Source organism: Bos indicus, chromosome 11, assembly GCF_029378745.1.
Source record: "Bos indicus isolate NIAB-ARS_2022 breed Sahiwal x Tharparkar chromosome 11, NIAB-ARS_B.indTharparkar_mat_pri_1.0, whole genome shotgun sequence".
In the NCBI taxonomy this organism is placed as follows: Eukaryota; Metazoa; Chordata; class Mammalia; order Artiodactyla; family Bovidae; genus Bos; species Bos indicus.
The window spans coordinates 3,595,119-3,715,310 of NC_091770.1; the positions used below are offsets into that span (position 1 = coordinate 3,595,119).

At 52.4% G+C, this 120,192-nt stretch overlaps 1 protein-coding gene and 1 long non-coding RNA gene across 22 annotated transcripts; one reads left to right on the plus strand and one right to left on the minus strand.

Annotated features, from left to right (window-relative positions):
* The first annotated feature begins 772 nt into the window (after positions 1 to 772).
* Positions 773 to 119,825, plus strand: INPP4A (inositol polyphosphate-4-phosphatase type I A). Of its 21 annotated transcripts, none has more exons than XM_070798258.1 (26): positions 773 to 1,014; positions 65,946 to 66,016; positions 67,136 to 67,342; positions 67,894 to 67,938; positions 75,553 to 75,671; positions 77,765 to 77,881; positions 78,170 to 78,249; positions 79,820 to 79,931; positions 80,679 to 80,769; positions 81,226 to 81,373; positions 82,939 to 83,069; positions 85,290 to 85,394; positions 85,870 to 85,978; positions 87,911 to 87,928; positions 90,443 to 90,626; positions 91,003 to 91,221; positions 91,870 to 92,119; positions 95,537 to 95,569; positions 99,558 to 99,730; positions 100,593 to 100,716; positions 101,926 to 102,052; positions 102,307 to 102,447; positions 104,283 to 104,380; positions 104,473 to 104,585; positions 108,661 to 108,815; positions 112,475 to 117,019. In XM_070798258.1, the coding sequence occupies exons 3-26, from the start codon at positions 67,237 to 67,239 to the stop codon at positions 112,653 to 112,655; spliced, it is 2,979 nt and encodes a 992-aa protein (XP_070654359.1). In that variant the 5' UTR covers positions 773 to 1,014; positions 65,946 to 66,016; positions 67,136 to 67,236; the 3' UTR covers positions 112,656 to 117,019. The 21 variants fall into 21 exon arrangements, with proteins under 21 accessions (XP_070654359.1, XP_070654361.1, XP_070654369.1 ...); XM_070798260.1 differs by having other exon boundaries at positions 87,914 to 87,928; XM_070798268.1 differs by having other exon boundaries at positions 87,914 to 87,928; positions 91,870 to 92,008.
* LOC139185711 (uncharacterized) lies at positions 14,801 to 16,962 on the minus strand. The gene is made up of 2 exons (XR_011569193.1): positions 16,707 to 16,962; positions 14,801 to 15,078 (listed from the first exon to the last, which is right to left on the minus strand). It is a non-coding gene; the product is annotated as an uncharacterized lncRNA (long non-coding RNA).
* Positions 119,826 to 120,192: the final 367 nt, after the last annotated feature.

Genomic DNA, 120,192 nt, shown 5'->3' on the forward strand with positions numbered 1-120,192 from the left:
TTTCTAACAGGTTAACATCTGCTCTTTTTAAAGTAAATTGTACATTGTTGCTTTTATACATGAGAGATGTGAGCTCCGACTAAGTGTTCTGGTTTATTGAATTAGTTTTCATTAAAGAATTTTTTTTCTGATAAAGACGAAGATAAATGTTCATATTCAGTCCATTGTTTCTCTTCCTCAAGAGAAATATTGTCTTAAAGTCCTATTAAAGAGAAGTTTTTCTTCTAAAACTTCAGACTCTTTTGTATTTCCCTTCTACGGAAAAATAGAACTTTGGGAGAGAGGTGTAAGGAGCTGATATTTCGTGAGTCTATAAATGTATATTTAAACAATACGCCAGGACAGTCTGGAAGAGTGTTAGCAGCTCCTGTCTTCTTTTTGCTTATCTGTATCATCAAAGTATGATTTTAATTTTTGCTTATTTCTAGGTTGAATGTTGTTTCCTAGACGTGGCCGAAGGACCCCGGGAAGCGCTCTCCCCAAAGGGCCAGCGCGGCTCCCGGGGTCGCGGCTCTCTCCGGGGCCTTCTTCCTCGGGAATGCGTCAGGACCTCCAATCCTCAGTATACTTGAGGGCGAAAACGCCATCGTCCAATTAAAGGGCAGAAGTTCAAGAACTCCTTGCAGGCGATTTCGTCATAGCGGACAGCGAGTTTTGAAGGAACCTACACGAAACGCCGCGGAGGAGGACCCGCCGGGTGAGGGCGGGCCTGCCGGGAGCTGGGGAAGCGCGCATGCGTGGCGAGGGGGCGGGGCCGGCGTGGCCTCCGGAGCAGAGGCGGCGGCAGCGGCAGCGGCGGCGGCGGCGGGCTAGGAGCTGCAGCGCGGGTTGCGGGTTCGCGGCTGGGGTGGGCGCCGCGGGCCGGGACAGAGGGACCGATACCTGGAGCCAGACCGCAGCCCAGGACTTCGTGACCCAGAGGCGGCGCTGCTGCTGCGGGTCGGGCGCGCGCCCCGGCTGCACCGAGGACGGCCGGGAGGCAGGGCGCGGGCGCCGCGGGCCCGGACGCGCCAGGTAGGTGGCCGGGCCGGGAGTATCGCGGCGGCTGCGAGCCGCCGGAGACCGGGATGCTCCCCGGGCGGAGTTGGGGCGCGGCGCACACCTCGACGCCGGGCGCGCCGGACGCGTACGGCGCCCGCGGTTGTCATGGAAATAGTACAGCCTAGCGGTTCCCGGGCGGTGGCGTCTTTGGAGAACAATCCGACCCCAGCGACCCCCAGCCGTACGACACCTCGGGCCGCCAGGGGTTGAGGGGAGCCGGGATGCGGGGACGCGGCGCCCCCGAGGCCAGGCAGGTCGCGGCGCCTGCTTGGTGCATCTCCAGGACTGAATCTTAGTGACTCCAGACGCCGAGGCCTCGCGGTGTTTCGGGTGTAAACAGAACCGGCTTAAAATAAACATGCCTCTCGATGTAGGAAATCTGGTCCCATCCTTCCAAACTCTGACCTTTTCTGCCGGTCCACAGCCCCCAACAACATTTCTGACATCTTTGCTTTTGATATTTTCTTTCTTTATGGCTTTGCTAGTCAATGAATTGAGGCCCGAAAGACCTGCAGGGTTTCTGTGACCGGCTCTTGAAAAGCCAGTCCTGAATGTGTAGGCCATAGGAGATTGAAACACTCAAAACGTCAACGGTAATTTACTCCTTTGTGGGCTAAGGGAGCTGTGATGGGGTCTGATGGGCTCCGCTCTCTCTCCCCTTGTCGCCTGCCCTCTGACATTACATAATCATGTATTCCTCCTGCCCCGAGTTCATCCATAATGACAGGTCATGAAAATAATCCTCTGGGTAAGAAAAAAGTGTAGGCAGTAGTAAAGTCCATCTTGTCTTCTTGCTTTGCCACTGAATAGGTTTTGTGTTGGGAGACTGCTTAAGAGTGGAATTTGGTTCGCCACCTGCCCATTTGGGCATCTAAACCGAGGGAGCAGGGGGTGGGGTGGCAGTTTGAATGTTGCAGTGAGATTCTGCCTGATTCATCTCTGTGCACGGTGGATGGTATGGATTGTGGGCAGTAGGGCTGGCGATGGAACGAGCTGTCTTGTATGCCAGTCCTGCATCTGCCAGTTGCTACCTCTGTTTTCCAATTTTCTCATCTCTGGAAGGTGAGAACAAAACCTACTGTGCTGAGTTTGTTTTGGAATCTAGATGCTGTTGGCATTGGTAAGTGCACATAGGCTAGCTATAGGTTGTCCTAGAACGAAGCCTAATTTTTCTTTGAAGACAGACTTTCTTTATCAGGAATTTTTGCCTTTGGATTTAGGCTAGGACCTTTGTTTGGGAGGGTTCTTTGTGGAAATGCTTATTTCTGGAAGAGTCGATTCACTGGTTTCTTGGAATAAAGTTGAAATGATGGTGCCCGTGTGGGAAGGTCAGTGTAGCTGTGCAGAGGTTTGGTGTCAGGAGGCCGAGGTGCTGCCCCAGGGGTCATCGCATGTGACTGGAGTCCACGAGGCCTTGTTCTCTGTGGTGTCTCATAAACAAGCCAAAGTTACAGTTTTAGGGAGAGTTTGCCCTGAAGACAGGGCTTAAAGAAATAAATGCTGGAAAAATTCATAGAAAGGAAGGCTGTATTTCCACTGAGCTCAGTGGTAGAATCATTTGTATTTATTCTGTTAGCTACTTTATTTAGCTTTTTCATTAGGCTTAGGCCATCTCAGAGTGTTAGTTTGCTCCGGTGCAAGTACTGCCTCCTGTCTAGACTCAAGAGTAGACATTATATCCTATCGTTTTTGGAAACTGGATATTTTGTTGTATTGCTGTTAGACTTTAAGCCATTAGTAATTAAAAAAAAATCAATTTAGGGAAAGGATGAAATCAAATAATGTCCATGAGAGGTGGTTGTACGCTGTAAAGCACTCGACAGACCGGTTGTATCTGATAGAACCACTGACCCTTCAGATCCCTTTAGGCAGTTGCCTGCCTGGGAGCATTCTCCTCAGCCAGCAAATCTACAAACGCACCCGAGGAATGGAACTAAAAAGCCCGTGGGACAGACTGACCCTCCCACCCCCAACCCATGGCGTAACATGTCAAGAATTCAGTGAAAGCAGAGGCGGAGACAAGGGACCAAGACTATTTTATCCTGGTTTCTGATGGAAAACTCCTTTAGAGATTATGCATTCCAGGAAGGGCCCTGTGGCATCATCAGCTGCTCACAGCATCAGGAGCCTTTGGCTTTCACCAGGGAAAAGCAGCACGCGTTTGCAGAGAAGAAGGCTTGATTACGTCTTTGCTACTTCTGTGGAACTTGGTTAAGGAGCTAGTCCTAGTCTTGAGAGATCCTTCAACACAGCTTTTTCCAGTGTCCTGGAGCAGAAGGTTTGTGAGGAGAGCCTTTTCTGGGGAGACCAGTACTAAGACTGGGGCAGGCTGGCTTCATTTTGTCTCTCTGTACTTTTAAGAAAAATACCATCGTGAACTTAATCCCCAGGAATTTACCTGTGTTTCTGTGCATATGCACACGTTGGTCTCTTAAAATCTTTTAATGTATTACTTCAGATTCGCTGAAAACTTGTAAGAATAATCCAGAGTTCCCAAATACCCTTTACCCAGATTCTCCAAATGTTGACATTTGCTTTATCCTCTCTCATGTTTGTGTGGGATCACTCCTCTCTCAGGACTTCCCAGGTGGCGCTAGTGGTAAAGAATCTGTCTGTAATGCAGGAGACAGGGGTTCAATCCCTGGGTCAGGAAGATCCCCTGAAGGAGGGCATGGAAACCCACTCCAGTATTCTTGCCTGGAGAATCCCATGGACAATGGAGCTTGGTTGGCTATAGTCCATGGGGTCACAAAAAGCTGGACACTACTGAAGTGACTTAGCACGATGCACACCCTCTTTTCTGAAACGTTTAATGTTAAGTTGTAGACTTGATACGCTTTTATTTATTGTGTGTTTTATAATAGTAAGGACATTTTCTTACAGAACAACAGTATGAAGATTAAAAATCAGGAAATTAAATGTCGACGCAGCACTAATCATCTACAGATCTTTTTCAAGATCTTGCCAGTAGCCACTTTAGCGCAAAAGGAAATGCAAGATTATGTGTTGTGTTAAACTGTACTGCCTTTTTAGTCTCCTTTAATCCAGAGCAGTTCCTGAGTCTTTCTTTGAATTTCCTGACTTTGACAGTTTTGGAGACAGTTACCTGTGTTTTGGATAATGTCCCTCAGTTTGGGTTTGCATGCGGTTTCCTCCTGCTTAGATTCACTTTATGCACTTTTGGCTGATGCGGCACAGGGGTGATATTGTAGGCATCTTAGCTGGTGGGAGGCAGACGCTCTAAGAGTCCCATTCTCTAGTCCTAACTTTCATCACCTGATTAAGAGGGTGTCTGCCTGTTTTCCTCACTGAAAGTTACCATTTTCCCTTTGTTGTTAACATGTATATCATAGTAAGATCGCTTGCGACTATGTAAATGTGCTGCTTTAGAATCCATTGATGAGTCTTACCAGATCAGTTTTGATAGTTGACAGATGGTGACTTTCTAATTCATTGTTTCTTTCCATGCTTATTAGTGGGAGTTGTACTAAAAGGAAGATCTTTACTTTCTCCCTCATTTACTCTAATTTACGTCTCTGCACTCACAAATACCTGCTTTATGCAACATAGTTACTCTCATTATTCATTTTTTAAAAAATTCTGGCTGTGCTGGCTCTTCCTGGCAGCTGCTGGGCGTTTTCTGGCTGCCTCATGCACAGGTGCTCCTCTGGTTGTGGTGTGTGGGCTCAGTAGTTGTGGCATGCAGGCTTAGATGCCCCCCGGCACGTGGGGTCTCAATTCCCTGACCGGGGATTGAACCTGTGTCCCCTGCATTGGGAGGCTTATTCTTAACCACTGGACCACCCAACAAGTCCCCTGTTTATTTTTCTGCTTAAATTGTCCCAGACTTGGCCTGCAGGAGCCCCTTCCAGCTGGCTCCTAGGTCCTTTTGACATGTCCTCCTCGTTCTTTGGGAACTTTTTTACTTTCTGGCCCCAAACTGCCTTGTACTTTCTAGTCCTGAATTCAGCCATTTCCCCTAAGAGTTCAAGTTCCTTTTCGTGGAGAATGGAATTGAAAACCCAGATCTGGGTGCCAGGTGTGCTCCTTGCTGCTTCTAGGCCTCCTCAGTGGACGGGTGTTCTCACTGGAAATATAAATGGAGACCCATTATACAAAATTGTCTCTGATTTGCTTTAATGCGGTGTCCTGGAGACCTGTATGTACTGACATGAAAAGTTTGGTCTGTATTCCAGAGTGTGAGTGTACCGTAATTTATCTATCTTTTTTGATCTACATTTAGGTTGTTTCCATTTTTCTGCTCTAAAAATAGTGTGGAATCTGTGAACCACATCGTTGTCAACACAGATGTTTCAGTCTTCTAGATTTCCAGAAGTAGATTTTCTGGGTTCAGTTCAGTCACTCAGTTGTGTCCAACTCTCTGTGACCCCATGGACTGCAGCACGCCAGGCTTCCCTGTCCATCACCAACTCTCAGAGCTCGCTCAAATTCATGTCCATTGAGTTGGTGATGCCATCCAACCATCTCATCCTCTGTTGTCCCCTTCTCCTCCTGCCTTCAATCTTTTCTAGCATCAGGGTCTTTTCTAAGAAGTCCGTTTTCCCCATCAGGTGGCCAGAGTATTGGAGCTTCAGCATCAGTCCTTCCAATGAATATTCAGGACTGATCTCCTTTAGGATGGACTGGTTGGATCTCCTTGCAGTCCAAGGAACTCTCAGGAGTCTTGTCCAACACTACAGTTCAAAAGCACCAGTTCTTCAACGGTCAACTTTCTTTATGGTTCAGCTCTCACATGCATACGTGACTATTGGAAAAACCATGACTCTGACTATATGGATATTTGTTGGTAATGTCTCTGCTTTTTAATATGCAGTCTAGGTTGGTCATAACTTTTCTTCCAAGGAGCAGGAGTCTTTTAGTTTCATGGCTGCAGTCACCATCTGCAGTGATTTTGGAGTCCAAGAAAACAGTCTGTCACTGTTTCCATTGTTTCTCCATCTACTTGTCAAGAAGTGATGGGATTGGATGCCATGATTGTTGTTTTTTGAGTGTTGGGTTTTAAGCCACCTTTTTCACTCTCTTTCACCTTCATCAAGAGGCTCTTTAGTGCCTGTTTGCTTTCTGCCATTAGAGTGGTATCATCTGCGTATCTGAGGTTATTGATATTTCTCCCTGCAGTCTTGATTTCAGCTTGTGCTTCATCCAGCCTGGCATTTTGCATGATTTACTCTGTAGGTAAGTTAAATAAGCAGGGTGGCAATATACAGTCTTGTTGTACTCTTTTCCCAACTTGGAACCAGTCTGTTGTTCCATGTCCGGTTTAACCTGTTGCTTCTTGACCTGCATACAGGTTTTTCAGGAGGCAGGTAAGGTGGTCTGGTATTCCCATCTCTTTAATAATTTTCCACAATTTGTTGTGACCCACACAGTCAAAGGCTTTGGCATAGTCAATAAAGCAGGAGATGTTTTTCTGGAATTCTCTCGCTTGGAGAATTTTGAGCATTACTTTGCTAGCATGTGAGATGAGTGCAATTGTGTGGTAGTTTGAACATTCTATGACATTGCCTTTCTTTGGGATTGGAATGAAAACTGACCTTTTACAGTCCTGTGACCACTGCTGAGTTTTCCAAATTTGCTGACATATTGAGTGCAGCACTTTCACAGCATCATCTTCTAGTATTTGAAATAGTTCAGCTGGAATTCCATCACCTCCACTAGCTTTGTTTGTAGTGGTGGTTCCTAAGGCTCACTTGACTTCACGTTCCAGGATGTCTGGGTCTGGGTAAGTGATAACACCATTGTGGTTACCCAGGTCATTAAGATCTTTTTGTTTCTGGGTTAATGCATAATATTAAATACATAACTTTGCCAAATTGCCGTCCTCGCCCCATCCCATTTCCAAGGGGCTTTATCTCTCTTTTCATCAGAGCACAGATAATGTGTGAAATTGCCTTTTCCCCTTTAATTCAGCCAGCACTGAACTGAAGAGTACTAATATTGTTAATTTTTGCCAAACTAGTGGATTAAGAATGTTACTTTTTAAATTACATTTCCCAAATTACCAAAAGTATTGAAAACCTTTTCTTTCTAGTTTTTATTTTAGCTGTGAGTTACCTGGTCATATCCTTTGTGGGCTTCCCTGGTGGCTCAGACAGTAAAGTATCTGCCTGCAATGCTGGAGACCTGGGTTCGATTGCTGGGTTGGGAAGATCCCCTGAAGAAGGGAATGGCAATCCACTCCAGTATTCTTGCCTGGAGAATTCCATGGACAGAGGGGCCTGGTGGGCTACAGTCCATGGGGTTACAAAGAGTCAGACACGACTGAGCGACTTTTTTTTCCCATCCTTTGTGGATTTACCTGTTCATATCTTTTGTGGATTGCCTGTTCACATCCTTTGCCCATTTTTCCTTATTAGGTTGTTTATCGTACTGTACTGTGGAACGTACTAAAGTTTGGACCCTCCAGTTGGCTGTGTGACTTTGGGGAAGGAGCATCATCTTTCTGTGCCTGGTTTTCTCATCTGTAAAACTGAAGGCAGTGGCAACCCTAGAGGCTTGTCGCGGGGGTGAACGAGTTGGGACCCGTCGGGTGTGTGGAGCGGCGCCTGACGCCGGCAGAGCTCCCAGGGACTGAAGCTTAGGACAGGGTTATATGGTGAGCATGTGCTGGAGCCCACGTGGAACTGGAAATCAGAGCAGCCTCTTCTCGTTGGGCTTAATCTCTTACCCGTCCCTTTTGACATAACCCAGGTGGGAAATAAGAGCCCAGGGCTCCTGGGTGCTCGTCTCCTCTCTTTCGACCTTGCCTGTGCCCTGTCGCATGCCCGCCAGCCAGCCCAGCTGGGCCCTCGTGTCTGCCCGCTGTCCGTCACCTGGGGCAGCTGAGACACCGCGGGCCCTTCCATGTGGAGTCTGCTCGGTTGGGGTCACCTGGTGAAGGTGTCAGAAGCAGGCAGTATCTGGCATGGGCAGGCATGCTATGGGGATAAAGATGAGGTGTCCATTTTCTGGAATGGGGTCAGGAAAACAGATGGGTGTCCTCTGGCCCCCAGGAGGAAGGGAGGGGACTGCTGGAGGCGCCAAGAGATCAGCTCCCCCCAGCTCCCTTCCTGAAACCTCTCAGAGCCTTTCCCTCAGACACCTGGTCATTGTCCAGACCCTGAGACCCTGCATGGCCCGACCTGTCCCACTTGCAGGCAGGATGCTGGGGTCTCCCGAAAGCCTCTCTCTGCCCTGTCCGCTGCTCTGCGCCTCACCAGTGCCCTTGAGTGGCTGTTACAGCAGCCTCTGGTAAAGCTCCCTCACTCTCAAATGTGGGCCTCCTTTCCTTCCCTGTCCTGGGTTGCTTGCATTTCAGCGGTGCATTCTCTAGCCCATTAATTAGAGCTTTCAAGAAGGATGACCTTGGTGTGCAGATCCTGGGAATGTGAAGGAAATGCATGTGGACGGGCCAGTGTTTCTGGAGAGCGGGCCCTCCTGGGAGATGCGGACGCCCAGTTCAGGAGTCTCCCTGGGGTTGTGGATTATGGGCTGTGTTGGTTGGGGTGCTGTCGGCTGCCAGGTAAACAGTAAGGACATTGAGTGTCTCAACCGGAGCCCTCTCTAGCAGCAGTTTCATCGAGGACCTAGATTCCACATCCCAGGGTCAGTCTCCCAGTGGTTGGGATGATCCTTAGGGCCAGCGGGACTGTGTGAAGGAGGCATGCCAGCCAGTCCCCAGCCCTGCTCTGGCCAGTGGGAGTGGTGAGGATCACACGGCCATCCCAGACCCAGAACACGAGGCTGCGGGCTGACTGATCTAGCCGTGCTTCTCTGAGCCTGGTCTCCAGACCAGCAGCCTCAACATCACCCGAGACTTGTCTGACATAGTCTCACGCCCCAACCAGCCAACCAAATCAGAAACTCTGGGAGGGCCCTGCGGTCTGTTTTTAAACTAGCCCACTAGGTGATTCTCCTTCAAGAAAAGGATGAGAATTGCTCTCTTAGATTAATCAAGGCCACCTCCCACTCAACTGGAAATGGGGCTGCTGTTTCCGGAATCCAGAGAGGAAAGTTCCCAAAAAAGGCGGGCAGCAGAGAAAAGTTGGGAGATCAGCTCGTGGTGTCAGCCGAGGGGCGTGCGAAGTGTCTAAGGAGCCTTGCCTGCCTTGGCCCCCTGCCCCAGTGTATGGACCTGGCTGAGTGCCCAGCTCCTTCCCGCAGCCTCTCCAACCTCTCTGAGCGAGACCCCGACCTTCCTCCAGGACGGTGTTGCTAACACCAGCCCCCGAGGGCGTGGGGACCGGCCCTGCTGACTCACTTCCCCAAGCAGGTCCTGGAGTGTGTTCAGGTGTGTGGGGTGTGCACTCTCTGCTACTTCTCACTCAATTAGGGAGAAACGGACCCCTGCCATTAGTAGGGGCTTGGGGAATGTTGGAGGAACTGGCCTGCAGGAACAGGCCCTCTGAATGGCAGCAGGTCCTTTCCCTGGCACCCCGCATGTGATCAGCATTGTCATCCCCTTGGGCAGGCACAGCCCCGCTGCACGTTTGGGTGAGTAGAACAGCCACCTTCCCCATGGGATTCCAGGTTTCTCCTGGAGCTCAAGAGCTGAGGTACTTCTGGATTTTCTTGACTTTGCAGGGCTTTCAGGGTCCATCCTAATATGTAAACATGATGTATGGGAGCTGTCTCAGATTAAGTGCCACAGCTTTGGTGCTAATGGCTGAGGAAGGAAGAGCGGCCGAGGGGCAGAAGGGCTGGGAGGGCTAAAACATGTTTGCAGACGGCAGTTGTTGGTGAAGTCAGCCTGAGGTTGTGACCAGGTAAACGTTTTTTAAAATAGAATACAGAATATCCAAATAGATTTCCTACAGGGAGGGGAAGCATTTTTTTTTTTTTTTAAATAAAATACCTAGTTATTTGCATATGATGTGTGAGTGGGTATCATGATTGTTTTTTCCTGTGGTTTCTTGTTTGTTTTTAAATAAATCCAAGTGTCAAGCACAGAAAGGAGAGGGCTCCTCTGGATGTGTACAAACATGGGGTCTTTTCCTGGGGAGGGTGCCTCGGGGGTCCATGGCTCACAATGGCTGGAAAGCCACCAATCTGAACTGAGAGGGGCCTTCCCGTGGTGTGGGCTGGGGTCGTGGAGCTGGCCGCCCAAGGACAGCAGGGCAAGGGCCTAAGCTTCCTGGTCTTACTCTGGTTAATTTTTTGTGGTGTTTGACCCTCCTAACGATGCTGGGGATCATCAGCAGGGCCACGCGGAGGCCAGAGTGGGGTGGGGTGTGCGGAGGCAGTGGCAGGGAGCGTGTCAGCTTGTCAGAGGTCCAAGATTTGACTCTGGATGCCTGACCCATCCTTCTAACAGGGCGATCAGCATACAGCGGCCTACCGAGGGAGGGATGGAATGGAAATGGAGGTGGAGATAGATGTGGACAGGTTTTAGTGTCTGCCTTGTTTTGAGGCCAGCCGCACACTGCCTGTGACACCCCCTCACCTTTGTGGCTTGACCGTGACGGGACAACGCCTAAGTCACCGTGGCTGCCGTCGACAGAGTCGTGTGTTATTTCACAGGGGTGAATCTGGTTTGTGTCACAGCCTCTGCAGCCATGTCTTCGGGCTGTCTGTGTCTGGTTTTTGAGTGGGGCAAGTTGGGATGTGGGAAGAGAAAGTGCTGGACAAGAACCTGAGTCAACTCTCACGTGTCAAATGGGGAAGGCGCCTGGCGGATGGGGATGGGCTGGGGTGTGGATTGAATAGTACAGGCAGCAGAGGTCTGTGCGCTGCAGCTCTGGGCCAGTGCCCATCCAGGGAAGGTACCTTCCCGCAGGAGGCCCAGCATCTTTACAGTCTTGATAACCCCTCTTCCTACTGTGTCCCTGTTCTAAAACGTGTATTCAAAAGGGTGGAGTGTGTCGCATCTATGAGTCCTGCTCAGGGCACCTCTGAGGGGAAATGCTGCAGAAGAAGGAGGTTTTGAGAGGCAGGGGACTGCCAGCAAAGGTCAGAGGAGAAGGATGTGGGCAGGAGGAGGAAGAGGGAAGTGGGGGAGGGGTCTGGACTCATAGAGCTTTGGTCAGGTGGTCACTGACCCAGCTGTCTTCTGCTGACACTTTTTTTTCCTAAAGCACATAGAAACTTGTGATTGTGTGCAGTGGAGTGTTAAATATTTTCACATTGCTTACTGATTGCTTTGACTTTGTCTGCATAAGCACATGTTAAACAGTGATCACATTGCATAATTGGGTGATAATCAAATGACCTATAAAATGGAATCTTTGACAGAGTCCAGTTAGAATGGGGCTGTGTGCCAGGAAGTATCAAGATGCCCCAGACTCTTCCAAACATTGTCATTACTCTGGTTTGGAGGAGGAGAGGTGGCTGAGCTGGTTGGCCTTGGGGAAACACCGAGCTGGTCAACACCCACCTGGGGTGGAGGCGTCACGCGGAAAGTTCAGCTTCTCTGTGCACTGGTGCTGATTAGAATCTCGAAGACAGAGTTTTGGGTGAAGTAGAAAAGGATAGCTTTACTACCTTGCCAGGCAAAGGGGGCCATAGCGGGCTAATGCCCCCAGAACCCTGTGTCCCAACTTGGGGCCAATAGTGAGAAGTTTTATCATAATTGTTTGAAGAGGGTGTGATCAGCTTGTGGACATTATTCTAATGGGTTGGTGGTGAGGTAAGTAGGAGTCAGCATCGTCAACCTTCAGGTCCAGCTGGTCTGGGTCTACATGCTTGTGGGCTGCATACCGTCATTAATTGTTAATTTTTTCCACCTGGAAGGGAGTTCAGTATTTACGAAACAGCTCCAAGGTATGGTTGTGTATATCCTTTGATGAGGAACCAGGACCTTGCCCCAAAGCTCCTCTTGCCTGTTTCTCCCTGGTCTTGCATCCCTGCTCCTCCCTAATAACTGCTTGAATCTGCCCATTGGAACTCAGGGAAGGTCATGGAGGTTGAGTGAAGGCTGCTTCTTATAATCCTAGAGATGTGGGACCCAAAGCCCTTGTGCTCAGGAGCCTCACGGCCCTGAGCGGGCAGTTGAGTTTTGCCCTCAGTTTGCAGGTGACTTGGTGAGGCTGGGCCTGAATCTTATCCCCTCCTTCCTTGTGCATATAGTGAAGGTCACTCCCAGCATTTCTGCCCCTTGGCCCCAGTCCTGCATGGTTGTGGACTGTGATGGTGCCCGAGGGCAGCATGGGCGAAGTCTTCAGTGTGCCTGATTCGGTTGGCCTGGGGCTCAGACATGCTTGTACACACAGTCTATTTAGGGAAGCGCTTCTTGAGTCTGTGGCCTTGGAAGTCCACCTCCTGCCTTGTGCTCTTTCGCTTTCCCACCTCTCTGCAGTGATTCAGCAGCAGCTTTCTAGAATGGAGAAGCTCCATGGCAGAGACGCGGGAGGACGCCTGGCGTGTTAGTGGAGGTGGAAGCTCCCTGTGCACCGTGCAGACCAAACTCCTCCTGGCCCCTGTGGAGCGTCTGGCACCTTCCCTGGCTCCTCCCCCTGCGCCCTGTCTCCACACCTCAACTCTGAGGCTCTTTGCAGAAAGTCCCCCAGGACAACTGCACTCTGTGCTAAAGCCCAGATCCTTGTCATTCTCTTTGGAGACCACTCTACTCCCCAACAGTTTCCTTTTCTCTGATAATTTATGGACAGTTATTGTCTCATGCATCTCTGGATTCTCTCCGACAAGGTAACATCCTTCCCTGACTTCTCCGACCTCCTTTTACTCTGTTTTAGGGCTGTTTTATTTCTTAGTAGACATTCTTGACCTTTAACTCAAAGGGTACATGGATTTAACGTTACCAGTCAGAGCACTGCTGCTGCTGCTGCTAAGTCGCTTCAGTTGTGTCCGACTCTGTGCAGCCCCACAGACGGCAGCCCACCAGGCTCCCCCGTCCCTGGGATTCTCCAGGCAAGAACACTGGAGTGGGTTGCCATTTCCTTCTCCAATGCACGAAAGTGAAAAGTGAAAGTGAAGTTGCTCAGTCGTGTCTGACTCTTAGCGACCCCATGGACTGCAGCCTACCAGGCTCCTCCGTCCATGGGATTCTCCAGGTAAGAGTACTGGAGTGGGGTGCTATTGCCTTCTGCCAGTCAGAGCACAGGCTGATTGAAAAGGAGGAGCTTCAGGTGGATACAACTGAACGAGGACTGTCCCTTCCAGAGGAGTCCTCCTAGCTCAGGGCTGCCCCCGCTGGTGAAAGCCATCACATTCTTCATTTGTGTCTTCCTTAAACCCTGCAGAGCCCACGAGGACAGGAATCCATCTTACTTGAAAGCATTAATAGTCTTGGAAATAGTCTACTAGGACGTGTGTTTTGTGATTGTCATTACAGGTGCCTTTGAACTGTATGGTATTTTGAATAACCCCAGCAGAAGGAGGAAGATCTTTGCATTTTGAGTCGACTTGATTGTTTAATCATTCTTTAATTAGTCAAATATCTTTACTGAACTAGGTATTCACCTTGTTGGTCAAAGACAGAAGCAAAGCCAGCAGATGGGTTGGGAGCAGCAAGGGGCCTTCTGCAGGGTTGGGTCACTGGCTCAGAGAGAGGGATGCTCCGTGATAGCAGCACTGCCATCTTGGTTAAGAAGACCCAGGTTTTAAAATTGATTCCCATCAGTTTCTAAGGAGAAGGCAATGGCACCCGACTCCAGTACTTTTGCCTGGAAAATCCCATGGACAGAGGAGCCTGGGAGGCTGCAGTCCATGGGGTCGCTAAGAGTCGGACACTACTGAGCGACTTCACTTTCACTTTTCACTTTTCCTGCATTGGAGAAGGAAATGGCAACCCACTCCAGTTACTCTTGCCTGGAAAATCCCAGGGACGGCGGAGCCTGGTGGGTTGCCGTCTATGGGGTCGCACAGATTCGGACACGACTGAAGCGACTCAGCAGCAGCAGCAACAGTTAATAACCTGGGACCACGTAGGCCTTTTTCACTGGGGACTTGCCGATGGAGCCGGGAGCCTGATTGCGCCCCAGCCCCGAGGCTCCTGGGGCTCAGGCCACACTGTCTGGTGTGCAAGTTCGTTCTCAGAGCAGCCAGCACAGCCTCAGCCCCTTCCATGGCAAAGAGGGTTCTCGACTATCGTTGATACGGTTCATTTCAAACAGGATTAGATGAGCTGTGATCAGATTCCTGGGATGTAATTGCTATATCCTTCCTTGGAACTGGGCACGACAGGATCTGACCGCTGTTACAGACCCGTAGGTTGGCTGTATCATAAACTGTTAGTTGCACCAGTGTTTGTCACGGCAACAGCAGCCCATGGCTTAGACTGCGAACCTAATTTAATGGACGAACTCTAATGAATAAAAACAAGGGCTATTTTTACCTCATAACCTAGATTTGTCTGTGAGGAACATGCAAGCCACGCTATTAAATGTTTGGGGCAGTAAACAGGAATTCGGTATATTAAAGCTTTTTAAACTTGCTACTCAAGCAGGCTTGGAAATAGAGTTTGTTAGCTTTTTTAGGATTATAAATGTTGATTATGTTGGGAAGAAACTGTTCTATGAAGTAATTCAAACAAAATGAATCTTCTTCTGCTTATAAGTTCTTGTGAGAATGTACTCACCCTAGCCTGGAGCCCAGGGTAAATTTGAGAATGCTTTGTCTAAAGTTCTTTTTCTGGGAAAATGGGACTGTTAATCAACTTAAATCTGAAATAGTATCCTTCCTTGTTCCCAGCTCTTAGCACTCCAGGATGGTGACATTGTCCACTGTTGGATTTAAGTGGGAAATGGTAAAATTGTTAAGATTAACGTCTAGCTGTGTGTAACGGCAGATCTGGAGGAAGAGGGGCTTAGTCAAAGGCAATGTTTATTTCTCTCCTTGTACTGATGTCTGGAGGTGGGCAGTCAGATCGTGTGCCCTCCTGTCCCCTGGCCCAGCCTCTTGTCCAGGAAGGCAGCCAGAGGGGCACCCAGCTCTGGGGTCTTGTAGGCTGCAGGAAACTGAACTTCCTGAGGACTCCTCATCAAGCTCTCCTTGTGTCGTGTTGGCAAGAGCTGAACCCATGGCCACAGTCAGGGAGGCAGGCGGCCCCATGCCAACCGAAGTTCAGGGTCCTGGGCCTGTTAACTAAGGAGGAAAGGAAGAATGGACATTGGAGGCAACTTGCTGTGTCTTTCCTGCAAGTTGTTATCTGCTTTGAAAGATAAGTTTATGTGCTTGTTGGGAAAGTGTTGGCAACATGTTGGGGAAATTTCTGTGGGGAAAGGAGGTGTGGGCAGCTATTGTAACTAAACTCAAGGGCCTGAGACCTTCCTCTCTTTCACGTGGGTCTTAACACTCGAGCCTGAAATGGGTCCCGGATCCTTTGGGCCTTAATCCCTCATTTAAAGGACAGAAATGGCAGAGGTCTCATCTGAGTTCTCGGGGCACCAGGTGCTGAGGCTGCAGGCTGGATATGCTTTCCCCACTAGGCCCTCGGGGTTTCTGGAGCCCTGGCTGTGTCCAGAGGCGAGGGCTGCCTGGGTGGGGGGACTTCAGGCAGGGTGTGGGATCCGACAAGGGCCAGTGGGCGAGATGCCCTGGGTGGGAAGGGGCCTGGAGTGGGGGCCCAGGTGGGGTAGACTGCTTCTCCCACCAGAGCCGTCTTCCTCTGAGCGTGGGAGGGCCGGCCTTACCAGCAGAGTTGAGAGACACCTGGGTCTGTTGGTATCTTTCCTGCCTCCTCCCTCCTCATCCTGCTTTTCCTTTCAGAAGGGTGATCTCAAGGCCCTGCTGTTTGTCCAGTGAAGGGATCTGAGAATCACTTTACTCTCAGTGTCAGTGAAATTGACTGTGTTCTGCTTTTACAGGTGTTTGCGTTTCAAGAAGGATATATGTTCTTATTTAGTTGCTTCAGTTGTGTCTGACTCTTTGTGACCCCGTGGACTGTAGCCCGCCAGGCTCCTCTGTCCGTGGGATTGTCCAGGCAAGAACACTGGAGTGGGTTGCCATGCCCTCCTCCAGGGGATCTTCCCGACCCAGGGGTTGACCCTCCATCTCTTGTGTCTCCTGCATTGGCAGGTGGGTTCTGTACCACTCAGCCACCTGGGAGGCATGGACTGCACTAGCAGCGCCTACAGTCAAGGCTGGTCGGATGGCAGACCCCAGAATAGGGGGGCCTGGGGCCCTCCTTGTGCCACAGACCGCTGGGCATGAGCCTTCGCTGCATGTCTGGGTGTAGTTGGCCAGAGCTGCTGCTCCTGTTACCTTCCCTCCACCCAGCCCAACCCCCCCTGCAGCGTGTTCCTCTCACCTCCCGCGTGCTCACAGTCATGCTTGCACACGCCACTCACACCTGCACGTAGGTCTGCCACTTGCACGCATGTGTATACACTCTTTATACACGCACGTGTGTACCCAGGCCTCACCCTCACCACCGCCCACCAGGGAGGCTGTAGTCCCCGGAAGCTGCGCTCCTGGGGGCCACGCGTTGCTTTCTGGCTGACTGGAACCCCTGGGAGCTCGGAGTCTGGACGTGCACGTGTTCAAGGATCTTTACCAGAAACATTCCCTAAGTTCATGCCTCTGAAATCAGGAACTTCCTTTTGCGTTTCTGAAACTCATGATGAGAATCTGCTCATGGGTAATAACAGCTTTTCCTTGCCTTTGAAAATGTCTTCACTTCCCATTTTGAAACGGGAAGGGCTTTGGCCTCCCCCACAGCCCTTCCCTGCCTTCTCTCCCTGGGTGGCTCTGCAGGCCGGGGGTGAGCTCACCATCTTTCCTCGCACCCCAGCATCGTCGCTGTGTGAGCTGGTGCTGATCTTCCAGATTGTTTTGCCGTCCGGTTCTTTCTCAGTGAAAACGTAATTCTTTTTTTCATGTTTGAGAGTAAATATTCAGATGCCCATCGAACTTCTCAGAACCACCTTTCCTCCTGGGCATGGGAGTGTCCACCCCGTGCCATTTGGGACTTGCCTTCCCATTCCACAGGTGCCCTGGTAACCAGATGCTGCACCTGCGTTTCAGAGGAAAGAAAGACTGCTGGGACACGCTGAGTGCTGAGTATTGCAGGGTGAACGGAAAGTGTGGCCTGGCCCCGGGGGAGGTGGTTCTGATTTCCAGGTTTCAGCTCGCACTCTTAAAGGGGCAGGCACTGTTATAGAGTGGGCGGTGGGGGAGGGGAAGCTGGAGCGACCTGGAGTCCTCAACAGCGCTGCTGCCTATGGGAGGTGGCGGCTGGCACAGCTTGTGAGGCCCCTGGCCTGGGCAGCCTTGCCAGGGACATAGCGGGCGCTCGGGAACATCTGAGTTCAAGATGGCGCCACCGCTGGCCCAGAGACGCCCTGGTGTGAAGGGCGCCTCCAGGGGGCTCGGGGGGTGGTCCTCAGTCAGGGATGCAGGCGGGGCTGCGCCCTTTGGGACGGCACTCACGTGGGACAGGATGGGCGGGGCAGGGGCAGGAGTCCGTTGACCTGTGGGCCTGGCTCAGCCTTTACCCCTGAGGCTGGGGGACTAGGCACTCGGATTGCCTGGCGTGGGTCTCCTGCGCACCCCTGCCCCTCCGGTTGAGAGAGGGCAGGTGGTCTGTTCACTCTAGTAACAGCAGGCACCTCTCATTAGGAGGAAGGGAGTGAGTGCTGGGCAGTGAAGAGGAGAAGCAGCGTCAGAGCACGATTGTCTACCGTAGGAACCCTGAGGGGCTGCGTGGGGGTGCTGGGTGGCTGGATGCCCTGCCCTGCTCCACTCTCCCTTCTCGGTGTGTAGCTCCTCAACAGTAGCTCCTTAAAGGTCTGGAGGAATTGTTGAGAGGTTCACTTCTGCTTTACTGCCTTGTGTGGGGCTGCTGTGTTCCGTGTGGCATTCACCAGTGTGACGATTGTTCTCAGGGGACATGCCCAGTGACCGTAATGGATCTGGGGTGTCCTGAGACATCACTGTTCTTCAGGGCAGGGCCAGCAGCTCAGCTTTCTTTGTATCCCCAGAAGTGTCGTACAGTGCCTGGCACACGATCAGTGTATAATTGATGTTTGTTGAATGAATGAAAGGGAAAGTCACTACCTCATTGTCAGAAGGGAAAGGAAAGCCTCAGGCTGTTGTGGGAAGACAGCCGTTTTCCGGAGGTCACGTTGGGGTTCAGTCTAACTTAGGAAAGGGAGGTGAGAGCAGAGCCCGTGGTCGCCCCAGTGAGTCCGCAAGGTGAGGCCGAGCCCCTCAGCTTGTCCCCTGCACCTGATGTGTGCTGCGCGCCTGGCCCCTCACCCACTGACGAACCCGGGCTGCTTCTGCACCTCTGGGGGGAAGGAGCCACGCCTCAGGGCTTGGTTACCCTGGATGTTTTCTTCCTAAATTTAATCAACCTGAAAGAGGAATTCTGTTTCCATGTGTGCAGGCTAGACTCCTGGGGACTAGAAGATTCAGAGAAGCTGGGAGGGTGGGGCGCACAGGACAGGGGCCGCCTCCTCTCCTGGGCCTCAGGGGCATCAAAGGGCTTCATGGAGCGATGAGTTAGATGTCAGGGATGTGGTGAGGGCTCGAGCTGCGGGGTTCAGGGAGACGTGTGGGCAGGGTGGGGGTAACACACCAGGAAGGAGGCCCGGGAGGCGAGGCCAACCCAAGATTTGAGACTGCGTTCATCCCACACTGGAGTTTCTTCAGACTTTAAAATTCTGTTTTGCTTGTATCTTACTGATGGTTGGTTGGTTGAATCATTGTTATTGTTTTAAATGATGAAAGCATAGTCTTCTAAATGGTCTGAGGAGGCCCTTTCTTAGACTGCAGCGGTTGTTATGACCACCCCTGTGTGCTAACCACTTTCGTGGGCCAAGGCTGGTGGCCTGGTCTCCGCTCAGGGCTGGGCCAGCAGGCGTGGGCACCTCTGCTCCCTGAGCCCCGCGTGGCCTGATGCTTGGTGGCCAAAGTGCCCAGCCACAGGCAGGGTGTCCCTCTGAGCCTGCGGTGGTGGCACTGAAGCCATGTCCCTGAAATGATGGAAATGAAACCAGCCCTGGAGAAGAATGTGATAAACTGCCTGTGAAGACTGGGCCATGAGGAAGAGAAAGCACTGGGGTGTGAACCCAGAGATGTGTGTTCCTAGAAGTGGATCAGCTGTCTCAGAGTCCCCTCTCTGCGGTGGAACAGCTGAGTGGTGGCTTCAACCTTCTGAGGTCTCCGCACCAGGGGCCCAGAGCCGCCAGGAAACGTGGTTGAACCTGTGGACCAGAGGCTGCGGAGGTGTTGGCTTGCGTCTGCCAAGGCGTGCTGTGAGATCCTGGGCTCTGGGACCCGAAGCGTTTGTGTCCCCCTTCCGTACGCTGTCGTGATGTGGTCAGGGAGGAAGGCACGCTGAAGGCGCCCAGTTGGAGGAAGGGAAGTGAAGGCAGAGCGAGCAGGGGGTGGGTGCCGTGCCAGGGACAGTGCGGCCCTCCGTCCCCTCACCCGCTGGGTGGCGCCGCGCAGAGGGGTGGCGCCGCGCGGAGTGGGGCTCTGTCCCTTCACCGCCGGGTGGCGTCGCGCGGAGTGGGGCTCCGTCCCCTCACCCGCCGGGTGGCGCCGCCCAGAGTGGGGCTCCATTAAGCCCCGTCCTGGGCTAGTGTCGCTTGGTGGTGGCGGCTCAGTCGTGTCCGACTCTGTGGCCCCAGGGACTGCAGCACGCCAGGCCTCCCTGTTCTTCACCATCTCCTGGAGCTCGCTCAGACTCCTGTCCGTTGAGTCAGTGATGCCACCCAGCCATCTCATCCTCTTATCACCCCCTTCTCCTTCTGCCTCTGATCTTTCCCAGCATCAGAGTCTTTTCCAGTGAGTCAGCACTTTGCATCAGGTGGCCAAACTTATTGCAGCTTCAGCATCAGGCCTTCCAGTGAATATGCAGGGTTGATTTCCTTCAGGGTTGACTGATTTGATCCTTGCTGTCCAGGGGACTCTCAAAGAGTCTTCTCCAGCACCACAGTTAAAAGTATCAATTCTTCGCAGCTCAGCCCTCTTTATGGTCCAAACTCACTTGGTGGGAGTCTTCAGAGCCTCCCTGTTCTTGGCTTGATTTGTCAAATTTGAAGACAACATTTCAAGTTCTGTTTCACAGCAGCTGTTCACTTCGGTGGTTCATAGATGTTAAGGTATGGTGGGGTATATGATAAAGTCAGCCTCCTGTCCCCTCTCCAGCCACCCGGAGCCCTCCCTGGAGAAGCCAGCACCACGGGCTTCTCGTGCCTCCTTCCGCAGGTGTCCGGTGTACGAGTCAGCACGGGTGTGTCAGGTGTCCCGTGTACGAGTCAGCACGGGTGTGTGTATCTTGCGTGTAGACACGCTCACGGTTACCCTTGTCCTGCGCCGCTGCTGCCTGCCCTTGCCCCTGGCCCTCCCCGCCTCCCCTGACTGTACCCTGGTGCCCTCCACTCACGGGGACATAGCTTCTCTTTGTTTGGCCCAGCTGCATGGGGTCCCCCTGCCAGGCTGTACTGTGGATTCTTTAAGCAGAGCTCCCTTGATGGTGGGGGGCTTTTGCCAGCCCGTGCTTGGCACGCGTGTTGAGTGCGCTGTCCTGCCCCGAAGCGTGGACGAAGTACGCTGGCTGCAGGGAGAGCGGGGGCTTAGATGACGTTGGCATGCTCCTGCCCATTCCCTGCAGTTCTCACTTGGCCTGTAACCTCTCCTTTGTCAGATATCATCATCTGTAAGACAGGCTTCTTTAAAATACTGCTCTCTAGTTACATCCAGACCTTTCAGACTAACCCGCAGCACCCTGAATGAGGCTCGTCAAGGCCACCTGGACCCAGCTTCTAGAATAGTGGTTCTGAAGGGCTCTCCTCTGCCTGGCTCACCACGGGGCTGAGCACCAGGAGCTTCAGAAGGGTCTGAGGGTCTTTTCTGATAGCCGGGACCACACCGTGCCTGGGGAGTGAGCCGGTTTCCAGCTGTAATGTTGTCTGCCTGAGGCTGGCCCTGGCTGGGCCCTCCCAGGGTTTCAGCCACTCCCGCCTTCATGCTGTGTGTCTGGGAGGGAAGGGAATGACCTGGGCTTGGGCACTGTACACATGGGTGTTTTGGAGTCGTGTTGGATGGCCGTCGTCGGCTTCTCAGTCTGCAAGCCGGCCCTGGTGGTTTGCACCGTAGCGGTTATGTGGTGACATCACTGAGCTGCGGCGTACAGGCGGGGGCATCTGCAAGGCCCCCCTTCAGTCCCAGGAGGTGGGGTGGTGGAGGCTACTGGCACCTGAGTGCCTGCTCACGTTCCCTCCCGTGTGAAGTGGCCCAGGGATGCTCCAGGGAGAAAGACGTGGGGATAACCCCCCTCAGAGTTGTCCCAGGAGTGTGTCTGGAAGCCTGCATACTAGCCCCCACAGGATCTCAGAGGAGGGCCGAGCTGCAAGGCCTCCCCTGGGAGTGAGGGCGAGCTGATGTTAGACGCAGGCACCCAGGGGCTCCCCAGGCCAAGGAGCGCTGAGGGGGTCCCTCCTTCTGCTGGCTCAGTCCCAAGGCCACTGTCCCTTTTCTGGCCTGGTGGTGGCTGGTCGGGAGCCCAGCCCTTGTACTTGTAGAGGAGGTCAGAGAAGAGGGGTGCAGAGAAGACAGCTCAGGGGCTGGGACGGTGGCGCTCGGGAAGCCAGTGAGGTTCCTCTTTCTGTTCATTTTTTCTTTAGAACACTTTTGAGGTTTGGAGGCTCTGCCCTGGCTGTGGTGGGCTGCTCGGCCCGTGGGAGGGATGGTCTTTACATCCCTCGCAGGCTGGAGTCAAGGTGGGGGACTCCTGAAAGGGGGCGGGGAGGGCAGAAACATCCGGGATCCAGCCTCGTCCACTCAGAGCCCGGAGAGCGGCCGCCAACGCCAGGGAAGTGGGATTGCACATCGTGCATTTCCAAACTGGGACCTACCCCGCCCCCAAGCAGGAAAACCGGGAGTGGGGCGGCCACGGAGCCAGGCTGCAGAGATGGAGAGCAGGGGAGGGGGGCCTGGTGTTAACACTCACCCTCTGCGGCCCCGCTGGCCCTTCTTCCAGGCTCGCAGGGCGGGGGTTGCAGGTCCCACACCAGGGACCCACTGCGCCGCTGCTTTGGCAGCTGCAGGGCTCATGGCTGAGGGAGGTGCTCCCGCTGCGCTTGTGGAAGGTAAGGGGCCTGCTGGCCGCTCATGGCTCTGGCGGTCGGGGTCCTCCTCTGTGAGGTCAGCAGAGGCATGGCACTGAGTGTTTAAGGCGGACGTCTGTGGCAAAATTTTATATTTATGTAGGATGCGCCAAGAATTGGGGCAGCCTTGGAAACTCCCTTTGAAACAGAATCAAGAGAGCCAGCATATGTGAAGGTGGTTTTTGAGTAACGGCAGGACTGTGCAGCGTGAGGCTGTGTGCACAGTTCACAGGACTGGCTGGTGGTCCCGGGCGGTGGCAGGAACCCCTTCACTGATGGAGGTTCTTGACTTCCTGCCACGTGCCCGGCAGCGTCCAGGTGGCCTCACTCACGTTTCTCTTGTCGTCCCCTACGTCAGTGTCCTAGGGTTGCTGTCACAAATTCCTACCAACTTGGTGGCTGGAAGCAACAGAACTTCATCCTCTTACAACTCCAGAGGCTAGGAGTCCACATTAGCATCACAGGGTCAAGACCTCGGGGTCGGCAGGGCCGCGGTGGCTGAGATGACCCAGTTCTTGCCTCGTCCACAGCAGCTGCTGACTCCCTCGGCTCGCAGGCCTGCCCCGCCCCGCATCTAGGGCCGGGCTCTGTGACTCGGCCTCCCTCTGCCTGTGTCACGTGGCTCTCTTCTTCTGAGATCTCCCTTCATGTCTGTCTTCTCAGGACGTTTACACTGGCTTTAGGGCCCACCACATAATCCAGGATGGTTTCCTCCCTCAGGATCCTCAGCTTAATTGTGCCTGGAGTCTGTGCCGTGTAAATAGCACTCACAGGCTGCAGGGACTAGAACAGGGGCATCTTTTGGGGGGTTGGGGGGGCATTATTTGACCTCCCACATCCCACAGCAACCTGCTGAGGCTGGCACTGCCCAAGACAGCAGATGGAATGAGGAAGCGCAGGCTTGGCCCGCTGAGGCTGTTGGGCGGCCATGGTTCTTCCTTGTCCTGAACCTGTGAAGCTGCAGGAGGGCCATTTAGACACTGAGATGCACGCAGCGACTAGATAAGTCCTGTACTCTTCCTGTGCCGTTACACTGGTTTGGAAAAGAAAGAGCTTTGGATCAGGGCCGTGGTGCACCTAGCTGGGGGCACGTGTGGTGATGCCTGGATTCGCTGTGGCCAGATGGCCCTGGGCAGCCTCATTCTCCTCATCTGTACATTGAAGACAGAACAGCCCGTGAGTTAGATGATGTCTCCTGGGTGAAATGGCCCAGCAAGGGTCATTGTATGGGTTTCTCATTCAGTGTGAGTCCCTGGTCCCCACAAGGAGAAATCACATGAGCAAGGTCAGGAGACATGAAGGATGGACTGTGTTAATACCCAAGAGAAACTGCACTGAGAAGTGTGCAAATAATTGACTCAATGATAACGACACACATTTATCGAATGCCTGCCTGAGCCAGGAAGTTGGGTTGGGGAAGGGAGAGAAGGGCAGGCAGCACACAGCCCTCCTGCTGTGGAGGAGGGGAGCCAGGGGCCAGACATGTGAACCGTCATTTCTAAGTTGTGGACTGAAATGAAGAGGAGTAGGAATGCATCTCAGAGAAGGCAATGGCACCCCACTCCAGTACTCTTGCCTGGAAAATCCCATGGATGGAGGAGCCTGGTGGACTGCTGTCTATGGGGTCGTGAAGAGTCGGACACGACTGAGCGCCTTCACTTTCACTTTTCACTTTCGTGCATTGGAGAAGGAAATGGCAACCCACTCCAGTGTTCTTGCCTGGAGAATCCCAGGGATGGGGGAGCCTGATGGGCTGCCGTCTATGGGGTCATACAGAGTCGGACACGACTGAAGCGACTTAGCAGCAGCAGCAGCAGGAATGCATCTCACATGTATTTATTTATATTTTCATAAGTAATGTGATGAAAATTCATGAGGGTCTGTGTTCCTGAATCTGTTCTGTATCTTCAGCTCATCTTCCATTTCTCACCCCAGTTGGTGGCTGGTCATGGGTCCCAGAGCTCCTCAGTTACTCCTTGTAGGTCCCCGAAGCCCCTCAGTGGCTGGGCCTGGGTCCCTGTACAGTCCCTGAGTCCCTGGCTCTCAGGCCCTGGTTTTAATAACTGGCCAGGCCTGGTTATGCTCTTCCCCAGGGGACAGGCCTGCTTCCTGCCGCCTATTTACACTGACCCCCACTCCCTTGGGCCTGTGGTTCCCCCTGGTGTGGACCTGGCCTCTCCAGCCCTTGCGTGGACAGGTGCTTGGTCCCGGGCTCCCTCTGATTCCCTGGCTCCAGGCTCAGGCAAGCCCCTGCCCTCCTCGCTGAGTCCACGCCTCTCCCATGAGTCCTGCTCCCCCAGCTCTGCAGGAAGGGACCTTGTGTTGTTAGGTTTCTTACACTGACCTTACTGGGCACTCCTGTGTGCCCAGGCCTCTTGGCTCAGGAGGACTGATGCATGTCACACCCGTCACTGATTCCATGAGCCGCCCGTGCTCCTGGGGCCTGGCCGAGTGCCCGCTGCTGTGCTCTGCCTGCGTGTGCACGGCTGCCTTTCACACACCCTGAGTCACGCGTATCTGTCCTCCCATTGGGCAGGTGGCAGAATCGGGGTGCAGAGAAGTGAGGCCACCCAGTGGTCAGTGGCAGAGTGGGGTCCACGGGCCCTCTCGCCACACAGCCCCTCGCTTACAGAGCTGCACCAGGTGGGCCAGGCCCAGGGACGGGCCAGCCACCAAACTCACAGGGCCACGGGAGCCCAGCAGGTGACAGTGTCCTCTGCGTCCTCTCTGGGGACTCATGGCTTTATCTCCCTCTCCCGTCTCTCTTTGATCCTGTCTCACAGCTCCACAGCCCTTCCTTGTGTGTATCTCCAGGGACACCCGGTGCCTGTGCTGTACACCGCCCCCGCCCCGGCACACACGCACACCTCGTCCACTTGCCGACCCCCACCCTGTGGCCTGGATCTCCCGTCTCCTTTCTCCTTGCCCTGTCCTGTGCTAGCCTGCCCTGTGCTGCTGACCGCCCGCAGGGGTGGGGGGTGGATGGAGACCCAGTGTCCCCCCCTTGGCAGTGAGCAGAAAGGCTCTTCTCAGCTTCGTGGACTCCCTGCTATGTGCTAGTTGTAAAACTTCTCTTCCTTGAGTAACAGAATTTTTGCATAGACCCCCTACAGGTAAACTCACATTTGATTTTCTTGTATGATTATAACATTTTTCCTATTTTAAATCAGCAAAAGAACAAATGTGTTAAGTAAGCATTTGCTTATTAGCTTGGAAACTTAAATCTCATTTTAATGGTGATTTTATAGGAAAAGAAATACTCTCTAGGTTCCAATTAACTTATAAATGGGCTTTAGGGAAGCAACCTGTTAGTTGAACTGCCTGTAAGTTTTTCACCTTGGTAGGATTCTAGAACTGAGCTTAAAATTCATCATCACTGGTAGTACTTTGTTTACTTTCTAATCCAGTGAGGCCATGAACTAATTTAACAGGTGATAACTCTAAGTAAATGAAATAAATAGTACAATTTTGAGATTGGACAGAAAGGAGGTGAGAACCTTCATTCAGTTCAGTTCAGTTGCTCAGTCGTGTCCGACTCTTTGCGACCCCATGGACTGCAGCACGCCAGGCTTCCCTGTCCATCACCAACTCCCGGAGCTTACTCAAACTCATGTCTATCAAGTTGGTGATGCCATCCAGCCATCTCATCCTCTGTCGTCCCCCTTTTCCTCCCGCCTTCAATTTTCCCCAGCATCAGGGTCTTTTCAAATGAGTCAATTCTTTGCCTCAGGTGGCTGAAGTATTGGAGTTTCAGCTTCAGCATCAGTCCTTCCAATGAATATTCAGGACTGATCTCCTTTAGGATGGACTGGTTGGATCTCCTTGCAGTCCAAGGGACTCTCAAGAGTCTTCTCCAACACCACAGTTCAAAAGCATCAGTTCTTCAGCACTCAGCTTGCTTTAGAGTCCAACTCTCACATCCATACATGACCACTGGAAAAACCATAGCCTTGACTAGATGGACCTTTGTTGGCAAAATAATGTCTCTGCTTTTTTATATGCTGTCATAGCTTTTCTTCCAAGGAGCAACTGTCTTTTAATTTCATGGCTTAGGTGAGAGCCTTAGATACCTCAATTTGGATGTCTCAGTAAAGAAAACAGAAAATTTAAAGGTGCCACGAGGGAAGGGTAAGGATGGAAGGAGAATAAAACCAAACCAGAGTCAGTTCTGTGGGGAGAGGCTGGCTGCTCCCATGTCTCCACCTCAAACCTGTGGCGTTCGTCTTTTGATGGTCTCAGTCCTGACCCCAGTGAGACTTCAGTGGAATGCCACAGGTGGATGGTTCAGGATTGAAGCCTCACCAGTTCACAAGTGTACATAATTCAGCTGAGATGGACACAGAGCTCCCCGAGGGCCCGGGAGACACCACCACCGGGACCTGCAGTGAGATGGCAGAGGAGGAGCTGATGTGACAGCACAGACGTGGGGATTCCCAGGAAAAGGACCTGTTGGGGTGGAGGTGGGGACTAGGGGGGAAGCAGAGCAGTGATGCGAGCCCCCCCCCCCAGCCCCCGCCACATTACACTCACCTGGGGCTCTCAAGGAGGCCTGCTCTCCACTCCCTTGCCTGCGCCCAGGGCTACCCGCCAGCAACACGGGTGGGGGCAGCACAGGGGTCTGTCACCTTTTCCACTGCATGACTCTGGGTTTCAGCTGGGCCAGAGAGGGCTGGGCCCCAGAGGTTCCGAACTGGACTGTTCTGGTTTGAATCCCCGCGTAGCTGCACCAACCCCCACCTCTCAGAGGCTGCTAAGGTGGGTGAGTGATGTGTCGAGCGCCAGGGGTTCCGTGACAAGAGTGGCTGATTGGTATGAAAGGGCTGGTGGCAGAGGGCCTCCCTGTCCCCTCTCCCTGCAGGGTCTCACTGGTAAAGCCACAACCCTGGCTATGACTGCTGCTCGACTCAGTAGGAAGTGGCTGGAAAACCACAGCCACAGAGGAGGGTCTCTGAATTCACAGCCGCAGTGTGCGCGGGTCCGCGGCTGGCGTTGGTGAGGAAGGAGGGTGCGGGGTCCTGGCTGGGCTTGAACCCAGCACCTCCTGACAGCACTCTGAAGTGTGTCCGGAGAGGAAGGGTCAGGGCGTGGCCATCACAGGTGGTGGCACCTGGAGCCTCGGTTCCTAAGGCTGTTACATACATGGCACAGTTACACCCTGTCAGGGCATTTCTACCTGTGGCCTCACTCAGACATCACCGGGGTGTGGAGAGAAAACCATGGTCCTCTCTGGTCTTCCCGCTCCCCTCTCTGGAGGCCTGACATTTCTGCGCATCATCCCGGGGGTACCATCTGCCCCATCGAGATGTATGTCTGAGAAGCATGCATCCAGTTAACGGGCTTGTTTGGAAAGCCATGTACACAGGGAAATGAATCACTTGTGGTTTTCATTTCGGTCTCCTATTATTTCCCTCTTCGTATTCATGGTATCTGATATCACCCTGTTAGACTCCAGGTCAGCCTGATGCTGGGTGTCCACGTGCAGAGGTGGGGCTGCCTCCAGCCTTCTGGGGGTAGGTGAGGTCTGTGGCACATTTTGTATTTTTAAAGCAGGTTGCCTGAACAGAAGAGTGTATTCCAAGGGGGCTGGGGTTGGAGGCGTGTGGCGTGGTGCGGTGCGGTGCTCTGTGTAACCTGGAAATGCCACAGAGATCTAAGTGCCTCTGAAGAGCCCCAGGTGCAGGGAGCCCAGACTGGTCCGGCCTAGCCCTGCACTACACAGAGGTCACCTTGGGGGCCAGGGTGGATCAGTGGCCTGCTGAGGGTCTCCTGGCTGGTGAGTGACTCCGGGCCTGGCCCTCTTGTGCACTGCAAGGCCCCGGGGAGCTGCAGAGCCCACGTCAGCCAGACTGCCATCTCCCCAACAGTTTGCAGCCCCAGTGCCATTAGTATCATCCTAAGTGAAGTGCAGGGAAACCAGTTTCATTATTTCGTAGTCTTTTGCTCATAAAAAGCATTTCCAAGTAATTTTTCTTCTGTGCTGAATTTATCTTGGGGCACTGTGTAAGCTTTTCTGTCATGTGGTCATTTAAGGAAAGCTAGTTTGGGGCTTCTTCAACGGATTGGTTTTGTGCTCAGTACGGAAGGGTTAGAGTTGAAGATGACGCAGTCCCTTTCCTTAAGGAGCTGGGGGAAAACAGGGATTTGCAATGTATTAAAGATGTTTCCTTGGAAGAAAAGTTATGACCAACCTAGATAGCATATTGAAAAGCAGAGACATTACTTTGCCAACAAAGGTCCGTCTAGTCAAGGCTATGGTTTTTCCTGTGGTCATGTATGGATGTGAGAGTTGGACTGTGAAGAAGGCTGAGCACCAAAGAATTGATGCTTTTGAACTGTGGTGTTGGAGAAGACTCTTGAGAGTCCCTTGGACTGCAAGGAGATCCAACCAGTCCATTCTGAAGGAGATCAGCCCTGGGATTTCTTTGGAAGGAATGATGCTAAAGCTGAAACTCTAGTACTTTGGCCACCTTATGTGAAGAGTTGACTCATTGGAAAAGACTCTGATGCTGGGAGGGATTGGGGGCAGGAGGAGAAGGGGATGACAGAGGATGAGATGGCTGGATGGCATCACTGACTTGATGGACGTGAGTCTGAGTGAACTCCGGGAGTTGGTGATGGACAGGGAGGCCTGGCGTGCTGCGATTCATGGGGTTGCAGAGTCGGACACGACTGAGCAACTGAACTGAACTGAAAGATGTTTTCTTTGTGGTATACAGAGAACTGTATCATTAAGAGCAGAGAATGGTTATTTCTGGCCTTGAGAAACTTCACAGAGGAATTGCTGTTTAAACATGTCTTGAAGCAGAAGCATGAATTGCCCGCAGGACAAGAACAGAAGGGCATCAGAGAGGACAGCCTGAGCAAAGACCAGGAGGGTATTTGAGAGCCTCAGAGAAGCAGTCTGTAGGTGTGGTTCTCAGAACCTTGGGGAAGGTAGGTAGGTCAGCAGGCCCCACCTCTGGGGTGAAGGACCTTGGACTGCTTCCTATTTGTGCTGAGAATGCGGAGGAAGGGATTTAAGCCAGGGAGTTTGTCCCTCAGATTTCCAGGTTACAGAGAGTCTGCTAAAACCCTATGGTTCGAACTCCCAAGACCAGGTATATAAATTCATATCTATGATCCAGGATGATAGATGAGATGGGAGAGTGAGACTGGCCTTGGACGGAGCTAAATCACGGATAACCCGGAAGGAGTCAAAACTTAGTACAAAATGAGTTTAATCTGCCTAAGATTACATGTAAAATTTAGCAGCATGTTGAACTTTTACAGATATATTGTTTTGTACTTTAAGCTTCAATATTATTTTACGTGATCAAAAATGGTCCTGCTGGCCTGCCTTGGCTGTGGGGCAGGAACTCAGCAGCCTAACCTCGAGACTGGAACTCGAACCTAGCCACAGCCCAGTTTGGGACTTGAGCCCACGAGGCCAGGACTCAGACCCGGCCAGAACCTTGCTTAGAACCTGAACCGACACAGCCAGGACACAGACCCAGCCAAAACCCACAGTCTTCCAACTGAGATCACAGACCTGGTTTCAGGACCAAATGAAATTCAGGTTCTTGATGTCTCATCGCAGAAACAATTCAGTGAGAGACAAAGTGATAGGTAAGAAGTGGATTTATTCAGAGAGAAACGCACTCCACAGCCAGAATGTGGGCTGTTGCAGAGGGTGAGTGCAGCCTATGTGGTGTGGTTAGCGTTTAGGGGCTGGGTAATTTCATAGGCTAGTGAGGGGGAGGATTATTCCAACTGTTTTGGGGGAGGGGCAGAGTTTTCCAGGGGTCGGGCCACCGCACACTTTTTGGTCTCTGATGGTTGGCCTTGAAACTGTCATGGCGCCTCTGGGTGTGTCGTTTAGCTTGCAGAGATGAGCTTGTACTAAGCATCAAGATCTCGTCAAGCTGACTTGTCCGAGTTCTTAGACCCATTTGGTTCTGTCCCGTTTATGTTGTGCCCTCGGCTGTGTGGTTCTTTCAGAGGTTGTGCCCTGCCCCCTTCCCTCCTGTTTCACCCCTCCTCCCCACTTCCCCTGCACCCAGGGTGGTGATGGGGGATCCCCCCCCCAACCCCGCCCCGCAAGTGCATTGTTTTCTCCCTCAAATGCACTGTCTTCTCATTGTTTCCCAAGGCTAATCCAGCAAATGTTTGATCCACCTACAAGCAGTCAAGGTTTGAAGGCAGAATCTTACTAAAATCAACCCTAAATAGTTTGGTGGTGACCAGCCTTCTTTGCAATGAGATTTTGCCCACGTTTCTCTCCTTTAATGTAATGAGTCACACTTGCCACTTGAAACATTTTTAATCTCAGAACTTTGTAGAGAAGTTAATTAGAATGGGCACACAGGACAATGAGGATTCATAGTGGAGAAGCTTTTTTTTAAATATTTGAGTTTCGATAGTTCCTAGAGCTTGCCTTTTGCTTCTTCAGGGCCCGGTTAGACGGGTAGCAGCGAGGCTCGGGTCAGGTCTTGCTGGGACAGGCGCCAGTGCCGACTGCCTGCTCGCAGTGCCCTGTGGCCTGGCCTGGTGGGCTCGCGGCGCTGTGCCCGGCTCCCTGCTGAGTGGAGCGCCCCAGAGCGGGAGCCCTCTGCAGCTGTGGTGGGACCCGTGCCCTGGGGATGAGCCTCTTCCTTCATCACCACCAAGCCCTGCCAGGCGTCCAGTCCCCGACCCTGGAGTCAGGGTGGCCCCACTCCGGGTATATGTGGGGGAGGAGAGGCTGCTGCAGCAGGAACCCTGGGGAGGCTGGGCTTCCTGGAGGTTGGCTTCCCTGGGATCTCCTCTGTTCACAGGGGAGTGGGGTCCACTGCGTCTGAGCTCCCGGTTGCCGAGGTCACTCCATGGTGCCCAGTTACGGGCATAGTCACAGTCGCCTGGCCTCCCCACCTCCTGCCGTCTGCAGGTTCTCATGGGACTGGGGGCCATCCCTCTCCAGGCCAGGTTGTTAATGCGGGCTCTGAACAGAAATGCTGCCCTTTCTCGAGGCCTCGCTTCCTGCTGCAGGCATTCCTCTTCTCTGTACTCCGAGCCCCTCCGTCGTCCTGGATCCAGCTGCTCGTCCTGAGTGCTCCCAGCACCTTGCTTCTTAAGGGCTAGGAGTCCCCAGGCCTGAGGGCGTGGGCCAGGCTTGCAGCAGTGCTGGCCGTGCTTTGTCTGGGATCACAGTTGTCCTTGCGACAGCCGGAGGCAGAGATGCTGCTTACCCCGGGTCAGAGGGGAAACTGAGGAACAGCAGGTTAAACCAGTCGCCCCGACCGCCCCTGACCGCCGAGAGGCAGAGCCGGGACTGGAACACCGGTGGTGTGGCTGTGGGCCTGTGAGGCAGGATCCCTTCTGGGTGTGGGAGCCCCACAGTGGCCCAGTTCTCAGCAGGTAACCGCTTCAGGCCCCGCTGTTGCTGTGGCCTCTCTCTGTCTGAGGTGCTGGCACCCGCTGGACCCAGGGCACAGCCCCGCGGGTGAGGACTCACCTCTGCCTCCGTGTCAGGGGGCTCTGGCTGCACCGGAGCCCAGGGACGTCACGGGGTCTTGTGGGAATGGCCCTCCCTGTGTGAGAGGCCGGCCGGGGCAGCCCCCGCCCTCCTGGGGAGGGGTGTCTGCCCAGCAGGGCTCCCCCACACCCACTGCTCCCTCCTGTCTCGCCCAGTGCCCGTCCTGCTCGGGCCACAGCTGGAGGAGGGGAGAGGCTGGGGGCCCCTCTGACCCTAGGCCTCAGTCCACTGGTCCTGGGAGTGGGCTGCCTGGAGGTGGGCAGGCGGTGTCCACGCCCTGCTGCTCCTCACCCTCTCTTATTACCCAATCCTGATTCCAGACTCGGGGGCTATTTTGTGGCCCATTTAAGAGCTGCCTTTAATCTTCCTAAAATAAGGTGTGCTATTTTGGACGTTGCTGTCTGTGAGAGGGATGTGTGTTTAAAGCTAAAATAGGCCGTACCTTTTAATTTGTGGGTGTTTCCTTTTTCTGTGTCAGCCACGCTGTGTTTAAGTCACAGTGTCACAGGGTCCTTCCTCCCACCTTAGAGGGCAGACCCAGGCCAACCTGAACCCGCACACCGGACTGCTGACGGCACCGCCCACTCAGGATCTGGGCCTCCTCCATGTCGGGGGAGCTTCTGCAGTGTCTGCCCTTCATCCCCCTGCCCAGAGGACCCGGTCATTTGTTCAGGAGCTTGGGTGGGCCCGGGGTCTAAGCAGCCGAGGATACTCTCACAGGCCAGCTGCCCGGTGGCTTCCCCCGGCCTGGGCTGCAGTGAGAGTCCAGGCGGTGGTGGGCAGACCGCCATCGTGGGTGAGTTGTGGACAGCTGTCACACACGTGTACACACACCCACCTCTTTTGGCTTTTTATAACATTTATCTTTGGCTGCACTTGGTTTCCTGCTGTGAGCATGTGTGGGCTTTCTCTGGCTGTGATGTCTGGGCTTCTCATGGAGCTGACTTCTCTTGTTGCGGAGCAGAAGCGCGAGGCTCGTGGGCTGCAGTTGCTGTGGCACACGGGCTGTTTGCCCCTCGGCATGTTGGATCTTCCAGGACTACGGGTTGAACCTGTGTCTCCTGCATTGGCGGATGGATTCGTCACCACTGAACCACGAGGAAAGTCCCTCTCTTGGGTTTTTTGGGTGGTCCCCAGCGGCTGTGAAGAGCGAGCGGGCCAGGGGAGCCGTCGGGGAGGCGGGGCCGGGACTGCTGAGGGGGCCCGGTGGCGGCTGCGCTTCTGCCTGGCCGCTGTGTGCAGTCCTGCAGTCACTGCTTGTGGACGAGGCCCACACCCTGTCTTTCTGCCAGGGAGCCAATTTTCAGTTTACTGGAGAGGGAGGCCTGATTTTTCACAAGAGCACTAGGAGTTAATTGGAAGCAGTTGCGTGACGCTTCCGCCTCTTTCTAAGGCAGGCTGGATATGGTTTCCTCAGCTTCAGCTCCTCCCAGTCATCTGGAGGGCCTGTTCCAGGCTCCGCCCTCAGCGCGCTGTGATAGGCTGGTCGGGGCGATGCTGATGCTGCCTGTCCCTGGACCTTAGTTCACGCTGTCCTGGAGTCCTTGGTTCTGTCCCACCCCCCACTCAAGATACTGGCTTATTTTTAACACCTTCCCTAAACTGAGCTACTTCTTTTATTGTTAATTGATAGCAGCTCTGATTCAAGGACCATGGGGAGGGCTTCCTGTCCCTGCTGTAACTGGCAGCGGTTCTCATGGGAGGGGAGGGGAACAGAACCTGCTGTGCTTTTGCCAGGAGCCCCTGTGTGCGCCCCAAGGCTCCCCCCACAGTGAGTTGAGCAAAATGTTGTAAAATCCAGGAGCTCCGATGTTTCGCCATAATGATTACATGCCAGAGCCTAGTTTATGGAGCCTTGGGGATCAGTGAATGGTTTGATTGGGCCGGGGATCCCTGGTCTGAGCCAGCTTGTCCCAACCACGGGGACCAAAGCTGTGACCCTGTTGTTTATGGATTAGGATCTTCTCAGGTATGTCAGGAGTCCAGTCAGCCACGGTGTCTGTGACCGGGCATTGTGGCTGATCGGCAGGACACCATGTGGACAGACAGTGTGTGAGGCTACGGTTCCAGTTGGCTTACCTTGACTGATGTGTAAAACGGCAAAGACCAGCTTCTCTGAAACACATAACCATTGCAAGTGGACTTCGGGGGCGGAGAATAACAGACTTGTCCTCCTCTCTGTCCAGCCCAGCCTCCTTGGTTTCTGGTCGGCCGCTTGGCTTGTGCTGTTCCCATGAGATGCTCTTTGGAGCCCTTGAGCCTGACCGTAGGCCGGGCCCCTTCTTCAAAGTCTTCCTCCGGCTGGATCTGTGTCTGAAACTGCCCCCATGTGGGGTTTCCCAAGGCCTTAGGCATTGTCCCCAGACAACCCAGTGCGGTTGGGGGCTGCCCCCAGGGGGTCTGGCTGAGGAGCCGTCCTCCCCGCCCCTGACTGCCGTGTGGTCCTCTGGCGACTGGGCAGCCCCTTGGCTGACTGCCCAGCCTCTGCCCCAGCAGAAAAGCCTGTTCCCATTTCTGCAGGCCCCCTGGTGGAGCCCCCAGGGGGCGGGTTGTGGCTGTCTTGCTGTCTCACCCCAGAGGTGGGCCCACATGCCAGTTGTTTTCAAGGAGTAGTGTCTGACTCCCCAGCACCCGAGGAGGTAGTTTTACTCATTTCCAATTGCAGGGACAGGGAAGGGCAGCTCAGAGAGAGGTGCAGGGACTTACCAGGTTTCCCTGGGGGTCCTGCCATGTGTCCCGTGGCTGAGTGGGGCTCTCGGGTCATGGTTTGGCCCGTGAGGAACATCGTCACTGGCTGAGCTCCCCTGCACTGTCAGTTTTGGGGTGTCTGGGCCGGCTCACCCGGGGATCTCCCTCTCAGGTGTCCTGGGCCTTTGTGGGGTTTCCGTGCACTGGAGGGTAGACGGCCCCAGCGGCAGCCAGCTCCTGTGCCTGTGCAGACTTGAACGCTCACTTCTGGCTGACGGACGGACCTCTCATGCAGCCCCTAGAGTGACCAGCAGTCTCAGGTGTCGCAGGGCCTCAGCCAGCCCTCCTGGCTGGCTGCAGCCCCTGGAAGCCCCTGACTGTCTCCCCAGCTCAGCTCCCTTGCTCTGGACAATGGAGGGTGAGTGGTGGGCAGGGCCTGGGGGCCCCCAGCCACGGGAACAAGGAGAGGTGTGCTCTGAGCCCCATCCTCACCTGCCAGTGAGGCCGAAGCTGCACTGGGGGCCCTTGGCAGACACCCGCTCCCCACATCATGCGTGTCTGGCATGTGCTCTACTTGTGGACGTGGGTTCAGGTATGAAGATCCAGTGACACAGTGCGCCATGTGATTTAATGCCGCAGTTCTCGGTGTGAGATGGTCTTACTACACTGAGCCTCATGAACAGACTTATGGGGAGGCTTTGTTGTATCTCCAAGTGACGTGGCAGGCTTGTGTGCGGGGCAAACTTAGCATTTGACGGTTCCCGGGCTCACGGGGCCTCATAGAGCCCCAGGAAGACAAGGGAACCGCCCCGGGCTGCAGGCCGGCGCTTGGCTGGACTCGAGTGTCTTGTTGGGTGTCTGCTCTCGAGGGTGCACCTCTCCCCCACCTCCTCCTCCTCCGGGCTGGGCTCTCTGTTCTGTGGCGAAAGGTCTCGTCATCGGTACTTTCTGCTGCTTTTCCCTTAGCACGACTCTGTTGCGGTTTAGTTAGGTTGTGATGTCCTTTCCTGGGTTAATAGCTCAACATTGTGTTTAAATGTCCTAAACTTTCAAAACTTGAAAAGTTTAAACAGGCAGATGCAGTGTTAAAGGAGGTGGTGTAGCAGGTGATGTGAGGGATTCCTTTCCTCTCTGTCTTTATACCTGCAGCTACTGCGTGAGCAGGTTTTAGGGCTAAGACTTCGGAGGTCTGGGTGAAGTCCCCACCAGGGGGACTCCTGGGTGAAGTCCCCACCAGGGACCGCAGGTTAAGTTGTTCCATTGACCATCTTGGACAGGTGTGGTTTAGCTCATTAGCACAAGTCATGGGAGAGCCTTGATGGATGTCAGGAGTTGGTCACACTTGGTTCAGGGGTTAGGACCCTACAAGAAGGGCAGGCTGGTGGGCAGCAAAACATGAGAAGTGGGCCCCTCTAGACAGGGTGACCAGCCCTCCTGGGAGATAGACGGGGGCAGCTATGGGCAGCTGTGAGCGCCCGCGACCCCAGCTTGTCACCCTGCCTGAATGGGGTTGTCTTCCAGGGGGCCTGTCTTGGGGGATGGATGTCAGCCCGTGCTGACAGTGGGAAGGCGTGCTCGACATCCAGGGATGCAATGAAAAGTGATAGGTGGCCTCTGATCTAACTGGTAAGAAATATTTTTCTTACGCTTACTTTGCTTTTTGAAAAGAAAGAGTTAAACTGTAATACAGATGGTGATTTTTTGATGTAATTTATTTTTATTATAGTAAAAATACTTAGTGAGGTGATACTTCATATGAAAAACCACAGGAAGAGTAATACAGTGAATGCTCACTCAGCTTAATGATGGTTTCACCTCCAGGGCCTTGAAACTTTCTGGTGTTGGGCTTCCCTGGTGGCTGAGATGGTAAAGAATCTGCCTGCAATGCAAGATACCTGGGTTCGATCCCTGAGTTGGGAAGATCCCCTGGAGGAGGGCATGGCGACCCGCTTCAATGTTCTTGCCTGTAGAATCGCGTGGACAGAGGAGCCTGGCAGGCTACAGTCCATGGGGTCGCAAAGAGTCAGACGCGACTGAGCAGCTAGGCACACACGCTCCCTGGAATGCTACTCTTGCCCTTGGCTGCCTGGGGAGTTCCAACATCAAAGGCAAGCCTGTGTGTGGTATTGCATCACCCCTGTGTGATATCCTGGGACTTCAGCCCTCTGTGGCGAGGTGATCCCAGTGCATCCCCCACTGTTGAAACTATACCCATTCACCTGAGGTTGCCATCAGCCTCAGTTTGCATTTTATTATTTCTGTCTGCTCAACTCTTTGTATTTTGTGATCCAGTCTTTGCATATTTTTTGTGTGGGGGGTAGGAAGCAGTTAATTCTCAGTTTCAGGCTTGGGGTGCTTATGGTCGGAAGCGGCTTTTTTTTTAAATTTAGGCTTGTTGCTCTCTGCTGTACAGGTGGTTCAGGAATGGTCAAGGCCAGGATGGGGCCAGCTGTGAGGCCGGGGCCTGAGGATTGTGCCCATCTTGCCCCTTTGCCTGGTGTGGCTGTGTGCCGCGGTGGGTGGGCAGGCCTGGTTCCCAGCGCAGAGCACAGGCTGCTCTGTGTCCACCTGAGCTGCAGACTTGGTTCCATGCGGTCAGGCGATCTCTGCCCTGGGGCATCCCCATGGTCTCTGCTCCAGACACCTTGTCGTTAACATCGCTCAGGAGCCCAGTGATTTCCATTTCGAATGTCTGCGTAGTATCCCCCCACATGACGAACCATGGTTTATTGTTTTCCCGGCAGGCATTTAGTCTGCTGCTAAATCTTGCAGTGTGTGTTACAGGATACGATACAGTGACGCTAATGCTGGGGTGGGCGTCCTTTCTGCAAACATCCTACCGCCCCCACCCCCACCCCGCCAGTGGCTGAGTGAGTCCAGCAGCTGCACACCTGTCTTGTGGGTGGACGGCCAGGCCTGAATGGATGTGACCTCATCCCACGAAGCGTCTCGCCTTCCTGCTGTTGGAGACCATCCGACCTCTGCTGACCACAGTGTCAGGTGCTCTGCCAGTCGGTCTGTGCCTAGTTGGGAGCTGAAGAAAACTGCCACATGTTATCTTGTCTATTAGACATAGTTAGGTCAAATTTTTAAAAACGTGTGTGAAGAGTTGCTGCAGTCTTGAAAATATGATAGTCATCCAGCTCGGCAACAGCATGAACTGTGTTTACAATTTAACAGTCAAGTGAAAAAGCAGGATATTACACTTCTGTACCCGCTGATCTCATCTGTGTAAAATATGCAAATAAAAATTCTGACTTTAGTTAAGGTGTGATTATGGGTGGGGTTTCCCCTTCACTTTCAGACTTTCAGCGAGGGAACCGTGGTGGCAAATTTTCAAATTTCTGTGTTGCTGTCCTTGGCCGAGTACTAGTCGGATTCCTTGGAAACCCCCGGGCGGTCCCGGGGTGAGCCGGCTGCTGGGCAGGCAGAGTGTGTCTGGTTGTCCTGCGCTTGGGGCCAGCCATCGCTTGGGGACCACTGCTGAGGCTCTTCTGGGGGTGGGAACCCAACTGTGGGGTCCTTCCTTTTGTTGATTTCAGGGTTATCAGCGTTTTACTGACTTGGCAGTATTTTGTTTTATTTTAAAGTATTTTTATTGCAGTATAGTCGATTTACAAGGCTGTGTTAGTTTCAGGTGTAGCGAAGTGGAACAGTTAGACACAGACATGTGTGACTCCTTCAGAGTCTTTTCCCGTGTAGGCCGCTACAGGTGCTGAATAAAGTTCCTTGAGCTGCACAGGAGTAGGTCCTTGTTGGTTTTCTATATAGCAGTGTGTTCTTGTCAATCCAAATTTATCCCTCCCATGTATTTTGACTTTTAAGTGAGAAGTTTGGCAACTGCTTCATTCATCTTCCTTTGAATAGTTAATCCAGAGTTTTTTTTTTAAGAGTCGAATACTCTTTTCCTGAGGTAAATCTGTGGGCTTCCCAGGTGGTTCTGGGAAGATACCGGAAGTGGTCAAAATCCTCCTGCCAGTGCCGAAGACGTAGGTTTGATCCCTGGGTCGGGAAGATCCCCTGGCAAAGAGTATGGCGTCCCGCTCCAGGATTCTTGCCTGGGAAATCCCATGGACAGAGGAGCCTGGTGGGCCACAGTCCATGGGGTCGCAGAGTCAAACACAACTCAGCATACACACACGAGGTGAATCTGTAACTGAGAAAATGGAAATCTGATACCTTGTCTAAAGTACTTCAACATGCTGTTTGCTAGCCACCTCCACGAAATATTTCTCTTCATAAAATTTTCAGTTCTATCAAAATGGTTATTACTTACTAAAACAAGGGGAGGAGGCATCTTGATAAGAAAGTTAAGTTAGAAAGAGGACTTCTGAGAAGTTTTCCATCTCAGCCTTCAGTGAGGGGTGTGCTGTAGTCTCGCTCCATGGACCACGGCTGGTTCCCAGGGTCCCTGACCAGGCAGTTCCTCTTCCTCGTTGCCTCCTCTAATGGAAGGCTCAATTTCTGGCCTTTCCTCTTTTTTTCCTCTGGGTCTGTTCTTGGGGTACTGTAATTATGTTGATGGTTTGTGTTGTTTCCTAGAATCCCACTAGTAAGTTAGTCTGAGTTTAATGGAAGAGCACATATGTTGTGGGCGCTCGTATAAGATGGTTAAGAGTCTTATGTGTCCCTGTGATGTTTGGGAAGCAGCGTGAATCTCCTGGGTTCCTAAAAGTCCGGGAGGTGTGACACCCCTTCCTCTGTGTCCAGGCTGTTCTCCGTGTTTTCGTCTTATCTCCTCCTTTCCTTGCCCCCGGTCATCTTCCTGCCTTTCTCATCAGCCTGCTCATCTCTCCCCCGCAAGGCAGTGGTGCTTCCAAGGCCTGAAGCAGTGTGGAGATCCTCAGAGCCGCCAGAGGAGGGGAGTCCAGACGCTGGTGGGCAGGCAGGGTTCCGGGAGTTGTTCAGAGGTCCTGCCGTGCGGGTGGGTGAAGCTGGCCCAGGTCACAGAGCTCTTAGATCATGGGGTTCCTGCAAACGAGTTCTGTCAGAGTCTGGGACTAGGAGTCAGGTCTTAGAAGGCTGGGTGGCATGAAGGGCAGGGCAGCTCTTCTCAGATGCCTGATTGCTCTGCCTTTGATGGACTCTGCCTGGAGGGCGCTGTCCTGCCAGGAGTCTGCGCCAGTGACCTCAGCCAGTGGCAGGAAGTAGGCATGGAGGGCCTGGAAGCTGAGTCCTCTGGGGAGAGAAAGCATGTAGAGTGTAGCTCACCATCTTTGTGCTTTTAAAAAAAAACAAAACGGAAAGGCTAATTAATTCGTAGCTAAGGTAATTTTTAAACTTTTAGAATAGTTTGAGATTTACAAAGACAGTACAGCGAGTTCCCTTGCATCCCTACTCCCTCCCCCAGCCTGTGCCCCCTCCCCTCCGCCCGTGTTAACCTGTTGCCCTACGTTGCGGTCCTTTAGTCACAACTAGTGAACCAGCACCGATCCATTATTATTAACTTAGGGCCATACCTTTAGACTTGCCTATTTTTTTCCTCTTGATTTTTTTTTTCTCTTTCTTTTCTTTTTTTAAACAAATGTCCTTTTTCTGTCCTGGGACACTCGATTATACTTATTTGTCTTATTTCCTTAGGGTCCTCTTGGTGGTGAGTCTTTCTCTAGCGTTCCTTCCTTATTTGTGATGACCTTGATGGTTTTATGTAGTAATGGTCCGCATTTGTAGAATGCCCTTCATTTTGGGTTTGTCTCGTGTTTTTCTCATGACTGTACTGAGATTATCAATTTGGGGGAGGAAGACCGCAGAGATGAAGTGCATTCTGGTCGCATCCTAGCAGGGTCCGTTCTTCCAGCATGACTTGATCTGAGGTGCTGTCTGTCAGGTAAAGTGTAAAGTTTCACTCCCACCTTCCCTACAGTGTTCTGTTTGGAAGGCAGTCACGTGCAGCCCGCAGGTAAGGGGTGGGAGTTAGGCTCCACCCCTTTGAGGTGACAGGGTTGTTTACATAAATTGTTTGGAATGAGATTTGTCTCTTCTCCATTTATTCAGTCACTTATTTATATCAGAGTGGACTCTTAGATACCTATTTTTCTACCTGGAGTTATAATTCAGTACTGTGTTATTTGGTTGTTCAGATTGTCCCAGCTTTGGCCACAGGAGCTCTTTTGGTTGGCTCCTATGTCCCTTTGATGTGCCCCCATTATTATGGGTTTTTAAATTTTTTCTTTTGAGCATGTCTGTTCTTTGTTTATTTTTTTGGCACTGCAAGATGCCCTGGGCTCACCTTGTACCTTTCCTGCCCAGTCCTAGAATTGGCCACTTCTCCAAAGACCTCTCACTCCTTTTATTGGAGAATTGAATTAGAAACCAAGACCTGGGCACCAAGTGGTTAAATTATTGTTATTTCAGTGTCTGTGTCCTCAACTGAGCAATGAATGCAAAACACATAAGTTGTGATACTATCAAGAAATAACTGAAAATATCAATTATTGGCCCTGCCCCTTCTAGGGCTCCTCAGACCCCGTTCCACAGTTGTTAACCTGACGTGCACCTCATTCTGCATCCTGTTTCTGGAGCTCTCTCTGTAGTGGTAATGATTTTATGTGCACTCTCTCACTGTGACTCTGAAGTCATCCACTCTTACCCTTTCATGATTGAGAGGCAGTAAGCAGATCTTGAATGAATGCTTCCTGCTCCCTGAGTCCTGTAGGGGCTCTTGGTCAGAGGAATAAAATCTAAATTTGAGAAGAGAACCTGATGGGAGAGAAGTTTGTGTGGACAGAAGTACTGCCGAGCTCCGTAGAGGGAGCGCCTCAGCTTGAGGCTGGCGTCCAGGCAGACGATCAAGAGATGGGGTTGGAGCTGGTCCTGCAGGCGGAGTGGGTGGGTGGGGAAGTGTTGTGGGAATTGTACTGTGGCGGCTACAGGTGTGGGGGCCAAATGGAAGCCTTCCTCCCCGACCTAAAGACCCTGGACCCTTGCCTTTGAGTGAGTGTGTGCATGCGTGTGTAAGTCCTGCCATCTTTGCTCTCAACCCCCCTGGGAGGCCAGATCACAGCTTGTTGCCTTAGCCCTGTGTGGGCTGGCAGTGGGAGTAGAGAGAAGAGGGTTACGAAGGCAGAGAAATCTTGAAAGGAGAGCGGTCAGAACCCAGTGAGTGCACAGCGTGCTTGATGGTTCCGAAGCCGTGCCAGAAATGTCTGAGCTCCTGAGAATGGTGGGCCTCAAAGGGAGAGGATGCAGGAGAAGTCAGTTTTGAAGGGAACGTGAGCTCAGGTTTCAGCGGGTGCCGGGAGTCTGCAGCGGGTGACTCGTTGACTTAGAAATGCTGGATTTAGCCTCAAGAGAGGAGGCGAGGGATTTGGCCATCATCTCCTGGCTGACTCAGTGGCTGAAGGCGTCGAGGTGCAGAAGGATGCAGGCGCACCCTGAGGACGTGGCCCGGCCTTCCATCTTGTCCTGCCTGTTGGCATGGGAGCTGCCCTCGTGCTGAGTGATGGATGGACTCAGGGTTGCCCAGGCACCACCATCAGTACAGGTGGCTTAGGGTCTTTTCTCTGGGGCTTCTGTGTGCTGTGCTGGAACTCCTCTGACAGTCTCCTCCTGAGGGGGCTTTAACCCCTATGCTCTCTGCCTGGCAGAGCGAACCCTGCTTCTCCCCTTGCTGAGGCTGAGAGAGTGCCTACGAATGTGCTCCCCACCCCAGCTCCGGGTGTGACTTGTTTCTGGGAGGGAGATGGTGTGGGGGCATCTTGAACTATTTGAGTTTTGTCTTTGGATGACACGGTGTTTTGTGTCAGGCTTTTCCATCATCACTCCACACAGCCACCAAGTTCTGTCTGCCTTTTCCACTCCTTCTACACTGAATTAACGTCTCTGTGGGATCCACGTGCCTGTGGGGTGACGTGGACAGTCTAGCAAGGCCCAGGATGATGGAACTTACCCAGAACTCGTGTGACCCTGCAGGGGGTGTGGTGACGGTGAGAAGTGTCCAGATCTGGGCTGGAGTTGAGGCGGGAGGGACTGAGAGACGAAGCGAGGAAGGCGCCTTGCTTCTGGCATGAACCGTGGCAGGAGGATGGGGATGCCGATGCTGAGATGGAGAAGACTTGGGGGAAGCAAGAGGGAAGCCGGGGCGGTGCCGGTGGTCCCAGGGAGGGGAGGACGTCCTCTTGAGGGGCTGGGTTATTCGGCCAGCTCCCTTTGTCAGATTGGACTGCTTATCACATGGGAATCTCTAAAAAGAGAGGAGAGTTTTGTCTGAGTGTTGTATTTGGGTCTGTGGCTGGGGGCTCACGAAACCCTCCTGTGTCAGGGAACAAGTTTTGAAGTCAGGAATGGTGCCTGCTCTGGAGAGTGGAGCCCGCATGGGCGGGCTGGGACCCCATGGTAGTCCTCTCAGTTGGCCCTCACGCAGGCCCCCCTCTCTGCTGCGGTGTCACGGTTACATACGGAGGAAGAGCTTGGGTTTCGGGGAAGGGAGTTGGACACCTCAGTGGTCTGACATGAGGCGCTTCCAGAGGCACTTGGGGTCAGTCCAGTCCTGACTTCTTTATCATCCTCATGGAGATGCCTCCCTTCTCTCATTGCATTTGAAACTGGGACTCCACATCTCCTTGCCCTGGAATCAACATTAACCCTGACACCAGTGCCTCCTCATCAGTGAGGTGGGAACCCAGGGTGCTTCACCTCCTGCCCCTGCTGGGGGCACCGGCAAAGTGGTGAGTAGGAAGACTGTGCTTGCAATGGCTGAAGAACACGTTGACGTGAAATATTTGGTACCTTGGGTGTCAGAACAGCTCATGGAGGGTTTGTTTTCCAAAATTATTGTTTTATAGTACTGTGTACTCTTACTTAGAACAAAATAAAACACTTTCCAAAGAAGAGAATCATTTTTATGCCAACTTATTAACTAAAAAAAAAAAAAAAAACTATGGTGGTGAAAAACAGAGTTGCATTTCCTTATGTGATGGAGAAAAAAATCAAAGCCTAAACTGGATCACATAGACAGTAGCAGGAATAGTGAGTTCCATCCATAGCTAAGTATAGCTGAGACCTAGTTCATCACAAATGGTATTTCCACAAGGGAATGGGAGGTGATCTTTGTGCACTTCCAGAGGTTTTTCATACATGGCTGTAGTAACATGGCAGGGCTGGTTGTTCTCGCATTTGAGGTAAGGCCTCTTGTTTTCACAACCGGTTCCCTGACACAGGAGCGTTTCATGACCCCCAGCCACAGACCCAGTGCTGGGTGGGGCCTGGGCAGCAGAAGGTAGACGGGTGCCATGGGGCCCCCAAGGCCCCACCCAGGGGATGCTCTCATCTGAATGTTCACACACACACACACACACACACACACACACACACACGGTCTCATCTGGACAGTTTGGTTTCCAAGCCCCCTAGTGAGGGAGAAGCAGCAGGTTTCGGTTGACAAGACCACTGGAAGCTGCTCAGCCTGACTGTAGGTGAAGAGAGCAGAGCCAGCATCACAAGTAGATGTAGCCGGAAAAGGAGCAGCGAGCTGGGTGCGTTTCAGATGGAAGCAAGCAGCCCTTGTGCCCCAGGTGGGAGGGCCTTTGAGCCCAGTCATGGACGTGTTTAGTGGGGTTCATCCTCTTCCCCACACCGCAGACGAGATGGCAGCCCCAGGGCTGTTGCAGGGTGTGCAGGTTCGATCCCTGGTCTGGAAGATCCTGCATGCTGTGCGCTGCTGCCAAAAAAAAAACAACGTCAAAAGCTGCTGCCCCCACCCAGCACTCCATTCATAATATGTGGGTCACTCAGAGAGATGAGCCACTGCCCTTGACCCCAGCCCTAGAGCAGGGACTCAGAGACTTGCTGAGGAAGAGAGGTTAGCTGTAAGGACAGAAAGCTTTGACACTCTCCCCAAAGGTACTGGATTTATGTATAACAGAATACGGGAAGTTCAGATGTAAGCATGCTGTCAGGAACAAGACAAGGAGATCTTGGTCATCAGTAGAAACAAGAGGCCAGTAACTCCATGTTAGCAACAGCCAGAACTTGAGCAAAGACCAGAGAGAGATAGCCAAAAAGAGCCCTCCTGAGGTGAGAACAAGCCTCAAACACTGACATCAAGAATTATCCCTGCAAAAAGGCCTGCATTTAACTGATCAGGCTTCACAGCAATTGATGCCCCAGAATATTGTCAAAAATAATAATCAGCCAGCAATTCATGGATCCTTATAGCTGGGTATAGTAACCTCAGAGGCAGGGAGCTTCACAGAGAGATCAGGGAAGAGAAAAAGAAAGCCCTATAAAACCATTGTCATCCCAGGGAGACTGTGCACACCCAAGGCCATGTTCCCTGAGGAACAGCATCAGAGGCTGGGGATAGCAGGGAGTCATGAGGGGATAGATTCGACTAAACTATTAATAGTTCAGCTGAGTCACTGGAAAAATAAGCACTCAGAAACAAGCCCTGCAGGGAGAAGATCAGTATTCAGAACTGCGGCTATATATTGCCTACAAGGTCTAATTTTTAAGAGAAAAGGATAACTTGCAAAGGAATAAGTAAGTGTGATTTTGTTTTTTAAAGCGTCAGAAATTACCAGAAAGAAGGCCCAGATGTTGGGTTTAACAGACAAAGACTTTAAAGCAGCTGTTGTAAATATAACAGAATCCCCCTGAAACGCAGGAGAACCAGGTTCGATCCCTGGGTCGGGAAGATCCCCTGGAGAAGAAAATGGCAACCCACTCCAGTATTCTTGCCTGGGAAGTCCCATGGACACAGGAGCCTGATGGCCTAGTCTTTGGGGTCACAAGAGCTGGATGCGACTTAGCAACTAAACCACCACCAAGGGAAATCACACTTAAAGAAGTAAAGAAAGGTCTGATGACAATGTTTGATCAATTAAAGAATACAAAAAAAAAAAAAAAAAAAAAACAATAAAATGAACTAAATGGAAATTCTGGAGTTGAAATGTAAAATAACCAGGATGAAGAATTCACCAGAGGACCAAAACAGTAGATGTCAACTAGAAGAAAGTAGAAGAAGTGAACTTGAAGATAGAGTGATGGAGATTATGCAGTTCAAATGGTAGAAAAAAGTGAAGAAAATGCACAGAACCTCAAGAAATGTGGGGCACCATGAAGCTCAAGAAAGTACACGTAATACAAGTTTTGCAAGAGGAGAGAGAGGAACAGAAAAAAATATGAGAAGAAATCTTGTTGAAAACTTCCCAAATTAGATGAAAAAACAACCTCCACATCCAAGAAACATAATGAACTCTCCCAAGCAGCATGAACACAAAGAAATCCACACCCAGGCACTTCATAGTAAAAAAAAAAAAAAAAAAAATGTTGGAAAGACAAAGAAAAAAATCTCAAAAAGCAGCAGGAGAAGAATAACTCAATTGTACTGAGAATCTCAGTAAGATTAACAGACTTCTGTTATTGGAAACAGTGGAGACCAGGGGCAGAGTTGTGGATGGCATATTCAAAGTCCTGAAAGAAAAAAAAAAAAAAAAGCCAACCAAGGATCTTATATCCAGAAAAATGTCTCTCAGAAATGAAGGTGAAATAAAGATATTTTCAATGAAAAAATAAGCCAGAAAACCCCCCAGAGAATTTGTGGTCAGCAGACTCACCTTACAGAAAATATAAAGGAACTCCTTTGGGCTGAAAGCAAATGACCACAGCTGATGATTCAAATCCATATGAGGAAGACAGAGAGTGCGGAATTATATAATTATATGAGACAACGTAAATGCACGTATCTCTCCTTTCTTAACTGATTTTTAAAAACATCTTTTTAAAGTAAAATGTATATTACTTTGTTCTTGGGCCTAGGACGTCTAAAAAAGTAATGTGTTTGACAGCATAAAGGAAGCAGGTGTGAGCAAAACTGTATTGGTGTAGGGAATTTCCACAGGACAATAGGAAGAGAACCAGAAATAGTGAATAATAAGGTGAATGTAACAAACTCTGTAAATATGTACTTGCTTCCCTTCTCTCACTTCTTTGAAAACATGAAATTATATAAAGAAATGATAGCAATCTCTTTAGGGGATTGTAATATATATAAGAATAATATGTATAGCAATAATTGAACAGAAAGAAAAAGAAATAGAACGGTATAGAAACAGTGTTTCCATATCTCACTGGAATTAGGTGGGTAGAGAAATTAAAGGTTACTCTGGAGAATATTCACGTAATGTGAAGAAAAGCAGGAAATGAGGAAGGAGGAATGAAAAAGGCAGAGACGCCTAGGCCCTTGCCACTTTCCACTGGTGTTTATTAGAAGGGTATAAACTAAATATTAGAGCTTGCCTGTGTTTCTTTAATTCTACATGGAAAGAAATTTTATTAGCTTTTTCTGGATAGAGCTCTCCTCTGTCTCCCATTTATCCTGGGTCTTTTGGTCAAAGGTGTATTTTAAATGTGTTCGGAACAGGTACACACCTGACCAGGAGGCTGTAAAGATAAAAGGAGCAGCCCTGGAGTGAGGGAGGTGCTTGGGGCCTGGAGTTTATGACCTGGGGTTGGTGTGACCTTGTGACCTAGTATTGGTCACTTTTCCATCTCTGACAGTGGGTTGAAGTGTTAGCAAGGTCACCTTGGACACTCGGATAATGACTGGGAAGTACTTAACCACGGCTCCCCGCTCCCCAGAGGTCTGACTTGGGGAGGAGAGAGAGGGGATTCAGGGCCTCTGCTCAGTGTCAAGGCTGCACCCTTTGTGAGCAGAAAGGGGGAGAGGGGTCGCTTTACCAGGTCCGGTCCTTGACTCTTCCTGGCAGCACCCACCAGCATAGCTGCTGGGCTTGTGCAGTGTATTAGAGAATGCCAAGTAGCATCTGGTGTGCAAGCATGTTGTCACAGACTGAGATGTGTGTCTCTCCCCACGCCCCTACCAGATTCATATGTTGAGTCCCTAGCTCCTGAGGTTTGGAAGGCAAGTCTGGCATTTCTGAAGGAGCTGCTGCCGGGCGACCCTGTTCAGGTGCATCGCTGTGCACGCCAGACCCACAGCCACTCAGGCTTCTGCCACCAGGCTGGCCATTAAGGAGAGCTGAAGGAGGACAGGGAGAAGGCCATTTCTGGTATCTGGAGATAGCATCTCTAAAGAGTTAATTAAGTTTAAATGAGGTCATAAGAATAGGCCCTAGTCCAGTTGGATTTGGACTAGGGAGGAAATAGCATCCCACTCCAGTTGTCTTGCCTGGAAAATTCCCTGGACAGCGGAGCCTGGCAGGCTACAGTCCATGGGGTTGTGAGAGTTGGACATGACTAAGCACGCACACACACCTTATAAGAAGAAGATGAGATGCCGGGGAGGTGCACAGAGAACAGTCCATGTGAGGACACGGAGAAGATGCCGCGCGCACACCAAGGGGAGGGGCTTCAGGAGAGCCTGCCAGCAGCCTGATCTTGGGCGTCCAGCCTCCAGAGCTGCGGGAAAACGTGTGTGCTGTGTCTGTCCCCCCTTCTGTGATACCGTGTTACAGCCACCGGGCAGACTGATGCGTGGCTAGTGTGGGGTCTCAGGGTTCTCTGTTGATCCCCACCGTGTTATTGACAGATTGGCCCACTGACCAGCTGGGAAAGTAGTCCCACTCAGAAATACAGACGTGCAAGATAATTACGAGTAAAGGGGCTGCTTTGGACACAGTCTTCTCTCCGACCTCCTTCAGATCTGTGTAATGACCAGCCTGGGGGCAGAAGCCATCTGCGTGACTGAGTGGTGGGCATGGTAATGCACCCAGAACAAGGTCGGCTGGCAGCAGTTATCCCAGAAATGCCGGGTTCGCCTTGCGTTTTCATCCCGTTTTTCTGAAACTGTGGCACACAGTATTTTTAGAGCTGCTTCGCGGTTTCTCTTTGTGAACCTTTCTTTGGGTACATCATTTAATCCTCTCAGCCAGCCTTGTTTAAGATCTGCAGAGTGCTATATTTATTTGAAATTTCGGGGCTTTTCAGAATGTTGCTCCAAGAAAATCGGATGAATACGGAACTCTAGAATTTATGCCTTAAAAGGCTTAACTGCTAATTCGTGTGTACGTTTTCTCATGATTATTTCTCCCTCTTTTTTTTTCTAGGCCATCTAGGGCAGGGAAATTAAAAACTCTGCTGGAGTTAGTGTCAGAAGATCTTTTTAAAAAAATTAATTTCATTTTTTGGGGCAGTTTTGGCTTCATAGCAGAAAGTACAGAACATTGCCATATATGCCCCGTCCCCACAGAGAGAGCTGCAACTTCTCAAGGACAAGAGGGACAGATCCTTCTTTGTAGAGGAGGAGTATCTTTCTTGGCAAGACTCATGACCTTTAGTGATCAGGTGGAGGGTGTCAGACCGCCCCCTCAGGCTGTGGCTTGAGTGAGCTTGGACCTGACGCCCAGCAGAATCTTGCCACGTCTGCCGGGGGAGCCACAGGAGGCGTCGCTGGCAGGCCCAGATCTAATTCCTGGGGAAGCCCCCCCACTGCCCACAACCCAGGCTGTGTCACCCTCCAGAAAGAAGGTGTCATTTAAAGATTTAAATCTTAACTCCTACCTTTTCAGTGCATTTTTGCCCTTGTAGCTCATTTGACTCTCAGCAAGGTGTAGGGTCACTTAAATTTAACTTGTGATCTACGAAGCCTGTACACACACTTTCTTTTCCTGTTTCTTTTCTTTCTTTTTTAATAGAGATATGGTTGTTTATTGCTTAACATCTGATGGACGAAATGACAAGTTATTGTTGTTCAGTCGCTAAGTGTGTCCAACTCTTTGTTACCCCATGGACTGCAGCACGCCAGGCTTCCCTGCCTTTCACCATCTCCCAGAATTTTCTTAAACTCGTCCATTGAGTCAGTGATGCTCTCCAGCCATCTTATGCTCTGCCACCCTCTTCTCCTTTTGCCTTCAATCTTCCCCAGAGTCAGGGTCTTTTCCAGTGAGTCGACTCTTGACATCAGGTGCCAAAGTATTGAAGCTTCAGCTTTAACATTGGTCCTTCCAATGAATATTCAGGATTGATTTCCTTTAGGATTGATTGATTTGATCTCCTTGCAGTCCAAAGGGACTCTCAAAAGTTTTCTCTAGCACCACAATTCAAAAGCATCAGTTCTCTGGTGCTCAGCCATCTTTATGGTCCATCTTTCACATTCGTATGTGGTTACTGGAAAAATCAACGCTCCGACAATGCAGATTTGTCAGCAAAGTGATGTCTCTGCTTTTTAATATGCTATCTAGGTTTGTCTTAGATTTCCTTCCAAGGAGCAAGAGTCTTTTAATTTCATGGCTGCAGTTACCGTCCACAGTGATTTGGGAGCCCAAGAAGATAAAATCGGTGACTGCTTCTACTTTTTCCCCTTCTGTCTGCCATGACGTGATGGGACTGGATGCCGTAATCTTCGTTTTTTGAATGTTGAGTTTTAAGCCAGCATTTTCACCCTTTCCTTTTACCCTCATCAAGAGGCTCTTTAGTTCCTCTTCACTTTCTGCATTAGAGTGGTATCATCTGCATATCTGAGATGGTTGGCATTTCTCCCAGCAGTCTTGATTCCAGCTTGTGATTCATTCAGCCCGGCATTTCACATAAGATAAATAAGTAGGGTGACAATATGCAGCCTCGTCGGACTCGTTTCCTAATTTTGAACCAGTCTGTCATTCCATGTACTCTTGAAACTGTTGTTTCTTGGCTTTCATACAGGTGTCTCAGGAGACAGATAAGGTGGTCTGATATTCCTGTCTTGTTAAGAATTATCAACATTTCATTGTGATCCATATAGTCAAAGGCTGTAGCATAGTCAGTGAAGCAAAAGTAGATGTTTTTCTTGAATTCCCTTGCTTTCTCTATGCACAGCATGGCTCATAGCTTCACTTATTTATGTAAGCCCCTTTGCCATGACAAGACTGTGATCCATGAAGGGAAATGACAAGTTACCTTCTCTCAATATACATGGATGGAGACTGGGCATGATACCCACAATAAAAGCTCCCAGTTCAAAGGAGGAAGAACCAGAGACCTGGTTCACACAGCTCTCATTACCACCTGCTTCCTAATAGTGGAGAAAATGTCTTTGTCCACTGATTTGTCTTTCCTGAATTTCATCATCTTGGAGGGTCTTTCTCTCTGCTTTTCAGCCAAGGTAGGCAGTGGGGGTAGATTCTGTTCAAGCTGTCTTACGTTTGTCTTACTTAAGTGGTTTTCAAAGGGAAGGTCCCACACATGGCAGAATGCCTTCTCACAGCACACACTCTTCCTTCACTGGGCTCTGCAGCAGGTCTCTAAGGTGAGGTTGTGTCCCCAGCTGATGACAGAGGACCGGGGCTCTGAGAGGAGCTGCCCACAGGCCAGCAACGGGTGGCGGCTGGGGCTCAGGTGCCTGGCTCCAGGCCCTGTGTCTCCTCCAGGGGCCTGTCTGCCCCTGGATGCCAGCCTTGAATCTGAATAAATTCGTTTCTATACACTTGAATATTTAACTAATTCAAGATGTTACGTGTGGGAAATTTAAGTTAAAACACTTACTTAAAGAAAAACCTCTGAGCCAGTGCTACAGTGCAGTCATGACAGAAGTCATCCCCCCCAGCCCCCGCCCAACCCCGAGGGCCTACTGTTCAGGGGGTGCTGTGACCCTTGCTGTCTCTGCGAGGGGGCCAGAGAGGGGCTGGAGTCCCGCTGTGTGGCCCAGACTTGCTTCTTGTCCTCGGGGTGGTGGGAAGATGCCGCTCTTGTCTGCCCCGTGGCGTCCTCGCCAAGGCAGGAGTCTTCACTTCCCCGGAGCTGGGGAAGGCTTTGTGAGGAGCACGTGACAGGCAGAGCACACGCAGTTACGCAGTGTGGGGCAGCCTAGTGGGTAGGGTAGTAGATTGGGGAAGAAGCAGTGGGGAGGCCGGGGCCTCACCCAGCAGGAAGGGCACACAGCTACCCAGAGTTGGTGAATTGCCTGAGGCCTGATGGCTGAGTTAAAACCCAGAGCAGCCAAGACCCTGACTCTGGGTCACTTGTGTTTCCCTGAGTTTCTGTCTTGCGTGTGGCTGGTGAGCGTCTGATGCTCCGCGCGGTGTTCCGTGGCACGGTTCTGGCAGCCGCACCACTGCTGTGAGCAGCGTGTCAGGGTGTCTGAGGGACCCCAGACTTCAGATGGACGCACTGGCACCTGCTCCCTTTCGGGTCAGTCCCTGCCCGATGGGTGTGCATCCGGCCCCTTCCCGAGCTGCTCTGCTCACCCCGGTGAGTGGGTGGGACGATGGTCCTGGGGTGCTGGGTGGTGCCTGTGTGGGTCTGGCCGAGTCAGCCAAGGGAGCAGGACGTTCCATGCGCTGGAGGTTTCCGGCTCTCTGCCAGGGTCCTGACTGCTCCCCAGGGGTCAGGGCCTAGGTGTCTGGGAGGAGGTACCTTGCTCTAGGCCAGCTTTCGGCTTTTAGTTTTTCTGCACATTTCTTCTAGTGGGACATGGGAACAAATCTAAAGCATGAATTTTGAAGGCACATTTTCCCTGATCTCTAGTATCCAACTCCCAAGAATGTTTAAAAAAAAAAAGTGAAAGCACAAGTAGAGATTTTAATTAGTTTTCTCTGTCGCTGCTCTTGGCGATGGTAATTTTACACGAAGTGTGTGCCAGGGAGACACCTTATGGAGGCCTTTGTCCTCAATGCATTCTCTGCACCATAGAACTCAACTGTGAATTTCAGAGACAAAGAAATAACCCTAAAGGTTATATCTGGACTGTTTTTTTTTTTTTTTTTAATACAGCTATTCTTGTTAGCATTCTTTTTCTAAACAAAAAGCACAACCACCCTAGGGATCTTTCTGGAACAAGGGGACAATGAAAGAAAGGAAAGATGGTTCTGGTAACTTCCTTGAGGGGTCACATCCCTCTTGGCCTAGGGTGTGGTCGTGGAGGGGGCCTCTCAAAAGCGAAAATGGCTCTAGTGTAAGGTATGTGCTAACAGACCAGAAATTGCTTGGCCTCTTCAGTTACTAAGTGGTTTTAGTTCCTTCTGTGGTTGTTGCCGTGTTGGGTTTCACTTTGTATTTGCAGAATTGAATCGCGCTTCCCTCAGAGCTGGGGAGCCTGTCCTGACTCCCGTTGTCCTGATGACAAAATGGCCTTTGGACCCCCGGAGACCTGCTGGGACAGAGAGCTGTCCTTTATGTGCTGGTCGCCACCTTGGCCCAGCCTTACGAGGCCTGAGATGGTTTGTACCGAGGGAGCGAAGGGTTTGTTTTCAGAAGCCCAAGACGAGAGCTCAGGAGTACGCAGGAGAGCTCTGCAGCGCCTGCGGTCTGGATCCCAGCGCCGGGGCCTGGTGTCAGGGACTCCCTCGCACTGACCCCGTCCTGGCCCTGCAGCCCGGGCGGTCCGTTCCCGGCAGCACAAGGCTTCCCTGTCCCCCTGGAGTGGTGGTCCGTGAGCGAGCCTGGGCCTTTGCAGTCAGCGCTGTCCACGCTGCATCTGGACCATCTCCCTTCCTCACCACCCCACAGCCCGGGGCCTGCATTTCCCTCTGTCTCGGTGTTGTCTGAACGTCTTACTCCTTTGTTACGTCGCCGGGTGCTTGTAAGCAGGGGCACCTCTGACTCACCTGGCATCTCCTCAGAGTGCCTGCTGGACACATGAGCGAACAGCTGCTGTTCCAGGCTGCAGGCTCCAGGGTCACTCGGGGTGGGTGTGGCGGGGGGCGGGGTGGTGGAGGCGGTCAAGGGCCGCCGGGCCAGGCCTGCCAGTGGAGCGCAGAGCTGCTGTCTGCCCCGGCCCCGGTCTGCCCCTGTCGGGCTGCCCTCACTGGAGGTTGGGGTGTGGTGGCACGGCTGGCTGGTGTGCTCTTGAGCATGAACTGGGTGTGGATGGCGCCTGACCTGCCTGCTGGGGCTCCCCCAACCTGCACTCGGTTGGGGCAGCTTTGAGCGCCACCCTGAGAAACAACTGGGGCTCCGGTCACTGCCCTCAGCTCTTTCTGAATCACCTTCTTGGGTTCTCATCGTCCCTGCCACTGTTGGCTTTGCACTCAGAGCCATGGCCAGACTGCCGTGGGACAGGCCCCTGGAAGGCCTCAGTGAGGCTCCTCTTTGCCCTGGTCAGGATGGGGGTTCCAGGCCATCTTTGAGGGGCGACCTGTGAAGGGAAACACAGTTGGTAGGGGAGCCATGGGCCCTCTCCCCACACGCCAGTCTCCCCCTCAGCTCTGGGAGGGAAGGATGGGCAAAGGGAGACGGGGAGGTCAGCCCTGGTGGGGGAGTGGGGGCTGCTCACCTCTCTGTTGGCCAAGCCTCCTCCTCCTGGCCCAGGTGCCCAGGTGAAGTGTGGGCAAGAAAGGACTCTCCTGTGGGCCATGCCCGCCTCCCTGCCCGTCAGCCACAGAGCGAGTCCCTGTCTCAGTTGCATCACAGCCGAGTAACACAGCCGAGCAGCTGAAGCTGGAGAGGTCACCTGGCACAGAGGAGCCTGCCCTGTATTCCCTGTGTGAACCCGGGGCCCTGAAGTCCTGTCGAAGTTTGCTGTGTTCTCCACCGGGTAGTGTCCATGGTAGCAGCTGGAGGAGCAGCCGGTACACCCCCACCAGACCCACACGTGGTAAAGCTCGCAGGACGAGTGCTCTGCGGGGCATCCCACAGCGTGTCGCCCGGGACGTCTCCCTCCCATTTGGGTTTGTTGGCGCAGAAAGTGAGCTTGGCCTGGTTGGGTGCTGCCCACTGGAAGGCCTGGGGCTGGCCGGCCATCCCAGTCTCCTGGCTCACTGCCTTGTTCCAGAAATAACTGTCTTCCCGGCATTTCATTGATCTGTGGTGATGCTTCGCATTTCTAACCCTTTATGGAATAATGTTCCTGCTCAGAAAGTTTTATATTCTCTCATGAATAGAAGGCCAACTTTGACGCTTCTGGCTTAGAAAACAAACTCTCCTAGTGATTATAAAAATAAACTGAAAAAATAAGCAATGAACTGAACCCACCCTGCCCATGTCATCTGAAGCACATGGAACTTTCCAGTTACGGTCAGGCCCGCTTTGGCCGTGGTCCTCCAGAAGGTAACGTGGATGACAGTGGCGTGGACCTGCCGTGCCTCGTCAGGCCCGCACAGCGTCCTGCAGAAGGTGCTGGAGTGCGGGGCCCAGCAGGAGCCCATGGTGGGCTGCCCGTGCGTGTGGCGGATCAGAAGCGCTGTGTGGACTGAGGCCAGCGCAGAAACCCCAGAACCTGGGGAGAGCCTGAGGCCTTCTGATGGGTCAGCTCTGGGAGCTGGACCTGCCTGTGTTTTCCGAAAGCTCCACTAGAATGGAGTTTGGGAAGCTGAAGTCCTGCACTAACAACTTGTCTTCTAGTGAATGGAACCAAAGCCTGGCTTCTGCTTGCTCACTCACCAGCAGGTGCGGCTCCACTGGGTCGGGCCTGGTGGGGGCGTCCGGGTTCTCTGCTGGGAGTGCACTTGGCATTAGGTTTGTGAAAAATACAGGCAGGTCTTCGAGACAGTAGTGTCCCTGGGTGGGTTAACGCTGGTCAAGACCTGTGTGTCTCCACGTAGGGTCTGCTACTTCCCTGTGTCAGGCCACTGCCTGAGTGACACGCTGGTTCATGTTCCTTGGAAAAACTTGAAGGACGTTGTGGGCATTTTGTAAGGAGGGGGAGGAATGTGTATTATTCTTGAATTGTGGGGTGTGTACCACCAGTGTGAGCTGGGGACAGCTCAGTGACTATTTCCCAAGCTCCTCGGCACATTCTTCACTGACTAAACCGGGACATTCTATAGTGAACGAATCAAACCTGTTGGAGGCAGTGCAGAGGAGGAAACCACAGTAGTCAAGCAAAGAGCAGAGGACCCCCTGCTAATTACGTTAATGTGTCAGCACCAAAATAGGTCCGGAGTGATGACTTGCTGACTTGGGGTCAGTGTATTTTTCATCCTTCTTTCCCACTGAAATGTAACATGACTTTATGGTATTCTACAAACCCGGTCTCCACCATCAGAAATGTGCAACATTTTATGTATATGTACGTATATGTATGTATACACACACACACATATATATATTTTTTAAATTTCAGTATCAGTATTGTTGGCTTGTTTTGTCCATTCATCCTGCTCACTTTGTGGTTTTTAAAGTAATTTATTTTGAAACATTTTGACAAAAATAGGTTATTTTTGTCAAGAAGCTTAATCTCCGTTTAGGAAAAGGAGCGCAAACATGAAATTATGCCCCCCCCCCCCCCCCCCCCCAATAAAAGACACTGTTCTCATCCCAGAGTTCTCTCTTGCGTCCTCTAAGAAGACCCGTTCCATCGCTCGTGTCTGTGGTGCTGACCAAGAGCCGGACACGGGCTCAGGACTGGTTACCCAGAGAAGACACTTGTAAAGAATGTGGCTGGTGACAGAGAAGGAAATTCTGTTTAGTGTGTCTTGAATCTGAACTATTTCCTTCAGAGGAGGTCCTGAAAAGGGATGGAGTAAAGAAAATAATGTTCCAAATAAACATTGTAAGACAAAAACGATAACTTGTGAAAGAGCTTAAAGACCGAGCACCTCTGCAAGCGGACAAGCTTATGCCTTTTATTAGCGTTTGTCGCTTAAATTACTGGTCCTGGTGCCCTGTGTTGGTTTTGGGAGAGAGACTGGACTAGAAAGACCCACCTTCTGGTCTTGACTTCCCTCTGTAGCTCATGACCTTGGACAAGCCCTCTGGCCCCGTGAGCCTGGGTCCTGTCTGTCATACGCTGCCAGGCAGCGAGCATGGCCACCTGGGCAGGCGTTTTCTACCTGAGAAGGTTTTCTTTCCATGGAGACCAGGTGAGGCGGTGAGCAGCCGGTGGGGGGCGGGGTGCACTCTGGGCTGGCAGGTTGTGGTCGTCTCCTCTCTGGAACTCCTCGCACGTGTTGAAAATGTTAAGAGAAGCTTGGCCTTTTGTGAGAATCAGGCAGCAGATAGCAAGTCTAGGGAGAGCCTAACTCGGGAGTGGCAAGTGGGACAGACGGTCGGCCGCCCTGTTCCACGGCCACAGTGCTTGCGCCCACTACGGGGCCCCAAGGGTGGTGCTGGGCACCCGTTCTTACACAGAAGCCCCCAAGCCGCGTGTTGCACTTTTCTCTGCAGCTTTCTTGATCTCATGTAAGAGAGCGAAACAGTGTGTTGGGGTGCTCTGCCGTCCCTGGGTCCCCACTCACAGTCCAGGGAGCGTGGCCCCATCCCCGCCCTCTGCCCAGCTTGACAGCTTCCTTTTGGGGGACCGTGGCTGCGGGCCGCCGTTCCTGTGACCGGCCAGCTGCTGGGAAAATCTCAGTAGCCATTGCAGGCTTCCAGGCCTCAGGCCAGGCAAGGATGGGGTGGAAGGTATGGCAGGATAGGCCTTCTGGAGTCACTTAAGGTCACGTCTGGGTGATGGCTTCTGTATAGAAGCCGCACCTATCATGTTAAATTAAGCTGCACTTGAGTTCATTTGTGCTGGGGTTCTGTTTGTTGTTAATTTGTAGATCCCTTTTAGCTTTAGTTTAAGAGTTCCAAGAAAAGCGTTTATACCTAATTCATATTTATGTTGTCCATTTAAAATAATGTGAAAGGCAACGACCACTGCGAGTTCTTTGACTTTTCTCTTTGAAGATTAAGAAGCACTTGCCGTAGGGGCTCTCTGTTCGGCTGTGACTTGAGACCATTTGGTCCGGCCCCACCTCCCGCCTCTGGGTGGGCACTCGCCCCACAGGCTCAGGTGTCAGGGCAGCACCTGTGCTACAGTGTGTCCCCTCCAGCCAGGGGGCACCTGCCCTGGGAGAGAGCTGGGGTGGGGGCTCGGGGAGGATCCTTGCGTTTGACCTCTTTGGTGGCTGCAGCCAGAGTGTTGAAAGTGGGGGCTGTCAGAGGGAGGGGGGACATGTGTATACCTGTGGCTGATTCAAGTTGACGTATGGCAAAAACCAACACAATATTGTAAAGCAGTTATCCTCCAATTAACGATGAATTAAAAACAAGTGGGGACTGTCGGCCACACCATGTGCGCAGGGCCGTCGGCAGCAGGGGCGGACAGCGTGGAGGGGAAAGGTGGGGAGGAGAGCGCCGAGCAGAGCTGTCCCTGCTGCCGACGTGGGCTCCACGGGCCGGCTCAGCCATTTTCCTGCCCAGGTTTTGTAAGTCAGCCCAGACCTTTATGAAGATGCAACTTTTCTGCTTAGATCCACCAGCATGGGATTCTCCAGCTTGCAGCACAAGGTCCTGTCTGTCAAGTGTGGTTTTCTGGCCGGGCTAGGAGCCCTGTCACTGAGCCCCCTAGGACGGGTCAGCGAGCAGAGGGTGCTGCTGCAGCTGGGGTGTGGGCCACCGCCCTGGGAGGGCACCCGCTCTGTGCACTCTGGCCCCAGGAGCCCTGAGCAGCTGCGGCCACACCCGTGTTGGCCGCTCTCTTCACTGAGAGCACAGACCTCTCCCACAAGGGAGGAGCACAGGAACAGGGTCGGGGTGGGGAGGGGGTGGGGAGGGGCTTCCGCCGCGGTGGCTGGAGGGAGTCAGCCCCAGCCTCCAGGTGGCCAGTTCTGGGCGGGGGGAGGCAGAGACAGGCACAGGCCAGGCCCTGCAGCCTTGGGTTTGGGTGGAAAAAGAAGAGAAAGTGTCTCAGGCAGAGAACAGGACAGTCCAGCGCTGGGAGCCAGAGTTCCCTGCCGGCTACGTCTAGAACCCACCTTTGAGTGAGTGCCTGGGGGTGGGGCCTTGGGTCTGTGATGACACTTTCCTTCATTGGCTGCAGACAAGCTGAGCCCCGGGTCCCAGGGAAGCCCTGGTCCTCTCCTCTCTGATCCTTTGGGAGACGCATGTCTTCACAGACAGTGGGAATCAATAAATACTGGATGGTTTCTTCCATCCCAAACACATGTATTTGGGGATTTCTGTGGTCTTGCCGAGAGTCCAGCACAGAGACAGACTTTCATTTAATTATGTGAGGGCTTCGAGTGGCCCAGATGACAGAGGAGCAGGCTGTGAGGCTGGTTGCAGTCGGGACCTTGTGGGAGAGTCCCCAGACTGACCGCGGCTCTCATGATGGCCTGTGTGCTCAGAGCCGCGCTTTGTCCACAGTGTCCTGGGGAGCTGATGTAAAATCGGGCGGCAGATGGAGCCTGGGGCGTGGGGGTGAGGGGAGTGACGTGAAGGACACGGGGTCAGCTCATCCCTGCATTCAGCACCTGGGGTGCCCCTGCTGGAACTGGGGGAACCAGCCAGGGAAGGTCTTGGGAGACGTCCCACCAGCGTGGCCCTCAGATTGTCCACCACTCGTGTTCTCTGTGGTACGTTTTCTGAGGGCGCCTCCTCTTCATCTCTGGGTCCCCGAGACCTGGCCCCTGAGGTGCCCCCATGTGCCATGGGCTTATTGTGAAACCGTGTGTCCTCTCCCATCTAGATGTGTGAGCACCCAGGCCTGCGGTGCTCAGCGTGAGCGCTCGTCAGCCCTTTATTCACAGCAACTTAGTTGCAGATAAGTTCCTGCAGAAAGTCCCTTGGAGGTTTGTGGTTTGCAGGTGAGTCACTGGGGCTGAGCTGCACTCTTAAAGCGGGCTGTCCCTGAGGCTCCCTGCAGGAGCTGGTTTTTAGGGAGGACTCACAGGAGGTGAGGGAGCTGCCCTGTTACCCAAGAAAGAGCTGCCTCACAGAGGACAGCTGACCAGGACATCTAGAGCCAGGAGGCCACAGGCCACAGCCAGAGGGTGGGAGGGGCCACAGTGCTCGTGGGGACAGAAGGGCTGCAGGGGCCAGACGTGCTGAGGTGGGCTGACGTCTGGACCTCTGAGGAGGGTGCTGCTGGCACGAGTCACTGATGGGTAGGGTGTAGGCTTGAGAGAAAGAGGCAGCCAGGCGCCCACACTGATCTGTGTCTTGGCTGGAGCTGCTGGAAGGATGGAGCCATGCTGACCGGGGTGGGAGGATTGAGGGGCCAGGTGATGCGGGGTGGGGAGCAGGGACTTGAAGGGCCTGGGCTTGTCCTGCTCAGGGCACTCCCCCCCACACCCACACACACCCACACACCCAGTCCTTCAGAGCGGCAGGCACTAGGGATCGGCCCATGGAAGACACTCTTTCTGTGGAACAGTGTGGGGTGGGGGATGGTTCTGTGATGATTCAAGTGTGCTCCATTTACTGTGCACCTTATTTCTGTTGTTACTACATCAGCTCTACCACAGATCATCAGGCATCAGACCCCTGATGCTGGGGACCCCTGATTTAGAGGAATATCCACAGCCCACCCAGAGCCTCAGTCTTCCCACTGGAGTCCAGAGATGTGCATTTGAATCTAGGTTACGGCACTGAATCCTGTCAGCCACCGTGTTCATTGAACGAACAAGGCAGGTTCATTGATTAAATCGGGTGAATTTACTGCCATGCTGTCTGTTCAGTGTCATTGTCAGCGAGCAGGCCTTGGGCAAATGGGCGGACGCAGGAGGGGACAGATGGACTGTTCCCTGCTGAGTGAGCGCAAGCCCCATGGGCCCTGGGTCGGCTTGTTTGGGTCTGCAGGTGAGAATGTACACCAACTGCAGCACATCTCTTGTTTCCCTGTGCTTGCTTTTCTGAGACACATCACTTTCCAGCGTTTAAGTACCAGCAACCCCAAACTGCTGTTTTGAAACTCACTCATGTGCTCGGCCTTGTTCTTAGGGTCCCAGTCCAAAGCCTGAGCCTACCCTCTCCCACCTCCCCCACTCGGCACAGGGGCTGGAGCAGAAAGTAGGAGAGATCTGGGTCCCTTCTCCGAAGGGGAAGGAGGAGGCGGCCTCCCTACAGGCTTTCTCCGGCACAGAGGGACCCCACAGATCCCTTGAATAGGATCCCAGGCTGTCCAGTCCTAGGGCTGGGGTGGGGTCTCCTTCCACCCTCCCCTCTGATAGGGGACAGGGGCGTGGATTCCTCCCGCTAGCAGGCATATCCTCATCTTACAGGAAGGTGGCTCGTGGAGGTGCCATGGCTCCCAGTGGCTGACCAGGTCTGACAGCAGAGCCTGGCCTCCCCTGCCAAGCCCCACCACCTCCAAGAATGGACCTCTGTTCACCAATTCCTTCCCAACAGCAGCTGTTAGGCCTGAATTTGTGTGATATTGTTCGAAACTATGATCATTCTGAGCTGAAGCACAGCAGAGTGTCATGGACCTGGAGGCAGAGTTGTGGCTGGAGAACCCAGGGAGGCTGGGAGTTGAGACTCAGCTGGAGGGAAGGCCTTTTTGGCTCGTAGAGGCCCCAGGGCGAGTGCAGGGCAGACGTGTGGAAGATTAGGAAAGGCCTGGGGGAGGAATGCACGCATCAGGTGGAGGCTCTGTGGGCTGTCATGGGTTTCTTTACACAGGTGCTGCTCCTCGGGGCATCCCTCGGTGCTGTTACTCCTGCTTTACAGATGGTGAAACTGAGGCTGGGAGAAGCTCTGTCATTCTCGCAGGAGCAGCGGTCTGAAGCAGCAGTAAGCGAGCAGGTGCCTGGGTGCACGGCCCAGCTCTGGGCCTCTGCTGGTTGGCCCAAGCTTCCAGGTCCTGGAAGGGCCAGTGTTGAGGGCCCTGTGGACCAGAGTGTCTGGGACTGGTGGAGTCGAGGCCAGAGCACAGGGTGCCGAGCCTCAGGCTTGCCTGTGTGCCTGCTTGGAGCCCTCCGCTCTGGTCTCTGTCCCTGGGCCCTCCGGCCTTACCTGCCCAGATACTCCCTGAGCCTTTGCCTCAGGCAGCGTTCCTGGCCTTTTGTGGGAAGGAGGTATATTTGGCTTTGCTTCCCAGCTGGCTCAGTAGGTAAAGAAACTGCCTGCAGTGCAGGAGACTGCCTGTGTGTTAAGGGTTCGTCCTCGGGTGAGGCTCAGGGTGGGGCGGGGGCAGCTCTGCTCCTGCTCCGCAGTCACGGGGGCCTAGTTCCTTCCATCCAGTGACTCCACCTTCCCTGTGTGTAGAGCTGCCCACCAGGCTCCTGTGTGCAGCCGGGAGTCCAGGGATGTGAGGATCCCGTGACCACTTCACCATCTGCATCTGAGCTGGTGCGTGTCCCTTCTGCATGGGTCCCTCGGCTTTCTCTGCCCCTGCGAAGGGGCTGGAGGGACCTGCCGGGTAGGTGAGGTTGTCATGGGCCTTGATGTTTTCTTAGTAGGTGCTTGTTAGACCCCTGGTCTGTGTTTAGGCTTGAACTCCGCACCCAGGAGGATATGGAGGAAGCAATGACTTGAGGTCTGGCCTTCGCAGGACACAGGTGCCCAGCTGGTCATCCCACCATCACACAGGAAGTGGATCATCCCGATGTGCAGACTGGCTGGTGGATTAGGGAGCCTCTGTGAGGAAGCGTCACCAGGTTCAGCTGCTTGACGCCCGAAAGCCAGTACTTGAGAGACAAGTGCCAGTAGGAATGGAAAGGCTGCTTTATTTAGCAGGCTAGGAACCTGGGGAGAGATGGCAAACTCATGTTCATAGTGAAAGTGAAGTGAAAGTCGCTCAGACATGTCCGACTCTTTGCGATCTCATGGACTATACAGTCCTATAGTACATGGACTATATACAGAATTCTCCAGGCCAGAATACTGGAGTGGGTAGCCTTTTCCTTCTTCAGGGGATCTTCCCAACCCAGGGACCAAACCCAGGTCTCCCACATTGCAGGCGGATTCTTTACCAGCTGAGCCACCAGGGAAGCCCTAACTGCAAAGTTTCTGCTTGACTGTGATCGTCTTTAAAGCGAGAGTCGTTGGGGTGGGGAGGAGGTCGTTCATCATCTTCCACTGTGTGCAGATTTTCTTCTGATTGGCTGATGGTGAGATGTTGGTGCAGTGCTCCAGGAATCTGGTGCTCAGCCTGAAGTCCTCCCCTCGGGTGGGGGCCCTAGTTTCTACAGAAGAACGCAAACATTTTGTTATAGATGTTCCTTGAGGGGGTCAGGACCTGCCCCAAGGCTGCACTGTTGCTTCCTGACTGCTCTGCCCTGTTTTTTGTGTCCCCTCTCTGATGAGCAATTTTTGAATCTGTCCTTTGGAACTCAGGGAGGGTCATGGAAGCTGAATGAAGCCTATTTTCCTACAACCAAGAGACAGGGGACACGGGAAGGGCTTTCACCCGGGAGGGGCCCACAGGGTCCTGCTCTGCTGCGGACAGGCTGTTGGCTGCAGGGGAGGCTTCATATGGAAGGGGCAGCTGTCCCTTCTTGGGTTATAAGCAGTAATTTTCCTGCCTGTGAGCTATGTGATGCCTCATCCATCAGTGACTGGCCATCCTGGATGGGGATGTGAGAGAGAGCACCTCCTCTTTCTGATTCCTGAGCCAGCCTCCTCCTCAGGCCTTCCGTGACCTTTGCTCTTGGAGAGCGCGGCACCAGGGAGCTTCGCTGCCATGGTGCCAGCCATAGAGTGCAGAGGGTTGGGATGGGAGAGGATGGCCCCAGGTGGCCTCGGGGCTTCTTGCTTTGAGTTGAGGCTGGTCATTCACCCTTTACCCTCCATGTGACCTTGAGGAAGTCACCCTGCCTGGGTTTCTCTGACTGAATCCATGCAACTCCTACATTTTTAAGATGATTTTGAGAAGACCCTCCCCTTCCCAGTGTTCTGACAGGAATCTCAGCAGAGATTCCTGAGCCAGAGGGGCCTCCAGACCCTTCCCAGGCCTTGTTCTATGGAAGGGGGGCAGGGAGGCCTTCCCAAGACCAGCTCCTTCAGAAGCAAAGCTGTGTGAGCCATGGGTCCTCCCCGTCCTTGGCCACGTCTCCCTGCCCCCAGCAGTGGAAGGGACGTTGGATGGAGGAGGTTACACATCTCTCACAGTGAGGAGCCAAGGCAGATAGTTTCAGAAGTTCTTGCTTCTTTCCTAAAAATTCATGTCCTTCTAGACAATTCCCCGCCCTTGCTGTCCTCTTTAAATGTCATTTTTTCTTGCTAATGAGCACCGGTCTTCAAATGGGGCTAGGAGGAAACCAGGGACCTTGGGAATATCAGAATCCTAGGTGAATTAACTTAAATTAATGAGACTAATAAGGGAAGTCGAGTTCAGCTGTGCAAATTAGATTCGTGTTCTGGGTCTCGACTTAAATTGCTGGTCTTAATTAGATGCCTCCCCAAAACCATGAAGCGGCTTCTGAGATCCTTTTGACCTAAAAGCTTCTCTGATCTGTTCACTCTGTCAAGTGTAAAATTAGCCTGGAGATGTTCCTCTTTAGGCTATCCCCAGAGTCTCACAGGGCCTCTGGTATCCGCCACCCTCCAGGGGATGGGGTGGGAGGGTGGGTGGCTGGGCACCCTGCAAGAGGCGGGGCTGGGCTGGTTGAGGAACCTTCCTGGGGAGGCGGGCCGTCGGGGTACAGGTGTGGTGCGGGTGGCCTGTCTCCCCTGTCCCGACGATGAAGGGGATGACGCGGGTAGCGCGCTGCGCAGGCAGCCGGGCAAGTAAGGGGATTTCTGGGTGCCCCCCTGCCTCTGGTCAGTGCGAGGTGCGGTTCTCAGTGATTCAGGAGGGTGGCAGTAAGCTGAGAAAGAAAATGCTTCTGGCACGCCCCCAGACATGGCCATCGTTAAGATGTGGTCCCTGACAGCTCTGGGCGTCTGGGCCCCTCTTTTTAAATGTCTTTAGCCAGAGCACAGGTAGAACATCCCATTAAAAACACACAAGGTGCAGAGCTGACATGAACACTTTTCCATGCTGCTGTTTTTATTACAGTCATTAAAAGGATCAGCCTTTTTATTGGGTGTAAAGACCATTCACAAACAGCACAGTGAATTTTTCCCACAGTAAATCCACTCAAAGAACCATCCAGCAGGAGACGGAACACTCCAGAGGGCACCCCCGCCCCCACAGCCTCTCACACGCTCCCCAGCCAGGTCTGCCCCTCAGAGACACTAACGCCACTGTCCTGACCTCCCACACCACACGCTCGCCCTCCCAGCGCTCGAACTTCACAGCGATGGCGTTGCCTCGAGCGTGCTCTCGAGGGTCTGGCTTTCCCCCTTGACGTTGTTCCTTAGGGTCGTTCGTGTTGTTTGTCTGTTCTGCTGTTGATGGACCCTTGGATTGTTTCTGTTTTGTTTTTTTTTTCTGAATATAGAAACATCCATGTTCTTTACTTTTGATTAATTTATTTGTGTCAGGTCTCAGTTGTGACACGTGGGATCTTCATTGCGTCACGAGGATTCTAGCTGTGCGCAGGCTTAGTTGCCCCGAGGCACGTGGAATCTTCCCGGGCCGGGGATCGAACCCTCATCCTCTGCAGTGGCAGGTGGATTCTGAACCACTGCACCCCCGGGGAAGTCCCTCTAGGTTTTGAATATTATAAATGTTACTGCTTCCAGTGTTCTTTACACACTTTTTGGTGAACCTAAGTGTGCGTTTCTGTGAGCAGTTGCACTCTGAGTTATATGTGTTCAGTGTGGGTAGATACCGCGGGCTTCCCAGTACGGCTGTACCATCTTACACTCCACCAGCAGTGTGTCAGGGCCCCACTTATTCCACATCCTTGTCAGCACTTGGTACTGCCTGTCTGTTCCAGTTTAGCTCTCTGGTGGGTGCACAGAGGTATCTCATGGTTACGGTTAGTGTTTTCCTGATGACTAATGAGGTTGAAGAAGTTTTGTGTGTATGTTGCCTTTATTATAATCATTTTAGCAGCCAGATAGTGGTGTGTCTCACAGATGTTCCGAAATGGACTTACCTGTAGCTGGGCATTTAGATTGCTTCCTGTATTTATCATTACAAACGATAGGCATCTCTGGACCCTTGGTGAGAATTTTGTATTGTTTACAGTTTTTGATAAATAATGTCAGATTGCTTTCTAGAGTATTCAGACCTTTCCAGAATGTTATCAGTAGTATAGGAGAACTCTGTTGAGTTTCCCCTAGGTCAATGAGCAAAGCATATTGTCATTAGGAGAAGAAGCAAAACCTCTTTAAGGAGCCTACTTTAGATAACTCTAGGCATTCTTTCATTATTACGATTGAGTTTGGTCACTGTTCCACAATATTTTCTGTGAGTGTCCCTCTTTTGTGAGTTCACACCTTGTGCCACTTGTATTTTAGTGGCTTGGTCGACTTGTGTGAGTGCTATGGAAAGACACAGGTCTTAGTGCTGCAGGTTCTTTCTCCATCTGTTTCATTGTCACAGCGTAGTTTTGACTTGATGCCTTTTGATGTCGGCGCACTGTCTGGTCTCCCGCTTGGTGACCTCTGTGGGGTGTCCCCAGCCAGGCCACTGCCCTTCTCTGACGTGCCCAGGCCCAAGGTCCCTGGGTGCCCCGCGGGAGGAGGGGAAGGAACACAGCCTGCAGGGGAGGGGGTTTGCAGTTTCAGATGCTCACACTGGCCGCCGAGGTCTGCCCAGCAGCCCTGGTGGTGCTGTGCTGCGCCGGGGCCGAGTGCTGTGCTCTGGGGCAGGCTCGCAGGGCCGGCAGCCGCGCTGGGCTGGGAGCCGCGTTCTCAGTGCCCACTGCTGTCCTCGCACGTGCGTTTCTCACTGTCGCCCTGAGAGGTGGGTCCAGCCCCCCTCGTCTTAGTCACCAGAAAGCAGAGCCTCCGAGGTGCCCAGCTCATCCCAGAGCCTGACGTTTGTGGCAGGAAGCCTGGGCTCAGCCTCTTATCTGCTCCTTTCCCTGAGCCACATCCCAGCTCCCCAGCAGGCCCTCCCCCTGATCACCACAGGAGCAGGGATAGGAATGAGCACTGTTTCTCATTCTTTGGGGGTTTGAGCAAAACATCTGTTTTTGAGTTAAAAGTTTAGATTGGTGTATGGGGCACAAAGGAGCGTATAGTAGCACTGGGCTTCCCCCCATTTTTAGGCATGAAAATAATAACATACACGTTGTAATAAGCATTCCCGAGCACTTCATGTCTGCTCAGCTTGTTAATTTATACTTTTCTATTTCTAGATGATGGACGTGGATGTGCTTCTGTGAAGAGATGCCACGTGTCTCTACTGGCCGAAGGACAAACATGTCCAGTAAGTTGCTGGGTGAATTAACCCAGGAGCGGGAGCTCAGGCCCTTCAGATGCAAAGGTGTTGACACCCTTGGAGAACACGGGGTGTCTGGATATATGGGGACCTTTGAGGGGATTTTTTAAAAATCATATTTATTTAGTTTTAATTGATGATTGCTTTACAGTTTTGGTTTGATTTCTTTTTTGAGGCCTGGAGTCTTCTGCTGTCGTTTAGAAGTTGCTCTGTAGGAGCTGGTCCATATTTTGATGAGCTATTGATGTATTTGTGGAGAGGCAGGCGGTCTCCCTGACTTCCTCCTCTGCTGTCTTCTTCCACTCTCTGAGGGGATATTGTAAACCAGCCTTATTGCCTGGTCTAATTATTTGAGCTTCTGAAGGTTGGTTCCTGCTAGAGACAGCAGGAATGGCGGCATAAAGGGTTGGAAGAATCTGAAACCCATTCCTTGCCGAGTGCGCCGCTTCCTAGAGCAACGCGTGAGCTCCATGCTGGCCGGAGCATCTGGGCGGCTCAGCCTGTGGTGGCTCCTTGCCCAGAAACCCCGTGCCCGAAGCACAGCACCGTCCACTGAGGTGCAGATGGTCATGCCTTATGGGAAAGAAAGCCCGAGTGACACACATGGGATTCCTGTGGCCCTGAGGGGCAGAGACCAAGGCTGGAGACGTGCCTTCGGTCCCCAGCTTCTGCTGTCCTGTTTTGGCCAGTGGGCGGCAGACCTTTCTCTTCCCACACCTCTTATCCTTCGGGAGAGAGATGGTAATGAGCTGATTTATCATTTTAAAGCTCCTCTGAGATTCGTCAATGGGAAATCATAATAAAGCCGACCCCAGCCATAGTTTATGATTATGTTGAGCCATCATTTAATGTGGTACTTCTCTGTGGAAGAGACCCTGCTCTCTTTATGGAGTCCTGTGGGTGAGAGGAGAGGGGGAGGTGATTAGACAGGACCTGGATCGTCAGACTCTCCCCTCCTCACCTGCCGGGGACCCTGGCTTCACCGAATCTTGCCCGTGTAGGTCACGTGCTCTCTTCATGAGGCCACAGTGTCTCTCTGTCACCATCCCATCCCCGTATTTTGAATTTGTGTGTTTGTTTAAACCAGTGTTTGTTCCTGTTTCTCAGGACAGCTGCCGCCTTAGGGGACGAGGGCGTGGTGACGGGGCTTCTGGGGACTCAGGCGTGCTCTGACCCAGGAACGGGAAGTCATCCTCACCAATGACATCATGACAGCAAGAGAGCACAGCCCTCGCCATGGCGCCAGGGCCCGTGCGATGCAGCGGGCTTCCACCATCGATGTGGCAGGCGACATGCTGGGCCTTTCTCTGGCAGGTGAGCCTCAGCAGGCTGCCTGTGGGCCCTCGCGGTGGCAGTGCCAGGGGGTGCGGGGCCGGGCAGCCCCATTTGAACTGGAATAGGGAAAGTCAGCCCTCTTCCTGGGACTTGCATCCCCTGGAACCTGCCTGCCGGGGTTTTCCAGGTTGCATGGGCACCTCCAGGGCTCACTGGCCAGTAGGTAATGCGGGAGTGTCCACAGTGCCTGTGTGACCGGTGCCCAGACCATAGTAAAAGCCCTTTGCATTGTGGATGTGCAGGCCCAGGGGGAGGGGTTTAGTCTTGGGGTCCGCAACTTCTTAGGAATCTCAAATCATCTCATGTAACAGTTTGGGAGAAGGCAGAGTGTTGGGTTCCCCCCCCCCCAATCCCATTTTATTGAGGAGTAATTGACATATCAGTACATCACTGTAAGTTCAAAATGTAGAGCTTGCTGGTTTGATGTATGGATACTGTGTCGCCACTGGTGACTGGGCTTTTTGCATCAAATCGGAAAGCAGGGAAAAGTTGATTAAGGCTGATTTTTTTGTCATTTCTCTTTTATCCAGGAAACGTACAAGATCCAGATGAGCCCATTTTAGAATTCAGCTTAGGTAGGTGTCTGTAACTTTTTGTGTTAATATACATGCAGCTTAAAACCCGAGACAAAAGCACCGCAACTGGCAGGAGTTTGTCCAGAGACCTTGGCACTGCCACCACGGCTGTGGAAGTGCTTCTGAGAAGCGGAGGCCGAGAGGCCGGTGGGAGCCTCCTGCACGTGGGAGGGGACCTCAGCTGCCTGGCATGGGATGCCCGTCTCCTCCACATGTGCTCCGTCCAGGCTGGTGGTGGGAAGCGGGCAGGAGGGGGCCCCAGAGATGCAAAGTCAGCCTCGCTGGGGAGAGGCAGGAGGGGTGAGGACATGGGGCTCAGGGCCACGTTGCTCTCCCTGCAGTGTTGCTCTCTGGCGCTCAGATCCTTGCTCCACGAGCAGAGGCACTGACGCCCTCGTGCTCCTCGCTCTTGAGCCTCAGTGAGAGCGTGCCTGGAGTCGGGCAGCATGGCTCACTGTGGGCTCACCCTCAGGAGCTTCTTCTCCAGGGCCCAACACTCACTGGTATTCCTCTCCTTGTCCTGTCCCTGAAAGGCTGCTGAGTGAGGCGTGCCCACCTCGCCCTCCCCACCCTCCTTCCCATCCTAATTCTGCCTGGCTACTCCTCAAGGCTGGAGGCTCTCTCTGGTGAAAGTAAACTCAGTCCTCCACAGAGATGCAGAAATGCTGGCCTTTGGAACCCAGCCAAAGCAGTCAGCTGGCCACCCCGTTACTGTCGGGGAGCCTGCCTAGGCCAGCATGCCCCGCCGCCTCCTCAGACCGCCTTTTTAGAACCGAATGTACGTTTGCCTGTGCTGACGAGGACGGGCGCACATGTGCTGATCGCAGTCTTATTCGTAATAACCAGCACTGGAAACAGCGTCCATCAGCTGGAAGATTAACTATGTTATGTGTGTACAGAGGATGGCTGCTCAGCTGAGAGAAGGCCCAAGTCCCTGACACGCCCCTGGGTGCGTCTCAGAATCCGTGAAAAGTGTGAAAGGTGAAAGAAGCTGTAACAAGAGGCTGGGTGTTGTGTAACTCCATTTTCGTGAAAGTCAGAAGGACGAGTCTGTAGCGAGAGCGCACAGGTTAATGCTTACCTGGGAGCGAGGTGAGGGCAGGGAGCACAGGGAGCCCTTTGGGGCGATGGAGGTGCTCCCTGTCTGGACAGAAGTGGTGGGACTAGGAGTGTGTGCGCTGATCAGAACCGAGTGCCACACTTAAAGCGGATGTGTTTTACATACAAATTATTCCTCGAAGGTGATATAAAGCAAAATGAAAGAAGAGATTGCTGGAAGGCTCACAACATGAAAAAGAAAAAGATTAGAAACAATAGAACTTGGGCTTCCCTGGGAGTCCCGTGGTTAAGAGTCCTCCTGCCAATGCAGGGGACACAGGTTCGATCGCTGGTCCAGGAAGAACGCCTGCGTTGTGGAGTAACTAAGCCTGTGCATCACGACTGCTGAAGCCCGCGTGCCCTAGAGCCCGAGCTCCGCAATAAGAGAAGCCGCTGCAAGTGCGAAACCCGCACGCCACAGCTAGAGAGCAGCCCCCACTCGCCGCACCCAGAGAAAAAGCCTGCACAGCAAGGAAGACCCAGCCCAGCCAGAAATGAGTAAATAAAACGATCCAAAAGAGGGAATAAACCGAGGAAAAGGAAGACCCAGGAAACAGAGCCCAACACAGGAGAGAAGTCACAGAAATCCTTTAATGAATAGTATTTGCTTAGCTGTAATCGGAGAAGGCAATGGCACCCCACTCCAGTACTCTTGCCTGGAAAATCCCATGGATGGAGGAGCCTGGTGGGCTGCAGTCCATGGGGTCGCTAGGAGTCGGGCACGACTGAGCGACTTCACTTTCACTTTTCACTTTCATACATTGGAGAAGGAAATGGCAACCCACTCCAGTGTTCTTGCCTGGAGAATCCCAGGAACGGGGGAGCCTGCTGGGCTGCGGTCCATGGGGTTGCACAGAGCTGGACACAACTGAAGTGACTTAGCAGCAGCAGCTCTAATAATGTAGGACATGGATGTAACAAAAACGTTGAGTTAACCTGACTATAGAGAGAGAATGAGAGTTGATATAATGGAGATAAAAATCTTCACCCTATAATAGAAATCTAGAAATCAGGACATTTCTGAATCTGACAAGTCAAGGGCAATAATATAGTCATACTAATTAGACAGATGGAGGAAGAAACAGCTTAAAAAGGTGAGGAAGAGTTTTATGTTAAATGAATTTTACTATACACACACACAAAACAGAAGGTGAGGAGTAGGAGCCAGATAATTGAATGGTCAAATATTTTATCTTAAAAACAGAATTTAAAACTGAAAAGCACTCGTTTAAAAACCTTTATTAGAGAAAATGTTAGAGGGAAAGAAAGCCCAATCAGAGAGACCCACAGTCAGCATCTTGGTATGTATCCTTTTGCAGATATTTTTTTACACCCACACAGTGCTATACAGAAATTGTTAATGATTTCTGGTTGTGGAGGTGATGGAATTATTTACAGAATTGTCATCCTGTTGTTTTTTAAAAGTCATTTTAGAAAGTCTTTAATTTGTTAATTCCTTCTGTTTTCTGTGTTTTGGTGTTTTGGCTGTGAGGCGCGTGGGAATCTTCGCTCCCTGACCCTGCGTTGGAAGGCGGAGTCCCAACCACGTACCGCTAGGGAAGTTCCATCGCCCTAGTGTTCTTAATGTGGTTTCCACGTAGCAGAGCATCACTGGCGTCCTTTCGTTTTGGTCTGTGTGGGTCTGCCACCTCATCGTTCCAGATGCCTGCATAGAGTCTGCTGTGTAACTGTGCCGTGCTTACTGTAACCAGCCTCCTGTTGCTGGACACTTCGGTCTTTTCAGTCTGCCGTCGTAAACACCAACAGTGAATGTACTTGTGCCTGGGTCTTTCGCATGTTTTGTTGGTTCTCTCCTTGGGATAAGTCATAGGATATAGAATTGCTCAAATGGTAGGCACCTGAAATGTTATTTACCTCAGTAGCATTTATTCAGCTGGGACACAGATGCTCTGGTTGGAAAGACACCACATACACATCAGGGATTAATGGTTTCTATGGAAATGTGCCAGAGGAGTTATGTAAGTGATAAGCAGGAGATGTGACTGTGGGCCTCTGAGAGGAAGCTTCATGGAAGTCATGGAACTGAGCTAGGGATTAAACCTTGGGTGAGATTTAGGTTGGATAGGGGCAAGGCCAGGAGAGAACGTCACTTGTAGGGAGGTATTTTCTGAGCATGGCAGTTGGCCCATCAGCCCTTAAGCTGACATCAGTCTTTCCAGCCTCGGGCCACTTGCTGTATCTCAGTCTACCTGCCATCACTGGGCTTTGAGAGACGCAGGTGTTCTAGCCTCACATGATGAGAGGGCAGGCCGAGAGAGACCAGACCAGGGTCTCTGCGGGGTGTAGCTTAAAGGACGGAGAACAGCGGAACAGTCATATCTCTGATGTGGAGGCAGACATCATAGAAGAAGTAGAACAGAATTGAAAAAGACAACAGGGGCTTCCCTGGAGGCTCAGTGGTGAAGAATCCACCTGCCAGTGCAGGAGGCATGGGTTCAGTCTCTCGTCTAGGAAGATCTCACATACGGCGGGGCAGCTAAGCGCATGCACCACGGCTACTGAGCCTGTGCTCGGAGGCCAGGAGCTGCAGCTGCGGAAGCCCACACGCCTGGAGCCCCCGCTCTGCAGCAAGGGAAGCCCCCTCAGTGAGACGCCCGTGCACCGCAACTGAAGAGTAGCCCCCCACGCTCTCCACAGCGCTGGAGAAAAGTCTGCACAGCAACGGAGACCCAGCACAGCCAAACAGAAATAATAACACTGTGTTTCAAAAAGAGAACAAGACCTTAAAGCTTCTGGAAGAAAAGAAACTGGAGAGCTCACAACCACAACTTCAGGTTAGGCAGAGATTGATCACTTGGCAGGAAGTACGATATGTTTTAGTTTTCTATTGCTGCTGTAACAAATTACCACAATATAAGAAATATAAGACCTTAAAACAAGCCAAGTTTATTATCTTACAGTTCCCTTAGGTCAGAAAGCAAAGGGCTCAGCCAGGTCTCTACTCAATCTTATAAACACCAAAGTCAAAGCATCAGCATGGCCCCAGTCCTTCCTAGGGACTCAAGGGTTAAAGGTGGCTCCTTATTCATTCAAGTTGTTTGAGGACTGAGGTCCCTATTTCTTTGCTAGCTACCAGTCGAGGCCTGTTCTCTGCTTATAAAGGCCACTCACGTTCTGTGGTTGTGGCTCTTTCCTCTCTCTGCACAGCCAGCAATGGCAGGTTGAGTGCCTTTCATGCTTAGAACTTCCCTAGTCTTTTTTTAATTCACACCTTTGTAACTCACCCTTCCATCTTCCTTTTGTACTTTTAGGAGCTCATATGATTAGATTAAGCTCATCCAGATAATCTGCAGTAATCTTTCCATGTCAAGATTCCATGACTTTAGTTACATCTATGAAGTCCTTTTGCCTGTATTATAATATTTTCAAAAGTTCCTGGGATTAGAATTTGGCCCTTTTTGAGGGGAGGGACGTTTTTCTGCCTGCTAGTGTCTAAAATTAAAAATCTAAAATAAAAAACTCTGGAAATCTTTGAGAAAATGAATAAATAAACCACAAACTGGAGAAAAATATTCACATATACCTGACAAAGGACAGATCTAGGATAAAATGCTTACAAATTGACAGTAAAAAAATCAATTTAAAAATGAACAAAAGACTTGAGCAGACTCTTGACAAAAGAAGTTAGAAAAATGAACAAACACATGGTGAAAAGATGCTTAATGTCATTAGTCATCGCAGAAGTGCAAATGAAAACACATTCTTTGGAACAACCAAGATAAAGGCTAACCCACCAAATGTTGGTGGGATTCAGAGCAACTGGAGCTCTGGTAAATTGCAGTGAGATTATAAAGTGATGCAGCCACTTTAGGAATCTGTCAGCTTCTTACAAAGCTAAGCATATCCTTCTCTACTGTAACCTGGAAGTTCCACTCCTAAGTGCTTATGCAAAAAGAAAACATGTTCACAAGAAGATGTGAGTAGGAATGTCTGCTGCTGCTGCTAGGTAGTGTCTGACTCTGTGCGACCCCATAGACGGCAGCCCACCAGGCTCCCCGGTCCCAGGGATTCTCCAGGCAAGAACACTGGAGTGGGTTGCCATTTCCTTCTCCAATGCATGAAAATGAAAAGTGAAAGTGAAGTTGCTCAGTCGTGTCCGACTCTCTGTGACCCCATGGACTGCAGCCTACCAGGCTCCTCTGTCCATGGGACTTTTCCAGGCAAGAGTACTGGAGTGGGGTGCCATCGCCTTCTCCAGGAATGTCTATAGCACCTTTATTTATAATGGTTCAAAACTGCAAACAACCCAACTGTCTATTAACATACAGTGACTGGTAAGTAAATTTTGGTATATTCATACAATGGAATATGATTCATCAGTTTTTAAAAAGAATTAATTATCAGTATATAAACAATACAGATGAATCTTGAAAACATTCCATTTATGTTCAAGAAATTCAAGAATGGACAAAAATGGTAAAAATCAGAAAGTGGTTCGCAGGCAGGGGAATTGACTGAGAAGTGGGACGGGAGCTTTCTTGTCTGATGGAGAAAGTCATCTTGTTTTGTGAGTGTGTATGATTGTCAGAGCTCATTGAATGAAAACCTAGGCTCTTTGTGTCTTATTATATCCAATAAGTAATGAAAACCCATAAAAATGTATGAGAACATATTACAAAGAGATCAGTTTTCAGAAGTAAATTAATTTGCAGAAGTAAAAATCAACTTATGAATTTTAAATCACCAGTAATATTTGAAAAATAAATGAGAATGACGAGAACAGGAGTAAAGACCTCTAAAAATCCTCTCCTCCATAAAGACAGTGAAAAAATGGTCCAGATCAATGATTTCAGTTGCCAAGATGCTGAAACAACCTAAGTGCCCATCAACAGATGAATGGATGAAGATGTGGAGGGCGTGTGTGTGTATTTGTTGTATATGTGTATATATACATATTATAGATGTGAGTACACACACACACACACACACACAGAGAAATATAAACAATGGAATATTACTCAGCCATTAACAATGGATGAAAGTTTGTCCTTTGCAGCAACATGGATAGATTTGGAGGGCATTATGCTAAGTGAAATCAGTCAGAGAAAGATAAACACTGTAAGACACCACTTATCTATGGAATCTAAAAAACACAACAAACTAGTGAATATAACAGAAAAGTAGACTCACAGATATGGAGAACAAACTGGTGGTTTCTGGTGGACAGGGCCAGGAAGGGGCATATAGGGGCGAGGGGGCTGACAGGTACAGACTGCTGGGTGTAAGGTAGGCTCGAGGATGTACTGCACAGCATGGGGAAGACAGCCAATGTTTTGTAATAACTAAATGCAAAGTAACTTCTAAAATTCTATAAAAAATTAAAAACAATCAATTGTTTCAGAACTCTGGGAATTAAGCAGAGGCCTTCAGCACTCTGGGGCATGTTCATTGCCTCTCCAGAAAAGCCAGTTCTTGTTATGAGTGTTGGACTTTGATTTACCGTATATTTCGTCAGTCACAAGGTGGATATCTTTCTCATCTTTTAGTATCTTTTTAATCGGAAAGTGTCTTATAGTTAATGGCATATCATAGGTTAATGGCGATGGGCCTTTTTTTCTTTGATAATGCATTTTACAGTAGATGGCATGTTAGATTCAAAGAAGTATGATCCTTTTTATTGTGGATCCCTTCTATGATTGATTAAGGCTTCCCTGGTGCCTCAGACGGTAAAGCGTGTGCCTGCAATGTGGGAGACCCGGGTTCAATCCCTGGGTCAGGAAGATCCTCTGGAGAAGGAAATGGCACCCCACTCCAGTACTCTTGCCTGGAAAATCCCATGGATGGAGGAGCCTGGTAGCCTACAGTCTATGGGGTTGCTAAGAGTTGGACACAAGTGAGCGACTTCACTTTCACTTTATCTGAGTCTTACAATCTATTTCAAAATGCTTAGTGCAATACGTTTTCTAACTGAAACAGTTCGTGAAGTGTCTTTAGTTCTAAAAAGCCACATGTTTAGTAATCTCAAATTTGATATGAGTCTTATAAGGAAAATGAATGAGCATGATTTTCTTAAAAAGAAAAAAAAAAAAACCTTTATTTTGCAATAGAATTTTAATTAGCTTCCAACATATGTCACACACAGACCCAGGGATACTGTGAGCTTAGGAGTGCAGCAGCCCTGGGTGTGGGCGTGTGTAGCTGGGTCTTGATTTCATAGACTCTGTGGCTACTTAGTTCCAATTAGTTGTTAAGGTCAAACTTCACGGGTCAGACCTTTCCTGTGTCATCCATTCCGTGGATGAAGAGAGCCTTCCATCGGCAGTTATGGCATTGCTGTCCTGGGGGCCAGGAAGGCTGGGAGGAATGAGAAGGGATCATTTCTAATTTAAAAAGTCTCCTCCCTGTAACAGTAGTCAGGGTGATCATTTCATTCCGTTGTGTGGGTTTTACTTCTTTTACCTTCTTTGGGTGTGTTTGGAACCGAGAACTAACTGAAGTCTGATTTTTAAGAACCATTTCTACTTTATTTATTTTATTTCTATTCTAATTTTGTAGCCTGCAGTGAGCTGCATACTCCGTCACTTGATCGAAAACCAAATAGCTTTGTGGCAGTGAGCGTGACCACCCCACCCCAGGCATTCTGGACGAAGCACGCACAGACGGAGATCATCGAGGTGGGTGCTTCTTGCCCCCGGCGGCTCCAAGACTGCTTCTGGTCCTGGTGGGAAGTCTGCTCAGTGCCCTGAGCACCCGTAGCTGAGGTTTATTCCTGCGGATTGTTTTCTTCTTGCACGAACGTTCAGCACACTGGTATCTTTCATCACACTTACTCATCTGGGTGGTGCTTTTATTTGCCATGTTGTCTGTAGTCACTCAGTTGTGTCCGACTCTGCGACCCCATGGACCGTAGCTCGCCAGGCTCCTCTGTCCATGGGATTCTCCAGGCAGGAATATGGAGTGGGTTGCCATTTCCTCCTCCAGGGGTCGAACCCAAGTACCCTGCATTGGCAGGGGGCTCGTTACCACAGAGCCATCAGAGAAACCCTTGATTTGCCATATCCTTTACAGTTGTTGATTATCTATTGGCTGGCTGTTTTTAAACGGTGATCCTCTAAGGTAGATTGCTTTTTAAGAGGTAAGACCTCATACTCCCTTCTCATCTCTAATTGGCTGCTACTTTTGGACACTTGTGGTCTTTAATCAGAGTTTAGAGAATGTTAATTATCAACCAACCCTCGTACTAGCCACACTTTTTATTGGTTTGTATTTTTATATCCTTTTTTGAGTTGTATGTTATGTGTTTACTCTGTACATGAAATGAAATGATACAGTCACCTCAGGAATTTTACTGGATTTCTTTAGATAATTGAGCACGTTACGTAAGTTATGAAACTAAGTGTAGGAGGTGGCTGGTGTGAGCTCCTGTAAGATTTTGTTGGTGATGTGAGTTTCTGTGTGAATGTTGCCCTCCCTGGCAGTCTCCAGCAAGCAGACTGCATTTCTCCTTCTTTCCAAGTTTTACATTTTGCCTGATAGACCCTCTCATTACCTTGGAAATTTATTTCAAGTTCAAGCCAACAGTTCTGGTTTCTAGCATTTGTCTAGCACGGCCTACCCACAAAGCACTGGGAGCTGTGGATGACACAGTGAGACTTGAGCCCCGCCCCTGCCTCAGGGAGTCTACCAGGCTGTGGGTGAGGCGGCTGAAGTGAACGGCTCCCTGCAGACGAGCGGAGTGTGGGCCGTGTGAGGGCAGAGCGAGCGGGGCAGTGCGTGGGGACGGGGCCTGTCCCGCTCACTGCGCACGAGACACCGCAGGGGTGCAGGGGGTCTGGCCGCGCCGTAGCCGGCTGGTCTGCAGGTGTGTTTAAGGCAGGTCCTGGGGGAGTGATCTGGGCCCTCACTGGCAGCGGGGAGGAATGGGAAGAAGGGGGCGTGAGAGGGAGGCTCTGCAGGTGGAACTTGCAGGGGTGAATTGTCCCTGGGTGGTTCAGAACAACAGAGAAGGCAGCAGAGCCGGTGCCTGGATCTGGAGCCTCCTTGGAAGGAGAGTCAGAGGGAGTCTGAACTAGCAGATGGAGTGGTTGGGTGGGGCTGTGGCCCCAGCAGGTCACTGCAGGGTGGGGTGGGGATGAGACTGTCCAGCAGGTGGCAAGACATCAGATCTGGAACTGCCGGTACAGACAAGAACTGCTAACAGTTTGGCCAAGATCACTAACCACCACCTGAGGAAGCGAGTTTAATATAATGGCGTTTGAGGTCAGGGCTGGGCTGCCAAGAAATGGCGACCTATGATCTAGAGACTCGCAGCTCATCCTCAGAAAAAGACAACCTTAAAAAAGCTGGACCTCCATTCTTACAAACCCAGGATTCTAGAAATAAACAATTCTGACTATTCATTTCCTCTTTCATCTTTCCATCTGCCTCAGCTTAAAGGAATAGCCTACAGTAGTAGATCCAAATACATCTGAAGTGGTAAGAGTAGTTACAGAAAGTCTTTCCTGCTGGGGGAGGAGCCCTTAGGGTGAGCTCGTGGGCCCAGCATGTGGTGATCTATTCGTGGTATCTGGGCCTACAGGCTTTGTCTTTCTTGGAAAGCAGAGTTCGGCTTGTCTGCATCCCTGTAAAGCCTGTTTGCATTCCTGTTGATCCAAGCTGGTAAGATGTTAGTTAGTTTCTTCTTCTGAGAATGTTGGTGTATTTCAAAAGCAACCACTTAAGGAAAATGCAACTCTGTATTCTGATTTTTTTTTTTTTTCTATTGTAGGGAACCAATGATCCTATATTTCTAAGCAGCATTGCCTTCTTTCAAGACTCTCTCATCAATCAGATGACACAGATCAAGCTGTCCGTGTATGATGTCAAGGACAGATCTCAGGGAACAGTTAAGTACCATGTTGTTGTTCGTGGGATGTTCTTCCCTTCTTTTTTTAAAGCTACATAATTGTCTGGGAGGTGAACATAAGACTGACTTTATTCCTGGCTTATGAATTAATGTCCAGGTGTTTTTGTCTTTGGGAACATCTTTCTGAGCCTCCCACTGGGCTCCTGAGATGAAGTCAGATGTGTTGAGAGAGCCAGCCAGCCGTATCCCCCCGCCAACCCACTGCCGCCCCAAGAGCTGGAGGAGAGGCACGGCCTGGGCACTAATGCTGTCTCCCCTCTCCCGCAGATGTACTTGCTGGGGTCCGGAACTTTTGTCGTCAAAGATCTGCTCCAGGACAGGCACCATAGGTTGTATTTAACACTAAGGTTGGTATTTAATTTTGTCTGTCTGCAAGGATCTGGAATCACAAGGTCTGGGGACGGATGGGGAAGGTCGACCCTATATTGAGAGAGTGTCTTACCCTCAACCCCTGTCCCCAGAAGCCAGTCTTGTGGGGAGGTGGTTGTCATTGAGAAGAAAGAGAAAACCTCAGCCTGTCAGAGGGCGTGTCATGAAGCGGAAGTGTGCAGTGTTCATGGGAGTACGCAGACCTAAAGGAAAATCTTTGTGTACCTCTAATTATACCGAATGTATTTGGCTGTCATCTGTCCCCCCTAGTAGGATGTGATCTCCCAGACAGCAGGTATCCCAAGACTTAGAACAGTGTCTGCTGCTCAGGAAATATTTGTGGAAGGAACGAATGAGGGGAGGGAGGGGCCGCCCCCACTGTGATGGGGTCAAGATGTCAGTTCTTCCCAAATTCAGTTTAGGGGCAGGTCCCACCCTGATGGAGTGTTCTTTCTTTCTGTCGCTCCATCTTTTTTTCCCCAAAATAATGTAAAAATTGGGAAAATAGTCTGAAATAGCCAAGACAGTTTTGATGTAGGAGATGAATTCTTGGCCAGTAGTATGACATTCTGAAGATGCGGAGATGACAGCACTGCAGGTGCTGGGGAGGGCTTGCCCTGCAGTGATCCTGTGTGTGTGGAGAGCCTGACTCAGGACGAGAGAAGGGTCTTGGGAGAATGGGTGGGTTCGCTTTGGGGAAGGATGGTTAGAGGAAAACACTCAGGTTCATCCATTGCCAGAGCTGATTCTGGTTGGACATCATCCTTTTTAAAAGGAGCTAGAGATGGTCACTGAACAGTGTGACTGGGGTTGACTTTCCCAGGCACGAGAACCATGAGAATGAATCACAAAGGGTACGGTCAGTGGATGGACGTGACCATGCAAAAACTTACAGCCTGGCTAAGTCCCACACTTCAGATAAAAAACCCAAGGCTTCACAGTATTGCTTTATGAATCAGAGCTTCCTGGGATGAATCGGAGGGGCCCAGGCAGCCGGCAGTCACCCTGAGGGGTCTTGGGGTGAAACTGACCGGGGCTAGAGGGGCCTCAGCTGTATCACGAAGGATTCAGAGGCTTTGGGAATTCCCGTGTGACCTCTGCTAACTGGGGTCCAGACCTAGGCCTTGAGGCTAATCAGAGCTTGAGGATGGAGTAGATGGAGCAGAAAGGGGTCCTGTGCCAGAAGAAGATGCTCTGGGTCCTGACTCTGAGATGTGTCCCCGTCACTCTCAGGGGAGGGGCAGCCCAGGGCTGAGGGGCCCCGGCCTCCCACGTGGGCGGTGGCTTTGCCCCTCCCGCTTTACTGGCACGTCCGTGCTTCCCCATGGGGCGTTGCCCCCTCCCAGACACGGCCTTCCCTTGCGGCCCCACCTTTGCTCACCTGCCGCCCTCAGAGCCCCCGCATGTGGCAGCTGCTATTGGGCCGACCAGCCAGCCCCATCCTGGTTCCCCCAGGACCCCTCGAGCACCCGGGATGCTGAGCTTTGCATTTAGCAGAAGGTGAAGCCCAGTCACAGCACCAATGCCGAAGGGCACTGCTGATTGCAGGTCTGCAGAGAGTGACCGCGTGGGCAACATCACCGTGATGGGCTGGCAGATGGAGGAGAAGTCGGATCAGCGGCCCCCAGTGACCCGGTCTCTGGACACCGTCAACGGGAGGGTGAGCACAGCATCTTCTCCCTCTGGGTGGGCTGGAGGGCCCTCCTAATGCACGTGGCCTCTGAGTTCAGGGGACGGGACAGTGGGGCCCCTACTGGACATGCCTGCGCCCTCAGGCACTTAACCGGTAGAGAAGGGGCTCCCCAGCCTCTGTTCCAGGTCACAGCTGGCTCCTCAAGAGCGGGAGCTGCAGGCGGGAGGGGAGAGGTGGCTTGCGGGTGTGGACTGAGACCCAGGTTGTCTCTGAGGGTGGGTTAAGGTCTTCCTCTCCCAGACACTCCCTGCCCATGGCTGCCTGGGCCCCATCGCACACCTGCGCCCCCCACCCACCTCTCCCTGCCCTCCTCATGCACAGTTGCTCACACAGACACTCGCAAACAAGAGCTCTTATAGCCCAAACACTGGCAAGTAGTCATTGTAAAATACAGAGATCTCTCACCGTACCCAAAACAAGTCTGAAACGTTAGCTATGGAAATACTCTCGGGCCTGTCTACCACCGCCCTTTCATCCCACACAGCAAAACACTCAGAGACAAAGGGAAGTGGCTCGGTCAGAAGAGTGCATTTCTAGAAAACTGTGGGCGGAGGGCGTTCAGTGTCCCAGGCGGTGGCCTCTCTTGTTTGTGGCTGGGGCTGGGTGTTTCTCATAGAGTTGACTGTGGATATTAGTTTCAAGGAGGCTTTTATGTCTATGATGCGCCCTGGAGTCCGAGGCAGTTTCGTCATGCTTGTGTGTATGTGTTTTTAGATGGTTCTGCCTGTTGACGAGAGCTTGACTGAGGCCTTGGGGATCCGATCCAAGTACGCTTCGTTGCGAAAAGACACTTTACTGAAATCGGGTAAACAGCTTCCTCCGTGGGTACTCTTGCCACTCGTGAGCGTCCACCTGGGCCTGCGGTCCCCTCCCCCACCTGCTCCGATCGTCACGGATGTGTCCGCCAGTGGTCACCTCCCTGCACACCAGTGTGCCATTCTTTGGTTCAGCGTATTGGGAACTGGTGACCCTCCAGGGGAGGGGCTTCTCCTTCCTTTTGCCCTGTCTTGATGACTCGATGACCAGTGGCCTCCCTACCCAGTCCTAGCACCTCCAAGCCAGGGGCATGGTCTGGGATGACAATACTGCACGTCTCGGGGCAGGAGCACTGAGGCTCAGTCACTCGGTGAGCTTGGGTTTAAGTGTTCGGATTCCCTGGAGATAAACAGCAAGGAGACCTGGGGGTGAGGGCACCATGTAGGCTGGGGGGGGCCACGGCGGCCCATACCAGCTCACTGCAGCTGTCTCTCTCCCGCCTCAGTGTTTGGTGGTGCCATCTGCCGCATGTACCGCTTCCCGACCACCGAGGGCAACCACCTGCGGATCCTGGAGCAGATGGCAGAGAGCGTGCTGTCCCTGCACGTGCCCCGGCAGTTTGTGAAGCTCCTGCTGGAGGAGGACGCGGCCAGGTGAGGCCCAGGGCTCCTGGCGGCCGCCCCTTCCTGCAGGAAAGCTCATAGACCGGGCGGGTGAGCACGGACCGCAGCCAGGCCTGGTCGCACACCCAGCCCTGCCGCCTGCCTACTCCTCAGCCTGGGCTCAGTTTGCTCAACTGTGTCCCCCGTTTGTGTGTGAGGAAGTCACAAGATCGCCTGCCTGACAGGCCAGCTGTGCCAGCACCGAGCACATGTTCCCCCCGCTTCAGCATTCCTTTTGCTGATTTAATAATGATAAAATGGTGTGACTTTTTAACTTCAGATAATTTAGTAGATTCCTAAAAACATTTATAAAATTAGCCCCCCAGAGGAAAAAGTGCATAGTGTAAAAAGTGAAAGAGTGCAAAAAGCTTTTTACAAAAAATGCAAGTCTTGAGATGCTGAGATGCTTGTTTATTTCCCAAGAAACAGCCACTTCAGCCACGTCAGTGTTTTCTGCTGTATTTCTGTATATATGCACAGAGCACTCTCAATCAATTTCAGGGATTAACTCCTGAGTAGGAAAGGGAAGTCCTCATAAATGATGAGGACTTTAGGTCTTTTATACTTTCTTCCCAGTTTCCTAAAATGGTTATCCTTTTAAAAAAATCCATTGTGTGTGTTCAGTAGTCTGATTATGCAGCTATTATTTCCTGCCGAGCTGAGATTATATATCATTTCTGTCTCTTTGGCCATGCTGCGTGGCAGGCAGGATCTTACTTCCCCAGCCAGGGATTGAACCCATGCCTCTGAAGTAGAATCGCAGGTTCTTAGCCACTGGACCACCAGGGAAGTCCCATATATTTCAGTTCTTAAACAGCTTTCATTTTTGTGGAGGTCCCAAGTCCGTCCTTTCTTGTCCTCGTCTCCCCTGACCCTCACACCTTTCACATCCGGACAGTTCATCACTTATACAGACAGTGACGGGAGCCATGGCTGAAGTTGCCGGTTTCCCAGGGTCCTTGTCCCAGACCTGGAAAGGATGCCAGTGAGACTCTAGGGCCTGGCAGCTGTGGGACCCCCACTGCTGAGCAGCCCAGCTGCAGGCTCATTGGACAGCTTTATGTTCTGCAGCTCTGCTCTGGGAGGGCGGAAAGGCCCATGCTTCCCAGAACCCAGGGGGCAGTGACAGACCCTGGTGGGGATGAGGAGAGGGGAGAGGGTTGCCCTCAGGCTCTAGTCCTCTTGTGATCTGGGAGGGTCAGACTCCAGTGGGCTGCAGCTCAAGCTCTTGTGGCCCCTGGAAACATGCATGGTCACAGGGGCCACGGCAGAGCCACTCCCCTCTCCAGTCCTTCGCTGAGTTTTCCCTGAACTAGGTTCCTACGGAAAGCTTGTCTGTGCAGTTTCCACACGGTCAGCGGTTGCCCACCTTTCTTACAGCCGCATGTGGAGCCGTCTGCCGTGCTGCCCCGCTGCTGGCCCTTCAGACCCACAGGGCCTTCCCTGAGCGTCAGTGACACGTCCACGACCATCTGGCCTCCCGGATGCTCAGGACTCCTGAGCCTCTGCCAGGAGGGAGTGGGCGCCATGGCCTGACGTGTGTGTTTTGCTTGCAGAGTATGTGAACTGGAGGAGCTGGGGGAGCTGTCCCCATGCTGGGAGAGCCTCCGGCGCCAGATTGTCACACAGTACCAGACCATCATCCTCACCTACCAGGAGAACCTGACCGACCTCCATCAGTACAAAGGTGGGCGCCCACTCTCATTTCCAGCTAAAATCCTGGAATCCAGGGTTGCTCACATATGCCCACTGACAGACGCTCTAATGGATGTTTAAAAATAGATTCTCATGTAGATGTCGGTTCTTTCAAAGATGGAGTTTTCAGATCTTAATTAAGACAAATGTGTGAATTGCATTGAAAGTTCCGTCCACGGTGTCCTCTGCCAAAACAAACCACTGCAGGATGAAATGGAGGAGAGACAGGGTCCCAGGCCGTCGGTTCATGTTCCTGCTTCATCCTGGTCCTGTGTCAGCGCAGTGCCCAAAAGGATGTAGGCCTTTTGCCTTGAGACCAAACAAGGCAGGGTTTTCTGGATTTCCTAGTTTAACTGTTTGGTGGTCCTTATACTGATATATGGGCTTCCCAGGTGGCACCTGTGGTAAAGAATCTGCCTGCCAGTATAGGAGATGCAAGAGACGCAGGTTCGGTCCCTGGGTCAGGAGGATCCCCTGGAGAAGGAAATGGCAACCTGTATTCTTGCCTGGGAAATGCCATGGACAGAGGAGCCTGCTGGGCTACAGTCCATGGGGTTGCAGAGTCAGAAAAAAACACGAGTGTACACACACACATATTGACATACAAATTGTCTGAGTGAAGCTCTCCATTTTAAGGCTCAAAAGAGAAAATGAAATACAGACACCTCTTATTAGAAGGTGCCACTTGCTTTTCAAAGCATGTTCAGGTAGATTTAGAAAACGATGATAAACTCACTCCCTTTTGATTCCAAATGAAATGACTTTGGTTTTCTATTACTTTATTCTCCAGATTCTTCCCTTCTTCCCCTTTTTACAATAGAATTTCAGGTTTTCAGGAAAGTCATAAGCCCTTCATGTGATTTTGACACAGAGCATAGAAACCTGTCCATGAACTTGACTGAGAAGAAGCCAGATACAGGAATGATGGCAAGATGACGGTGCCCTGGGTTTGGCTTGCGTCTGAAGAAAAGATCTAAGTGTATTTCTAAGAGAAATGGCAGTGTTTTCCTAAAGGGACATAGGGACCTGCTGGTGCTGGCTGCCTGTTACCTGGCCAAGTCTGAAACCTATACACCTGGGTGTTTCTGGAGCAGAGCTTATGAGATGTCATTGTGCATCTATGTCCCCTGAGAATCTTGTTAACAGCAGATCTGGGGTTTGGCATCTCTAACGGGCTCCCAGGAAGCTGATGTTGCTGGTCCGCGGGCACCCCCATCAGGAGCTGGGGAACGGTTTCCTGGTCTGCGGGCACCCCCATCAGTAGCTGGGGAACGGTTTCCTGGTCCGCGGGCACCCCCATCAGGAGCTGGGGAACGGTTTGCTGGTCCGTGGGCACCCCCATCAGTAGCTGGGGAACGGTTTCCTGGTCTGCGGGCACCCCTATCAGGAGCTGGGGAACGGTTTCCTGGGCAAAGCGCGGAGCAGATGGTGGCCAGTCTTCATTTTCTGTGCTGGCAAAATAAACGTGCCATTTTTCACTAAATGAAATGTTTATTTCTCCTCATTGTCACCGTAATTTATAATTCCTTTCTTTTCTCGGCATGTAATTCTTCACTTAGTTAAGTATTCCAGTTATAGAAGTAACATTGTGAATATCTTGTTAGGAAACACGGTCCAAACTCCTGAGCCACCCAGGGTGTGTGTGAGGATGTGTGAATGTGTGTTCCAGGGCCCAACCAGGTGCCCTGTGGCGCCTGCTTACCGTGAGCGACCTAGGGTGGCGAGTGGGCCTTCTCGTCACTTTCCAGATTGGAGACGTGTCTCTGCTGTTGCGCGGCTTCTTAGATCTTGGGTGCTGGAAGGCTCTGCAGTGGGAACACGCACTTTCTGGCATGGGCCCACCTGCTTTTTATAGTGGTGCTGACAGCGTGCTGCACACAGTCCCATCCCTGAGTCAGACCTCTCGGCTGAGAGCTGGCGTAGGCAGGCCTGGTGTCGTTCCTCAGCTTCCAAGGGTGGCTCCACTGGCCTGCACTCACCCCTGGGACCCCAGACCAGTCTTCTGGCCAGGAGCCGCTGTCCCTCAGCATTTCACAGCCCCTGTCATCAGGGAAGGAAGCGTGCTTGTGAGCAGCTTGGAGTCCCTGAGGCCTCTGCCGACACATGCCTGCTCACCCACGGCAGAGTCCTCACAGGGTCCCTTCTCTGGGCGGCTTTCTTGCACGCTGGATACAGGCTGACCATCTTTATCTTCTCCCCTTCTGATCCTTAGGTCCCTCGTTCAAAGCAAGCAGTTTGAAAGCAGATAAAAAGCTAGAATTTGTTCCCACTAACTTACACATACAAAGGATGAGAGTTCAGGATGATGGAGGAGCAGGTAACTGCCCCGTGAATCATGTCGCTTCTTTCCCCCACTGGCCCTTGGTCCCTGAGCTGTCGCACGTCTGTCCTATGTGTCTGCTGTGGCGTTGGGCTGAGAGCACAGCAAAGGGACCTCCAAGGCCTTTGTGAGGAGCTCTAGCACCTTCCTCTCGTTTGTCCTCCCTCCAGCTTCTCTTGCATGTCTGGGGCAGAAAACGGCCCACGGGTCATCCTTCTGAGGCAGGGGTGCAGGCTGAGTGTCGTGGGTCGCTGTGTGGCCCCACCCTGAGACCCACACAGGCCCCTCTGAACCAAGATGAGGGTGCTGGGCTCCAGAGGCCCTCGGGCACCCTGGATGGTGGGGCTAGTGTTGCCATAGGCTGCTTGGAGCCGGGCTGGCGGGGGACCCCAGAGCTTCGTGCATATCCCCGTAGCCAGCTTTGTCCGCAGGCCTGAGCCAGAGTAACAGAGGAGAGCTTTCTGTCATTCAGATCAGAACTATGACATCGTCACCATTGGGGCGCCAGCAGCACACTGCCAGGGCTTCAAGTCGGGAGGGCTCCGCAAAAAGCTGCACAAGTTTGAAGAGACCAAGAAACAGTAAGTTCTCAGAGGGTATCTGTCCTCCTTGTTCTGGTGTCTCGGGCTTCCTGGATTTAAAAAAGAAAAAAAGTCGCAAGGGGACCGCAGAAACGTCCAGCGTCCGAGCTGCTTTTGCAGGGTGGGGGAGCTGCCTGAGGCGCCTGTGCCGCTCTTTGTGCACGTCCAAGCTGGGCGGTGACGAGTGCCCGAGGGCCTGTCCCTGCAAAACAGGCGATTGAAAAATCCGCCCGGAGAATGGTTCCCCCGGCCCTGGCGGACTTGGCGGGCTCCGCTGCCCTTTAGAAACCTTGGTCGAAGGTCACAGGGTGTGAGGTCTGGGAAAGACGGTTTCCTTTCCTGGAGGACATTGGTGGTCAGTGTTCCCAGGGTCAGAGAGGCTCCAGGGGCTGCAGGGAGTGACCAATCAGAGCGGGGAAACAGCGAGGTGGGCGGGGCACGTGATAAGGGGCGGGGCCTCGGGGAGGAGCTCTGCGGGCAGGGCGAGCTGGTGACTAGAGCTGACAGGTTGAGCAGGTAGGGCGACAGCAGTGCTGGGAGCCTGCTGGAGAGAGGGTGCAGGGGCTGCTGCAGGGCAGGGGCGACAGGGAGAGAGCATAAGCTGACCTGTCGTGTCCGACACCGGGAGGCATTGGTGATCTTCCCGAACATCGCCTGGCTAGACTTAACCTTGACTGGAGGGCTCGGGTGTAGGAAGTAGATGGGATACGTGCAGGTGATGCCGTGGGCTCCTCGGACCTAGAGGTGGAGGAGGAGTGGGACCAAGACAAGCTTGTCTCAGGCTGGTAGGAGAGAGGATGGCAAACGAGGGGAGATGGTGGAGGATACTGGTGGAGCGAGGTTCTGGAGAAGATGGGGAGGCAGGACTGGGCAGTGATCCTGGAAGGGCCAGGAGAAGAAGGTGGCATCGCAGAGAAAGAAGAAGCTGGGGCTGCAGCAGAGCAGCTGGTGCAGAATGTGGAGTTGAGGGGCCCCAACACCAAGGCCCACGATCCTCAGGAGGTCCTGTGGAGCAGTTGTGGCGGCCTGGTGACTGAGTGCACACACACAGTGCTGGCCGCAGCCTCAGGCCAGAGCCTGGCTCTGTGTCTGGGTGGGTGTCAGGACAGGGCTTGAGCAGGTTGACCTTGGACTGCAGGGGCCGGGGAGAAAGGACAGGTGCAGTGGGCTGAGGCGTGAGCAGGCGGGCAGAGAGCACCCGGGGACTCAGGGTTCAGAGGGTGGGAGGTAGGCCTCAGACTGGGCAGCATCTCTGGGATCCTGCCCACCTTCCTGCAGCCCCCTTGACCTGGATCTGGCCCCACCAAGGGCTCCTCAAACCAGGCCACCAGACCCACCCGAGGATTCACCAGCCTGGTGGTCCCCTGGGAATTAGGGCAAAGACAGCTTCCTGTGCCACCGCCGCTCTGCACGGCCAGCCGCATGTGTGTCGCTGCACTGCATGGGCCGTGTGGAGGTGTGAGCGTGCGACTCGAGCTGGCGTGGGGCCCTGGAGGAGAAAGCCAGTCAAGGGGCTGGCCCTGTCCCAGGAAGGTCGGGGTGTTGGTACCAGTTATTCTGCATGTGAACTTCAGGACTCTTATTCCCCAAAGGCTTTTTGTAGTATTTTTCAAATATATAATGTACATGTTTATGTATTTTCCTACTAATGGCATAAAACCGCCTGCAGGAATGGTTTGCACCAGGGGAGCTCTCCTCAGCCCAGGTGTAGCCCACCACATGGGCTTCTCCCTGGGGCTCAAGCACACGCGCAGACGCTGCTTCGACCAGGGAGCACCTTGGGCTCCTAAGCTGAATCCTCCCTGTAGTTGGGGCTTCCTCAAGTTATCTCCAGAATTTTGATGAAAGAGAACTTGGTTTTTACGTTTTTTTGTTTTGCATTTGCCGTTTGCTAACAAACTGCTAATATTTCGTCTTGGTTCTTCTCTTTAGCAGTTTTGAGGAGTGTTGGTGAGTTCTCTGTCTGTGGAGAGTGTGCGTTTGGGTCTTGCTCTCGTGCAGAGAAAGCCTGTCCCCTCCTCTGTGAGGTGCTGCCCCCGCCACGCCCCCGCAGGCTCCTAGTTGTAGTCTCGTAGATGGAACTCCCTTCCAACTGCAATGTTCTGTGATAATGAATAGCCCGTCTCCAGTCTGCTGTTTCAAACCCTCCCAGTCTGGCTGCATCACTCGGAGCAAAGACCCAGCTCTCTCTCCATGACGAGGAGGCACCTAGGCCAGGCAGGTCTCAGGTGCTGAGGCTTCAAGCCAGTACCGTGGTGTGTTTGGGAGTCCCTTCCTGGCTTCTTTTACTGCCATCTAAGGCTCTTCTGTTTTTATTTCCCCTTCACCTCTCGCAGGAATGAAACCAGCTTACTTTTTTTTCCTTTGGCCATGCTTCATGGCACATAGGGTCTTAGTTCCCTGAGCAGGCACTGAATCCCTGCCCCTGCCATGGAAGCACAGTGTGTTAACCGTAGACCAGCAGGGAAGTCCCCTGCGTACATTTTTATATTTAATGGTTAATGGAGATTTGCAAAACAAATTACTAGGGTCAGTTTTACTCCTGGACGGCAAACCAGGGGTTAATATAATCAGATGACTTCTCCACCAAAGAATGAGATGGCAGCTGGAATCCTGGTGCCTGCTGACTGGGGTCCCCGGGTGCTGCTCCAGGCCTCCCCAGACTCACACAGAGTGCGGCCCCGGTCCAGAACAGGGGTTCTGCACCAGGACTCGTGAGGCTCCCGCTGCCCTTGGAACCGCTACCTTCATGGAGCTGGAGCAGCTCAGGGCCCTGGCCGGGAGGGCCAGGGTGCCACGGGGACATGGCCCTGTCCCCCAGCCGAGGCTCTGCAGCTGCCCCATTTTTAGTCTTCGTGCTCACACGACTGCTGTTCACAGTTGTCCATGAACAGCCACTGTTTGAGGTGTGTCCTTTCTCACTCCTGCCATGTGGCCCCTCTGTGAGCCCCAGTTACTGATAAGACCTGGGTGTGAGGACTCATGGGGAGTGGGGAGGTGATTCCTCTCCGGCTGGCTGGAGGCTTCGTATTTGCTGAAATGGACACACCATTCCACACACACACACGAACGTGCACCTCATGTTATGTGTGTTCTCTTGGCTGGGGCCTGGGAAGAAGAGATTTGAAAACTCCCGCCCTAAGACTCGACTCCGCTGAGTGGCAGCTATTCATTGGGCAGAGTGATTGCAGCTTGGAGAGCAGCGTGCACGCCTCATGCTGTGCGGGCCTGACTGCGGCCTGCTGCATGGGCTTCTGACACCTCCATCATTTCTCACTGTGATGTCTGGGCTCGGGGTGTTGTTCGTTCTGGGGTGCTGTGGTTTTCGTGTGTGCATGCTGACCCCGTAGTCTGTCAGGGGGCAGGGCAGGGCCGTTTCTTGGTGACCCGGCTTTGGGTTAGCCTGGAAAGAGCCCAGTAAGGAAAGGGCTCATCCCTGATCACATGACCCTCTTCTCCTGGGGCAACGAAGGAGGGTGTGGTCCTCCACCTTCTCTCTCCTCCCCCAGAGTCAAAGGGCAGTTCTTTGAGGGTGTCAGTCAAGGCCCCTCATTCTGTGAAAGATGGGTGCCTTGTATGTTTTCCCCCTGCTTCCCTCGCTTCCTCAGGTGGTCTGAAAAATAAGTTTGTAATATAGGGTTGATTTGGCATTTTAGCGAAGAGACATTCAGTTTATGTCCCCATCTAGAAGGTCCCCAGATGGAGCTGGTTCCCCAGAGGCTGGTGTTTGTGCCGGGCTGAGCTGTGTCTCTGGCGTTGCATCCCAAGAGGCACACACATCGCCTGGCAAGAGACGGGAGGACCGGTTTCCTAAGTCACTGAGGGCCTTGCCTCCGGTTCGGCGCGTTCTCCACACCCCTTTCATCCCTCGGGACAGGATTTTTTAAGTAAGGGAGTCCCAGAGCAGGAGAGAAAGGACAGAAGCCCAGTTTTCTGGGGACTTGCTGAGGTAAACACACGAAGGAGGATGTACGTCTATGCATAGGAAGTTTGAAGTCCTCATTGGCCAAATGAGAAACCAGGAATCTTTTGGCAAAGTCCAGCCCCCACTGAAGTCTCCTTGTACTGTGACGTGACCCCTTCCAGTATCAGCAGACCCCAAGTCTCCATTTAGGTAACACTTAGAAACTGAACGAAGAGGTTCTTAGGTGAAAGAGGGTGGATGTTCAGATGACTACCAGGCTCAGTATCTGTACACATGTGTATAAACACAGTAGAAATACAGATACGTGGGAATGTAGATAAAAGACTTAATTGTATTTTAACATTTCAAGCCTCTACCATATAGACAGGATGGATCTCCTGAAATTTACTCTTGCCCGTCAACAACTAGACTAGCCTAGGAAAACACCCCTGAGGAACAGGACGCTTCACCTTGCGTTGGGTGCGGGCTGGGGTTGGGAGGGTGTCTCTAGCCTTGTCAACTTGGGAGAACCCTTTTGAATCTGTTCCAATCCTTCCTAGCACGTCATCCAGCTGCCAGTCTATCATCTACATACCACAGGACATCATCAGGGCTAAGGAGATCATCGCCCAGATCAACACCCTCAAAACCCAAGTGAGTTACTACGCCGAGCGGCTCTCGAGGGCGGCCAAGGACAGGTCTGCCACTGGCCTGGAAAGAACACTTGCCATCTTGGCAGACAAGGTAGGAGGGACTCCCCTGCTGCAGGTGGGGTGGGTCCCTCGGGTGTCTGAAAACCCCTGGACACCTCACATGTGCCGGGAGCTGTCCACACGAGTGGGGACGTTGGGATGACCTCGAAGGTCTGTCTGCCTTCAGGTCTGTTTCCCACATGGCCTGGAACGGAGGTCTGGGACTGGCCTGTGGCCATAGCGCTGGAGCGGGGGCAAGATAGTGACAGAGCCCGGGGCTCAGGATCCTCGGTGACGGCTCCATGCCCTTGACTTTGCAGCGAGTGCCGGGGGGCTTGTTGAAGCTGGGACGCTTCCTCCGCCCCTTGGTAAGGCCTGCTCAGCACGGGTTGGGTGCTCAGAGGCTGGGCGTGCATGTGTCCCTGCAGACCCGGCAGCTGGTCACTGTGTGTGACTGCAAGCTGCTGGCCACCTCCATCCACGGGCTGAATGCCGCCCGGCCTGACTACATCGCCTCCAAGGCCTCGCCCACCTCGACCGAGGAGGAGCAGGTGATGCTGCGGAACGACCAGGATACCCTCATGGCTCGGTGGTCGGGCAGGAACAGCCGGTCTTCTCTGCAGGTGGATTGGCACGAGGAGGAGTGGGTGAGTCCGCACTCCCCCCACCCCACCCCCCGAGCTGAGCTGGCCTTGAAAACGCAAGGCCTTGCTCTCTCTCTGGCCATCGGCCCTGCCAGGCTGCATCTTCCTGGAACTGAGAGACTGAGGACTTGGGAGCTGTGCTCTGACATATCATGCTTTCCCGAAAGGTGGGCTCCAAGATCAGGTCTGTCCCTCTCATAGTGACACATCACAAAGCCAACTCTGTCGCTTGTTGGGTGTGCTCTTCAGAGGCACTGGGCTCCTGCAGCCCCACCCCAGTGTCCTGAATTCTGCCTGTGTTTCTGGAGCCACCCCCTCCCCAACCCAAGTCATCAGCAGCTCCCCCTCAGAAAACCTTGGTCTCCTGTGACGGTCATGTGAGGTCTGCAGTGGACGGAGGAGGGGATGAGACTGTCCCTTCTGCCTGCCCTGGCCTCTGGGATAGTAACCGGCAGACTCTTCACAAAACAGGACATTGATTTGTCTTTGGAAAAGCAAATGCACCTGTGATAAGGAGCTGTGAATTATCTCGCTGTTTCTAAATTGAGGGCTTTAGGGAGCATGGGGCCCAGGTGGGGGTCCAAGTCCGGGGGTGTCTGGCTTGTGTTCTGTCCCACCCGAGGCACTGACCCCGTGCCCTTGCTCTGGAAGGAGAAGGTGTGGCTGAATGTGGACAAGAGCCTGGAGTGCATCATCCAGCGGGTGGACAAGCTGCTGCAGCGCGAGCGCCTGCAGGGCGAGGGCTGCGAAGATGGCCTCCTGGGCGCCGGCAGCGGCTCCAGCCGGAAAGGTAACCAGGGCAGCCAGGCCTACTGGATCCGACCGGAGGACGTCCTCTGCGATGCCCCCTCCTCGCCATGCCCCTCCGCTGCATGCTGCCCTCACCCGACCACACCCACACGTGCGTATGCAGCCCGGGTCCCACGCATACTGTCTGTCTGTCCATGTGTCTCTAACTCCATGACCCCACGCAGACTGCAGGGAGGCCTCTCAGTAGAAGGGGGTGTCACAGTGCCCGGAGCAGCAGGTGGGGGCCGGGGGCTCTCCGCGTCTTCATGGCTTGTTGGCCCTCAGCCCTCCCAGGTCCCCCTGCTGTGTCTGGAGGGTCGGGTTCCTAAGCATCTGTGGTTTGTCCACCCACCTGGGAACCTGAAGGAGGCGGAATGGTAGACACCTTTCTGGTGAGATTGCCTGTTGCATCAGGGGTGAAGGAGCAGGCGTAGCATGCAGGGAAGAGCAAGCTGGTGGCAGGCCAGCACTTGTCTGTAGAGGCTGGTGGTCGTGGGCTGGGAGCCCTTTTACAGCTGCAGCCTGCTGCCCTGGCCGGTGCTGGTAACTCGGGGTGCGCCCCTCTGCCACACCTGGGGGCCCAGCGGGGTTTATCTGTTCAGCGCCACCTCCAGGTGGGTCTCTCCGTGGATGGCAGGACAGTGGCCTGGAGCAGCCTGCTGCATAAAGAGCCCACCGTCTGTGGAGACGGAGCCTAACCAGGCACTCCATTCTGCTGGCTCCTAAAGCTGGGGGTACCGTGCTTTCTGAATACGGAGGTGCTTGGTCCCTAAAGCTCCGGCCTTTCCTAAGAGCTGGTGGGGCCGTGGGCCAGGCAGCTGAGACCGGCCGCTGCCGCCTGCTCGCTCCCCTTTGGGAGCATCACGCGGTAGAAGCGAGGCGCTGACGGGCCTCCTGCAGCAGGACTTGTTTCCACACTGGGCAGCGTTCCTTCAAGACAGTCAGGCTCCTGTTGGAGTGGCTTGGTGTGTCAGATGCCCTCCGCACCAGCCCTCCTGCAGTCTGTCCCCAGGCCGCTCCTCTCACGAGCGTGTGTCTCCACAGTGTCTGCGTCCTCCACACTCCATCTCTGAGGGTTTGACTTTCAGTTCCCCAGACCTGTGTTTAGTTCATGGAGCTGTTTTGTCGTCGTTCGTGTTCTCATTTTTTACCGTAAATTGTGTTGCTTTTAACAATCTTTTGAAAGTTCATTGCTCATGTCTCTTTAATATTGTCCTGCTTGCAATTTAAACATATTTCTGGAGATAAAAGTTATTGATAGGAGTTTTAAAAAAATGCAGGAGGTAGTTTGTTTAATGAGGTATACTGTTATGCTCATAACTTATTAAATGTCCTCTTTTTCTAGGCACATCTCGTAATGTTCAAACACACATTTTAGTGCAGTTTTGAAGTGATTTAAATGAGCATTTATTTATGATATCTAGGGCGTGGCTGGTACCTGTGTGTGCCCGACAGATCAGCTCTGTTGTGCTCACAGGAGTAGGAAGTGTCTGAGAGTCTGACTCTGCTGATCAGCATTCAGAGAAACATATGAAACCATGTGCCTCCAAAGTACCCGCCCGTGATCCTAAGCATAGCCAGGAAGCCATTCAGACCCCCGTGTGCAGCGGCGGATCAGGGGAACCAGACTGAGACGTTTGTCTTACTCTGTCTCTTGTCCTCAGGGGCCAGAGCTGGGCTCTGTCATGCTTCCTGATGCCCTTCCAAGTTCCCAGGGTGGTCCTTTCGGCCTAACGAGCAGGTTGGGTTCACACGTTTATTTATTACCTGTGAACAACAACTCCTGCTTCTTGGAAAGACTTTATTATCCCTTTTCATTCAGTTCTCCACCCCGTGCTGGGTCCTTGGTTTTCATCTTTCATCAGGAAGTTGCCCTGCCTCGACCTTGCCTGGTGGGCGGGGTTCCCCTGGGGCCAGGGCTCAGCAGGACCCACTGGCCAGTCCCCACTGGCAGGAGCCACAGGGGCTCATGGGCCTGTTCCTCCTGGTTGTCTCCCCAAGTGACCCATCTTCACCCCTCCCCCCCAACCTGCCAGGATCTGCTGACTTCCACGACATTCCATGCACACACACTCCTGCTCTCCTCGTCCCCAGAGAGTTATTCCAACCTCGGACCTGCTTTCTGTTAACCTGAGGTCCACGGGTCACACCCCAGGTCGTGTGCCCTTGAGATTACATGCTGCCTGTGTGTGGAGCAGTCCACTGTGGTCAACAAATCTCAAGGGACTCAGTGCCCTAAGGCCACCAGAGGAGATCCCTCCCTCTCCCTGTTACTGAAGATGAATTTGCCCAGCAGGTTTAGCCCCTGACCTCTTCTTAGGCGTAGTCCCAGCCCAGCTGCTTGGGATCAGTGCGGATCATGGAAGCAGGCCTCTAGACCCTTCTCCTCATGGAGATTCGGGATCTCAGAGGTTCTGGGGAGGCAGGAGTTGGTATTCTTCCCAGGTCTGAGGCACTTCAGGTTTTAACCAGATAGATGTTCTGTGTCACAGACCCCATGGTGGCTTCCCTCCTTAGGAAGCAGATGGCCTCGGGAGGTTTGAGCTCTGGTGATGACACTGAAGTCTTCACCACACACAGGTCTTGAACGTTGGTCTGTTTTCTGTCCTGCTGGCCAGTTTAAGAAGTCATGGCCAAATACAATTAGAGGGAAGATCCTGGCCACCGCCCTCCTGCAAAGTCCAGGGTGTCAAGTCTCCATCCAGCTGGCTCTGTCTGTTCTTGGGGATCTGAAACTGCCTATTTAAGGATCTGAAAACATTGTTGGAAACCAAAAGTTCAGACGTAAAATAAGCTTTTACCCCCAAACAATCCCTTTCAAACTTGTTTCTTAATAAGTGGCACACACAGTTAACCAGGAAAATTTTAGAGTTTTTAAGGGAAAAGTGAAATTCAAGTGAGTACTTCCCGATGCTACTCAGTGAGGGTGAAATCAAGTTAAACGGTATCTTTAAGGGACCCAAGGGGGCGTTCCAGTAGTAGCCCTCCCTCAATCATAAAGGTTTTGTATTTGGCTTACGTGGTAAAGATTGGCGTGGACGTGTTTGGTATATGGGTTTTCTGACCGGACCCCAACCTTTTGGATCTCAGCAGTTGACCTCTAGCCCAGGCTCCGCGGCCCATCAGGGCAGTGGGCTCTGAACTGGACGCTTATTTACTGGTCAGTGTCTCTCACTGCACGTCTGCTTCCAGATGTCGTGGGTCAGCATGGGCTCCGGCACATGCCATGCGATGGACGTGGGGGCGTTATCGCACTGTGACACGTTAACCTGCTCTTCCGGAAGAGCGTGTCATGTTGAAGTGTCAGCAACATGAGTGCTGACGCTGGTGTGTTGGGCGGTGCGCTCCCAGCAGCCCCACCACCTCCATGGGACCCCTCGGGAAGAGGCGGGCAGGCCCCTGGCCTCTTCTCCGCTCAGTTGAGCCAGCTTACTGCCAGCTGCTGCCGCAGTTGCTCTAAGCGTTGAGTTGTTGGTGTTTGAACTGTGTGCGTGCCTTAATCATCCATGTCACCTCCATTTCTGTGCAGATTGCAGCCCCCCTCCTGAAGAGTCCAGCCCAGGTACGTGGTTTCCGTTCAAGGCTCCGCAGACCTCTTTTTAATATCCAGGTCGTGTGTGTAGCTCCACTGTCAGATTACCGTGTGCTCCCAGAGTTGGGAGGATCCTCGAGGGGTTTCTTCGTTGTGCGGGATCTAGCAGCTGCCCTTGGGTATGCCGAGGGGCCAGGCGGGCTGGGCACTGTGGCATCCTGCAGCCGTTCAGACGGCTTGTGTCTCCGTCTCTGGGGGTCCTGGAGTCGGGGGCCTGGTTAAGACAAGTTCATGTTTATAAATGATTCTTCCTGTGATTCCACCCGATTCTGCAAGCATCCCATGAAGGCAGGGAGGCAGATGAGGCGTAGCTGCCCAGGTGCTGTGACCTCGCATCTCGCAGCATCCTCTGTTCTGAGTCTGGCTGCGGCCTCAGACTTCCCGTCAGACCCTGCGGGGGCCTCAGGTGGAGTTAGTGCTAGAAATGGAGTCCTTTCTGCTTCATCTGCATGGAGGAATCGGTGTTTATGACTCTAGTTCAGGGGTCGGCCAGCCACAGCTCTGAGGGAATCCCGTTCACCTAGATACCATTGTCCTGAAGTGAGTCACACCTGTTCGTTCACACAGTTCCGTGGCTGCCCGGGGGCAATTCCAGAATTCAGCAGTGGCAACAGAGACCCCAGGGCCTTTAGAGCCTGAAACACGGAGTGTAGTGCTTTAGAGAGAAAACGTGCCGACCCCTGCTCTAGTTCATATTGCGTTTCCTGAACGTGGCTTGTGGTTCTCCCAGAGCGAGCATGAGACCCCCAGATACGATGTTTGTTTTGTTTTGCTTCCCTGCCCCTGACTGCGCAGGCGCACAGAGCGAGACACATGCTGCCTACCCAAGCGCAGCCAGCCAGGACCATGAGCTTCACCACCCTGTTCCCGTGCGCTCAGAGCATCCTCTCACTCCCAGGGCACCGGGCACTCAGCTCTGCTCACGGCCGTTCCCCCAGCGCCCCGGGTGCTGTTGGTGCCTCAGCGGGCAGTCCGATCGGGCACCTTGTAACAGGCCCACCAGCCTGCTTCAGCCCCTGTTTCTCTCCCCCTGCCCTGCCCCAAGTTTAGTCTGGCCATGAGCAGGTCTCAGCACCAGTCCCCTGGGCTCTCCAAGGCCTGGCAGCTGCTTGGGCAGTTACCTCGGCGCCTCCTCCCCAGCCGGTCCCCAGACTCGCAGCCCCGCTGAGCTCACCTGCATGGCAGGTTGGTGCCTCACGCTGCGCTGTCTCCCCAGGCTCTGTGGCAGTGACGGTCCCCAGAAATTAAGACCAGGGGAGGTGGTGGTGGCCCTGGAGCAGCTCGGGCTCCCTCAGCTCTGCACATCCTGCAGTTTGCGGAGCTGACGGGCGGTCCTGTGCTTCCCAGGCAGCAAACAGCCTGGCTTGTACGCTCTCCTCGTCTCCTGTCAGCTCCACCACCTCCCTGACACTCAGGTGGCCTGCCCACAGTTGACGTCAGATGAACGCAGATGGTTCCCTGCCAAGAGTTCCCTCAGCTTTCCTCACAGAGCTGTGTTGAGTCCGAGTTAGAACACGCACATCCTCGTATCTCCCTACTTCCTCCCTTCCGGCCCCTGTTAATGAGAACACACAAAAGCACAGCTGTCTGAAGCCGCGTGGTCCTGGGCTGGCCCCTCAGTGGGTGTTGCGGGTGAGCAGGGAGACAGGAGCTTGTCCCACAGAGGGTGCTGCTTCGTCACTGCTGGTTTTTTTTCATGGCCAGGCTTTCTCGATGAAGGAGGCCGAGTAAACCCCTTCACCAGCCCTAACATCCCAGATACTTAATTCAGGTTAATTCCTTAAATCTGGTTAATTCCAGAGGAAATCTCATTATTGCCCCTGAAGTTCATTTTGTTTAGAAGTTTTAAATTTTGCTCTGTCTTCATGTTGACCCACAGTCTTGTCCCCAGCCGCTGCGCACTTACATAGTCAGACGTGTAGACAGACGGCAGTTCTTTTCTGTGTGTCTGGGAAAAGACTTAGCCTCTGTGAGGCTGTTTCCTTACCCGTATTAGTCACCCCTTCTTTGTGGATCAGATGAGAAAACAGGTAAAGTGAGGTCTCACAAGTATTCACTAAGGGCTGGTCGACACTCTACACGAGCCCTGGAGCCACCCAGACACGCTGAGCCTGTCTCTGGGCGATGTCAGGCTCGTCTCCTGTTCAGGGCTACGCCTCTTCTCTTTGACAAATTCTGAGTGCTTTCTATTTTTTTTAAACCATTCTTCCAACACTACAGTTTTTTCCAGTGTTTTTTCCCCTCTAATGTAGCAAAACTGAGCCATTCTTATATGAATTTTGTTTAAACATAAGTAAGGCAAAGTAAAAAAATTATATGCAGACAGCTTGTTCAGTCAAATAAGACCACTTATATATTCTGCTCATTTTCAGGTTAAAATGATCGTAAATTTGCATATTACACATATATATTCACATTAAGTGGAAAAGTCAAGCAAAGTTGGCAGCATTTGCTCTCAGAGCATTTACTTCTTAGGTGAAGGATGGTCTGAATGCCTACCTGCCTCTCCCCACAGGACTTGACTGTTAAAACTTAATGCTAAAATTGGCCTTTTTTGATAGTTGTTGAGTATAATTGACCTGGATTCAACAGAGTTATTCAAAGAAACAAAAGCATGGCCTTGGAGAATTTTAGAGGAAGGAAGAGACGTGGGTGTCATTTACTGCAGCCGTCCCATTTTGGTGCGAAGGCCCCGTGGCTCAGTGGTGGGGGCCTGCCCCAGCGTCCCCACCACCGCTCGGCAGCAGCCGGGCCCGGGACTCACGCTTCCCACTCCTCCATCCAGGGCTCCTCGTCACTGTGGTCTCCTTCCTGAGGCCTTCCTGCTGTAGACTTGCTGCATTTCAGCCGCCTGTTTCCGTGACAGATGGAAATCCTCACGCATGTGCAGTGTGCCTTGCGTGCACACTTAGATCGTTTCCAAATTCTGAACTGCTGTGTAGACTCGTGCACACTTAGATCGTTTCCAAATTCTGAGTTGCTGTGTAGACTTGCAAATCTGTGTCGACCATACAGGGAAGTCCTTTTGTAGGTTTTAGGCGTTTCTCTAAATTTGTTTCTCAACAGAGTGTGATGCACACACAGGGCAGAGCTGTGCCCCCTTTTCTCTTGTTTAGATGCTGTTTATCTGAGACAGAGTTGAGCATCCTGGTAGCTGCCCTGCTCATGAGGCCTGTCCCGAGTAGGATGATAGCCATGGGCACCCAGTGACCCACACCCCTTCCCAGGAGGGTGCCCTGCCTGGGCCGCACGCTGGATGCTGGGGGGGCTTCCCCAGCGGTAATGAGCCAGCACCTATCTGCTGAACGTCTTCTAGATAGAAAAGACAAAAAGAGCCAAGGCCAAAAATACCTTTCACTCTGTTCATTTTCCCCGAGCATCTATTTTTTAAAAATTGTTTTGGTACAGGGTCAAAGTTTCCTTATATTCCAAAAAAAGAAAAAGAAAAAAAACCCCAGTACGCTAGGAATAGATGGCAGGAAGGTGAGGATCGGGGCAGGGACACAGGGGGCTGAGAATGTGGGCTGCCTTGGGGAAGGCTCTGTCCCCAGACACTGGCCGAGGGCCTGAGCCCGCTGAGCAGAGGCTCAGTGCGGGTGGCTGCCTTGCTGCAGAAGCACAGGGCTCCCTGCCCTGCTGCCTGGGTCAAGAGAAGCCAGGTGACAGGTCTCCCGGGGGCCCTGAGAGGGACCGGCCTCAGCAGACGCCACACGCTCTTGGAGCCTTTCTGCCATCGTCCAGGGAGGGGACAGTCAGGAGTGTTTGGTGCAGAGTCCCCAGCGGGTCGGGAGAGTGGGCGGGCAGGCCCCCTGGAGACGCCTCAGGCTAGAAGGGCAGAGACAGGCTGCACTGGGCGCCAGCTGCGGGCCTCCTGGAGTGGGGCGGACTGGACAGGGCGGCAGGGCTGGGCTGGGGCCTCCCGCACGCTGCCTTCTCAGGCGCCCCTCCCTCGTGCCAGGTGAGTGGAGCGAGGCCCTGTACCCGCTGCTGACGACCCTCACCGACTGCGTGGCCATGATGAGCGACAAGGCCAAGAAAGCGATGGTCTTCCTGCTCATGCAGGACAGCGCGCCCACCATCGCCAGCTTCCTGAGCCTGCAGTACCGCCGCGACGTGGTCTTCTGCCAGACGGTATGTGCCACGAGCGAGCCCAGACCTGGGCCTGGCCTGCCGGCCTGGCCCTCTTGCGCCCTGGAGGAAGCCAGCAGGGCCGTGCTCTCCTGCGTGTGGCTTTGCCCGTGCGGCCTGCGGCCCGGATGTGGGTGTGGAGGGCGGGGGAGGGGGAGCTGGAGGCTCATGGGTGCTCAGGGGCCGCCGCCCCTGCTCCCCCAAACCTGCCCCAAGGGGCCTGGGGTCGCACAGGCATGGGGTCACCTTTGTTTCTCCCTGCAAAGAAGACGCACAACCTGTTTGTAAAACAGCAGGTGTTACACCTGCTCAGGCACCACTCTGTTCTGGTGATTTCCCTGCAGAGGAGGCAGAGCTTAAATGAGCACCCTAGTTTACAGATGCCAGTGATGTAGTCAGTAGCGGGAACAGTGGCAGCAGCTGGGCGGGTTTCTGTGCTTCCTGTCCCCCTTGGGGCCTGGGATGCCTGCGAGGGCAGGGTGTGACCAGAGCCCTTGCCCAGGAAACTCTTGAGGGCCCTGTTCTCTGCTTGTGCGCCTTGTCATGAGCACCCCAGTTTCCATTCAGCACTGGACTGGATCTGTGGGCATAGAGGGCTTTTCCCGCACCTAGGGGAAATTGTTCTGGGCTTCCAGAAGGTTCTGGCCCAGGAGTAACCCCAAGGTCGGGTCAGGAGCTGAATCAAAACTAGACTGACCTCTAGAAGCAGCAAGCCTGGAGCGCCTTCCCTGCAGCCTTTGTCCCCCATGGCCTCCGTGTTCCTGGCCCCAGGCCCCAAGGGCGTGGGGCTGCTGCGGGCAGAGCGGTGCGGGCGCAGGACGCGGCTGGGCCAGGAGCGAGGCGAGGCGGTGTCTTGTCCCCGCAGCTGACGGCGCTCATCTGCGGCTTCATCATCAAGCTGAGGAACTGCCTGCACGACGACGGCTTCCTGCGGCAGCTCTACACCATCGGGCTGCTGGCGCAGTTCGAGAGCCTGCTTAGCACCTACGGTGAGCCGGGGCGGGGGCCTGCTGTGGGGCCCCTCCTGGCCCCTCAGTGGCTTTCTGAAGCGCGGGTAGTGCGTGCTGAGTAAAGTGTATCCAAAAAGCTCCCAAGTGTATAACAGAGAACTAAAAACAGCCCTGTATAGTTGTACACACACACACACACACACACACCCCACACACACACACACCACACACACACACACACACACACACACACACACACACCCACACACACACACCACACACACACACACACCCCACACACACACACACCACACACACACACACACACACACACACACACACACACACACACCACACACACACACACACCCCACACACACACACACCACACACACACACACACACACACACACACACACACACACACCACACACACACACACACACACACACCACACACACACACACACACACACACACCACACACACACACACACCACACACACACACACACACACACACACACACACACACAGCCCCCTGTGGTGCCTTTGTTACACATCTTGAAGGTTTTTCTAGTTGAGGATAGATGACAATTTTTAAAGAATAGCTTCCTGTGGAACACTTGGGCTGTTTGAGAATTGTTCCTGTTAAAACATCTTTGCATATTTTTGTGTACTTTTGGCCCATTTTTGCACCCACTGAATCATTTGGAAGGAAAGTTGGTGGGTCAACAGATAGGAACACTTTAAAAATTCTGATATTTCCAAATTGTCTTATAAAGGCATTTCTTCTCCTTACCTTCATTTTCTGTTTATTTCTTCTTAGGTGGTAAAAGTAGGTAAATTTTTTTATTAATGTATCTGTTTATCTTTGGAGTTGTAAGACATTGAAGAAATACCTAAAGAAATCCTTTAGATAGAAAATCTAAAGAATGTGGAAAGATTAAAACATCCAAAGAGATGGCTTTTGTTCCTGAAGTTCCCCACATAGGCGTCCCTGTCCCTGCTTCCTTCACCAGGAGAGGGCCAAGAATACAGAGTTGTGCCAGCTGCCCTTCGTAATGTGGCCATGGGACTCGCATAGTGGGGTGTGCTCACGGAGAAGTTGGAAGGCACTCAGGAAACCTCCTCCAGCTCCCCTACCCTCCCCCCGCGTCTCAGCACCCTGAGCCCGTCGCCTGCCTTGCGTGGCTGGCCTGAGCGCAGGGCCCCTCTGCCTGACAGCCCCCTCCCTTTCTGGCCTCCAGGGGAGGAGCTGGCCATGCTGGAGGACATGAGCCTTGGGATCATGGACTTGAGGAACGTGACCTTCAAAGTCACTCAGGCCACTTCTAACGCGTCCACTGACATGCTGCCCGTCATCACAGGAAATCGGTAGGCAGAGTTTTCTGATTCTCAGAACCAGCGCAGTATTTTCATTTGTGTTCATCACATGTGACACGCTCTTCATTTTTGCTTTCTTCTGTATCACTCAGCTGCTCACAGCCTGCGACACTCATTTCACAGCCCCGGGCTGGCTGGTGCCCAGCCGCTCGGAGGTCACCGAGCCTGGCCCGCCCTTCCTCTCCTTGCTCACCCGCCTCCTGCCTCCCGGCCACAGGCCCAGCCCCTCTTCCTCTCTGTTGCAGGGACGGCTTTAATGTGCGGATCCCGCTGCCGGGCCCCCTGTTTGATGCGCTGCCCCGGGAGATCCAGAGCGGGATGCTGCTGCGGGTGCAGCCCGTGCTCTTCAACGTGGGCATCAACGAGCAGCAGACGCTGGCCGAGAGGTGCGGGCCGGGTGCAGGCGTGGGCGCTCGAGCTGGCAGAGAGCGTGTACTCAGTCCTCTTCAGGGCTCTGTGGACCTGTCACCCTGTCTTCACGTTCACCCTGGGCCTGTCTTTGGTGGTGCTGGGACACAAAGATGAACCAGACGTGGTCTGTGACCGCTAGAGGTGGGCTGGTAGCAGGGAGTGGTGGCGCTTGTGAGGTATGAGAGCGCGTCCTGGAAGTGCTTCCAGGCACTTGTGGGTGTTGGAGAGTAAGTAGGAGTTGTTCATATAAGGAGGTGGAGGAGAGACCTGGAGTCCCAGGCCAAGAAGCCTGAGCAAAGGCAGGTGGGGTGAGAGCCACGCCTTGATCCTAAATCCTGTGCCTTGAAAATTCCTTCAGGGTCACCTGGCGGGGAGGCGTTGCGCGTGCCCGTGCGTGCAGGCACGTGTGCGTCTGTGATGGCGGGGGAGGTTGTGTGTGTAGCTGCTGCTGACCTACTGATCCATGAACACCTTCCTGTTCCATCATTACATGCCTGCGATAGGTATGGTTTAGAATTAAGAGCTATCATAAAGCACCTACTGATAAGAACGCCTGGTCTCCAGGACGATAATTCCTCTTGGGCCTCTTGAGCCCAGTGGTCAGTGTCCACTGACCCCCAGGTAAGGGGTCCTCCCTCCACGGTCAGACACCTTTTAGTGGGACAGGTCAGGAGCCAGATCACATTTGAAGGAGATTACCTGCTGGCCATGTGCTGGAAAGACATGAGGTCCGATGTGACGAGGTTGTTCAGAAGAGTCCGGGCCAGAGGCTGGGTCAGGCCAGGACAGTGCAGACAGGAGGACCCGAAGGGAGCTGAGACGTGGTCCACAGCAGGGTGGGTGCGAGAGCCAGGCCTCCCTGTGGGTGGCAAGTGGCTGGTATTCCGGAGCCAGAAGGAGGGTCTGCTGGGGGCAGAGGGCACACCGGCCCAGGAAGCAGAGACCTGGCAGGTGTGGGCAGCGCTGAGGCGTCCACCTCAGGAAGAGTGGGCAGCGTTGGGGCCCCCGGCAGGGAGGAGATAACGTGCTGGCGTCTGCAGTTACTGTTCCTGAAGTGATAGTTGTTTCTAGAAGAGGTGTTTCTGCAAAGGGTTGAGGCCAAGCCAGGTGGGAGGACATAGCATGCACAGGGGGAGGTGGGAGCAGGGTCTAAACCAGCACAGCCCCCTCGTGTCCCAGGGTGACCCCAAGGGAGCCGGGGCCTGGAGGAAAGGCCATCGTGGGCATCTGGGTGGGCGGGCCGTGGTGGACCCACGGGATGAGATGACCCAGGACTGGGACAAGGCAGATGTGCACGGAGGTCCCTGGGCAGGAAGTACTGGAGGGGATGGGCGTCCAGGCCTGGGACTGCAGAGCTGCGTGTCTGACAGCACCCACGGCTCCCTCATGGGTGGCTTTCCTCCCCACTCCCTGCGGGCCTGGTGCCTGCGTGGAGAAGGGTGGACTGTCCAGCAGAAACAGCCGGTCGGGAATGGTCCCTCAGTGGCAGACTCGAGGACAGGACTGTCGTGACTCCCCAGCCACAGCCCCGCTGCTGTCCTGCTCTGGGCACCTCGGGGATGGGAGCACCTCGCGGAGCAGGGGCCAGGGCAGGGCTGCCTGAGGGCCTGGCTGCCTCTGAGGCATGTCTGTCCCAGGTTATCCCTCGTGCTGACAAAACATGTTGGACTTGTCACCAACATGGACAGATGACCGTAAGCTTAGACACGTAAGGACCGAGAGAATCGGCGCTGTTGCCTGTGATGTGGTCACCTGGTCCTAGAAGCAAGTCACGCTGGCAAACTCATGGTGTCCCCTTGTGACTCCAAAGGTTCGGCGACACATCTTTACAAGAAGTTATCAACGTGGAGAGCTTGGTGCGGTTAAATTCCTACTTCGAGCAGTTTAAGGAAGTTCTGCCTGAGGACTGTAAGTTTTTTTTTTTTCACTCACAGCAGATTTCACCCGCTGTCTTTTGTCCCCTGGGGCGGCCCAGCTCCACGACCCCTTCCCTCTTCCAGGTCTACCTCGATCCCGGAGCCAGACATGCCTGCCAGAGCTGCTGCGGTTCCTGGGTCAGAACGTGCACGCCAGGAAGAACAAGAACGTCGACATTCTGTGGCAAGCCGCCGAGGTACACGCTGTGGTGGGGGGAGGTGTTCACAATAGTAATAATAAAACAGCAGCAACAAATTAAAGTCTCAACCAGGAGTGAGGACAGATTTCTCCCCAAGAACACGGGAGAATCCCTGGACGTGTGCCCCGGCCCCAGGAGATGCTGAGAGTTGCCGTGAACTGCTTACGTTGGGGCTGCCTGAGGGCTGATGAGCATGACTCAGAGTCTTCCCCCGGGCGTGTGGTAACCAGGCTTATGAGCAGGTCGTCCCCGGCAACAGCCTGCACAGTCCCTACGTGCTTAACTTCATGGCTCACTGCGGCTTTAAACAGGTTCACAGCGAGGCCGCCTGGACCCGTGTCCTCTCTTTCAACAGTGTTTCCGGTACACTGCCGCTCCAATCTCCTCATTTCTCCTGAAGGGAAGTCCTTATATGTCAGATGTTTTCTCAGGAATTTGTTTGTGGAGCTCCAAGTCCCTGTCTGAGCCCTGGGTACCAGGGCCATTTCAGAGCTCATCATTCACTCACCCTTGACAAGGGGATGTGTCCCCTGGGGCGGCCACACTGGTTCTCATGCACAGAGTGGAAACATTATTAGGCCTTACCCCCTCATGAGAAATCTGTATGCAGGTCAAGAAGCAACAGTTAGAACTGGACATGGAACAACAGGCTGTTTCCAAATCAGGAAAGAAGTACATCAAGGCTGTATATTGTCACCCTGCTTATTTAACTTCTATGCAGAGTACATCATAAGAAACGCTGGGTTGGAAGAAGCACAAGCTGGAATCAAGATTGCCAGGAGAAATATCAATAACCTCAGATATGCACATGACACCACCTTTATGGCAGAAAGTGAAGAGGAACTAAAAAGCCTCTTGATGAAGGTGAAAGAGGAGAGTGAAAAAGTTGGCTTAAAGCTCAACATTCAGAAAACTAACGTCATGGCATCTGGTCCCATCACTTCATGGCAGATAAATGGGGAAACAATGGAAACAGTGAGAGACTTTATTTTTGGGGGCTCCAAAATCACTGCAGATGGTAACTGCAGCCATGAAATTAAAAGATGCTTGCTCCTTGGAAGAAAAGCTATGACCAACCTAGACAGCATATTAAAAAGCAGAGACATTACTTTGCCAACAAAGATCTGTCTAGTCAAGGCTATGGTTTTTCCAGTGGTCATGTATGGATGTGAGAGTTGGACTATAAAGAAAGCTGAGCGCCAAAGAATTGATGCTTTTGAACTGTGGTGTTGGAGAAGACTCTTGAGAGTCCCTGGACTGCAAGGAGATCCAACCAGTCCATCCTAAAGGAAACCAGTCCTGAATATTCACTGGAAGGACTGATGCTGAAGCTGAAACTCCAGTACTTTGGCCACCTGATACGAAGAACTGACTCATTTTAAAAGACCCTGATTGAAGACAGGAGAAGGGGATGACGGAGGATGAGATGGTTGGATGGCATCACTGACTCTATAGATGTGAGTTTGAGTATGCTTTTGGAGTTGGTGATGGACAGGGGAGCCTGACATGCTGTAGTCCAATGGGGTCGCAGAGTCGGACGCAACTGAACTGAACCCCCTCATTTCATGCATGGGGAGACCCTCCAGCACCCCACACTGGCTGTTAGCCTAGCCAGGACTGGAGCCTGCAGCCAGACGCAGGCAAGGATGCACCTGCGCCTCTGGCCACTCTGGCCGCCCTCCAGGACCTGTGGTGCTCAGCCCCCACCTGGGGATGTAATTCTGTTTGGCCTGTTTGTAGTTCTGGCTTGTGCCCCACGTTTCAGTCGTGAACTCTCCAGCCTGTGGGATTCAGTGATCTTGTCCATGTTCAACCTCGCTTCATTAGTTACGATTTTTATGAATTTGGGTTAATTCACTGTTTCCATAACTCAGGGCCTGCTCAGTCTTAGAGTCTTTTTTTTTTTTTTTAATTTTTTGTCTGCTCTCATAAGACAGCCATCTTCCTCCTGATGGTTTTGGCCAAACTTGCTTGGGTCTTTTCTGTTTTGTCCTTCTCTACACAGAAAACTAAGATCATAGCATCCAGTCCCATCACTTCATGGCAAATAGATGGGGAAACAGTGGAAACAGTGGCTGACATTATTTTTTGGGGCTCCAAAATCACTGCAGATGGTGATTGCAGCCATGAAATTAAAAGATGCTTACTCCTTGGAAGGAAAGTTATGACCAACCTAGACAGCATATTAAAAAGCAGAGACATTACTTTGCCAACAAAGATCTATCTAGTCAAGGCTATGGTTTTTCCAGTGGTCATGTATGGATGTGAGAGTTTGGAATATAAAGAAAGCAGAGTACATAAGAATTGATGTTTTTGAACTGTGGTGTTGGAGAAGACTCTTGAGAGTCCCTTGGACTGCAAGGAGATCCAACCAGTCCATCCTAAAGGAGATCAGTCCTGGGTGTTCATTGGAAGGACTGATGTTGAAGCTGAAACTCCAGTACTTTGGCCACCTGATGTGAAGAGCTGACTCATTTGAAAAGACTCTGATGCTGGGAGGGATTGGGGGCAGGAGGAGAAGGGGACGACAGAGGATGAGATGGCTGGATGGCATCACTGACTCGATGGACGTGAGTTTGGGTGAACTCCGGGAGTCGGTGATGGATAGGGAGGCCTGGTGTGCTGCGGTTCATGGGGTCGCAGAGTCGGACACGACTGAGTGACTGAACTGGACTGGACTGAGGCGTGTTGTGGGCCTGCAGTCTGCCCTCTGCCAGTGGCACCTCTGCTAGTAGCTGCATGGTCTCGCCTGAGGCCTCCTGGCCTGAGAAGCAGGCGTGGTGCCATCTGCCGTGGTGCCGTGTCCCCGCAGCACCGCTGGTGTCTTTCTGAGAGCAGCACGCCCTGGGTCCCGCTGCACGTGGCTTCTGGTAGAGGAGTGGCCTCTCACGAGACGCTCATCTTGTTCTCACAGTGCAGCCTCTTGTACAGGCCTGGAGGTGTTTATCTGAGGCTCCTGTGGCCAGATATTTTAGAATTCATCGGGCTCCGTGCTTCAGAAAGGTGATGGGTGTATAGTGTACAGTGTGTGCACAGGCGTGTGACAGGGTCATCTGGGTGTGATGTGCACGTGGATGGTTTCACATTCATTAGCAGTCTGGGGTCTGGAATCAACCTGCTGAACAAACGTTGCCTTATTGCAAAGTATGAATTAGGGAGTTTTCCAGCCGGCACTAGTGCGAACCTGCCTGCCAATGCAGGAGCTGTAAGAGATGTGGGTTTGATCTCTGGGTCGGGAAGATCCCCCTGAGGAGGTCATGGCAGCCCACTCCAGTATTCTTGCGTGGAAAACCCCATGGACAGAGGAGCCTGGTGGGCTACAGACCATGGGGTTGAAAAGAGTTGGACAAGACTGAAGTGACTTAGCAAACTATGAATATTTATACAAAATGGGATAAATAAAAATTATAAGTAGTTTGACATGCTCTCAGATCTGGGCATGTTGCCAAGTGTGGCCGCCACAAACTTACCCGACAGTCTTTTGTTCTAGGGCTTTCTGGACCTGGAGCTGTGTGTCTGGGGTTGTGCCTGGTGGCAGAGCTTGTGCTTCTAGGCACTCTTCCCACAGGGAGCAGAGGTGCCCCCTGCTCCGGAGGGGCTGCAGCCTCAGCCTGCGCAGGCCCTCCATCTTGCTGGGGGAGTCTGTGGGCAGAAGGTGGCCGCAGGGAAGCGGGTCTGCTGTGCTGTCCCCACCTGTGCGGATGAGGAGGCGCGTAGAGACTAGCGGTCTGTGCTCTGACTTCCAGAAAGGCCTGGAAACCCGGTGGGGCTGGGTATCCTGGGAGCTGTGCTGACCGCTGAGAGTCAGGGGTCAGCAGCAAAGGGCCAGTCCCAGCAGAGTTGGGAAGGGGGCAGCTGGTCAGGTGGCTGCATGGACGGCAGGGCTTCTGGGAGGAAGCTGCCTTCTATGGGGAGACCCCCAGCCCAGGGCCACCCGGGCCGTGGCCTGTCTTGAGACCAGCTCCTTGGAGCCGAGGCTGGGCCTGGGTGTGGAGAGGTCGCCACGCACCGCCTCCCCAGGTGAGGGGCGCCCTCGTTTTGCTCCAAGCTGCCCCTGCTCTCCTGTCGGCAGGTCTGCCGCCGCCTCAACGGGGTCCGGTTCACCAGCTGCAAGAGTGCCAAGGACCGCACGGCGATGTCGGTGACGCTGGAGCAGTGCCTGATCCTGCAGCACGAGCACGGCATGGCCCCGCAGGTGTTCACGCAGGCCCTGGAGTGCATGCGCAGGTGAGTCCCAGCCGCGCCGCCGCCGTGCTCCGGCTTGACTTTGGAAAACTGCCCCAGGTCTGCAAAGTCAAACCCCTGGCACGGTCCCACCTGGACAGTGTTCTTCCAGTCAGGGAGCGGAACTCCGGGAGGGAAGCGGATGTTCCGAGGCGGCCGCGTGGCCACCGCCTGGTGCCCAGTGTCCCCAGCCACCCCCTGTCCTGAGCGTCCCCCAGGCCCCTGCTGTCCCCGTCACAGGATGCGGTGTCTGCAGACTGCAGGGCCCCTCTTCTCCCGGCCGGGGGCTGGGTTTGCTTTCCTGAGCCAGCGTCCAGTGAGCCTTTCCTGGCAGCCGCCCGCCGTCCCCAGCCTTAATTGTGTTCTGCCTCCGAGGCCGCGGGCTCATTTGCAGAGGGAACCCCAGGGACTAAGATAAGACTGTCCGCTGTCAGCGATGCCTTGTTCCCAGCCCTGCTGGGAGCCCCTCGCCTCACATGCCTAAAGAAAGGATAAGAAACCTGCTTTCCCGTCTTCTTCCATGCAGCCGCCAATGCTGTTCCAGGCTCGTTTCCCAGTCACTTCTGCTGAGTGTTCCGTCCCATTTGTCCTCTCACCAGACTCTTCAGAGCGTTCGACTCTCTTATCCTTTCTGTGTCTCTGCCGTTTGACCTTCTCACAGTCATGTGCAAGAGCGAGGCCTGAGCGCCTGCCTCCTGACAGGAGCATTTAGTAAAAAGGCAACCATTTTGTCCTGTTCGGTCTTTCCGAGCCCCCCACACCCCGTGACCTCAGGGCCGCTTACCGACGCGCGTTTAGGAAGTTCTTGCCCCCTGCCTTGGTGTCCCCGGTGCCGTCAGCTGCGAGCTGGTGGGAAGGATGACTCCGGTGAGACGCAGGCCCCTGAGATGCAGCAAGGAAGCGAGAAAGACGGAGGGGCTCAGCTGTCACTGTCAGAGCGTCTGGTCCATCAGAGACCAGGCCTGAGGCGGGAGTACAGTTGATGCCACTCCATCCAGGCCTCCACGCAGGCTGGTTTCTTGAACATGTTTGAGGAAACAGTAGTTGATCCTGACAGCCTGTGAGCACAGGGGCCTCAGGAGGCCAGGGGGCACGTGGGCAGCCCGCCGAGGGGCTGTGTGGCACTGCCCGCCCAGCACAGGTGGCCTGGGGCAGCTTCTGACACGCAGAGCACTCTCACAGCTTCCATCACGTGGGCGAGTGGTAGTCCTTGAGGGAAAACTGGAGAATACAAACGAGCCCCTACTCCCGTGGTTTCATACCCGCCCCGCACCCTACAGAGCAGCTCTCCGCGTGCTTGCTGTTACGAGGAACAGTGCTAATAACGTCTTGACACATAGCCTAGAGCCAGTTACGTACATACACATGGCTGTGAGCGAGGTTGATCCGCACACTGGCTACCTCGCCAGTCCCTGCGTAGCACGGAGAATGCACGCACACACACGTGCAGCTGCAGGTGTGATTCGCCCTGGCGGAGAAGCCTGCCCTTCTCACTTGACTGTCTTGTGAGCATGTTGGAGGGTTAATAAATGGAGGTCTTACCGGGGCTTCCCTCATATCTCAGTCTGTAAAGAATCCGCTTGCAATGCAGGAGACCCGGGTTCGATTCCTGGGTCAGGAAGATCCGCTGGAGAAGGGACAGGCTACCCACTCCAGTGTGCCGGCCTGGAGAATTCCCTGGACTGTATTGTCCATGGGGTCACAAAGAGTTGGACACGAGTGAGCGACGTTGACTTTCACTGGAAGTCTTACGTTTGCAGCACACTGTCATTTATCCAGCTTGCTGTCGTTGAACTGTTGATAACGTGCAGTGTCAGCACTCTGGACAGGGGTGCAGCGAACACCCTGGTTGCCCTGCTCACGTCTGCCCTGCTGACACCTCTGTAGGGCCGTTCGCAGACTCACAGCGCTCCCAGACCAGGCAGCCGCCCGCCCTCCGCGCTGTCACCCCTGGCCCTGTCTGATCGCCCGGGCCTGGGGTGCCGGCCATCCCCCTGCGTTAGGGTAGGGACCCTGAGGCTCCGAGGGGAGGGTCCTCCTCCCAGGGGCAGGCCTCACTGCGTGGCCTGCCTCTGCTTCTTGGAAACCCCCGCCTGCCTCCAGTTATGAACATCCTGTTTCTTCTTTGTGCTTTTCTAAATTTTATAAAATCTTCATGGTCAGCGTGTGTTACCTTAACACTTAAGAAGTTGGTGAAGACAGCTCACCTCTGCCGCCCCTGGGGTCCTCACAGCTCTGGCCCAGGTGCCGTGCTCGCCACCACCCCGTCTGCCTGACCTGTAGGCTTAGGCCACGTGCCTCTGTTTCCATGTCACGGTGACCCCTCCTGTTTTCTGGGTTACCCATGTCGGGAGACATGTCTCTTCACAGGCTGCAGGTCCAAGGTGGCGGGCCCATAGCTGGTGTTTCTGGCTGTGGCGTGGCCAGGACCTGGGGTCAGCCCGGCACCCTAAGGAGGCGGCAGGAGCTGTGTCTGTGCCCCTCAGTGGTCCCCGTGCTTTCCCGCTTGCGTCTTACGTGATGGAAGAGCAGAGCATGCAGCGGAGGGTGGGGGTGGGGTGGAGCTGGGCTAGAGGACACCCAGGCTGTCCGTGTCCTGGAGGCCCAGGGTGAGCAGTGGCCAGTGCTGTGCTAAGTGTTCGATAACCGGCTCTCTCCCAAAACAAAACCAACTACCCCTAAAGTGACCTGTGTGGTCTTCCCATTTCTACAGCATAAACACTCTCACTGGGGCCTGTTTCAGGCTGCCGAGCGACCCTGGGGAGCTCGGAAGAGATGTGCCTGCTTGGCTGTTGCCGGTGGAGCCAATTCCAGCTCACTAGTGGTGCCCCGCTGTCCCCAGCGCAGGGGCTGGAGTCCAGAATCGGCCTTTCTAGGTAGCCCAGTGACCCCTGAGACTGCCCTGGCTGGGGACGTGACCACCAGTGCTCACAGCCTGAAGTGTCCACAGTCACGTGGCATCCGGGCTCCTTCAGGAACCTCCCCTCCGAGCTCTGCTTCTGTAGCTCCAAAGGGGGACCCACCAAGTTTCCAGTGAGCTGGGCTCTTGGTAGATGGTGTCTGGTAGAACAAGGCGCTCTGCTGCTGCTCAGCCTGAAAGCCACAGCGGGTCCCTTGTGGGCTCTGCCTCCAGGGCAACCTGAGGGAAGCGGGTGTCATCTGGGTGCTTCATCAGGAGGCAGCCGTGGCGGAATCAGTTGCATCCTGCCATTCAGGCGTCTGTGAGAAGGTCAAACACCCCAATGGTTCTTCATGTTCAGCCTGCTTTCTGGAGTCCATGTCCAGCCGCATGTGCGAGCATGGCCGGGCAGCATGGCGTGTGCTTGGCAGCCCCGGGAGCGAACATGGAAAACCATCTAGTCAGCCTACACGTGTGTGTTTTCAGTAGATTATGGTATTTTTTTCTTATTTTCACTTCTCTTTCTCTCTTTTTTCTTGTAACTGTGCTCGTTTTGTTTTGGTATCCCTTTCACACCCGTTTCTGCATATCATCTTTTCTTTTTATTGTGGCTTCATTCCATTTTTTTTTTTTAATCTTATTTTTCGGTTCTCCTCTTTTTATTTCCCCATACTTTTGGGAAAAAAAAAAAAATCCATTGCATGTGTCTCTTTTTTCTTTATTTTCCCTTTTTCCTTTCTCCCAACCCTCTTCCTTTTCACAGCATTGGAACTCGGGAGGTAGTCACGCAGAAGAACTTGAGCGGCCTGGTGCCCGTCCGAGACTTAAGACTAGACCCCAGCCTCCTCTGTTCCATCCCTTTACTTGCTCTGAGCCCCAATTTACTGATTGTGTGGCTCTTTCTGAGCATAGCGTACCTGGTGGCCAAATTGCGTTGCAAATGAGCATCTTGATGAAAAATTAGTAAGTCACAAGAAAACAAAAGTGCCAGTACTTGTCCAGCCACCGTGTACCTAACAGGACGGGAGGGATGTGTCAGAGCATGGCCCGCCAAGAAGTATTTCATGCCTTACAGTTGGACATTCTGTTGTTCTGAACTGTAAACACCTGCCAGATTATTTCACCAGGAGGACGTGTCCGTTTCAATTCTGTAGTTTTCAGCGCTTGTAACATGTTCTTGCAGAGCCCTGTTACTGCTTTGTTTAGCTGGCGTGAAATTACTTGTATCAAACCTCTTACCTTCTGATGTAAAACTCTTTTACCTGTATATCTCGTGTGCCCTGTTTCCTAGAGAGAGGCATTCTGTCAAAAGAGAATTTGTATATTTGATACTATTCTTTAAATGTACTGCTAACCTTTCCGTTCCTTCTGAAGAGAAATGAAAAGGATCGATGCTTTCTCACTGGCTCATCTAGATATACCTATTCAATAGGACATGTACTTTCTGCTTTCATTTCAAAGCGTGGTCCCTAGAATTTCAGTAGCAAACAGTTTGCAGAATCATCACATTCCTTTTTATGCTCTTCCTTTCAAGTTGGGATGACCCAAAGCTGTGAGAACAGTAGCTCACTGTATTAAATCAGGCACATACAGGCACATAAAGATAACATGTTGCACGTGGCTTTAGAATTACTCTTTTACATCTTTAATGGTCACTGAACTGTTCTGGGAATTAATGCATATCGTAACAAAAGGCTTTTAAAGTTAGATATATTTATTTTTCCTGAAGTAGCAGTTTTCATTTAAAAGTTGGCTATATTTATTTTTCCTAAAGTAGCTATTTTCATTAAAAAAAAAAACTTCATTTTTAGTATTTTTAATTTCAGTTTCAAGTCCTGATATCTTTTCTCTCTTACAAATCAAACATGGTTAATAACAACAACATCAAAATTTACCAAAACATGAGACCTAACTTTTGGGCAGTTGTGCCAGATAGAGGTGTGAGAGAAAAGGCTACTTTGGTTTCTGTTCTTATTACTCTTAAATTTTGCACGGGGGATGCACCATGAGGCTTGCAGAACCTTAGTTCCCTGAACAGGGATCACACCTGGGCCTCATGAGTGAAAGTGCTGAGTCCTAACCACTGGCCTGGTTAGGACTTCATCACTCTTTAACATGGCGGTGTCTAGAATGTGTAACCTTAACTTTCCCATGTGGAAAAAGGTGGCCAGACACCTCTGAAGGCAGTAGGGGGCTGAGAGGGAAACCCCACCGAGCCCGTGTGAGAAATAGGCTGTGGCTTCTCAGCTTTCCAGCTCAGGTTATGTTGTGCTTCTGTTTCGGCCTCCAGCCAGCTTCCCCCTACACTGCATTCTATGGAAGTGGGTTTCTCTTCACCACCCTAGAAACACTGGAGGGAATTCAGAGAAGCTGGCTTTTCCAGAAGCTTTCCATAGGCATACACATAACCCGTCCACCAGAAAATCTGGCCTCTCCATTGCCTCCCCCAGACTTCTAGGACTTACTCTGAGGTTTCTCTGGTTTGGCCTCAGATCTGAGTCTGGGTTCTGGGAACAGCAGAGGCAGGTGTGATTGGAGAAGCAGTGGACAACAGACGGCAGACACAGGCTTTACATTCTAGGGTGACAGGGTGCCCTCCTCGCACGCGGGGGCGGGAGGCCCCTCTTCCACCCTGCCTGTCCCAGAGTGAATGCGGCAGCGGCCCCGCGACAGCTCCCACCCTCCTTCAGGACAGGGTCACTCTGGTGAACTGTAGCAGCATGGCCCTGGGCACAGCCGAGGTCCTGCCAGCCTGTGACCCCGGGAGAGAGCTGTGTCCACCGCTTGTCCCCTCCACATGGAGGGGGCGCGCTCTGAGACCACTTTGTTGCTTTACTGGGAAGAGGGCAGGCGGCGCCTGCAGTCACGTGCCTGGCTCCCAGCCCTGCCCCTGGAGTGACACTCTGCTCACCTCCAGGCCAGCAGAGGCCGTGTGTGGATGAGGGGGGCCCTTCTGACCACACGTGGCCTTCCTTCCTCCTCCCAGGTGGGGCCCACTGCCTATCCAAGGGGGCTGCGGCCAGGGGCCTAAAGGCCCCCATAGGATCCTCATGGACACCATGGCCTGCCCCTGGATGGAGTGTTGCCTGCCAGGCCTTCCTGCCTGCTGTAGACTTGGCTGCTAAGATAAGAGAGAAACAGAGGGAAGGCCAGAGGCTAAGATTCGTGGTCTTTCTCTTCAGGGGCCAGTCAGAAGGCAGTCCATTCTCACTCTGCAGTCATGAGGCTGGATGGAGAGAGGAACCACAAGATCAGCAGAGGCTCTGGGTGGTGGTGGTGGTGTAGAACGTCAGGATGGAAGCCCAGTGTGCCTTGGGGCTGAGTTTTTTAATGTCACGAAGGCTTTGTGACATTAGGCTAAATATATATGTGAAATCTCTGCTTTAGTGAGGAACAGGCAGGATAATATAAGATGGGGAGATATGCTCAGGAAAGGGGTCACTGGCCCGCTTGTTGATGGTTTGGGTTGACTCTAAGCTTAACTCTGGCTCCAAGACGGCTTCAGCATAGGCGACTCTAGGTGTTGAGGATCGCCAGGACACTCACGTGTCCAGATACATTCTCAATTCTAATGGGGAAGATGCCCTCCAGAAAAGAAAAACCAGAGCCATCATTAAAATGAGTTGCCATGTGAGGTTTCAATACTAATTTTTTATTTGAAAAGTAGATGTTCTTAAAATAATTTGTCAATATACTTAAAAAATCATGAAGCTTTGAAATAATTAAAGCCGTCTTTCTAAAAGTCCATCCAAGACCTTCTCAGCGTGCACTATGGATTCCTAAAAATTATGCAGCCATCGTGATGGGTTTTAAGTGGTTCTACCTTAGGATGAGGTGGGCCGGAAGTGCCAGCTCCCACTGCACAGAGCCACCCCTCCACACCTGAGTGCCAGGCGCCTGGCCGAGCTTGTCTGCATACTGGGTGATAGAGCTGGTGTGCATAAGCCTCATCAGTCAGATTTTGTAAATTCACACAAAATTCAAACAGGAAAGTAAACACGACTTACAAATTAAAGTGTATCTTGCCTGTAATTTCAAGTGTATTCAGCCAGCTAAACCAGTAATTAGCCTCTTTAACATGTAAATAAAAGGTAATGTTGAAGTTCACAAATTATTCTTTGTTCCTCAAAGCAGTCTGACGTTTATCAGTGATAGGTGGTTTCCAAAAAGTGTGTACATTTCTTTGTAAATGGAGAAGCCATATCTGAAATAGTCGGATGAGTTTCCAAAGATTAAAGAACCACCTCTGTAGCTTCTGCTTCCAATAGAATATTTTTATCTGATTACTGGATGTTAAACCAACATAATCTTTGCTTCCTCTGGGGGCTCCCTGCTCATACGGCCCTGGCACTCAGCACAGATGAGACACACCTGGCTGAAGGCTTGGAGGCTCTGTGACAAAGCTTATCTGAGCTACTAAATTACTTTGTAACAAACAGGTGGATATTTTTCTAAACTACCTACATTTATCTTTTGAATAAAATTGCTGTCTTACCAAAATTATTTTACATGTTCTTGATAATGAGATTGTCATTTTCACCTTAAAAGGCTTGAGCAATTGCCACTGATATTTTTTTTAAATGCATGACATAATGGTCTTCATACAACTTGAAATACTTTTTTAAAAAATCAGTTTCTTGGTAACTGCAAATTTTGCATCTCATAAGGGGATTTTGTACTAAATTTGATAACTAGTTGATTTAACTGTTAGTCTTAGGATAATATAAAACTATCAACTCCTCCTCCTGTGCTACAGGAAGTCATTCCTGTTTGGACTCACCTTTGCCTTTGGGTCTGCTGTTGACCAGAACATCCCCCCGAGAGCTCCCCTGAGGTCCCAATGGGGACATGAGGCCTGTCGAAGGCTCATCCTCCCGCAGAGCATCTGCTTTGCCCACTGGGTTGCCATGACAACCTGTGATCAGTGCAGCAGGAAAGACTGGTGGCAGATTCTCTAGGGAAGGGCCCCCGCAGGGGCTCAGTGGAGCTCTTCAAAGAGGTGACCTTGGTGGGGTCACTTCTTCAGGACACTCCAGCACCGGGAGCTGTACAGCCACCGCCCAGGCCCACAGCATGGCTGTGTGCCCAGGATGCACCTCCTAGGTGGTGGCAGCATGTGAGAGCCACCTTCTGAGCCAGATGGTTTTGCTACACGTTAAAGGAAGGAAAATCAGCATTTGAATTTGAGACTGTTAACAGTCTTTGCCCACAGAGAAAATGCAGCTATTTATAAAGTCTCTCAGCAAGAGTAGCACTGTTCCCACTGAATTTTCTGACAGACCCTTTGAACTAGTTAGGATCGACTTCTCAGATAAACCTGATGTGAAATACATGAAACCATTACCTTAAAAAAAAAAAAGCCATCCTCCACTTGGATACGTGATGCTTTCAGAAGGGCAACCTTGCATCCCAGACAGGCCATGTCCATCTCTCTGCTTCTTAACTACCTTGTTCAGAAACCCGCCATCTTGCGTGTACTGTTGTAAATGAGTCCGGCACCCATTTAAACTAATCAACTTTTTTTTAATGCTATGAAAATAATCATTTCATCTGAGTTTAAGTCTTTTCTTTTTTCCTTTTTTACTGCTATCATTTCTTGTGCTTGTTTTTTTCCCCAGTGAGGGTTGTCGAAGAGAAAATACAATGAAGAATGTTGGAAGTCGCAAATATGCGTTTAATTCCCTGCAGCTGAAGGCTTTCCCCAAGCATTACAGGCCTCCTGAAGGGACTTACGGAAAAGTTGAAACATGAACACACGGTCTCCTCTCATTAGCTGTTCCGTAATAAACGTGGGTGCCCTCTAGTCTATACATGAATTCTTCAAGAAGACCTGAAGGATTGGTTTTTACTTTTGTGTTTTTAAAATATTTCACTAAAGAGTCTATGGAGCATGTGTTTTTTTGCGTTGGAATCCATAGCAGGTATTGTCGGGCTCACTGCCGTGGATAGTAACAACTGCCCCTTCAAGTAGCCTTCAGCCGTCACCACACGGATATCAGTAGTTACCTGTATGAACCAAGCCAGGTGCATCTGAAATGCTGAAACTTTTTAAAATGCACACTTAGGCAGCTGCTCACCTTATTTTTCTACTGAGTAATTCCAACTTGAACATTGATTTACAACCTACTTTTTAAAAATCCCCATGGAAAATAGTAAACAGTAGTTTAAATGATTGGATCCTGGGCAGACCTCTAAATGTGAACTGTTCAAGGGAAGTTTTGGGAAAAGCAGCTTGCTGTCTCACGTGGGCAGGGCAAGTGCATCTATGCATCAGCCTGCCAGTGCCTACACAGGTGGAACCAGCAGTTGAAGGAAAGGCTGTAAGATGTGTCAGAGGACAGCATCTGCAAAGCCACCCACGGTGGGGTCACCACTGTCCCTTAGGGAACAAGGTGTCTGGGGAGGTGGTGAGGCCAGCTGTCTCTAGCCCTGGCCCCAGAGCGCAGGACCGCTCATGTGGTATGTCTGATGCCTGTCAGTCAACAATGGGGAATTTTGCATAGAGACAGTGGACACCTAAATATTTTACAAGTAGGTCTCTGGTGGGTTTCTCAATTTTTTTGGCCTTCGAGAAGATAATGCAATCATGTTTGAATGTCTGATGAAAGTGTCTTTAGGTTTGCAATAATTGTTACTACCCTCTACTCAAGTCTATTATGTAAGATGGCTGTTGAGAACGTTGAACTGTCTCCTGAAATGAGATTTTGAAAGGGATTAATGGGCCATAAGACTTAGGAATTTCATAGAAAATTATGTTTGGTCATCTATTCTAAGATGATGAGTCATCTGCACAGAGCAGAGTTTTTTTCTTAGTTTATGTTTTATCAATTGTTTTTTTATCATTATTATGTTTACATGTTATTTAAAAGGCTGTAAAAGAAATACATGTGGCACATATTCATGATGTTGATCCTAAAGATTTGTGAACCCTTAGGAAGTTCCTGTGTCTGAAATTCTAAATGTTATTCTTTGGGCTCCCTTAGAAATGCCACCAGGCAACAGGTAACAGACTCGGGCCTGGAGAGCACAGGCAAGACCACCCTGTGCAGGGATGCAGGGTGGGCATCAGGTATGGGTGAAACCAGGTGACCTCCCGGACCCCCTCCTCCTCAGGTCAGTTCACACACGGAGCCTGCTGTCTGCCGACGCCCACTGGTGAGTGTGAACTGGTGTGGAGGGCGGGTCAGTGAGGCACACAGAGGCAGGGAAACTTGCCCAGCAAGCCCACTGTACCGCTGATGTCAGCTTCTCCCGCCGTGTCCATCCCCGTCCAAAGACGGCTTTGTGATGGCAGATTTAGTCTTTCACCATTTCATTGTCTGGTTAGCTCTACATTTCCATCTTTACTCACTTTAACATCACTACGTTTTAAAAAAATTCCCTTGAATTTTTAATGTTATTCATATAACTTTCAGATTTTTTTTTTTTGGTCTGAAGAGCATTACCTGCATTTATCAAAAGGGAATACAGCAAATGCTGTGTCATCTGTTTGCAGTTTTGCATGTGGCACCTTTTTGTGAATATTCTCCTAATTTTGTCTACATATTATCGATCACCAGAAGAGTCCAAGACTTGGCTAATCACATAGAAGATACTCTGGTTGCAGTATTCCACCTGAGTGTGACTCCCTGGCTCCTGTGTGACCGTGGGTCTCCCAGCGGCACTGGGCATGCTCGCCGAGGGGGGCCATGCTGCTCACCGCGATAGCCGCGGCTCCTCAGGTCACACGGGAGCTTTGAGTTTCCCGCGGCAGAAGACAGGCAGTGGTCCAGGTCTCTGTAAAATAGGGGTTCCAGCCAGTGTTCCCTATAAGGCCCCCACTTAGAAATGTTGTGACGTACCGAAAACTCAGATGGGTTCTGTCAAAGCGTCTGCAGCTCAGCTGCCTCTGGTTTCCTTTAAAACATGTACAAACATTATACAATACAGTTTTGTCCCTACACAGTTGTATTTGCCAACCTTAGTGCTTTAAGGTACTTTTATTTATTTGTTTTGGACAGTATTAATAAACATATAGTTACTGTTTTATATATTCTTAGCTCATTCAAAGCCATGTATGCTATAAATGTGCGAGTCTTTAGAATGACAAATAATAAACAACTGACAACATGAAACCCGGCCTGAGTCATTCTGTTACCTGAGGATGGTTCTGGGGCCAGCACCTGGCTGGACCATCACCGATGGGCACTGCACTGAGTGTCTACAAACATGAAAATTCTCGTTTATAGCCCTGTTTGCATGTCAGATTTTGTGTGCACCCTGTGAGAGTGGAGTTCCAGCTAAGCCCTGCTGGCTTTCAAAGCCAGATGCTCTGGGGGCTCCTCTTCCCAAAGCTGGAGCCCCAGGCTGGGGAGCCTGACCTGGGGCTCAGCGCTCACTTGGCGGGGGAACCTCTGCAGTGTGTAGACTGTGGCCTGACCACCAGGGATATGGTTTAATTGTATTGCTAGGGTACCTCTCTGCCTGCCTTGTTGAGGCTCC

What these genes read in the sequence shown, in the direction of transcription:
- INPP4A (XM_070798258.1), top strand. Translation starts at nt 67,237, where the DNA reads ATGACAGCAAGAGAGCACAGCCCTCGCCATGGCGCCAGGGCCCGTGCG. An exon ending in ATTGGCACGAGGAGGAGTGG is followed by an intron (nt 91,222 to 91,869) that starts GTGAGTCCGCAC and finishes TTGCTCTGGAAG; the next exon opens with GAGAAGGTGTGGCTGAATGT. An exon ending in GGAAGTTCTGCCTGAGGACT is followed by an intron (nt 104,381 to 104,472) that starts GTAAGTTTTTTT and finishes TCCCTCTTCCAG; the next exon opens with GTCTACCTCGATCCCGGAGC.